Below are 144,179 nucleotides of genomic sequence, written 5' to 3'. Positions count from 1 at the left end.
CTAAATCTAATGCTAAAATGCTAAAATCCTTAAATCTTTAAAACTGCTTCCAGAGCTTCTGTGTCAGTTAAAAATGACGTCAGTGGGACAAATCTGTCAGTCATTGTTGACTGTTGATTAATGAAGTGAAACGAGATGGTAATATCAGGTTAATTATACACTAAATGCCTAAAAATGAGACCTGAAGCTGGCCTGTACCTAGTTGAACCTGCCTAGTTGCCATAATGGAGACCTGAGGCAATATTTTTACTCTATTTCATCCTTTACTGACCATCAGCTCAACAGGCTACTGACACACACGGATATGGATGAAATGATTTGAGAAATACATTGTTTTAATAAATTATCCAACCCTGACCAGAGGCTTATGCAATAAAAAAAAAGCCCAGGGGGGTCGGGAAGCAAAATTATAGTAGAGATTAAAGATCCTCACTAATGCAGATAAGTTTTGAAACTGTGTATTTCACCTAAAAAATGGCCTCCAATGTGATTAAATCTGAAAGCAGCCCCACCTACATGTTGTAACGTGGGAGGGGAAAACCTTTTTAAAATGCTGACACACAATTGTGAGTCTGTCATAACAGGACCAACATACTTCCTACATACTAACATACAAAACAACAATTTATACTGTATATTTCCTTCCGCTGTGATCACTGTTTTAGTGTTTTAGTGTAACTTATCACACATTACAGGTAAAACAGGTCAGCACTTCAACCCACAGGGACCAAGAGGAATAACCACAACATTCTCTTCATATAATGTTAATTATTGTGTCTCTAAGGCACCAGAATATCAAAAAAACACTATTTTACTTGACCTTATTTCTCCACTAAATTAAAGGTGGATTTTTCTTTTAAGGTGGAATTGAAAGCAGTGAGAGCTGAGTGTTTAAGAAAGTTTTAACCTGAACCATTTAACACCTGCTTTGTCGGTGACCCTACACTGCAAGCTTAGCCGCGCAAATGACCCATAATGCATGCTTAAACATAACCTCTCATCCTGCTGATAACTTAACTCCTCAACTCAACCCTGTTAACCAGCTCTGTGTGACCTCGTTTGCCACCTGTCACTGCCCTTATAGGTCAGAACTTTTTCCAGACTGCTGTCTGTTAAAATTTGGTTTTATTATATTATAAAAGTCAGTATTTGATTTTTGATGGTGATGTCAAATACAGGCGTGCAGGTTGGTTACATCCTCTGCTCCGCTGTTACATCTATCAGCAGGTCTCAACGAGGGGAGTCACATCCACCTGCTACATGACGCACATTTCCTAATTTGGACATCACTCCCGGAGAGTTGGGGGTGTTCCTCAGAGATAAAGCTGAGCTACTGAAACATACAAAGTGCTCCCAAGGGACTCTCCATAACCTGTTGTTCCCCTTCTCCTTTCCACAAAGTTAGGTTGTAAAAAAATAGGCAATAAATGAAAAGTGCAAAGCAAGAGTTGCCTTTGAAGTTCTTCTCTACACAAAAACAGGATTTTTAAGCCTCTTTCCACTTTTATTTGAATACAAATACAAATACAAATAATGTTGGTGTCTCAACAAATACAGATACAAATACAAATACTGGGCCCTCTGCACATCCCTATCGCTTACCCACTATAACTGGGCCTATTAACTAAACATCCCAAACCATGACGCCATCTACCAAAAGACAGACCCATCTTCCAAAACTATCAACACTATTCCCCTGTTTTCACTCGTGTGCTCATTTAGAAAGCACTGGCATTCAATATCATTGACTCAAGTCATCACTGCTGCAACCCAATTAACACACAACGCCCCAGGAGGAAACACCAAGAGTCAAAATTGTTCACACACCAATCAGAACCTCAGGATAGAGAGATAACAGGGCCGTGGGTCAGTTCACTTGTTTTGGAACAATGGATCCACAAAGACCTGAGGCAGAATAAATGTGATTTCTTTCTTTATGTACAAACTGTTTTTGTCATTGGTTTATATTGGTAAATACATGGAAATTTATACATGTGTTGTGTCTTTATATTGTCATGTAAAGAGGTTGTTCTGGTGGAAAACCATAAGCGCCATTATTCATTGCAGTAACAGATTTTTACAGCAGTGTTGTGAATTGATCTCACCAGTGTGTAAAGGCTGTTTTGTAGTGTTTGTGTATTTGATGGCTGATGTCTGAAGGCAAAGTTTGGTTTAAATGTAAGTTTACCTGGTTTTGAGTTGAAATTTGGTTTTGACATGGAAGTTTGAAGTTTGTGAAGACGAGTTTTGGGAAATGGAGCATAATTTCAAGAAATTTATCTTTGCAATTGAGCAAAACTGTAAGAAGGATAATATTAAGTTATCAGTGTGTTGAGAAATTCAAGTGAATGTGGACATATTTTCCCAGCCTCTCGACAGGAAGTTGGATCAACCAATCAGTTTTCTTTTGGCACGCAGGTCCCCAATTACACACTGTTGAGATTTGAGGTGACCGTGTCGGCTCTTCTGCCCCCAGAACATCCTTCTCTGTGTATCAGCAGAGACTTTTATGAGTATCTTTGCAGATCTACTATTCCTGCCTCACTGCTGCATTACCCCGCTGTCGTTCCCATAACTTTAAAAAAACGAGTAATTATTTTTCACTGTGATGGATTATCTATCTGCAGCACAATTAAAGTCTCTGCCAAGTTGATTTTGAACTTAAAGTCTCTTTCTGTGCTGTGTTTTCCTCAAGGTTTTATCCTGACTTAGCGTTCTTTCTGCTCTTTATCCTTCATGACTGTAAACACTCTGATCCTGGTTCACCTTCACTCCTTACCCCCTCACCTCTACAGGTCAGTAAGATGTGTGTGTGTGTGTGTGTGTGTGTGTGTGTGTCCAATGCTATAGTGACTCTATCTGTTAACCTGTAGTAAACTCAGTTGCACTAACCCAATCAAGCGGGGTCACTGGTTGTATACTCTCTGCTATAAATGGCTCTGGCTGTGCTAAGCTGGCCAGAGTGCTGAGGCTGAGTTTAGCCGGGATGGATGGAGGCCTGAAGATGACAGAAAACAGCCTTTCCACACATTTTGACACATTTTAGATGTATTTTAAGTCATTGGTCTGACAGAGCAGATACGTTTGCATTTAAATCAACGTGGCTGTCTACAATGGCAGCATAACAACTCATGCTTTACACACATTACTGCAGCCTGAAGCTTTTTCTTAGGCTTTGTTATTGATTAATTCATAGTGAAGGGGAGCTCTGTGCACTGGCGGTCTTCACAGGTTCCCTCAGTTCTTAGTAGCCGAAACCCACCGTGAAACCAGTTGGACCAGGTTCAAATTATATTCGGTCAAATCAGATCTGTTCAGGTCCTAATGTATTGCTGCACTCAGGTCTCTGTGGGTCAATATGTCTAATACCTGTGTGGATTCACATGTGTGTATTTGTGTTCAGATCACACAACTTGAGGCTGTAGCCAATGTAGCCGATGGCCGCTAGATGCTCCGACTGGCTCCCATTCAAAAAACTTCTCTCAGGTCAATCATGTTTTTTCAACGAGTCATTACGGTCTCAATCGATAAATTCAGGCCCTCTAATTAGTGTGCTGATGGTCATTTAGGAAATTATTGCTGCGTTAATAAGATTTGTAGACTTTATAGTAGCTTTGATTTGTGCTGTGCGGGCGTTGATTGACAGCTGTGATTGACAGTTGGCTCCTCTGCTGCTCTCCCCGGCTCCGGGACTCACACTGAGTCGGACTGTTGTTGCAATATTTTATCACAGTTTAATGTTACTGTGATAGACTGCATGCATTAGATCAATGCACGCTGGAATTGCCTCCACCCACTGAAAGCGTGAATCGAAACAAGCAGGAACACAAACTGATGGGTGGATTGATTAAACTGCCCAGATAGACTACTGTGTCTGTTTTCCTCATCAAATTAGATCTTGTTAGGAGATCAGTTACACTGCTGAGAACCTAAACGGGGGGGAAAAGAAGGTGAGATACTCTCTCATACCTCAATCTACTGCCATAGTTCTTTTGAGCAAGCTGAATAACCCTGGATGACTCCAGTTGGCAGCATAAGACTGTTGTTGTTGTTGTGGACGTTGTAAACACAGACTGTTCGCTTGCCAGCAGTCAGCTGTACACATCAGACTAAAGGCTACTGCGGGCTAATCTGATGTCGTAAACATGGCCTGATACACTTCGACTGGACAGCAGGGCAGATTTAGAAGCCAGACCAGGACAGCACACTAAGCCTTTGTTGTATAATACTGTCTTCCTCTGCATGCTCACTGCTGTAACTCCAACTAAGGGGAAAGTAATGTTTAGTGGTAGTATGAGTGGAAAATACGCATAAATGCCGATGGTGCTAATGGTAAATGGCCTGCATTTATATCGCGCCTTTCTAGTCTTATCGACCACTCAAAGCGCTTTACAACACATGCCAACGTTCAACCGTTCACACACTGATGGCAGAGGCTACAATGCAAAGTGCCAACTTGCCCCAGGACACTTCGACATGCGGACTGGAGGAGCCGGGGATCAAACACCCAACCTTCTGATTGGTGGAAGACCTGCTTTACCTCCAACCTGCCCCATCAGTTTGATACTACCATCATAATGTGTTTTGTATTTGTCAGTGTGGGAGAGTATCTTTGTTTTATTACCTTTTTTTAATGACAGACATCGTTATTTGTTACTTCTCAGGATACAGCTTTTAAAAAAGACATTTCTAAAAGTGAAAACTCAAAAACAAGTGTGTGTTGAGATGGTAAATCTGCTCAGAATGTGGACTGCTGCTCTTTCGCTTTAACTCATTTAAGACAATTTGAATATCAGCACCATCGTCTCACTCTAAACTCAGTTATCGTGACGACGGTCGGCTAATTCGAGTCAGGCTTACCGCGCTCAGATAATAAGGATCCTGTGTGACTGACAAACATACATGCACACACATATTTCTGACAATACTCTGAATTGTGTGCGTTTATGAGTCAGGTACGTTTCGGCATACATTATCATAAAAAGGACAAACTTGAGTTATGTTTTTACTCGATGACTCTTGAGTAATGTTTTTTTGAAATTGAGTTCTTTTCACATAGCAGCAGATACACTAACATTCATTCATTCAGACAGATAATCTCTTATCTGTTGCTCTTGTAATATTATTACAGTATATTATTCCCAAAACAAATAGGAGACATTAATCTGACAGCCAAACAAAACCTGGTATCTTTTTCTCTCCACAAGACATTTAAAGTCCTCCTCCACTCAAGAATGTGTTTTTCTTCTTCTTCATTCATTTGGATGTTGTTCTCTTCTCTGTGCAGAGTGATGTACGTGCATTCATCTGCTGAAGAAGGAAGGAAGATCTCAGTTTAACACATGTACCCGTGATTTGTGACATCATAACTATATATTACAGCTGATTATCTTTATAACATCTTCAACAATCTTCTTAAACAAGACGTTTTGGGCTGTTTAAGACAAAATTTAACAATCGTGAGAGAAACGTAGTAAAACCTTTGGATCATCAATCCAAAATGGTGTCCTAGATCTCACTGTGAGACTCGTCCACCGAAGACAGATTTGGAGCTTTGGCAACGAAAGACAACCTGAGGCAAAACTCTGACAGAAAGTCTGAACTTTAACCCTTTAAGCTAGTTGTTAGTGGTAGAATCACACAGTAATGAGTCAAAGCAATTAGCACAATTTGGCCAATTGGAGATGATTGGAGAGGTTCAGGGACACCACAAACTAAAAACTCCCGTAAGGTTAGACCTAGAGGTCTGGAATATTATACAGGTTGACAAGATGTAGAAGGTTTATGGTGATATGTCTACATAGTTGTGGCATAAAGCATGTCCTAATTATTGTTATTCAAATATGACTCATTATAGACGACGACCAAAAACACTTTTTTGAGCCTTATTTGATCTGATGTAGTTTTGTTTGTGTTTTAGCCACATGCTAAACAAACACATTTCCAGAAACTAGAAGATGTCACTTGTCAAACTAAGCCTAATACATGCATCATGGCCTTGCAGTTCTTCTGTTATAAGCTTTTCCATTTGGGTATGCAAAATAGGTGAAAATTCTATAAAAAATAGTGGATGTTAAGGGGTTAAGACCAAATTCTCACAATGTGACTGAAGGCTTCAAGGTTCCACATGATTGGCTTCTGGACCATTTGTGATGTCACAAATCATGCTCGTAAGCCCGCCCCTTAAAATGGGATTGTCAGTGAGCACAGAGAAAGTTTCCTCCTTCAGCAGACGAATGTGAAAACAAATTCTGCACAAACATTATTCTGCACAGAGAAGCTCAAACATCCAACTGTAGGAACAAGAAGAAAAACATATATTTAAGAGGAGGAGGACTTAACCCTCCTGTTGTCTTCCCATCGACCATGCAACTTTTATCCTCCCGGGTCAATTTTGACTCCAGAGAACAAAAGTCCACAGATGCTATAAATTTTAATAAAACACCTAAAATTCAATGAAAGTAGTGATCATTACTTTTACTTGCAAAGTGTGATTTTCATGTGATTTTCAGGCAATTAGATGAAAGAAATCCATATTTGTGATATAAATACATTTGAAAATGGGTCAAATTTGACCCGAGGACAACAGGAGGGTTAAGGAAATAATATTTTAAACCCAAACCATAATCTTTCCCTAAATGTAATTATGTGATTCTGTGTCTAAATCTAACCAAACCTTAATGACAGCGTTGTCACAGCATGAAACCTATTCACAGTTTTCTACAGTGATTTGTTATTTGGTTCTGGAAGTCACAGCCAAATGACGCAAAACACCTAATTAAGTCAAAAGATTTGAAGTATCCCTTTAACACTGCTTTCCGTCTAGACAGCCTGTATATGTTGAGACTGAATGGAGCCACAGGTCCGATATAGACGGGTCAGATTCCTGCAGTCCGGAGCTGTTGAAAGTGACCAGTCAGCTGCCTCTCCTGACGCCTGCTGACGCCTGAAGACTGTTTCACTGCCTCAGACTGAGAATGGATTCATTCCACAGTCGCTCCAACTCCTACTGAGATCTGTCCCAGAGAGACAGACCTACTGCTGAGTGTACAGTACACACACACACACACACACACACACAGCTTTCATCTCTGAGTGTAAGCTCTATATTCTGTTCAACTGGGACAGTGAGGTCTTAACTAGACTGGCCTAAAAACACTATTTTCTCTCTTTCTCTTCTCATTTCTCTTTCTCTTTTCATCTCACTGTGAGCGAGGCTGTGTGATCTGAGAGGAAGCTGCTCACACTAGTATGTGTGTGTATACAGTATCTGTGCATGTATGTGATGTGTGTGTGTGTACGTACAAGAAATATAGTTCCTTCTGTGAGCATGTTTTCATGTGACCAGCTATGTGTGTGTGTGTGTGTGTGTCTGTGTGTGTGGTATGTGTGTATAATTGCTTGGTGTCCATGTTCCCTGGAGTGCACTCCACTAGTCAATAGAGAGCATAATGTTGTGAGTTTACCCATAATGCCCCAGGGGAGCAGTGGTTGAGTGAGCTCATTGCGGTTTGACTGGTGTACTGAGTGGACATTTGGGACGAGAGAGACATGGAGAGAGATAGTGATGTTTCTGTGCAGTGTGTGTTGAGTAAAGAGAAGCGGCTCAACTCTAAAACACACATGTGATGGTGGTTATATCTCATGATGAAATAACCACGGTGAAGTTCAAAGAAATACAAGCACAAACAAGATCATTTCTCATTGAGTATAAATAAGATACAGTTCAGACAGTCAGTATTTGGACAGTTACATGTGTTTTGTTCTTCAGGCTCTTCAGTTTGAAATAAAGTACATTAAAGTATCATATCTCAGCTTTACTTTGAGTAGGTTTACATCTAAACTGAAAGAACTGTGTGTGAGATATAGCCCTTTTAACACATAGTGCCTAAAGTTTAAGGGTTCAAACCTAATTTGACCACTAAATGTTTCTAAAAAGACAAATACATCTGATTGACAAGAGCTGTGACACTGAATCTGTGTAACTGGACATTATGATATGTCATGTGGCCATCTTGGTTATTTTTGTCTAGTGTCTTGTAAGCCCATATGGGCTGGACACCAGTAAGGTGCGGGACACTTAAATAAACAATTCAATCAATCAATCAATCAATCTTGTTTCTAGTGTCCATTACTTTATTTCAAATTCAGCAGATGGAGATTGATTTGTCGACATGCAATCTCAGTAGCTGTTAATAGCACCTTTAGGATCATCCATCTGGTTATTCTTTCTGAATTGACAGCGATTTTAAAACAATTTACAAGTTCAAGAATTAAGTTTATTATTTTCTTAAACATAAATGAATTGATTTTTTGACCACTCAGAAGTGAAAATGAACCAAAACAGTGAAGTTGTGGGCTGTTAAAACCAAAACAATGAGCTGAAAGAGGCTAAAATGCTCCATAGAGACGAGGTGACCTGCAGTTGGTTGATGATTCTCTGTGGGGATTTTTTATCTAAGCTGTGGAGCAGAAGCGTGTTGAATACAGATGACCCAGACACCAACAAAAAGTCAGGTTAAACTGATTAAAACAAAAACAAAACAGAATAAATTCCCCTGGAAAACAGCAGGGATTAGTGATTGGTTGCTAGGGGTAACGAGAGCAGGAGGTTGAGATCACCAGCACAGAGGTGTGGACACCGAAGACCTGCTGAGGCAGACGAGCTCTGATACTCGTCTCCTTCTGGCTCAATGATTGGACCCGAGGGAGCGGTGAGCCGGGTCAGTCCTAATCTACTGAGACTACAGAGCATGTTTGACCTTTCACCCCAGACAGTTAAATGAAGACCTCTTTCTTTTTCTGTATATGTGTGATGTTAACATCCTTCTTCCTGTCTGTCTGTCTCCAGCGTCATCATTACTCGCTAAACGGATCCAGATAAATCACAGATTGTGTCTACATTCAGGTGAGAGCGGTTATCATCAACACAGGCCTCATACATGTCATCAATGATCAGCTGTAATAAGAGTTTCTGTCCTTGCTCACATTTTATTTCATCTGCAGGAAACTGAGACTGTCATTGGCAAACCAGCTGCATCCCGGTGTGTTTTCAGTTCAATTCAATATGTAATTTGTCTATTAGGAATCAATTTGAGGCAAGCAGATATGCAACATTGAATCATAAAATCCCAACAATTCATTAACACAGATAAAATAAAAGTAAAACTTTAACCCTCCTGTTGTCCTCGGGTCAAATTTGACCCATTTCAAATGTTTTTATATCACAAATATAGATTTCTTTTATCTAATTGCCTGAAAATCACATGGATGGTTCCATACCACACACTTTGCAATTAAAAGTAATGATCACTACTTTCATTGAATTTTGGGTGTTTTATTAAAATTTATAGCATCTGTGGACTTTTGTCCTCCCGGGTCAAAATTGACCCGGGACAAAAGTTGCACGATCGATGGGAAGGCAACAGGTTAAAGTTGACGTTTAAAAAGACATTCTGGGGCTAACTGCGGCGTTTACTTTCAATCAGACTCAGAGAATAGCGTTAATTTAAAGTTTAATAGCTTTTTGAGGTTGTCAGACTTAATGTTTCCCAAATCGCTACAATGGAGGCAACTGCAAAGTTAGCACACAATTATAAAAAATGGATAAGATTGAAAAATACCAGAATTTTCTTTTAAGGCGGTTAGTAAGTTGCATAAATACCCAAAAAAAACAAATAACTCCACCACCCGAGCGGCGTCCCACATGCCTCTATGTTGGAGTGTTCTTGTGTTTTTCACACACAACAAAGTGAACCTGCTGGTCTTTAGGGATGAATTTTCATTGACATATGGTCAAATGTGTCTCCTACCACCTCTGGACGTGTTCCAATCTGTGTGAGATCCCAGTGCGTCCTCGTTTATCTCTCCGCCTTTTGACTTTTTAATTTTCAAAGTCTGCCTTTTTTTGTTTTTTAATCTCTTTCTTTCAAACTCTCGGGGGAGGTCAGGCTGTCTTTTCGTGTCTGTGCCTCTTAAAAACATTCTGTCAGTCTGTCTGTGGAAACCCTCAAGTGTGCAAAGACACCGAATGTGTCAGGCTGAATTTTGGGGGAGACATGCATACATAAAACATCTAGACTTTTTTCTATTTGACTTTATAGTGCAGTTGTATAAATTATATAGGCTATTTAACTGAATATAAGCATCCGTGCAGTGTTAGAAGAAGCAGCTACAGAATACAACACTAGGGTGTGGGTGAGGGTTTTAAGAGGCTTAAACAGCTACACTTTCAGCTTCCAGCATCAGCTTGTTAAATATTCCAGTCAGTCTGCTCTTGTATTGATCGCTTCAGAGCATCATTTTAAATAATTAACTACCAAAAACACCCCAACATCTTCCCTTTCTTATGCTCCCGATGCAGCACGTCACTTTTAATTTCCAAAAAACGTCAGCTTTCCGCCACAAACACACACACAAACACACACACACTCAGCCTCCGGTCTCTGTTTGTGTGTGTGTATAATGATTTGGCAGTGAACCAGACTCCTTCACACAGTAGCCGGTTGGTCGGTCGGTCAGTCAGTGCTGTTACTGTGGGCTCCAATACAAAGCCATTAGCCAGGGGAACATCCCGACTTTATCCTTTATCCTGCACTACACTGCCAAGACAAAGCTCCAACACACACACACACACACACACACACACACACACACACACACACACACACCTGTTCCATCCTGCAGATGGATGCAGCAGGTAATGCCACATTAATTGGTGCGTTTATAGGCCGAGGATTATTATTAGCCAGTCGGTGGATGCTTTCATCTGCATTAAAGTTCTGAAGCTGAAGCTCCAACCTCGCTAATGTTAGCACCCACAGATACAGGAGCAGCTCCTACAGGTCACTTAAACATCCTTCTACATTATTTCACAATTACAACTTCAGCTCTTATTATATTTTCTCATCATTCTTTCTTAAAAGCTCTATCAATATTCTAGGATAAGAGCGTCTACTACTGACTGAATGTCCATTTTGTGTCAGTCTGACATGATGTTCATGTTATTTTGCTCTAACCAATGAGCAGTGACTGATATATCTGTCCATCATTTTCAGTAGACACACAAGCTGTGGTGGAGTTTGTTAAGAGCAGTTAACATTATGTTTGTCATGTCGATCAAAAGAGTCGTTATTTCTGTAAGTCGACTTACAACAACTTATTGTGACAATTTTTCTGAAACCATTTGTGTTTCTGGCATACGAGGATGACGTCTCCGTTCTTAATCCCACCTACAAATCTCTGATTGGCTCTTTTGTTTGTTTCTCCAAGTGTGGAAATAGCCTCCTCCCAAGACAAAACGACAGGATCAGTCGTCTATGCAACTGCCCTAAAACAACATTCTGTATATTTACATTCAACTGACAGAAGCCCTTTAGCAGCTGTGTTAATGTCTTAACCCTCCTGTTGTCTTCCCATCGACCATGCAACTTTTTTCCTCCCGGGTCAATTTTGACTTCAGAGGACAAAAGTCCACAGATGCTATACATTTTAATAAAACACATAAAATTCAATGAAAGTAGAGACTACTTTTACTTACAAAGTGTGTGATATGAAACCATCCATGTGATTTTCAGGAAACTGGATGAAAGAAATCCATATTTGTGATATAAAAACATTTGAAAATGGGTCAAATTTGACCCGAGGACAACAGGAGGGTTAATTATGACAGGAGCAGAGGAGGGAATCAGGTGACATTATTGTGGAGTGATTAAGTCTGTACTGCTGTTCATTTCCAGTTTCCAATAGAGTAGAGTCAAGTAAAGTAGTGGTAGTCATAGCTATGTTATTTTTTTTAAAATAATTGACATTTTTATATTTATTTATTCATTTTTTTGGAGCAGTGCAGCATATCAGAGCAGATACATTACAAGAGATTGTCACAGAACAGAAGACGGCCATTCCTTAACATAAAGTAAAACCATGGACATGAAAAATGTACAGTCATTAATTAATGTATTTACATTCTATTGCAAACTCAGTTTAACATGCAACTAACATTGAACCCATGTCTCTGTTGTTAATCCTTCCCAACATGTGTTCATACGATGAAATCTTAATCATTTCATCGATCCATTCCTTCACTGTGGGACACCTGGGATTATAAGTCTTGCAGGTGTGATAAGACCAACTTTTAAAATATTGATTTTGTTATTCATTATGTTAGGTATTATTGTCTTGTTGCCAAGGAGACAAAACCTTGGGTGTAGAGGCACAGTGGACCCAAACCAATTCCCCAATATCTTCGAGATTTTACACCAGAATGGTCTGAACCATGAAACACTCCCAGATAATATACAAATACTGTCGCTCTTACACTTCCAGTATGGATCCCATTTTGTAGAGTCCAAATGGTGTCCAGTAATATCTGTGTACTATCTTATATTGTACAAATTTCTCTTTAGCTTCTCTGATGTTTTTTTCCCCACATTTGCTATAATATCCAATGATTCATTATCTTCAATATCAGTTACAATATTACTTTGAGATTATCACAGGAATCACCTGTGAGGTGTTTGAACACTTTGTAAAACACTGGAGCTTTATGAACTGGCTCAGTCAAAGGGTTACTTGGTGGTTCACTGTTCTTCAATGTACACATACAGTGTCTCATTTGTAAATATTTCCAGGAATTCCTTTTACTTACAAGTTTATATTTCCTCTGCAGATATAGATATGACATAAATATCCCTTTGTTATACAAATCAGCGATTATATATATACTCCTTCAGACTGCCATTCCAGTACCCCATTCCCTTCCCAGTGTGTAATTTTGGGTTATTCTAGAGTATGACTGGTTTAAATTTGACATTTTTCAAGCTTCATGGATTGTACTCCACCTACACCTTGAATAAGACAGTGTGGGATCTTATTTTCCACCTGTTGTGATAGAATGGTAATGGGACAATATGGTGCTTTGACCCAATCAGCTTTAACCCAATGTTTAGCTAGTTTGGTGGTCTCAAAAGATAGACTACGCCCTGACATTTGGTAAATCGAGTCCTCCTTTGTCCCTGCCCGTACACATCTTACTCATTTTGATCTCATCCCTCAGAAAGTCATTGATAATTTTGTTGTTCTGCTGTATGGCATTTAAAGATTATGTTGGATGATGTTAATGAATGCTCCCATTTTTCTTAATGAGTCTGTTTTATCCCTGTGTAATGTATTTACATCACTGTCATTTTCTTTTTGTTTGTTTTTTGGTATTTTATAAGTAATTTGTCTTGTGTTTGTGTTATATTTATGTTTGGTATAAGATACACTTTTCACACTTTTGTTATATGACTTGTTTGGTTGTGTATTTGCAGGGCACTATCGTAAATGTGAGCATTGCTCTCAATTGGTTTCCCCAAAGTAAATAAAGGTATCTATAAATCAAATCAGAGATCGTTAAAGGAACTGAGAAACTACAACCATTCTGACTACATTCACTTTACCCCAAAGTCTCAGTGCTCCCCATTTATCCAGATTATTTTTTATTTTGCCCAGTAGTGAGTCATAATTTAAAGTAATTATTTCATCCAGACTTGAACTGAGTATAACCCCAAGATACTTCATTCCAACTGGCACCCATTTAAAATTGAATTGAGACACCGGATTTGAATCACAAGGTTTTGACAATGGCATAGCCTCAGATTTACTGCAGTTGATTTTGTAACTGGACAACTCAGGATATAATTGGATAGCATTTATTAATGGAGGTAGGGAGTTGGAGGGGTCTCTAAGTAATAAAATATCATAGCCATAAAAAGCGTCAACTTATACTTTCCAGGTCCCTTCACCCCTCTAATATTTGGGTCTGCTCTAATCACGATTGCCAAAAGTTCCCAAGAAAATTGTGAATAACAACGGAGAGAAGGGGCAACCTTGGCGTGCTCCTCAAAAGATGTTGAAGAAAGGGGAAATTATGCCATTTGTAATAACATCAGACTTATGGTTTTTATACACTGTACTGATCCACGATTTAAAGACAGAGCCAAACCAAAAGAATGACAGAGCCGTACTTAGGAATCTCCATTTCACCCTGTCGAAAGCCTTTTCGGCATCCAGGGAGACGCGGTAACTGGGATACTACTTGAGGAGTTCAACCCTATTAAATATAGTAATCTCCTTAAATTGTCAGTTGAGGACCTTCCTTTGATGAAGCCAACCTGGTCAGTACTGATTATAGATGGCAATACTTTCTCTAAAGCTATGCATCAATTAAGCTTATAGGTCTGTAATTTGATGGATCTGTTGCATCTTTTTTTGGAATCAATGATATTAACGCTTCGTTAAATGTACAAACACTCCGAATAAATACTTCCAGATGAACTGTTGTTAAGATAGGAGCCAACATGTCCAAAAATTTCTTATAATATTCAATGGGAAAGCCATCCACACCTGGAGACTTTCCCATTTTCATGGCTGCAATGGCTCATCTAACTTCATCTTCAGTAATTGGTGCATCCAAGGACTCTACCTGTTTTTGAGATAATTTTGGCAATTTTATATCAGCAAAAAAACTGATTCAGTTCTGCTCATAGAATCAATGAAAGACCTCATTTATTTCTTTAGCTGATGAGACTAATGTATCCCCCTTCTTAATTACAGGTGTAACTCTAATCATGGTCTGTTGTTTTAATTGCTCTGCCAATAGTTTACCAGCTTTGACATCCCCATCGTTTGTTCTTAATCTGAATAGTGCATATTATGCTTTTTTATTATATATGTTACTTAATTTAAATTTAAAATTGAACACGTCTTTATATAAATCATCTGTGCCTTTGTTATTTGGCCCATACTTTCTTTTTTCCTTTTAGATGCTATTAATTTTCCTCTCATATGTGCCTTGGATGCCTCCCATAACTAAAACAATTTCTCTGTGGTCCCTACATTTAATTCTAAAAACATAGTCAGTTCCCCCGGCCAACTTTTCACTGAGCACCTCATTGTTTAACAGCATAGTGTTCATTCGCCATTTACCCTGCCTTCCTGTTTCAGCATTTAAGTCAATTTGAGTTTCAACTGGTGCATGATCAGATAATGCTATCAGACCAATTTTACAATCTATCATCTGTTGACTAACGGATTTAGATAGGAGAAAGACCTCTATTCTAGAGTAGGATTTATAGCGATGAGAAAAAAAGACATATTCTTTGTCACTTGGATTCACCAACCGCCATATATCCACCAGTCCTAAATCATCTGTGAGCATATGTAAGGCAGCCCTATCCCTCAGTACCAGTAATGTCTGAAATTTGCTTTTATTAGTAACAGGGTCCATCACTTGATTAAAATCTAACTGCCGGAATAATTTGTCCCTCTTTGGTGCACAAAATTTTGTTTAGCTCAATGATAAAGTCAGGATCTTCCTTATTAGGTGCATATATATTGTGAAGTACAACTTTCACCCCATTAATAAGGGCATCTATACAAATTATCCTCCCTTCTTTGTCCTTAAATTCCCCAAGCAGAATCATTATTCTGTTTTGTTTGCAATTAAGTGACAAGTAGAATAATTGGCCCACCCAGTGTCTTCTAAATTTCAGTGTTTCAGCATCTTTAAAATGTGTTTCCTGTACAACATCAATCTGTTTACCTTTAAGGTATGATAAGATCTTTTTCCTCTTAATTGGGTTACCACATACATTAATGTTCCATGATATGAAATGAACCATTTTTAGGTCCTAAACTTCATGCACTCACATGCAAACATACATTTTCCAGAATGGCTGCATCTGAAATGAAAATTCCTTACATGAAAGACAATCTGCTGTACTCCGCCTCCATCTTCCATCGTTATTCCCAGTAAATACTGCAAGTGCTGCATGCTCAAACAATAAACAAACAACAAATAAATCACATACTCCACTGTGAAGAAATCAAATATTCCTGCCAGATTAACCAACAAACAGAGACAAACAGGCAGGATAAACCCAACAAAGGAAAAAGAAAGAAAGAAAAGGCACATTGTAAGGTCTGTGCCAGCTCATAGACCTGGCTCTGATCCAATAATTAATGTCCTGCTCACTCTCCCCACCCTGTCATACCTAAACAATTATTTCCATGCGTTATTGCAATCACATCTTGTCTATTCTCCACACTGTTCCTTAATGAATTTCTCTATTTCTCAAGTTCTTAGTAAAGAACTTCTTTTTTCGTTTCCTTGTAAAGCATACAATGGCTGGATAGGCGAGCATGTATCTCGTGTTGATTGCCCTCCATTTTTCAACCAGTTCTCTGGACATACCTGGGAAAAAGGAAACTTTGCATACTTTGGACTCCACTCCTCTCTTTGCCGCTTCAAGCATTTTCTCTCTCGCCGAGGAGCACAGAAATCATATCAGCACCAAGCTGGGAGGCTGGTCCTCCCTGGGTCTAGGGGCCAGGGGCCGACATAATGCTTTGGACACACTTAATCAGACTTACCATTTCCACCCCTTCCTTTAAACCTATCAAGCCTGACATTATCGCACCAGCTCCTGCTCTTGAGGTCCTCGACCTGGTTCCACAAATTTTCCAAACATGTATTATTCTGCTTGCTAGCATCCACTAGTTGTGTAGTGGTGTCTTCCACAATGGAAAGGTGGCCCTCGGCTTCACTCAGCCTCTCTTGAATGGCAGTGACGGGGTTTTTTAGCTCCGTTGTCGTTTCTTTTACTTTACTTTCTTTTATTTACCAACCTCAGCTAGCAAGAAGCCTTTAGAGGGCTTTGACATTTTCCAAAGTTGTTGTTGACACTTTTGGTGAATTAAACAGTTTTCTAACTGTGGAGGCAGCTATAACTGGAGAAGGTGGAATAAATATGTTCTAATTAACAAAATTTTAGGACTTTTTTAGACTCAGCTAGAGTGCAGCCATCCTGCCTGGCACCCTCGCGACTCTAGCTATGTTATTATTAAACCCCCCCACCACGACCACCACTGAACCCATCTAGGTTTCCAGTAGATCTGGCGCACAATAAAGCCGCAATGGCATCACTGGAACAGTATAGTGAGAAGATAGTGTCACGGAAATGTTCCATAGTGGAAGAAGTTACAGAGAAATATCGTAGAGTTTGCTAGCTATGGGCATACAGTGAGGGTGCTCCCTTATGAGCATCAGAAGATTTGTGCAGAGCTGAGGGAGCAGGTCATACATCACACAATGTTCTAGAAATGGCTGTGGGGGGAGCCATAACTGAGGTGAGTCTGGGCGAATATGCCTTGTCTGTATTTTAATATGCAGGCTAACGGATGCTATGCAAGAGTAGCTAGTAGCCTCTGTCTGTGCTTTGATTATGCCCATTGCAGTGGTGTAGCCTTGTCCTACTTTCAGAAGTCGGTATGTTAACCCACTAGAGGAGATTGTAGCCTATACGCTAGCAGGGGTAGGGAACCCTGCTCCTAGAGAGCCACAGCCCTGCATGTTTTTCAGATGTCTCCTTGCTATTACACTTAATTCAAATGATCATCTTGTTATCAAGCAGCCACAGCTTCTCAAGAGCTTGATGATGAGGCATTCTTTTGAATCAGGTGTGTTTGATCAGGGAGACATCTAAAACCCTCAGTAATAACTAAGCTGATAAGTCAGTAGGATTTAAGTGTTAGACCTAGGCTATTGTTCCCATTTAAGCATAATGAATGATTAATACAGTATGCAACTTTATCTTCAGACTGGGTCGACCTGTGGCCGGAAACTGATGACCGGATATTTGGCCTCCAGGGGAATGCTGGCTGGAGAGTGTGGAGTTGGCAGCGCCTTAGGAGCCGTTCATCCTCCCTACCAAGAAGCAAGACAACCAGTAGGCTATATTCCAAGACAATTTTGACGAAAAACACAATCAAGAATAAGCACACTATTCAATTTGTTTCCCTAAGCTACTTTAATTTAGTTTAGAGGACCATATCGGACATTACCATATTACAGACCAACAGCAAGGCTGCTGGATATCAGCTGCACCATTGTATTTTAATTAATTATCAAGATGTTAATGGTGTTACTATTAGTCCTAAATACTAATTTAAGCTATGTAACTTTTATCTAATCTCATTCTGTTTCTTCTTTAGGGTGCACATAACCTTAATCCAGTTCCGTATGAGGTAGAATACATGAGTCACAAACTTCATTTAGACCATTATGAAAAACTGTATGGAGTCATACTGGCCAAAGATGGTTTCAGTAAAAAGATGGTGTCATGTCAAAAACAACCTGACCATCTACAAGGAAGTTTATAGGTTAGTATGTTTTGCTATCTAAGGGGTTGGTATAGGTCTGCAAATAAAACATTTGATAGTCTGATAGACATCATCAAGAACCATATGTATCTGCAGGTAGTGTGGAGGGAAAAATTTGTTATCATAATTCTTTTCAGATCTGCAGTGTTGCAGTAAGGCATGTGGGACCAAATCTATAACGTTTTGAACATCATTAGTTCTCATTCTTATGATAAAACATCATCAACATCAACAAACATACATTAGTAAAACATTATATAATATACTGTTATAATAATAATTCACAACTATAACATTTCTCCTAACAGATCAGATGAAATTGAATGGTACAGGCGTTCTAAGCCATGAGGAAGTATATCCTCACTACTTAGAATACCTCTCGTCCAATCAAATTAGCCCACTGGAACTATCTCTTGTATATTTAATATTATAAAACTTGATTTAAAAAAAACCAACAAAAAAAACCTACTAACAGAGACTAGAACTACAACGAATTGTTCTTAAACTAGTCTCTCAGCATCATTTACATAATAAAATTTGAGACAATGTATAAAAACAACAATAAGTGATCTCTGAACTAACAGAACTAACAGTCTCAGTGCTGCTCCACACTGTTTAAAGACGAGACGATATCTTCTGGGCCAGTGACCCTGTGGACTAACAATGGAGCCCTTCACTTAGGGCACTGCACTGAGGTCTGGGCCCATGTCTTAATGCACACCCTCCAGCCCAACAAACTGTGCACTTGAATCAGACCTAAAAGAACAAAATATTCTCAAAAGTACAGCAACAACTAGATGACAATGTCTTGTTTCTGTTGATCTGACTATAGCTGTATAGACTTAAGCCCTACTCCGATGGTAATAGTTTCACAGAGAGAAATTTCACAGAGATCCTCTGTAATTAAATGTATGCATTCAGCCTGCAAAGTTTTAGGTCCATAAACCCGGATGTTTATGTCACGCCTATATGGAGTCTGGTAAACATGTTTATGTACAATTTCTCATTGAAACTCGGACATACTATTCCGATGGCAATTAATTTCCCCCCAGGTCCAGAACTGGATAAAAAATGGTAGGTAAAATAATTGTAATTATCACTGGAGTGATAAAAAAGTGGAAAAAAACATAAGAGAGTCCTCTCTGATGGGAATGAAATTCACGACTACCCCCTGTAAAACTATTACCATCAGTGTAGGGCTAAAGGCTATTAACGTAACAACTCTCCAGAGGATGAGTCCACGCTTAGATGACTGGTTATTTTAATGGTATTTCACCATAAGGGAATAATTGCAAATGTGTAAGCTATGTCCTCCCCAGTGGGTTCTCTCTTCATTGCACACATCACTAATGTGTAAATATATATATATATATGTATATATTTAAATGTAGACAAACAAGCATAATAATAATAAATCCATGGCAATGGTGTAATTGTTCCCTTGTGGTGAAATGAATCACATTTTATTTTGAAGGACAGAGTGGCTTCGTTTACTGTACTCAGGTTTCACACTAACCGCTGCACCCCAGGCACCGCAGCGTCTCCTTGATCGTCCTAACCTCAGTATCACTGAGGGCCAAATCAATTTCCTATTCTGAACAAGGTCGGAGAGCCCCTGGACTGCGGTTGACACCTCATTTAATCCTTTGGCAGCCAGGACCACCTCTTTGATTTTATCCCGCACCACATCCAACTCCCCATCATTATCTCTACGTCTTCAGAAACAGGTGACAAGTAAAAGAAAATCAGTGTGATCCATTAGGAACAGTGATCGTTTGTTACTCAAGACTCATACTTAAGTCATTTAGATTTAAACAACGGCCATGAATCACCTTTCAGCTTTAATATGAGCATATGTGCACTGATTTAAAAGGGACATAATGTAGAAAGGGAGATTTCCATTTCTTTTTTGATAATAAAAAGGTCTAGTTGCTATATAAATACTGTGAAAGTATCAAAACGCTCAGTCCACAGAGAAATGCACATAGCCCATATTCAGAAACTGCCTTTAAAAAAGCTGTTTGGACTTCCATACGGTTGTGATGACACAACTATACACTCAGCGTTTCCCCTGCCATAAAATACAAAATATGTCTATTTGTGTTATTTACCTAATTTATGTGCACTTCTTCCATTCCAGCTCAGTATGAGGGTCTCTACTGTGTTTTGCTGTCATTTATGGTCGTGCTAGTTTCTCTCCTCTGCTCTGCTCTCTGTGTTTCACCGGGGGCGGGACTTAGCCCCTCCACACACACACGGAGCAGAGCAGAGAAGAAACAATGGACAAGGAAACTCTGCGTAGTTGTTGGATGTCAGGAAGCAAATTTGTCATTACACAGCCTTCCAAAGGTTGGATAACATTATACTCAGTGGTGGCCATCGCAATTTACCAGTGAGTTTCACCTAGAGCCCTGGTTTTTCCTAGCTACTGGTTACAGTCCATTACCTGTGGTTGGCTTGGGCGTGCTCAGAAAGCAGTCAGCCAACCAGAAGAGAGGGGCATTGAGCAGACACAAAAAAAGCCTGTTTCAGGCTAAGTGAGACAGAGGGGCTGCATCCATGGCCTGTACAGCTGTAACTAAGTTTTTTTGACTGTAAAAACATGCAAATGTTTTAAATAGACCACAAAAATGAAAATGTTAAACATGGAAAGGGGCATAATGACCTCTTTAAGATGTAGGAAGGGCCTGATGCCCATGATGTTACTGCTGACAGAGAGAAGGAGAAAGGACACACTTAGAGGAAATATTTGGTTGACTTCTAGGTCAGCACTATCGACAACATCCAACAACATGTTGGAATTTTTTGCGAAGAGGGGTCTTGCATCCCTCCAGAATAGCTCAATACTACTACAATACTACTATGGCAGTGTTTCTTAATCCTGGTGCTGAGGACCCTCTGCCCTACATGGGTACATCCCAAGTCTCTTATTTGATATTTCCTCGCTTGAAGTTGTTCTGGTCTGCCATTTTGAAGGCCATCCCAAGTTTCTTATTTCTGCTCTGAGGAGTGAGGAGGGATCTCTGAAGAACCATGAGCGATACCAGAGTGCAGACAGATTACACATTAAACTCAAGTATATCACTCCCATGTTTTATATTTTATTTGTTTTCTGATTCAACATCTAGTTAAAAATCTGTGTGTAATTATCGGTCTTAATAACAAAAGAACCATAAACATCTTTCTTCATTTATTAGAAAGATTCTCCTCTTTATGATCTGTTATTTCCCTCATTAACTTTTATTAGGGATAAAATTAAAGTCAGGGCAGCACTTTTTAAACACGTTTATATTTTACATAATTTATCATCATTTCCATTCAGTCACATGTGAGGCTGAGCGTCGGGTTTGATACGAGTGACATAATTTCCTTTTTCCCTGAAACATTTAGCCTAATAAATAATTTCCAGTCTTCAAAAGACACCCTGATCATATTCTGGGTTATTAAATAAAACATTTATTATCAGGATATCAATAAATAATTAATAAATAATATAAATGCATTCTGCCAGTAGAAATGGTTCCTGTGCTTCTGAGCAGGACACAGCACACAGTATAAATAAATAATCCAGGTTTTTATTCATGTACAGGTGTTTGTCAAACAGGTAACAGGCTGCAGAGAGGAAACAGCTGCTGGCAGTGATAACTGTGCACCGTTATTAGTGTCAGCACAGCGCACATGTGTGCAGACACAAACTGACTGACAGCTGATCCAGCTGTGATCAGCTGCTGTCGTCATCAGAAACAGACGTCACTTCACACGACGCTTCAGAGGAAAAAAACGTCTCATTTCTCTAAAAACATATTTCCTCTCTCCTCGCATGGTTTCCTTGTGTCTCTCTATGCATTCATGGTGGGAGGGACTAAGATGCAAGGAAAAGACGCAAGTGAGGGACACGTGGATGCAATTTAAGACACTTGGGATGTGCTCTATGTTTTAGATGTCTTCCTGCTCCAATGCACCTGATTCTAATCATCAGCTCGTCATCAAGAACATGTTCATCTGAAAAAATAAAGCACACAAGGCTGCAAACACTGTACTACAGGGATGGAACACTGTTGATCCTTCCATCATGTGGTATCTCTTGTAGGCGGTTTAATTTAGTTGAGATCTGCTGATTGTGAAGGCCGGAGCATATATGTCTTACGTATTCTTTAAAGTCAAACCATTCAGTGACCCCTCATGCCTTGTGGATCGGGACATCAGTATGCTGAAAGAAAACAATCCTATTAGGATAGAAATGTTTAATAGAATAAAGGTGATCACTCAGAATAACTTTGTACTGATTAATGGTGACCGCTCCCTCTGAAGAGCAAATTTGTATGGAGAGTATTCTACGAAAGAGGCTCCCAACCATTTAGGTTTTAGCTCTAATCCATTCCTGCCTGTAAATTATATGATTAAGTTGTCAGATCAAAAACCCCGGTTATGGGCAACCCAGTCGCCAGAAGAAAATGTTGGCATTGAACGTTTCTGCAAACCACAGAAACGTTGAATATATATACGTTTCAACACGTGAATTACGTATCATATCAACATTTCTACAAACGTAGCATATTAACATTTCTACCCGTTGAATAATGATGTTTTATGGTGTGACAATGCTGTGGTTAAGGTCTGGTTAGGTTTAGGCACGAAGACCACTTGGTTAGGGTTAGGGAAAGATCATGGTTTGGGTTCAAATAAAATAAAAAAATAAAATACCCAGTTTTCTTGCCAGAAAAACGGCTGCAAATGTCCTGACGTCTTGCTAAAAACACCCGCTTTTGTCGTTTGAAACGGGAAGCGGACATTGGTTTCGAGGTGGTCTCGAACCGTGTTGTCTGTTGATTTCCAACTTGCTGCCAACAAACTTAATAACCATCCACCTGCCCGTCCTCCTCCTAATAGGAAAGATCAACTCATATAGATCACATGTGAACTACGTCACTTTACAAATGTTGAGATGATACGTTTTGTTGAAATGTTAATATATTACGTATTTCACGTGTTGAAACATAGATATTCAACGTTTCTGTGGTTTGCAGAAACGTTAACTGCCAATGTTTTATTCTGGCGACCAGTCTGTTATGGGGTGGGATAGAGATTCTCCACTTCTTTTGTTGCAGACTTCAGAAATCTGCCTCTGTTAATGCCATCACCTTACAGGAGTTCTTCTTCCTGTGGTAGGAACCTCAAGAGAGAATTAAAATGCAGAAATCCATGCAAAGTCACAACATGAACATCTTCATCTGCATATTGCAATTTACATTTATTGGCTTCATAAACATATAAGCAGCAATCTGCTCTACAATTTGTAAAGCAAGCCAAGGCAGTTATATTAATGTAGCACATTTCATACACAGAGGCAATTCAAGATGCTTTACAAATGATAGATTAAAAGACAATTCATTAAAAGAAAATCAATTTATTAAAAAGACTCATCAATTAAAAAGTGGTTAAAAGGGGTACAAGACAATTTTAAGATAAGAACTCAAATAGCAACTCGAATAAACTCATCTCTAGTCCTCTGAGAACAGTGAGGTCTTGAATTAAAAGTTTCTAGGGTTGGATTTCCTTTTATATCATCAGGGAGATAGTTCAAACGACATGCAGCATTCTGACTAAAAGCTCATTTGTCTTGCTTAGTTCTAGCACTGGGCACTACTAACAAGCCACTTCTAAGTGACCTGAGAGTATATTTCTTGAACATTTCTTTGATTTATTTAGTCCCACTCCATGTATTGATTTATAATGAAGCGACAGTGCTGTATAATCAATTCTGCTGCTGAAGGGAAGCCAGTGTAGTGACTTAAATGCATCATCTGGAGACAAAAATTCAAACAACCCGCCTCCAAATCTCCATTCCCCCTCAAATCAAGCATAGTTCAGACAGACTAAACACGAGTATAAATTTAGATTTTGGGTGGAGTTTTCCTTTAAGAATTGGGGCAATGTAGTCTGTCCTTTTGGTTCTCATAAGAATTCTAGCAGCTGCATTTTGAATAAGCTGCAGCTGTTTGATGGTCTATTTGGGGAGACCTGTCAGACGACCATTGCAGTAGTCTACCCTGCTAGAAATAAAAGCATGAATGAGTCAGGTCAGGTTTTGACATGAAGTATCTGAGTGTTGCTATATTTTAAGATGATAAAAGGCTGATTTTGTTACTTTTTTATGTGTCTATTTAGACTAAGGTCAGAGTCGACTATAACACCAAGGTTTTTAACCCGGTTCTTTGCTGTAAGGCCTCTCGAGGTGCACAACAACCTTGAGCCTCTCCTCTTTGTTGCCAGATATAATGGCCTCTGTTTTATCTTTGTTTAACTGAAGGAAGGAATACATTAAAGGGTATTAGCTGGTAGAGATGTAGATAATTAGGTATAAATTAAACTCTGTAGCACCTCATGTTCCCTCTGAATCCATTATCTCCATCCCAATGGCCTCTGTGACCTTGACAACGATGTTTGCTATAGTTGCGTCCACCTCTGTGAACCAAACCACCACTATCCTGGTGTTCACCACCCTCCCATTTGTAAGTTCACCAATGCTGACAGTTCTACTTATAGTCACAATAAAATAAGATTTTAATTTCATTACCTTTGGAGAGTTTTGGGCACTTGAGCCCTTGATGTGCATGCTGCTTCTGCTGATGGCAAAGAGTGTTTGAACTCGAACACAGCAGGGTTTCTGGGAGTCAGTATGGTGGTGATTGTTTGGTCATTCCTCTCCTCTATTGAAGATCCATGGACCTCATTATGTCTCTTATGTCCACAAGGCTGAAACACCCATCTGGGCATGGAAAGATATTCCTGTTTGCATCATCTATTAGGTAAATGCTCTCATTCGTCACCTGAAACTTTAATAATGAAAAATGCCTGAAATATTATTAAATATGCAGAATGTCCAGGTGTGTGTAATGATAGTCCACATGGATATTATAGAGGGTGGAAAATAGGAGGTAATAAAAACATTGACATGCCTGTTATCTACAAAACAGGAGATAGCACAAGTGAAGTTGTGACTATTGTTCCATATTGTATCTGGTTATGAACATATTTTGCACGACCTATTGTTTCCATAGCAAATACTCCATCTATCTATTCTGTTCTTTCACAAAACAATCAATGCAGACGGGAATGGTTAACTGAACTGACTAAACTGACTATCATTGTCATGAGCAGTGTTTAGTTTTTGCTTTGAGACACACTGACACTATTCAGCTATTACAAGATGAAAGGAGATGGTTGCATGCAACCTGGTTTAGATAGCTGGTTTTAAAAAATGATGGATGTGCAAGAATAAGCAATAAGAATATATATATATACTGTTCAGTAATGTCCTTGTTGTAACAGCCAGAACCAGGGTTCTGGCAACGAGTGGCATCCATCCTCACCAAGATCGAGGGAGACTTGCACTGCAGGGCATGAGGTGATGTGCTAAACCCAGAAGGGTGGTGCTGGCGGGCTAGCCATGTTGGCCATGATAGAAAGGGACCACTCGAGAGAGAAATGAGTCTACTGGGCTAATTACATCATCAATAAACTGAACTGGATAATAACTGAAGACTTTGGAAAGTCTGTTTGACTTTCTCTACGCTGATTTAACTCCACATGCAGAGGCGATTCCATAACTTTTACGCACAAATGTGACAAACAAAACCTGTCAATCACAAGTAACATGTCACATTTGTCTTATTATAGCCTATAATTCTGTATAGATTCATCTCAGCACTGTTTTGCATCATGCTGAAAACTATCTATCTATCTATCTATCTATCTATCTAGGCTATAGCAAGCACAGCCAATGACCATGTTTTTGTAGAGATGCAGTAGGGGCAGATAATATAGATATAACAATAAAAGCGACAAACAAGTTGTCCTCTGGTTTTGGTTTCATTACAATTCCAATGGCCGATATGAAGACAAAAACGGGAAAAGCACATGGATTTCCATTTTTTGAATTCACACGAAAAATGGAAAAACAAAATAATGCATTGTATATTTGTTTATACTGTTATTAAACAGGTTGAACACAGATTCAGATGGAGGGCACACGGACCAGAAATGTAAAGGTCTTGAAAGTCATAATATTTGCTCATTAGTTGTAGAGGTATCTGATTAGGACCTGGAAAGTTTGACCTGTAGGATTCATCCTTTGGGGACCATGAATGTCTGTACAAAGTTTCATGACAATAAATTTAATAGCTACTCATAAATTGTTGGACCATTGAACATCTCTAAACCCTTGTGTCACTAATGTGGTTGGATTTTAGTTTTAAAAGGTAAACTTAGGAGCAACACTCACCTAGCATGGTTTCAACCATCTGTTATTTCAACAGCTATTAAATGACTACATTTCAATGTGAAGTGGACCCTAACAATTATGAGAATATAGTCACTGAAATGTCTGTATTCAACCAAGAAGAACCTTTAATCTAGAAGTATTAACGCATTCCGACCTGCGAATCAAGACATAAAACTTAATGAAACATTTTGTTGTGTTTGGCTGCACTGAGCCCATGTGTACATTTGGGGATGATTAGATCCCATTTATCAGATTCAGATATTGTTGATGATGGTTCTGATGTGCATAAATACATAAGATAACCACAATGCCACATTGCCAAAAGGTTTCAAATCTATGAAATGGTCCTTTAGCTTCAGCACTAACAGTATTGTAATATCAACAATATCCTGTTTAAGAGCTAAATGAAAATCTCTACCGAGACACACAGTGATATTGTTTACTGGCATTGCTTTTTCATAAGTTGATCCCTGCTTAATGAAATGAAAACAAGTTCTGTGTGGAGTTTTTTTTATTTTTATTTGAGACACTGAAATGCAGTGAATGTGTTCGGGACGATAAAATTAAAAAGTGTCTCTTAAGGATGCCGAAACCTCGAGAATATGGCTGTCCAGGACGGCAATTTGGACGGTTCATTAGTTCTAGAGATCAGGGAGTGTGTGTGTGTGTCCAGCCTGGAGTCACACACTGAGCGTTTGTATCTGCATCACCAACACACACACACACACACAGTAAACACGTGAACACACACAGGCAAACACACATCTCATTTAATGCAAAACCCCTGTACACTCACGAAGAAGAGAGCGGGTAATGTACAGAGAAAAGTGAATTTTTCTGTTTTTCCGTGTTTGTGTGTGTGTGTGTACCAGTAAATAGAATAACTTCATTACATCTCAATTAAATCAATAGCATGTTTCTATCTGACATCAATGTGCTTTAGCCGCAGTGTACGTTTTAAATCACATTAACCGCAGCAGCCGGCGCATAATGGCCACTCGCTGCTGGATTTAAATTAAATCAATTCAATAATTTGGTTTGGAGCCGATTCTCTTCTTTACATCCATTCAGGCAAAACTAAGAAGTGTTTTTAAAATTCTGAACCTCAATAAAAAAGACATATAACACGGGACCATTTGGTTTTGGTCGCCGCAGTTCTGAGAAACTAGCAGCTAATAGAGATCGGACGTGTCTATATGCTGCAGGGCTGAAGGAGGTTTTTGTGTGAAATGTATGCAGCTCAAGCTCCCATTATACAACAACACAGTGAGTGTGCTCTTCATAAATACAGACTGAAATATCCCAAATTCCCAAACGCAGCAGCTCCGGAGTAGGAATGTGACCAGAATCTATCCTCCCTCTCGATCTTCTTCTTTCTCAGTTCATTCTTTCTGGTCTCTTTTTCTGTTTTTGCGTCGAGTTCGGCTTAGTGTAAAGAAGTTGGAGGATATCCTGGTTTGTGGAGAGAAAGTTTTCTCTTTATGCATGTAAATATTGCATCCTGGTCTCAGAAACATGGATGTTATGCCATGTAAACATCTTGAACATATTTCTATTATATGTACATCAAGCTGAGTTACAAAGTAGTTAGTCAGTAAAACAAAAAATGTATCATAAGCAATATAATGATGAAAGTTAAGTGGAGGATAAAGGTCTCAGTAGCGCTTCAAACAAACTGCTTGTTGGATTGTCTAACCCCCAGTTTGTAGTTTGTCACCCATTCATAGGATTTGTTGTCATTTCCCCTGTCTCCCTGTTCCGAATTCAGATAGTTGCACGTCGAAATCCCTCTGGGTTGATTGGAGGAGTGTTCAGATCACCTGTTGTGCAGGGTGTAGGGACTGGCTCCCGAATAGTAATTGAGGGCAGCTGAGTTCATTCCCCTCATGGCTAATCAGGGTGTGGCGACGCCTTTTTTCTGGGGGTTTAAGAGAAGAGAGAAACTGCACACCCTGTTCTTTCCTCAACTGGTTGCAGACCTCATTTGTAGAGACTGTCAGACAGAAACTCTGGTCTGTTCAGGCCCTTTTGAGTCTTCTTTCTGGTCTTTTGCCTTTCTGATTTGAGGTAATAAACCTTTCAACCAAGCTACCTGCATTGGGTTGATCTTAGTGCTATTCATGCAGGAGGTTGTGCTTGCCTCACGATAGCCTGCAGGCTTTATTTTGCTTGTGTATTATACATATTAAAGAGGCATTTTTTCATTATAATTATCAAAGAGGCATTTGTTTATTAAGGGGACGTTTCCCTGTGTACAGAACCTTGTGAGGTGGTTTGTCCAAGTGAATATTATTTGTTTTTCTTTATTTAATTTCTTTTATGTGGCTGGGAACTGGTTCTCAGGCTACTTTCTGCTCAGCTGTGGTCTGGAGGATCAGTACCGCCACAAGTTCACACATAAACACTCAAACACTGAGAGCAGCAGGTGAGCCTGAACTGTCAATCAACACCCACACGGCACAACATCAAAGCTACTATAAGTCTTCAAATCTCATTAAAGGAGCAATAATTTCCAAAATGACCACCAGCACACTTATTAGAGGGCCTGAATTTAGTGATTAAGACCATAATGACTTGTTGAAAAAAGACTTTCTAGAGAGAAGTTGAGGCTTTTTGAATGAGAGTCAGTTGGAGCGTCCAGCGGCCGTCGGTGGCACTTTAAGGTTCTTCCACATCGGCTTCAGCCTCAAACCGTGGTCGTCACTGCTTGGGTAATAAAACATTAATGATAACAATGCATGGAAACACATTGCTCAGGAAATGAAGTACTTCGCCATGCGCCAGTATACTGCTAATTGGAGATCATCACCATATTCTGTCTATTATTCTGGCGCAGGAAGATGATGTCCCCATTCTTAATCCCACCTACAAAGCTCTGATTGGCTCGGTTGTTTTAACAGTTGAGGAAACAGCTGTTGATAAGCGCTACATCAGATCTCTTCGACTAGCATGTGTGGTCTTTAATGCCACTTTAATGACTTTTGTCTTTAATGACTTCCTTTTTAAAAACGAAATGTTTATCCTAACTTTCTCTCAAGTTTCTGCTCCTCTAAGTCTTCCATCTCTCTCGCTCCATCAGCTCTCTATCTACTGACCATGAGGTTAAGTCCTCTAGCAGATACCTCGGCTAACCCGATATTATTTGCCCTCTAACTGAATTTAAGGCATTTTATTGGTCGCTCTAAACAATCGCGTCCATTCATGCGCCAGCCGCCCCCGGACGATCTCCTCCTCCTCCCTTCACCACCGCCGCCCCCGTTTCCACGCGCGGCGACTGAAACACACGCCTCGTCTGTCCAAACACATACCATCTTTTATTGGACAATGCATAGATTTAAAATTGGAATCCAAGACATATTGACGCAGAATGCACAACGAGACGCCCGGGAAAGAAATTGAGAACAAATATCTGGTGTCTACGTGTGAGAAAATACTGCAGCCATTCGTGCAAAGCAACAGTCACACGGATCATGTTTAACTCTTTAATATACATGTTAAAACAAAACATTTTATAATGGTTTGGGATCACATAATGTGCAGACTGGTGATGTCCATGGCTTCAATTTTTAGAATAAAAAAGTAATAAAATAAATTCAATGGTTATTGTCACGGTCGTTGCCAAGTAGAAAGTTTTTAAATTTTTGTCAGTTTTTTCTTAATGAGCAGATATCATAATCATCTTCATCCCAGCTGCAGGCCTGTTGGCGCTCTGAACAGATGGAGTGCTTTCATTAACTGGATCACCAGCAGAGCGCGAACACACACACACACACACACACACACACACACACACACACATACGGAAGAGCACGACTGCAGAGTCACACGAATAAAAGGAATATTATCAGTTGAGTCACTCGCAACTGCTGCTCACACACAAAGATTCTCATAGAACAAGAAACACTGAAGCAAACTTTCTCTACATGAAGAAGAAAAACAGGCAAATTAACAAGGAAATACAGTAACACACACACACACACACACACACACACACACACACACACACACACATACAACAGAAAGATCACAAGCTGAGAAACACAAACAGGGAGTGACATGACATAAAAAAACACACACACAAACACAATCCACTGCTAGCACTCAATAAACAGTGACTGTACGTCTTACACACACTCACACACACACACTACTGTTGACAGTTATTGAGAATGACTGCCACACACTGTGCACATGTTTCAGTACACACAACACACACACTTCATAGCTGACATGAGAGAGAGCTTCACACACACAAACACACACACATATGACTCTGTGGTGTATCTCCAGACAGAGAGAGTGGAGGTTTCATTTCTCACAGCCCGCTCCCGTGTGGCCGCAAAGCTAACAAAGCAAACTACAATCCATCCCTCGCCCGGAGCTGTGTGCGGCGCTGACAGGGGCACAGTTGGCGAGAGGAGGCTGTGGGAGAAGGAGGAGGAGGAGTCAACCCTTTCCATCCGCCACTTCACATTCTGGACAGACTCCACCGCTGTGCTCAGTTGGCTACAGTCAGACTCCTGCAGATTCAAGGTGTTTGTGGGCACGCAGGTTGCCAAGATACAGAACCTCACTGACAGAGAGTCATGGTGCAATGTGGACTCGGCCCGTAGCCCAACCGGTGATATCCTACAGAAGAGCTCAGACCAGTGGCTGGAATCACCACACACACAACCTATCTCTATCGACAGTGAGGAATTGAGAAAAAGAGCCTTTTGTGGTCTCACAGCAGTACCCTCAAGTCCACCAGTGCCCTATTTCAAAGCCAACGGGGACCAAACGCACCACTCACAGCAGATGATTACAAAGAGGTGGAGAACATCCTCCTATAGCGAGCACAGCACGACTGTTTTCCAGCAGACCTCCAACAGCTAAGGTAGGGTCATCTCCTCACCCTGTCCCCGGTGCTAGACAGCATTGTTGAGCTGATCCACGTGGGTGGCCGCCTACGCCACCGCCCCTCCCTTGACGTAGAGACCGTTCATCCGGTTGTACTCGACCCCAAGCACAAAATCACCCAGCTAATCAAACAAACCTTTGATGAGCAGCTACATCATCCAGGTGCAGAGCGTGTGTTTGCCGTAATGCAGTGATATTATTGGGTTCTCCAGAGACAAGAGGCTGTCAGACGCCACCAACAACAGCGCACTGATTGTAGGAAACGGCGTAGCAAGCCAGAGGTCCCCGAAATGTCCAGCTTGCCCCAGACTACGCCTGCACAAGCCAGCTTTCTACTCTACAGGGTTAGATTTTTTTTTTGGCCCCTAAACTATCAAAGTAGGCTGGAGAAATGAGAAGAGATGGGGGTAGTATTCAAATATTCATTAGTATTTATATAGTATTTATATAGTGACAAAAGTTATCTCAGGGCACTTTTCACATAGAGCAGGTCTAGACTGTGCTCTTTAATTTACAGAGACTCAACAATTCCCCTCATGAGCAGTACTTAGCGACAGCGGTAAGGAAAAACTCCCCCGTGCACCTCGATCTTCTCTCCAGTATTGATACTGGCTCTTTTCTCGTGGCACTGCGGAGATTTGTGGCTCACAGGGGCAAGCCGTTTGAACTTCTCTCGGATCAAGGCACTAATTTCCGAGGAAGAGAACAAAAGCTAAAGGAAGCCTTTGCCTCCTTCCAGCCAGAGCTTCAAACCCAGCTTGTTCCCCGACAAATCAGATTCTCCTTCAATCCACCAAGCGTACCCCACTTTGGTGGCTGCTGGGAGAGAGAGAGATCAGGCCCCTCAAACAAGCCTTCCAAGTCCAAGTTACACTTGGAGTCCAGACTGTCACTGAAGAGGTCCTGAGGGCTGTACTCATCAAAGTTGAAGAGATCCTCAACTCAAAGCCCTTAGGATATGTGCCGTCTGACGTCGCCGTGTCACCCTGAACACCTTGCTTATGGCTGCAAGTAGTGAACCCACAGTCGGAGCTTCTCAGCAGAAGGAGATGGAGGCACAGTCAGCTGATTGCAGACCATTTCTGGAAGGACTTCCTTTAGGTCCTATCCTCCCAGCCTGCAAGCACCACAGACGTGGTACTCTGACACACCAAACATCCAAGTTGGCACCACATGGACAAGAGTTGAGAATTAGCAATAGCTATAAACTCATCAGTTTCATGCTCTTTATTGGAACGATTTTAAATTGCATCGTCCCTATCAAATAAAATAAACATTCAAATTCAGTGATGGTAGTTATCTCCATCTATCTGAGGCATTGTGGCCATGGGGAGAATTACCCAGAATCCTCCAGGAGCTGATGGCTGTCTAAATCAAGGTGGGGGGCCGCTCCTACACCTTCCTGCCCTGCCTGACTAGGTTGCACTGGACTGATAGCATAGACACTATTATTTAATATGATTAGCATAGGTGCCTACTAGGACCACACTGTCCATAGTAATGTAACAGAGTGGAGATAAATAGACAGACAGAACACGTCACTTAGTTCAGTTTCTTCGCCTGTTTGCTTTTCGTGGTTATAAATAGAACTTTCGGCCCTATTTTTATTTCCCCCCCGTTGTACCAATCCACAGAGAGAGGGGGAAACGACAGGGAAGTGAGGGGACAGTCAGCGAGAGAGAGAGAGAGAGATGCAAGCTGCAAACAGCTGTTTCTGATTTTGACAGAGAATAGTTCATATTTTATATATATGAGAATCATATAATATTTAGCGCTCTGCTAGAGAGAGCTACGTTCTTCTGTGAGTGCTCTGATTAATAAATGTGTTCTTTGACTTTGAAACAGTAGCCTTATGTCGTTACGTAGCCTTTCTGAGGCTATTGCATGGTTAAATCAATTAATATTGTTTTATGAAAAAATTGCCCCCCTCGCAATTTTTAACAGAGCCCCCTCAGTCTCTTCATCGTGACACACACACACACACACACACACACACACACACACACACACAGTCTGATTGGGGCCTCGGGCAGAAAATCCCACAGGGCTCTTTTGACCGACTTTCATTGCCGTTACGTTCCCCAAAACACCTATTAAATAATCAAATATTAATCAAAAAGTGTTTATATATTAATAGCAAAAAACAAACGTAATAAACTCCTCAGTTACAATAAAAACATAGTTAAATATTTAAGAAATAAGATTAATGTAAAAAACTTAAAGGTATAAAGTAAAGTATATAAATATATTTTAAAAATATATATAAATAACAAATGACTTAAAACTCTATAAAAAGTTATTTCTCTTTGGGAACAAACCTCATATTGTGAAATCAGAGTTCATCAATATCTGGCCTAAACATTTTTCACACTAATGTTAGCAGAAAAAACAAATGTAATTATCTTATCTGACTACTTAACAGTAATAATAATAAATAATAATAATAAATAATAAACTCCATAGTTATGGACGGTGTTGTTGCTGTTGCTAAATGGACCTGATAAGAAAAAATAACAGAACATATAATCATGATGATTTTTAGAAGGCATGGCATATCTCACCAACACCATTAGGATGCAATGAACTTGCATTAACCAGGACCAGGACCTGGAGGGGGGTCTTGTTCCCTTTTTTTATGTTGATAGGAATTTCACCAGCGTTCCTGTGGAGAGATAAGAAATAGCTACTCTATGATAACCTGACGTGCCAGATGGCTTGTTACACAGAACCATCTGAGAAATTGTCCTTGGAAACTGTTTGGGGGGGAAAAAAGGGCATGCACTTTCAAAAAAAACTACTTGGCAGGTGATTGGATGAACCATCTGTCTATCACCGTCTTACCTTGTACGGCAGCAGCTGGATTCACGAGATCACGAGAGAATCCTCGTAGGACACAAGCACATAACTCAAAACCTGACAAGATGGATTCACACTGACGAATCCAGCTGACTCACAAGATAAACTCCTATAATACTGAGCAGCAACAGCATATTCACAAAGTATGAACCTGTAACCCTCCTGTTGTCTTCCCATCGACCATGCAACTTTCTCCCGGGTCAATTTTGTCTCCGGAGGACAAAAGTCCACAGATGCTATAAATTTTAATAAAACACCTAAAATTCAATGAAGGTAGTGATTACTTTTACTTGCAAAGTGTGTGATATGGAACCATCCATGTGATTTATAGGCAATTAGATGAAAGAAATCCATATTTGTGATATAAAAAACATTTGAAAATGGGTCAAATTTGACCCGAGGACAACAGGAGGGTTAAATATTCCTTATCGCCTTATTGATGTATCATCTTTTTTTATTTATTCCATTTGAATTACTTAAAGGGGACTTTTTATGCTTTTCCTTGTTATCTTGTAGTCATGTGTGTGTATATAATGTTATAATATCAGATGTTCATATGAAACACAGCCAAGGTGTCAATGAGGTAATGAGGTAAATGTATGTAGAAGTAATCCATGTGAGGGAAAAGCAGCAGCTTCAAACTGCTCTGAACGCTCGATTTCTAATGTTTTTTTCCACTTTCAGCCCGAGCTGATGTCAGCTGGTGACCAATTTCTTTATATGGTCATCTGCTCCATATAAAGAAGTTCACTGCTCTGTTCCGCTAACTTTCTGGCATTTTTCCAGTGTTTTGGGGGTAATTACACCAAGCCATGACTGGAGTGGAGGTGTAAGTGTTTTTCCATTACACGGCAGGGCATCTGTTGGAGGTGTGCTGGTCGTCTGCAGCTCTTCATCAGACATCATCATCATTGTTTTTGCTTGTATTATTCCTCCCTACATTATATCTAACTGATCTGCTCAGCAAAAAGCTCCAAATATCTCCAGATGTTATTGTGTCAACTGGTTTTTTAGGATGGAACAAGACAGCGTTGCAGCTGGAGTCAAGATGCTACTGGGAGTTTCCCATTACTGGTTGTCACTGTAATGGTACTGCAGTTAAGGAGGGATTCTCACATTTTGAGACAGTGTGAATCAGCCCTCGGGGGAGCCCCAAGCAGTTGCATGCCTTGCCTTTTCATAAAATTTGTCTCTGCACACACACACACAAAGGATTTTCCAACCATTGTTACATTTTTATTGGTAGTTATAATGATGTGTGTGTGTGTAGCTCATACACACATCAGCGCCCACAAACCTCCTACTGACAAATAATGAGAATGACTTCCCATTAGGGCTGGGCAAAATACCTTGATATCAATATTGCAACAGTATTGTAGGGATGACTATTGGTGCTTTCACAATATATTTACACAATGAGAATTATGATAAATAATCACCAGTAATGATAATATAATGACTAAGTGGGAAAAGGCAAATAATAGAAGAGCTAGAACAGTCTGGTAAATTCAGAAAATTAAATTACATCACTTTACTGTAATGCAGCCTTTAAATATTGTCTAGTCTAGTCTCATATCTCCATATTGATATAATATTGATACATGGCCCAGCTCTACTTCCCACTGCGCTCTTACTGAACATGGCTACACACACATGCGCAGGCTGCTTGTTCTGCACCGTTAATCCCTGCTAAATGTATTAGCAGTGACTCAACGTTCTTCAGGCACGTGAGCACAGCATGAGATCCAGCATGCAAATCTGCTGTAAGACACGTAAATGTAAAACTTGCCGTCATTCACTTACTCACACACACACACACACACACACACCTCTTCCCTTCCCTTACCTGCAGGAACAACACTGAGTGCACAGCTCTTGAACATTACATGGTGTCCTCCATAGATTTAACCTGCAGACAGACGTTTAATATTCAAAACTGAAACCACTGTGTTATTCTGTAAATTGAGAAAACTGAAGTAGTCACTGTTACAAAAGTTTAAAACTTTTACACTGGCAATAAAATCTGAATCTGTGTGAGTGTTTAAATTAAAATATAATATGAATGCTTTTACCAAACCATGTGCAGCCAAACCAACCTACTGGCAGACAGGAACATTAATAAAAGATGGTTCTGCAAAACATTCAGTGACATCATTTAAATGTTTAATGCTAACATTTGTTCATGTAATGATAAAGTGAGGAAAGATGACGTCATGATTTTTTTTTTTTTTTTTTTTTTTTTAAAGCAAACATTAATTGCAGGAGTGTATTATGGAAGTCCATTTCTGCCAGGAAACTAAATTTGTTTAAAAAGTTTGACTTACCGTGAGTATATATATATTTTTTTTTATCATGTTTAAGTTTGACTTTGAAACAGACTTTACAAAGTGATCACAAAAAAGTAATTACCTACCTGTACAGTACCAAACAAAAGTTATCTCACAGAAATTTACTGTATTATTTTACAGGGTTTTTTTTCTAAATTAAGTGTAAATGCCATAAAAACACAGTAAATTATTTTTATTAAAAATATTCACCATAAAATAAAGGCTGTAATTTGTAAATTAATAGTTTTTTTGTTTTTTTTAACAGAATTATTCAATTACTTAATGGTCTTGAATGTTAAATTACATTGAATTCTATGTAAAAATACAAAAAAATACACATCCTATTACTGAATGTAAAATAAAGGCAACTTTCTGTTTTCTGTTAAACCAAAACTTTAAATTTAATGTAAAAAAAAAAAAAAAGATAAATAAATAAATAAATAAATAGTAAGAAAATGGTAAGTCAGGAAGCAAAAGTTGCCAAACACTTACTATCAAACAGTAAAAAAAAAACTTTTTTTAAAAATACAGATATTTACTGTAGACATTACCTGCATTTTTACAGTCTTTTACTGTTGTAAAATAAAAAATTTAAAAAAATTATAAAATATTGCTAGAATATCAAACAAATGTATAAATCTGCAGTCAGTAAAACTGGCAAACAGTCTAAAGAAATAATATTTGGATTCTATCTTTAACCTAATGTTTCTTTCTTCACCGTGTCATATTACCCTTGAAACGCTCTAGAAAACCATGTGAACATGTGGTCTGAAGTATGTGTGAGATGTGTATATTCTGCTTTTATATTTACAAGGTTATGTGTGGGAAAACTGTGCATGCATGTTGCTTTTGTGAATATGCATAATTTATACATCTGGTCCCTGGATTTTACACTTTTATGTTTGGAGTGTGAGCTAAAAAAAAAAAAAACAACGTAAAAAAAAGCAGCTCATCCTCCAACAAACCTCTGTTTAGGGACTTTTTCCAATACCAGTATTGCACATGAATAGATCATACAGCATACCTACCAATGAATCTCCACTCTCAAATGCTTTTCACTGAGACTTCTTATATATGGAAGAAACTTAAGAAGCAGGTGTTGCAATCAGACAAAATACACACAAAAGTGACTAAATGACTTATCAAGAAAGTAAAAATGTTACTTACAATTCATTTTATTTGTTATATTCAGACACTTGTGTAAAAAATGAACATTTGATTGGATGTAATCATCTGATTTTGAAATATTAAACATTTTTTAACAAAAAACAAATACATTTTAGATGGCAGATGACTCACTAAGTTCCCTTTTTCAAAGGCCTTAAGACACACATCATCTTCATTATTGTCATGCAGCCTGCCGACAGCAGGGCTGATACTTTGATCCTTCTGAAATTGTATTTGTAGGGAACCTGGACTGACATCTTCCCCTGAGAAAGTCAGACATTTCTGTTTTAAGTCACACATGCAGCTCTGACAAGCTACTGGATCAACGTAACAAAATAAATTCACAATATATTATCCTCTTAAAGAGAATATATCCAATGATCTAGTGACAAAACACTTTTTTTTTGAGTCCAGTCTACCATCCTAATCCCACACCCTGCTGGGTCTTTAGCCTATTTTTTTGTCTGTGAGAGAGCCTGAGGTCAAAGGTCAAGCTTTGGCAAACCGCCTCACACAGCGAGCAGGATGTAATACAAAGAAAATCCATATGGTTGATGAATGAAACAGACCCTCTTTTAGAGCTAGGACATGATGCTGATTAACAAAAACACTTCAGCGTCACATAAAACACAAAATAAAGCAGGCGGCACCTTCATTAAACTGTAACACATATTGACACTGTTAGTGGACAGTAAAAACATAAAAATCAGTCTTCCACAGCAAGAGCACATCAAAGATAAATCACACTTTGCTTTCAAACCACCATAACAGCTTGTTTTATGTTGTAGCCCATTCAATACATCAGATAAACTTTACATCCCTGCCATCATTTTCTAAGTCATCCACCAGTTGTTCGATTGATTTACTTCCTTCCAGCTCTTCACGGTTTGTTTATTTCTTTGAAAAAATCAGCTTGCAGAGACTTCATCATCACATCTTTAGTCACTGTAGTCAAAGTTGTGTTATTGTTACATGGTAATGCATTTACAAGTGCAGATTTATTTTTAGAGTATGTACCATTTTACCAAAGAACAATTTCACTTTGATAAAAATAGCCGTAATTGATTTCCAGGAAAATAATCTGGCCTCAAAATAGAGGAGAAAAATACAGAGAAAATGCTTTAGAAAATAGTTGCTTTAGAAAATAACAGTCATGTGTAGAATATGTGATTTTGCACAGTCAATATACAGCTTGTTACAAAAGATCCCAGTGGATTATTAATGCAAGTGCTATCATGCTTTAACAAGGCAGTTAGTGATTGATAGATAAAGTACAAAATACTTCATAATATTGACATGAATGGCAAGTCGTTACATAGTTATTTACAGAAAGTCAAAAAGCTAGCTTGTTAGCTACATCTTGCATGTTAGTTTACTAGCACATATATAAAAGACATGTAAGCAAGGCAGTAAATCTTTTCATGTCAAAACTATGACTATGTTTCATTAAATATAATACCCAAAACATGTTAGAAGGTTTTATGAACAACATGGTGGGTCATAAAGGTCTGTTAGATCACCTCCCTACAGCGCTAACGCTGCGTTTCAACAACACCCAGAACTCGCTGATTAAGATTTCCAATCAGGAAAATTGGAAATAAATAGCCCTTAAAGAGCCCTACAAGTCAGACCTATGGGTAAGAAACGCTGTGATTTTTTCAAAAATAATCCCGTATTGTCAATTATCCTGTATTGTACTGTTTTTCAACACTAAACTCCTAACTAACTAACATATTGGTATTCAAGCTAACACTGTTATAAAATTATTAATTCTCTAAAGACATTCAACTTTCTTGCAACATGTGATCTAAACGTACTCTTACAGTTGCCATTTTCTGCACTAACTAGCTAACAGTATTAGCCTAGCCGCTGCTGTGGAATCAGGGTTTTACATTTAACAAAAAACAGCATCCAGATTTCTTCTTTGGTTTTTCCAAGCTTGACTTCTTAAACGTTGGAATTACAACCAACCATATCAGATTTACAACTTTGAATTAAGGTGGACATCTAACCAGCTAATGCTACAACAACGTAGCATTAGTCTGGTGAGTAAGGCAGTCACGAATGCTATCGACCAAAAATCTCAGGTAAATAAAGATATATCATTACATATTTATTACAACTTTCCGTTAGCATACATTCTGCTATAGTTATGTTTTTTTTCATTAAGGCATGGGCTCAAACTGAATAAATATAGTTCAGTACCTGATGTAACAAGACATGTTTTCATGTTGGCTTAACAGCACTTTCTAGGTGACAAGGACATATTTAAATTCTAAGAAACACAATGTTTACACTGTGTTCATTTAACAGACGGCTCATATTGAGAATTACAGGAAAGAACTGAGCTCAGATCAAAAGCTAGAATAGAGAAAGACGAGATTCTGGAACAATATATTGAAATTGAGCTTATTTGGATGTATTGAAGGCAATCTGATTTGGTTTTGTCTCTTGGTGGAATAATAGCCTTGTTACCCACGTTTCCAGCTTTCAGGGAGAGTTTAAAAATATTAAACAAACTTCAGATTTAATCAAAGCTGCTGTAAGCTAGCCAGTGAAACCTCCAGCACCCTCTTGTGGTTTGTTAATTACAACCCATTAACTATTAATAATTCTTACACTAGACCAACACAGCAACCAAAATTTACCCTGTGAAGGAGCTTAATTTGTAATTTGTTACATGGCTAACAATGGAAATAAGTCTGAAGAGGTCAAAACTCCAGCAACACAACGACAATTTTATTGTAAAACCAATGTGTTTCATCAGGGTCATCTAAGGTTCATGAAGGCCAAAAGCTGAAAGGCATTAAGTGTTGCTGGAGTTTTGACGTCTTCCGACTACTTTCCTTCTGCATGCACCTTGGAAATAAGTCAAGTTGTGCCAGAAATCCCTGCTAACAATGGAAATTAACAATGGAAAATGAGCAGAAAAACAATCCAGAACTGCTGTATGGTGGTCCTGGAGGTATGTTTGACGCCCCTGATTCAAGGCCTTAGTATCCCACTTTTTTCTCTCCCTGAAGATTTCTGTCATGCTGTTATTAAGCTAATTTTTGCCAGAAGAAAGTGCCTTGTCCAAACTATCTGAAAGTCTCTAGATGGTCTTCAGGTTGGTGGTGGTCCGTTGACGTATCTCAGCGCCAGGTGGAGGCTACGCGGCATCCTGCTGCTACGGTGGCACGGAGGCTCCAGGAAGCCCCAGATCAGACAAACCAACAGAGCCAGAGCTGCAGCCAGAAGGAGGTAGAGGAGTGCTGGGGAGAGCAGGGACGAGGGAGCCCTCCTGCTCGGAGTCACACTGTGGAGGAGGGGGAACAGGAGGAGGTGTTAGTGTCTCGACGGTCTGCTCAACATGTTTAGAAACCCTAACTGTGGCGGTGTTAAGACCAACTGTCTTACTGGTTACTGGAGCTGGAAAAAAATCTACATTTGGGCGACAAATGGAGGACTGTGGTTGGCTGGAACTTTTTCCACTGTATCCATTGTAATAACACTTTCAGGGTTTGCTGGCAGCGCAGTCGATTGTGACCAGTGAAGTGGACAACTATAACACCAACCATTTTACTGCTGCATCTGTATGGAGCAGATAAATCGAACTTTAAAAAAGAAGGACAGTGGAGAACGCTTGTTCGACCAACAAACATGAACTCATACACAACATACTCATTAGTATTTGAAGAGTCTGTGATAAGAAACTAAAAGGACCATACAATTTCTCAGCAACTGGCAAGAATTGGTAGACAACACAGCCAAATTGTGCAGGATGAGAGAATATAAATTATCACAATGCAGCAGTGGAGCAAAGTTGCTCCAGCTTAAGTGCTTTAATGGGCTGGATGTCCTTTTGGGCCTCTGACTGGACTGTGCCGACCCTGAACTCTTACTTGTGCCAGGTCTTCCATTGCTGTCTTCTACAATTAATAACTCACACGTTGTGGGTATTTTTTTTTTTACAGTATTTTTAGACTCTTTAAAAAAGGATTCATTATTCTCCAACAGAATTGTATTCCTGGGATCATGGAGAAGACTTTGAAACAGTATTTAGACCTTCATGTTGCGTAATAAAACTGTGATGCTTAATTTTATAGGTCTGTAGTTTCCTTGAAAGATAAGTAACTTGGTATTAATAACAGGTACAACAGAGACAAATTCTGGGCTACAGTTTAGTTAATTGACTTTATAAGCAGTTATTACTTATTTCAGTGAGTTTAATCTGGAAACCGCGGCAGAATAAAGTTATTAGACAGTTTTCACTTCTACTCATTGATGAAACTGATTAAACAGACTGCGCAGCATCTTGATGCAAGTCAGTATTACATCATTCAAATAGAATATTTGGCTCAATTAAACAGAGATCGTGTGTTGATTTGTGAATGGACACTCCATAGATATTATAAAGTATACATATCCCTCACAGACAAGGGTAGATCTGTCAAAAACAGACCAGTAAGGATGGACCAGGACAAAACACCGAACGCTACCTGAGAAGTTAAATTGCTCATCTAATTACCCAATCAAAGAAGTGTTTGTCAGCCATTGACCTTACGTGCTTTAACATGCAATTTTTTTAAAGACATAAAGGACACTGTTCCCCTTATCTCTGTGGTTTTAGAAATATCCTGCAAATTACAGCTGATCTATATCCTTTATCGCTCCATCTGTGTACTACAACTCAAGAGGGTTTCTGTGTTTTCTCACCTTTGTTCGGAGAGAAGTCGCTCAGCTTCTTCATAACAGGACGGCTCTTCTTCAGCCTGAAGAACAGAGAACTTTTGTTCATCCTCAGTGGTTTGAGGCAACATTTCTTAGTTTTCACATGAAAACTTTAAGAATATATCAGACGCTCGTAAATATCTGTACGCACAGAGTTTATTTCTCCCCTGAGGTCTTGTGAAACTACTTATTATTACTACTACTTATTAAAAGGGGCTGTGTGTTTAAAGTTTCCACCAATAAATCAATACTATATTTTTTTGACACTTTAATATTACTATGAAAAGATGAAATCCTCTGGCAGCCTCAACACTGTATTACTGAAAAACTTTACTTTCAACAACAGCACCAATTTATCTTGTTTATCCAAAGGCAAGATAACTGAACCTCACCATCAACTCACCTGTAGATTTGATTGATACTGATGCCACATCCAATCAGGTGTAGCTTTTAGGTCATGTGACGGTGAAGGGGAGGGGCTAAGAAAAGGCTTTTGTGTGTCATCATGGTGACTTTGGCCGTCAATGACATGAGGACGCAGCTGGTCGGGTTGATCGACGTGGCTTTCATCCAGGTAGTACTGTAACATAAAACACAAAGACAATACGAAGACGTTATGTTTGAAATCTTAAAATGGGTTGCAGAAAAAAAAAAAATGGTGAGATCAGATTTCAAACATTTAGCCACAATTCATGTCTGTCATTGTGTTAATGCCAGAACTTCTTTATTACTACATTACCATGTAGTTTGGTGCAAACCAAGCAGCGACTACCACTGCCAACTGTCTTTCCTGCCTTTGACCCCTGCTGATTTGACCTTTTTGATCCTGCCTGAATGCAGCACCCCCTCCTGTTTTTGCCCCCTTGATTTCACCTACCTGAGAGTCCCCCTCCCTTACTATGCTGCCTTGATCTTGTATGCAAATGCCCTTCCTCCCCTCCCTACCTTTTGGTTACCAATTGTTTGATCTTAGGGTAGAGCTCACTTTAATAGCATTTCCAGAATGCTATTAAAACCACTTCCACGACAGCAAACTTTGAACAAGGCCTTGAGTGATTTTCTTCAACAGAGCCAATATGGAAGTACCTCACAGGTGCCTCCAGGACTCACACTGAGTTGGCCTATTGTCGCAATATTTCAATAAGTTTAATATTTCTTGATTATGATACCTACTGGTGTGCCCTCAATTATAAAATATGAAAAAAACTCATGAAAAACCTTTTAACAGGGAGAAAATGGAAGAAACCTAATAAAGAGCAACAGAGGAGGGATACATGCAGTGTATTAGTGGTGCCAAACATACAAAAATAAGGTATTTTATCACTTGCTGATTGTAGTTGCTCTGCATGAGCCAGCATGACATGAATATGTTTTGTGACACAATTCTTATTGATATCAAGTTGTGATATCGATGGCCAAAGCGCAAAACCACCTATCTGCAGAATTTTCTGATTGGCAGATTTCACTTTGGATGATGAGAACAAGGAAGGCTGCTCCCTTCGTTGTGACAGAAAAGTCACACAACAAAACAAAAACACAGCGTAGAATCCCTGGATGTGTAGAGAGGCTACAGTACGAGTTACACAATCACTGAACATTCATTTCCAGTGAACAAGGAAGCAAATACACTGAATTTAAGGAGTTCTGACCCTAGTATACAACAATGTAGTAACTATTACATTTACTACATCTTTTTATCTGAAAACAAACTTAATTTTATGTTTAATTTAATTTGAATTATTAACTTAATTTAAAGCATCGTTTCGCTGAACCTCTTCCAACTTGCACAAAGTGTAAAAGCTCCTATCTGCACTTTGTGAGGCATTAATACCTAGTTGGTATTGTTAACACATAATATAATAATATAGTCCAAAAACAATGTATTATTTATTGAGTATCCTTAACAAATAGCATTCTACAAGAAAGTAGTTTTCTCAAAAAAGTGCATTTTTCAGATCAGAGGTTTTGCTCTTCGGCCGTTGATGTCACAATTTGGGGAAATAAAAAACAAGTCTTTTTTTTCGCTTACATTGTGGTGACTCCACCGATTGTGTTTGGTCTGTGAAACACAGTATCAGATAAAAGTTAATTGATTCTCTTTGGATTTTGGATTGTTTTCAAGACTACACACACACACACACACACACACACACACACGACAAACTAAGCTCAGGAGACGCCTCTCATCTGTGCTCAGTTGCCCTTTCAAAATGGTGCCACTTCACCTAAACTCTGATGAAGCACATTGAGAAGCAGAAGGCAAAGTCAGAACTTCAAGCTCAAATCCAGCAGAACTTGCTCTGCCCTCAGTTTGTATACAAGCTGCTCCAAAACATTGATTAAACTCTTGTTTCTCTACTTCACTGCTCTCAAATTTGGACTTACAGGTTGATTTCTGCTCCAATTTGTTTCATCCTCACTCAATACTCCTTGTCAGTAATGAACTTCCATTAGAAAGTGCCAATTCTATTAGGCACAAACACACGTTCAGTCAAACTAACATACTGCAAATGAATGTACATAAAACCTCTCCAATTACAACACACACACACACACAAACACGCTTTGTCATCAGATTTGACCCTGAGAAACTCATCCACCAACTTTTCTTCCAGTTAACTGTAACTGACAGAGGAAAAACAGCTGAGGAGAGGAAGAAGTCGACATGTTTCTCTCCTGTTTTTATGGCGACAGTTAAAGTGCAGCCAGACTCGACTCATATATCAAGACTTTATGGATTCATTCGGCGGGCCCAAGGAGCGGCGGATGAGACGGAGAAATAGGAGAATAAATAGACGCTTTCACCGGTAATGAGAGAGAGCGAGAAAGAGAGAGGGAGAGAAAATGAAAGCTGAGGCCGATGAAGTCTAATGGAGAGAGAAAACAGAGGGAGGATAGAGGACGGTTATTCAGGAATCCATCTTTACAAAAAAGGTGGATGAATCTGTGAATTCAGAGAAAAAGTAAAAGCTGATGATTATGAATGTTGATGGAGCGTCTTCGGGGAGACGACATCACTCAGTGTGAGAGTGTGTGTTTGCTGGAACTTATCTTTACTTTAGAAAGATAACACACAGTGATACTATACGTCTGTGTGTACAGATCCTGTGTTAATGACCTTGTGAGGACACAACTCTTGTTTCTAAATACACACATTGCGGGGACTCACTTCCCCATCCAAGGAGAAAAAGTAGGGAAGTAAATTAATGACAAGAAAGTGAACAAATTTGAGCCCTGTTCAGTCTGCAAGTCAACATTTTGAGAGCGAGCGAGGAGAGATTTGTTGATCTGAAAGTGTGAAAACATTTTGTATGAATGCATTCAAATGTTTGATTGTGTAAAAACTTTGTCTGAACAAATACATTTAATTTTTGAATTTGTAAGGAGATCATTTTGTGAACAAACTAAAAAAAAAGATTTGCACAGATATTTTCTACTGTGTGAGTGCATAAAGAAGATTTGCACAAACGTTTGCAGTTACAGTCTGAATTAGCAGAGTGCAACATCACACCGAGAGCAGAGCGATTATTATGATTAATACGACCCGATAATGAAATATCATCCCATTAGATTCCTCCATCCACTTTCAAATTCATTATCATTTTGCTAATAAACACCAAACACAAAGTACGTCTGAGGCTGACGGTAGGTTTGGATGATAAGTTTGCAGGTATTTTAAATCATTACACAGAGTATTGTACAAATTAAAACTTTGATCTGATGATGGAAGATGAAAAAGTCACCGAAATGATTATAACTCATCCTGTCTATACACAATTTCACTGCAATACATCCAATAGTTTGAGATGTTTCAGTCTGAAGGTGGTGCCATCTGTAAAGCCATGCTGCATCTAAATGTGTTATTAAATTAGTAAAAATCAAACTCCATATGATGTCAGATATACTTTTTAAGCTATCATGGAGCAATTTTCAGAGTCTAATTGAATTTAACTACCTAACCTCCAACCTGATTTGTAATATGTTGAAGCTTGCTGGTCTAAAAAAAAAGTGGAATCTGAGAGACAGAAGCAATTAACTGCATGATTGATATTTCATACTTTCAACACTCTCTATTGTTGTGCTGCAGACTGAATAGAGCTCATATTTGTTTTGAGCTCGTTCAGTTCTTTTGTCGTCAATATGCTCCCATAAAAAACGTTGGTCGCCACAAGGTCAGCCGCTCATTTTATTTATTGGTCGGTGTGTGTGTGAGAGAGAGAGAAAGAGAGAGAGAGAGAGCGAGATAGAGCGAGTATGTGACTACGTGAGAATGTCAAAGAATGAAAGACTCAGGTCAGGAGGTTTCACACACACACACACACACACACACACACACACACACAGATGATGTTCATGTGATGCCATGTGCTGAATGTTACTGCTGAACTCCACAAGAAAACAAGCTCAGCAAAAAAAAAAAAAAAAGTGACATTCAATTTTTTTTTTTATTATTATTGTCAACAAATCCCATAAAAAGTCCAAAACCAACGACGTGTTGGTCTGTGGTTCTCAGCTCCGAGCTCACTGGTTCCTACTGAAGACGTGCTGGTGCTCCAGTGAGTATTTCTGGCAGCAGGATGGTGTGTGTGTGTGTGTGTGTGTGTGTGTGTGTGTGTGTGTGTGTGTGTGTGTGTGTGTGTGTGTGTGTGTGTGTGTGTGGGGGACGAGGTCAAAATAAACTACAGTGTGTGTGTGTGTGTGTGTGTGTGTGTGTGTGTGTGTGTTCATGGTGATGAAGGAGGGTGTCATCCAGCACAACAGTGTGGCTCATTGATGAGTTTTTTTTTTTTGGACAACAACGGAGCTCTATGGCACAGAGGACAGGAAGATTTGGGATACAAAACACCGATTCATCGTCGGTTTTTGGTTCTTTTCACCACAGAATGTCAAAACAAAATGAAATGACAACATGACTAGTGGTTAAATTTAGACTTCTTATGATGAGTGGAGCTAAAAATGGAGAGTTTATCCTGAGGGTGGCACTAAAGGAAAGGTCACGGGGTCATTCAAATCATTAGGATTCATCCACTCGGGACCAGGAATAATAACTACAGCAGATTTCATGGTAATGTGACCTTTAGATATCTTACTCTGGACTAAATACTGAAATCTATGATCATATTTTTTATAGTTTCCCAATATAAATATGAAAATACTCAATTGAATTAGATTTAAAATGTTGTTTTTCAGGGTTTATTACTCTGCACTGTCCCTTTTAAACAGCCTAAATTAAAAATTGAGCAGCATTTCATTTAAAATCTTTTGGTCAAGCTTTATTGTTGAATGAAAGCGACCTCACCTTCACCTCCCTGTCAGTCTGCACGGCTTTACAGCAGGAAGTTTCTCTATCTGGAGGGGCGGGGCTCTGGACTCCCAACCACGCCCTCACACGCCCGCCGTCAAAGCTGACCGGCTCACCGTCCCGTCCGTCAGGAGTCGAGGTCACCCACTGATCCTCGGAGAGGAGCCGAGACCCGCCTTCCTCGGTTGCGACCGATGAGAAGAGACCACGATGACCACGGTCACGCCATCCCTCCCGTCGCTGTGTGGTAAACAGATAATAAACACAATAAATGATCATCATCCATCCAGCTCCTTCACTCTGTATCTCCGACATTCAGAGGATCCAGCTGATAAAAGTCTCGAAAAAGTCGAAATTTACTGACTTCATCATCTCACATGAAGTTTCCAAATCAAATATGTTAATACACCTTTAAAAATGTTTTTGATTTAATCTCCTTCCAAAATATGTACTTGAGCATTCAAAGAAATGTCAAGAAATTATGAAATTAACACCATAATTCTCAGTGGTTTTAGGAAAATCTTCCCCTCCATATAAACAATCTTTAAAGAGGCGTTACATCTGAATCCTGAGTGATGCAAATGAATGTTTATATTAAAGAAAATTATCAAGTAGATGCTGACACAGCGATGTAGTGAAAAGCTGCCGAAGCATTTATCAGAAGCTCCATTATATCTTTTGTTGCTACAATAAAAAACAAAAGAATTTGCATCTCAGCTCAAGCTTGAATCTGAATTAAAAGCTTTACGAGCAGAATTCAAAAAGAGGACGACTAACCGCTCTGCGTACAAAGAAGCTTCAAAAAGCTGAAAACACAAACTCCTAGAGGCTGCAACTATTTACAGAAAAGGGAAGCACAAAATTATGATCCCAAAAGGAGTGATGCAAAAAAGTGTTGGTGTGACATTTTCCTCGTCATAAAACGTGTGTTTGCTTGTTGTCTTGTTGTCAAATTTAATTCATTAATTAAACGCTCGTCAGCAACCAAACTTCAGTTCTCAGATTCGGGACACCTCTAACAACTACAACTACAGATCTCCAGACAACAAACACATACTTTGAGGAAACAATCTCACCACTAGTTCCATTTGGGAGTTGTCCAAGAGCTTTTGATCATAAGACATGACCTTCATCAGCAGATGGCCGGTGGTTAATGGCGTTACAGTCGCTCAACTTTCTGTTTTCTTTTGAGCACTTTAAAGACCTGCAGTTCAAGGTTCATTCTGGAGCTCGGATACACGACAACTAGACAAACTTCATCTGCTGAGGAAGCTCATGTGATATGGTCAAAAGCACCAAAACAGGTTAAAGTTGAAGTTTGATCCTCAACAAGATCATTTAAACAGCACAATAAAAAAATTGCCTCCATCTTTATTTCAATTAATTATTATCTGCAGCACGTAAGAGCTGAAACCAGTGATGGCTTCCTGGAAGCTAGAAAATAAAAACAAACAACAGGTGGTATTTCTTGGCAAATGACAAAGGAAGCTATGCATCATCTCAAAAATGCAAAGCCAAAAAAGAAATATTGTCCAAAAGCAGGGCCAGTTGGCCTCTGTGCTTTGTTTTCAAAACAGTGAGTCTAAACCGGAGCGGCAAAGCCTGAAATTGACGGAGCTGAAAACTGACGTAGCCAAAATTTTCTCCATTTAGGGCACATAGTGGGCGGTGGAGGACGGGGGGGGGGGTGGGGGGGGGGTACACACACAAAACTCTGCAGGCACATGTTTTGAGTCACATTCATGCACCCGCAGGCGAGGCTACGCGGTTATAGATTTAATGAAGTACAACCACATCAAGTCCTCCGGCCAGACATCGCCTCGACGAGCCCGCGGAGAAGGCATGCAGACATCACGTCGTCATGAGTTCATCACCGACACACACAAAAAAAAATCTAAATAAAAGTCCCTGTGAGATGACAAGAGGGTACACGCACACAATCTGAGGTCTTTGTTGGGGACGCTGCAGCAATCAGTAATCAGATGCTAATGCAGTTGTACGTGTGTCTCTCTCTCTGGTCGTTTCTTTCCCCCCATTGGGCTTTGAGGTTCATCAGCAGTGCAACAGTGAGTGTGGGTATTTGTGTGAAACAGACAGAGAAAGAGACAAGAGATACACAGAGAGGGGAGGGGGGGAGGGGGGGGGGGCTGCATACTAGCAGGAGGATACTGTGACGATTTCTGCCCGTCTGTGTTTATTTTAGTTCCTTCAGTTTCTCTCTCGCTGGCAAACGCCCTTTCTCCCTTCCCTTGTCTTGCCAAAATAAACCTAAAAAAAAAAAAAAAAGGGAGACTGATGTACCCAACAACATATAGAGGTGCCACATCCTGCAGCTTCATCAATAAATCAGTAGAGGAGGAGGTGAGCTGTTGTAACCAGCTCATAAAGCTGACACCCAGCGATGGAGAACATTTTTAGGAGAGCTGGTGTATCTGAACATAAATGACTGAAAGAGAGAGAGAGAGTGAGAGTGAGTGTCTGTGTGAGTGAGACACAGACAGACAGACAGACAGACAGACAGTCAAAGCCTCTGGGCCATGCAGCATCTGGGTCAGGCCAGAACAACAGAAAGGAGAGAGTGAAATAACAAGAAAAACACCACATGGTTTTGTTCAAATTTGGACCTGATGCGACATCTTTGGAGTCATCCTACACATCATGTTTGTAAATATCTTAAAATTTAAAAGGATAAAGCTGTAAATTCTCCATTTTTCATGTGCAGAACCAAACCGACAATGTACTGATCTACTAACAAGTACTGTATGTGTATCCAAAACCAACATTTTTTTGTAAACTGAAGGGCGAAGAGGGCGTGCCAGTGTACATGGTATAATTAGATCACATAGGCAAGGTGGTGAAAGGTCATGCAAGGCCTTATAAGTTAAAAAAAAAGCTCTAGCTTGCACTGGTAACCAGTAAAGAGAGGCCAGTATGGGCGTTATTTGGTCCAATTTTCTGTTTTTCTAGCTGCACCAGATTTTGGCAGTATTACTAAGATGAAAAATGTTGTCTTGGTTATAGCCTTGATATGAGATAGGAATGAAAAATGAAAAAAAAAAAAAAAAATCACTGCAGGGTTTTTGATGGTTGAGCTTTCAAAAATAATACAGCCATCAATGTTAACACTCTAATTCTCATACAAATGCCCATATTTGGCTGGTCCAACAACTACCAACTCAGTTTTATCAGCATTTAAGAGCAAAGAGCCTCTAAATTTTAGGAGTCTAAATTTAGCTTTACAGGTAAATATAGGAGTCTATCGTCAGCATTGGTATGAAAATTAATACCATATATGCAAATGATGTCACCAAAGGGAAGTACGTAGATAGAAAATAGTATAGGGCCAAAGACTGATCCCTGGGGTACACCAAACTTATACATATAAGGTTTTTTTAAGCAGCGGTTTAATAATGGCTGTTTTAAATACTGAGGGCACAGAGCCAATGGAAAGTGTTTACAGAGCTTGACTTGTTGTGCTACATATCACAACCTCTTGTCTTTGTACTGAAGTTCTTTAAGTAATTAATTTAGGGAATGATTTTTTTTTCCACCTCACGTGTAAATAAATGTACCATCGAGGCTGCTGTAACTCACCAGGTCTGCCTCCTGGTTGGTGACGTCATTGCTGATGTCAGACTGAGAGCCGAGGGAACTGAGGTAGCTCCGCCTCTTCAGGCCGTCTCTGTGACACAGACCTACACACACACACAAACTGTATCATCCATGGTATTACATTCAACGCAGCCAAGATATTTATGTAGCTATGATTCTTTCCCATATGTCTTATTGCATCACATGTTGGGGGCAGGTTGGAGAAACAGCCATAAAACCTCTTGAGTCCTTATACAAACAAACTCTGGACAAAACGCCAATGCATTTCCATCACTGTTGGGTTCTGGAGAAATACAATTTACTGAGCTTTGACAATTTTAGATTATTCTCAAATTTGTGCCAAGTTTATAAAATTTTAAATGGTTTGTCCTCCTCCACTATGTGACTGTGTTCACTCGCTCAGTAAATTCTATTAGATCCTCCAGAATATCTTCTATCCAAGATTGGACCAGACCATTTCATCGTACTGCATTTGGGCCGTCAGCTTTCTGTGTGACAGCCACAACTCAGTGGAACGTCCTACCTGATGATATGAAGAACCGTAGTTCTATCAATGCATTCAAGACCAGACTGAACCATGTACTAAAGACCACTGAGTCACACAGCTGAGTTTAGTTTACATTATTTCTAATTGACATTGTGGGTCTATGTGATGTATTTTGTATGGTGTGTTCTGTGTGGATTTTTTTGTTTGTTTTTTTGGGGGAGGGGGTTTGCTTTTTACTGTTTGTTGTTGTGCTGTTGTATGTTTTTTGTCGGGGACTACAGATGCAAATAAGCTTGAAGCTAACTCTGGTGCAGTGCATCTTTAATGTTTCAAACTGCACACTGTCCCATTCAATAAATCAATAAATAAATAAAATCAATTTACTTGCATTAATTCTCTGATTTTTGAGCTCCAGTACCATATATGAATCTCTTGAGCCTGAACCGAACTTAGACCTTCTCCCAACTTGTACACAAGTTTAGAAAGAGTCTAAAGTCTCAGTCCTGCACTGAGAGTAAATTTGATGGTATGTTCACACAGGAAAAATGGCAGGTTTGTAACAGTGAAGAGGTGGACTGTGTGTGTGTTTTGTTTGTTTCTTATTTTGAGGAATTTCATTAACAACTCGAGTGACAGAGGACACAGTCAGCCAAACAGAGGACAGCAAATTAAATTCAGATTGCTGTAGACCTTCAGGCTTAACTGCTGCAATCCGGTAAACATGGTGTTGAATCTGTGATGTAACAGCAGTGAAATAATCGATCCCTGTGCAGACACAAAGACTCCTCCTCACTTCCTACCTGTGCTGGTGCTGAAATACGAAGAGTCGGCGTCGTCGCAGGAGACGGATCGTCCGATATCGACCGAGGGGTCCCACTCGAGCCCCAGGTGCTCATGGGAAGGAGAGGACGGCGAGGGGGGAGGAGGAGGGAGGTGAAGCGATGAGGGCGAGCCGGAGGAGAAGGCGAGCTGAGGGTTAGCTGATTGGCTGAAATCTGAAGGAAAAGATGGACAAACGATTTTGATGACTACTCAATGACATTTTTGCCACAGATTGTACATTTCTGATTGGTCTAACACCCTTAATTAAATGTTTAATATGCTGGTTCACCTTTAGGATGGTTTGAATTTACAGGGAGGTCCAGGTTGGGTTTATCAAGCGCTCCCTCTTCCTCTAATAAAGACTCTGAAGGACAACCGGAGTCTGTAGCCTGAGACAGAATCCAGTCATCCTCAAACACCTGTAGGAGGAAGAGGAGGCAAACTGTCATGAAACATATGATTTAGACATAGTAACAGTAACAGTAACAGTCCTCCACATATAAAAAACCCCCAAATGTAACGATAAACAACAGGCATTAAACAGCACAATGATTGTGTTTTAATAAGATCTATTTATTGGAGGAGAAAGTTTTTTTTTAAAAGATGTGTGAATAATAAACAGCTTCCTGAAGCTTGAGAAAATAAATAGACTTTGTGTTGTAAACTGGATGCATGGAGTTTGAAAGATGAGGATATTTAAAAGGAGAGATGCTATTATTATTATGGGACTCGTAGGATCCATTATTTTTGAAGCTTGACCCATACTGGGAACTAGGGGCTGCAACTGACAATTATTTTCCTCACGTTTTGTCAATAAAATATGAGAAAACAGTAAAAAATGCTCGTTATAATGTCTTTGTTGTGTTTGTTTTGTCAACAGTCCAAAACCCAAAATATTCAGTTTATTATCATGTATCACTCATAAAAGTTTAAAACTATCTCATTTAAGAAGCTGAAAGTTTTAAATTTTTGTCATTTTTCTTTAAAAATTACTAAAATGATTATTAAATTATCAAAATAGCTGCAGATTCATTTTCGGTCAATCAACTAATCCATTAACGACTAATCGTTGCACCTTTACGAGGGACTTAAATCGGGATATTTCAGCAGCTGCTGCTTTGATTTCAACCTTTCTTTTTAAAAATTCTGACTCTTGCAAGTCCATAAACTTTATGGAAGTGAGATATTAAATCACAGGTGAGACTAAAACAATAAATCCAGGTGGTGTGACTTAGTACTTTTAGATATCCTGTGACTTCGATGACAGTGAATATTTATAGGTTTGTAGGTTAAGATCCCCGTCTCTAAGTGTGTATTTGTGTTATAAGACAGTCCAGCTGTTTCTGAGCTCAAACAGGTGTTTTGTATCCTTAGTAATCCATTTATTTTAGTTGTTACCATGTGTATGTTTGCTGTCTATATATGTATGTGTGTGTATTTACTGCGTATACATGTGTGTGTGTATGTGTACCAGTCTCATGCTGAGCAGTCGGGTGTGCGTCCGTGCGATGTTGTTGTAGACGTGGCTGCAGCACCGCAGCAGCTCCAGCAGCTGGCTCTCGACGTGCTGAGCGTCAGTCGGCTCGCTGCGCTGGATCAACGCCTCGCCGCGCTGCAGAAGGGCGTTAATGCGGCTCGAGTTCACGCACACACACTGCTGGAATGACTGCACACACACACACACACATACACAAAGAGACAGAAAATAAATATACAGTACATGAGGTATAAGAGAGATTGTAAGAGATGCATTTGGTTATATAACACACACACCTGCAGCCGTCTCAGCTTTTCGCAGGTGTTTCCTGTCAGGTGTTCTACTTCACTCAGACGGAAGTCCAGGTCAGCCAACCAGAGAGCAAGATCCTCCCGCTCCACCTCAAACCCCTCCCACTCTGAGACGAAGAGCTGAGAGTGAAAGCCTCAAATTATTCACCTCGGTTTGTAAAAGCTTCAGTAATTATTCAAAGTAAAAATTCAAAGTTTTTTACGTAACAAAATCAACTTCTACACTTTCTTTTGAAGCAAATTATCTTCACTCAAAGCTAACTGGTCACAGTTCTCATCAGGGCTGCAACTAATGATTATTTTTATTATTGATTAATCTGGCGATTGTTTTCTCAATGAATCATTTGTCTATAAAATGTCAATAAATAATGAAAAATGTCAGTTATAGTTTCCCCACAGCGAAAACCGAGGTCTGCAAATGTCTTTTTTTGTCCAACCAACAACCCAAAACCTGAAGATATTCGGTTCATTCTCACATTTGAGAGTCTGAAACTAGCAAATATTTGGCATTTTTGCTTTAAAGACCAACACAATTATTATCAACATTGTAAATCAATAAATCAATTAATTGACTAATAGTTGCAGCTCTACTTTTCGTTACATTTACACTGAATATGCTAATTGATAAAGACGTAGTCCAAGATGAAAAATGTAATTTTTGGATGCTTTATGGACAGGCTTTTTTATTTTATTTGGCAAAGAATGATTTTTCCAAGAAATTAATATTAATCAGTGCAGCTTAAGTCAGTTCACTAAAAAAATTCCTGCTCTTTGCAGACGACTTGTAACTGTTTGTTACAGAACATGTTTACAGCAGAACCTACAGTTGCTGCAGCAGCAAAACAAAGAAATATGTTTTTAAGATTAAAATCTGAGGTCAGAAAATAAACCATAAATTAATGGTAAAAGGAAACCATCAGTCTCAAAACTGTAATTATATAACAACCAATCTCTGCAGATTTAACAGCATCAGTAGTTTTGGTATCATTATCACCTTCAGTTGTCCTGTGATGGATTCCAGTTTGGCGTTCACATCGTCCCATCTTGCGCCACACTCCCTCGTCGACGCCAACGCCCGAGCCTTCATGACACCCTGAAAAAGCCGAGTCAGCGTTCGATTCCTCCGCGTCAGACTGTCCAGCTGGACGAGTCGAGATCCCGCCTCACAACGCAGCCTCTGAACACACAAACAAAGAGTCAAAGAGTGTCACACAAACACACTGTCTAGTATTTATTTACCTTTAACTGTAACAGGAAGCAAGATTATTTATTTTATAAGAATAACACACATTAATTAACATTTCTGTAAAAGTGCCAGTGTTAACGAGCTGGCTAATTTTCAACAGTCAAAGTTTTAGTCCTGATATTTATGACTGGTATCAGTCAAACTTAAAACAAACTTCAATCAAAATACAAGAAGAATATGTTCAGCAAAATGGGCAATAAAAGAACAAATTTTGAGGAGCGAGACAGAGTGCTAACTAATTTTTTAGGTCTCAATATGAACGAGACATAAACCAATAAATGAATGAAACAAACAATCTCAGAGATTATACTTGTAGTAGTTTAATAATATGAATAATAAATTAGAATATCAGGAGGGATATTCCATTTCTGCCAATAGATCCCCCTAAATCTTACACACTAACATTGCATTTCTTGATCTTTGTGAAGATAGAAAAGTAAAAACTCGATATTTCCTTTAACGATGAGGTGCTACATGGTTCTATTCTATTTAATTTCTCCTCACCTCAAACTTCCTCAGCTCTTCCTTGGCAGTGACGTAGGTAACATGGGCGGAGTTTGGCGAACTGACGGCCTGCTCAGCCAATTGCAGCCAAGCGTCCAGGTGAGCGTGTTCTTTCATAAACTCGTGCCAGAGGATCCACCTTCTCTCCAACCTGGATTGACAGAGAGATACAGAAAAGGTCAAACAGACAGAAAGACACACAAACCCTGATGTGATTCTCTCCGAGTTGTGAAGTCAGACCTCAAAACCGCAGAGATGGAAGCAAACATGGAGGTTAAACACCAACGAGCCAAACCACATCCGGCTTTATAAAGAGCTGAAGTGAAGCTTTAACTCCTGGTTCTGTTCCAGAAGTAAGAAAAACCTCATTCACAATCACATCTATAATAACACAAAGTACTAAACATCCAGTCTGGAACATAACTCACTCAACAGTATTTCGTTTGTCAGTTAAACTCAGCCGGTGATTAAGTTTTTAAAAAGTTTGTCCAGAGCATCTGTGGTCAGTTCAGTCGTCTCTGTACAACTGTTTTTACAGCAGAGACTAAAGCTACAAAGATGAAAAAAGTGACATTACAGAATATTGGAGGGTATCATGGATGTTAGTTCTCGCTCTGCCTGGCTGGTAAATTTTCATGAAAGCTGTAGTTAATCGTTGTTTTACTTTTACTTCACCAAGAGTCCAGATTCTTATATCACAGTCCGTAGTAGACGATCATTTATCTTAAAATGTGAAACTCTTTCAGACCAAGATTGCACAGATTGTTACAGAAACTAGTGGACCAGAGGCTGAACAGGAAGTGAGGTCAGGACTTCTGATCATTTAAATTCCCATTGACATTTGTACCTACACTAATCTAACACGAAGCTTTTTCAACAGTATGTCATGCAGCTCGCTTCGTATGTTTTATATATAGTCATATTCATGTTACATGAACACATTTAACAAACACCATTTTTCATAATTCCTAGACGTTCGTGGCCAAATGTCACGGCTCGACAGAGGTGGCAAGTTCATGAGCGAGTCGAGGGGTTGAAGAGAGTTCAGACGTGTAAAGAAATCACAACTAGAAAGCTGAAAAATGACAACCGCAGTACTGCAACCCAAAAAACACTTTCGCCAAAGAACTGCCATCATAAAAACATTGACTGTAAAACTGTTGACAGAACGCCTCCAACTGCAAATTCGGTCAGTTATGACTTTATTACTGTAAATCTTTAAACCAAACCATAAACATTTAACATTCATCAAACTCTTGGAGTATGAAGGTATAAAGTTCCACTCACTGTCCACATCCCCGCAGGTCTCCATCTTGGCTCCAGCTGTCGTCCACTTGCTGCGTTTCCTCCCCGTTCGGCTCCGGCGGAGACGAAGTTAAAAGGAACGGAGACTCAGACAGATCCAGCAACAGCTCCATATCCATCACTGTCTCTCCGGTCACAGCATCACGTCCTTCAGTGGCGTGGATGGCGTCACCATGGCGATCCGAAGAGAGCGAGTCTACTTCAGGCATCCTGACATCGTGCCAGCGTTACCTGTTGGGAAACAAAGAAGAGAGAATGAAACATAAACACCCTCCATTCAACTAAAAACAGAAATAAATCTATTTCAGACATTGGTTAAAAGTTACGTCCCATTTCATGGACGTCGTTAACAAATAACTCAACGGACTCAAATACAGATGAAGGATTCGTCAGTTGTTTCCAGACTTGGGTATAAATCTGCTTCTCTGAGATTTTGAATCAGCCTTTGTCAGCTTGTTCTGATGTTATTATGTCTTGAAAAGTAGACTTCCCAGGAATATATCAGTCTTTTAGCCCGGATTTCTATCCATAAATGATTATTATAATAAACACAGAAGTGTGAATAATTAATCATGAAATTGAGCTCATCCTCATTGTCTGTTATTCTTTCTTATTTGTTAGATTATGGTTATAGGTTGGGTTATACTTCAGGAAAAAATAAAATTATTCCTAAAAAAAAGGACACCATGCAAACATCACTTAATCCTGTTAACAGCCCAGTATTCCGAGGAATATCATCCATTTTGGATGATTCCCACATATCACAATTCATGTCCAGTGGACATTAAAAAAAAAAAAAAATAGTTCAGTATCAATGTTCCTGTATGTTGGTTTTACAGCAGTTTTATATCCTCTGACCAGTTTTAATATGTCTAAGCAGCTGTAGGAGCACATCTGACCATCTTTACATGATATATAAATGGTATTTGCTGCGTGCGGGAAAATCTGTCACTATGCATTTCTTTGCACAAAAAAAAAAAAACAAAACAAAATAAAAACCCCGACAGTGCATTAAAGGATTGTGTTGGTGAGTTTTTAAAAAAATCCAAAATGGTTAATGAAGACATCTAACTAACAATAAGATAGAAAAGAACCAGTGATATCTAAAATTACAGTTTATCATAGAAAACACACACACACACACACACACACACACACACACACACACACACACACACACACAGGGTTGTTGTTTATTCATGAGCGTCTCTGAGTCTTGACTGAGGTGGAGTCAGAGCTGTTCTGACTGACTGGTGAGACAGAGATAACGTAACACCGAGGCTCAGATTTACACGTATGAAGCGCAGGACGGATCTGAGCTGCAACTTTCATTCAGTTTTTGTTTCATATTAGCACAGCCCATTCTGTATTTACTCACCTTTATTTCCCCCACTTTCTCTTTTCTCAGTTCAAAAACTGAACTGATAAACTGTATGCAGTCTTTATCAATAATTAATCCATAAAACCGTATCAATCAATAAAACAATAAAAACAGACTTCTGACTTTGTCAGGCCGGAAAAACCCTAAATTTCTGCAAACCTACATTTACAATCTTACAAAGTCCTCGTTAAGATAGACTTACATCACTGGGAAACTTACATTTACATTTTTCATTTAGCTTTTATCCAAAGTGACGTACAGATGAGAGCTGATACGACACAAGCAGGGATCAACAACACCAGTAAGTGCCATAAAGCTTCAGTTTGGACCTGATAGGACGTAGATTCCAACAGGCGGTGCAACAAGGAAATGATTAGAGTGCATAGAAGCATGTTTTTTTTTTGTTTTTTCTCTCCCTACAGTTCATCAAGTGCAGAGGTGTTTGTGAAAGAGGGTCTTTAGTCTTTTCTTAAAGATTGAGAGGGACTCTGCAGATCAGGAAAATGATGCAATTCTGTCTTAATCAGGTATTATAAAATAAATAAATAAAAGGACAGCCAGTAAATTAGACAGATTTTGACTAATATTAGTAAGATATTTTTTTCTCTTATCCTTTTAATTTACTTGGAGCCCCACAGAGACCACCTGGGAGGCTGAGGTTAGACATGTAGTCATGATGCAGGTGTATAAAGCTGCAAACATGTAAACTTTTCACTTCTCAAAACTCATCTTTTTAAAAAAGCCTTTAATTCATGCTAGCACACTGTTTTATTTCCAAAATGTCTTATTAGTTATTATTTTATTTGCCTCATTAAAGTCCTGAAACGTGTTTTTTGTCTTCATAGCTTTGTTTTGTGCCTTATAAATAAAGTTTATTACTATTTTTTTTCCCCCTGTCCTGTTCTGTTCTGTTCTGTTCTGTTCTGCCCGACAACAGATTACTTCAGATACTCGGCTTTTAAGATGTGCAGATATGAGAAACAACAGACAGACAGACAGGTAAACAGACAGGTAAACAGACAGGTTCAGTTCCAGTTCAGATGACGACATTTACCACATCGGTCTCATGAGATCAAACATTAATATGAACATCTGTTGAACACGTGGACACACACACACACACACACACACACACTGCTGTTCTCCCCCAGTGAGCTGAAAGTGTGAATGGAGCTTCATTAGTAAGACACACAAACACATAAAGAGAGAGAATCTTTATCTGTTGATGAGTCACCAGCTGCCTGCAGCTCAAAGCTGAAATACGCACTGCTGCTACGCTTACGCTCACACACACACACACACACACACACACACACACACACACACACACACACACACACACACACACACACACACACACACACACACACAGCTATAGCTCAGTGACTGTAATGGATCTATTTTCATTCATTCAATTTCTACTTTTGTCTTTTAACTTCTGGCTTCTTGTCGCATTCAACAAATATTGAACAGTCTCAGTCCTGAGCAGAGACACCTGAAGGGAGTTTAAATTCCTCATAAGTGAATACTTTACAGGTAGATAACAGTATTTGGACTATTTTAGACCAAATAAAAAGACATAAAGACTTCATTACTTCCTCACTAGAGCTTTATTGCTGGCAGTGTGCAGAGTTTATGACCGGTAAAAAGTGTGTATTTCTAACATTTTCAGATAAAATTGGAGGAGTAAGTGTTCCTTAAGCGGCTGAGAAATTCTACTTCTCAGGCTAAATAAACCGTTTAATAATACAAAGGATTAAGTGAAAAATGCATTGTCACAATCTGAAAACAGCTCATGCAGTTGTATTTGTGAGAATGAAGAGGCTCCAGTTCGTTTGTGTGGACTACCTTCTGGTTTTGTTAACGTGCATTAGGATTCAGCACTTTAGTTTCGTATTTTGTATCAGGTTTGGTTAATGGAAAGAGTTTGTTACCTTCCTGTTTGTGTCATGTAGTCAGGGATTGGGCCTTGACACACATACATTTGTCATTTTGTACCGAGCTATCCCACATGATTTTTGCTCTGTCCCATCTCTGCTTACGCCACTACGTTCTTGTCTCCTTATTAGTCTTAACGATGCTTCCTCCGGTACCAAGGTTACAGACATCTGAGGTTCAACAAGGTGGAATTCGCGGTATAGGTGGAATTCTGTGTCAGAGATTGGTGGGATATGCATTTTGTCTTCAGTATTGTGTATTTCAACTGTTTAGCTAAAAAGGGACTATGTGGCTCACTGTGGAAGGCCAGTTTTAACTGTATTAACCTCGTTTTTAGTTCCAGAGTTCGTGGTGGAACCACGTCTTTATGGGGGGGCTGTGTTTAGTTTCTTTTATCTTTAAGTTATGTACAATAAATCTATTTTTAGTTATAACTCATGTGTGGTCTCTCCCTTCCTTTGTCCAGCTTTGAGCCGGGTTGTGACAGGAAGTACAGGAGGACACACAGTAGACCTCGTGTTACTTCGTGCGTTGTCAGATTAACGGAGACTGAAAGTCCTTCAGACAGACAGTCAGAGACTCGTTGGGTTTGAGGCCATCAGATTACAGATATGTTGGATTTTTTCCAAACTCTGCAATGAAACTGGAACGTCAGTACAAGCAGACACATGGATGACGAGAGCTCCATCATAAACAAAACATGTTATGACAGAAAAGACAAATGTTCAAATTCCCTCCAAAATCATTACGAGGGGGCTTTGCTGTTCATGATCATGTAAATACTTGACATTCACCATTGTTGGAGCATTTCACTCAGCATGAGAACCAAGCTTCACATTTTGGTCATGATAACTGCTTTAGGTGGATTTTTTTTTTTGCTAAAATAATGGAGCCACATGCTTCAGTCTGATGCCTTTTTAGTGGCATATTGGTCCATTTTCCATTTTTCACTTTGCTGAAACTCTTGTTTTTAAATGGTAGAGGTGCTTTATTTTGCATTTAAAAGGATTTGGCTGTTGATTTTCTCTATTTTTCTTACTGCCAACAAATCTTATGTGCAGAGCCAAACCAACAATGAACTGATCTATTAACGAGTGTGTGTATCTAAAGTCTGATATATCTTATTCCTCCGTTGTTGTCCAGAAACTTACTAAAAACACGTCAGTGAGCCACATCGCTGCACTGGGTGACATGTTCCTTCATCATGAAGAGTTTTATCACGTTAGTTTGTTTAGAAACGGCTCCAAAGACTAATAACAGCATCATGTTTTCAGTCATCAGAGAGTAGTTCTGTGTAAGGCAGACGCTACTGAGCATGTGCGGGAACCTGGGTCTGTTTATAGCTTCACTAGCTTGTTGTGCTACATATCACAACCTCTGGACTTTACATTGTAAATGTTTTACTAAGTAACTTTTTAAGAACTTCTCTCATACTTAAGAACTTCATAACAACCTAACAAACGTGCTTAAACTCTTCTGGATGAGGAGACATGTCATCCAGTGCAGCATTGTGGCTCACTGACGTGTTTTTAATAGTTTTTGGGCAACAACGGAGGTCTACAGCACAGAGGATTAAGATATATCAGGCTTTGGATACACACACACAATACTTGTTAGTAGATCAGTTCATTGTTTGGCTCTGCGCATGAGATTTGTTGACAATAAGAGAAATACAGAAAATCGTCAGCCAAATCCTTTGATCCCTTTCAACAAGCAGAAAAATACTAAAATATTCAAAATCCTAAATGGTGAACAATGAGAGCCTTAAATTTGTACTGACGTTCAGGACCTGAATATATGCAAAGCCAAAAGCAGGTTTGTGTCTGGTACTTTTCCACGGCAGTGCAAGGTTTTGAATATGAGAGAGACTGGAATTAACACACACACACACACACACACACACACACACAGAAAACAGCTTCATTTGCATCAGCTGAATTAAAACAGGATTACAACTATTCAAACAGTCAAATATTAGAGAATTTCATTGTGATGTTCAAGAATGCAAAAAAAAAAAAAAAAGCCTCCCGTTACTGCGGCAACACACAGTCTGAATACAGATGACACGGGTATTAGTTTGAATTACAGCTAAATTCTACAATCTTCAAGGATATTTGAGCAACTGCAAAACAGTCACTTGCTTTGTTGTTGTTTTAATGGGGAGGCATGCCGTCTGTAACACACACACACACACACACACACACACACACAGTCGGTCCATCTGTCTCTCTGACAGCCTCTAACCAAACACTTCACTCAAATCAGACAGACGGACGGACAACGTGTCTGATACCTTACATTATTAATGACATCACTGATGATGTCACCACCAGCTGAGCCAGACTGACGCGGGGAAAAAAAAAAAAAAAAAAAAAAAATCCAAGCGATCGTATTGGATGAACGAGCTGGCAGTGACGTCCGATTGGCTGCTGTAACGATCGATGCTTCGTCATCCAAGTATGATGTGTGTGTGTGTGTGTGTGTGTGTGTGTGTGTGTGTGTGTGAGGTCAGTCATTGACTTCTATGACTTTGATGCCTCCCAACAAACAGCAGGAGTCTTTAGAGTCTCTCCTCCTCCTCCTCCTCGTCAACAGCCAAACAAACATCTGATTGGACGACGGGTTAGTAAAGTTGCTGTAAACAAACAAACTTCTATCAGCTGCCAGTTGTGCAGTTTATCTTTTGTTCTACTGGGTCACATCTGGAGGGAAACCTGCTGGAGTGCTTCATAGCACAAAACAGGAAGAAGGTGCCATTCAAACTCAGACAGAGCTGTAAACGGCTGAATCCAAACGTCCACCCTCCGGACTTATGGACTGAGCCCTCACGCCTTTCAGTCATGTGCACTGTGACGTGTTCCTCAGCATCACATCAAGTCTGTGAGAGCACAAGGCTGTGAGGGGATAAAGATGTGCTCTGAGACGGGACTTCAGACCTCAAGTGTTTTTCTGAACGGTTCTTAATGGTTTAATTTTGGCAACTTTAGCATGACGTGTGCAGGTCTGCTGCTTTACGCAGTTCAGTCAGATTCTCTCATGAACAGCTAAAACTGCTAATATTAGTTTATATTCACATAAATCCTCAACTTCGCCTGTCTAGCATTCCCTCTTTTTGTTACTTCCACCGCAGCTCAACAGGGAAACACAAAGAGGGAATTTGATGCTAAAAAGACTGTAAATGTGTCAGATATCCACTTGATATGACTAACTCAGACTGCTGAAGCCTCATATAAGCTTCACATCAACTTTTAGATGACAAAACTGTGGATTTTGGCCTCCATCACTTCCACTGAAAGCATATTTGAAGGATCTTTTAATATCCAGTATGAACAGGACGAATGATTACAGCAAGGAAAAACCTCTTTCACTGTTCATATGAACACCTGACTGTTGTTTTAAAACTGACCCATCCTTGACTGTTGTCCTATTAAAAGATAAAACTGCACTTCAGCCTTTTAACTCTGAAAATTGTGTTTGTACTTTCATTTAAGTTTGAACTTTTCTAATTTTCTCTTTGAATTAATTCCACTTATTGCTGCAGGATGAATTTGGCACTAAAAACTAAAGTCCTCATATTACTGCATGTTTAACTGGTAGAGTTATTTGAATTTAAAAAAAAAAAATTGTGACTCTAATGAATAAAAATCTCCAATCTATACAGCACCAAACATATTGTGCTCATAAAGAAAAACCCTGCAGGTCAGCGAGTGCAGTTTTGAAAATGCTGGAACGAAAGCACTGAAATGCATCACTCCCTGAAGTTTCAGCGGCGAGGAAAAAAAAAAAAAGGAGATGAATGACTCCTATTAGAGCGCAGCCGCTTTAGAGGGAAAGTGATATTCAGCTGAGGAGGTGATGAAGGTGAGAGGAAGTTAAGACTATTAGAACCAAGACTGATTAAAATAACGTCTGTGTCCTGAGACAAAGTTAATCATCGCCTCTGCTCCTCAGCCGAGGACACACACACACACACACACACACACACACACACGAGCCTGAAACCTGAGCTTACATGGCCGCTGCGTGACCACATTAAGCGTCATTTTCTGTTGTACTGTACCGACGGTGTTAATCATCTCGTCCTCCCGCCGGGAACGACTTTGAGTTCGGAACGTGGATTAAAAGCACACAGGGATGGAAACGGTAGAGGCAGGCGGCCATTAGATGAAGTGATTCTGCAACCTGACACTAAACTCTTGACTGAATATATGAATGAAAAAAAATTGGGTTTTTTTTCCAGCACTATTAAGATCATATTCAGCAAAGGAGATGACAAGCTGGGAGAAAAGGAAATTGAGCAGGTACAAAATCTCCAAACAAAAGTAAATTGGCTTCAAAATAAGTTATTATTGATTTTTTTTTGTTCTTGGGAAACTTGGGAGTGACACAACAAGCTGTAAAAACATGTCACAGTATAAAGTTGAAATGCCAAACATATTACAAACAGTTGATTAACACGTATCCAGCAGACACAGAGCAACATTAGCATGAATTTGTTTCCGGCTGATGAATGAAAGGTCCAATATTCACTCAACTTTTAGCTCTGTTTTTGGTCTCCACCAACTCCTGAGAAAAATATCTGGTTCTTTAACTGCTGATGTTCCACTTCCTCCACCGGCTAGTCTCTAACTTTGCCTTTCTGCTGTTTGCTACTGGGCAGGAAGCTGAGAATGAACCCAAACAGTGAAGCTGAAAGATGCTATAAAGGTTCTGTAGAGTTGAGGGAACCACAGAGTTGGTGCTAATTCTCTGTAGGTTTGAATCTATGAGCGATATCTTTCATTTTATTATTAGGGACCGAGCCCAAAAGGCATCTTTCATAGATGGCTTATGACACTATGCTGAAAAAAAGTTGTTAAATACTTTGTAATAACTCAAATGGTTTGGATTTTATAAGCCCTGAAAGTGTCAGTGCCACATCACACCTTACAATGTAAACCAATGGGGAGGCATGAACTTTGTGTCAAACAGAGGCTTCTGACGTCTAAACTATAAGTCTGACCACTTTCAAACCTGTATCAGTGGATTCGCCACGAAATTTCCTACTCAAATGCAATTTTTAATGTTAGATTTGGCCAAAGTCATGGGATTTATGAGGATATTTCACAAGAAGCGTACTCTAAAATCCTCCTCTCCAACTGCTCCTGGTGATGTCACTCCCTCAGTGCTGTGAAACATTCCACAATACACACTCATTATAAAATCACAGGAGGAGCAAGAAAAGACTTTAAAACTCACACTCTAATATCTCAAAAACAGTAAAAGATAGAAAACACATGTAAATTCAAGATTTGTAGGTCAAAGTCTCGTGACTCATTTAAAGTTCAAATGAAGTTTGTATCTAAAACTATGTGGCAGCAGTAAATGTTCAAAAAGGTGTGGGTTCGCTCACACTCTCCATTCAAATATATGAGTATTTTTCTGTGTCCAGCTGCAGTTACTTATTGTCTCTACACACCTGACAGTACACATGTCAATCAAGCTTTCAAAATAAAAGCACACCACACTTGTAAGAAATATCCCTCATTTTTAAAAAGCAAAATGATCTGATCCCGACGGGCCAGAGTGCGAGGTCCCAACCAACGCTGCTTGCAGCTTTAATTCTTTTTTTTGAGTTCGTAATATAAAAATATGTGCAGCTTTAACTCTAAAAAAAAAAACTGATTTCTTTTGCCACTCGGGGGCAACTGAAACAAGCAGTGAACACAATATTTACATATTTTCATTTTTTGAGTTGATACGGCAAATTTGTTTGCAACCATGGGCTTATTCACACATCTAGCAGATACGGAGCAACATTCACTCTCCTTTTAGCCTCCGTTTTGGTCTCCACCTCCTGAGATCTGGCTCTAACTCGTCTGTCCGCTGAGACTAAATCTTCTAATTGAGTTTGAGTTTATGAATATAAAAGGACGTCATGCAGGACATCAGCAAGTCTGACCTCAGTTACAGCAGCACTGTCCTCAGAACCAGCTGGCCTGTCAGCATCACAGTGTCTTCATCAGGTTAATTAATGACAGAAATACCATCAAAATTATTGATCTGTTCAGAGGGCAATGTGGTTTTTAAAGCAGATTACATGAGAAGCATTGAGCATGTCCCTCCAGCACATTTTCCCTCCTCCTCCTCCTCCTCCTCCTCCTCCTCCTCCTCCTCCTCCTCCTCCTCCTCCTCCTCCTCCTCCTCCTCAGAGTCTGTCTATTGTCTCCTCCGGACAAAAGAAAGCAGGCAGCGAACAAACAGTCTTTCTGTCCTCCTCAGATAGAGAAAGAGGACAGACATAGAGAGAGAGAGGAAGGGAGGGAGGATACCTGAGCTCAACTATCTAATTATGTAGAGGAGTTAGAAAAGAGGAGGAAATGGAAAAGGGAGACAGTGAGAATATCTGGAGGGTGTATAGTTTACAAATCCTCCCTAAAATAACTGCCAGAAGGGAAAAGAGAGTCACAGAGAACATTTTTATTACTGTTGACACACACTTGACTTCCCTGTACTCCAAACCCATTGGTTCCAACTGAAATACAGAGTTTAATTTAGAGCTGCAATGAAAACTGGCAACTATTTTGCCAATCGTTTAGTCGTTCTTTCAGTAAAAATATCAAATATTTGCTTCTAAAATGTGATTATATGAAGCGTCAGTGTGTCATACATTATAGTAAATTGAATATATTTAGATTTCAGACTGTTGATCAGAAGACAAAACAAGACATCTGAAGACATTTTTCACCATTTACTGACATTTTATAGCCTGGACAATTAATCAATAATGAAAATAATCGTTAGTTGCAGCCATGAATACTTTCAGTAATTTCCTAAAACAGCTGGTCACTGTAGTTAGGAAATAGTGCATTTGTTGGGGACTATTTTCAACAGCGGATTAACCCGCATTTGTTGCTCTAGTGAGTATTTCTGGCAGCATGATGGCATGTGTGTGAAGGTAATGAATGATGGTAATGAAGGAACATGGAGTTGGTTTTATATAAATATTCTCAAGAAGTCATGACATCACACAGAGCTCCAGTAAAGAAAAATACACAAAAGAGCTCCATATTTGTAGATTTATGACACTTTATAAATTCTCTCAATCTAATGTGGTTAATCTCAGTATGTGTTTCCTCGCTCCACACAAACTCTGAGTGATGTTTTTAAATCAGCTGCTCTATTTATTCTGTATATTTTAACCCGTTTCAAATGCAGAAACTTTGAGTCTGTCCTCTAAGAAAAAACCGACACAATAGGTCGTCATGTCAGTCGCTCAAAAACAAAATATAGTTACATTTGAGTGACAGATGCCATCTAGCAGCTGTAGTGCAGCTCAGATGACACCTAAACTTAACCCTGCGGTTAGTATAGTTGCCATGACGACCAAAGGTGGCCTACCTTTAAGAAACTTTAACCCACACCAAGGTTTCTCTATCCTTAAAGTGATCATTGTAACCCGAACCGTGATCTTTCCCTGAACCTAACCAGACCTCAACCACAGCGCCGTCACACCATTAAACATCATTACTGCCGATAGAGGCGCCAGAGTAGAAAAAACGCTCCTATGTGTCGTTCTGGAGTCACATGATCAAATGCACATATTTAATCGTTTAATTTGGACTTGTTGAACTTTTTGCAGAGCAGAAGAAGCATTTTAGGAACTCAGGAGCCTCCAGAAGTGCCAAGTTTAAAGTGAGTTACTGGTGCCAAGGAAGTTCCTGCTAGTGATGCGCCAATACTGGTGTATCAAATCAAATTTTGGAGGAAGAGAAGAAGAAGCCGGTTCTGAAAAATAATTATTTGAAAAATACGTTAATCAGCTTTTTACACACACACTCTGCCAAGTGTAAAAGTGTTATTCTGGGTTTATATTCAGGTACTTTATGCTTGAATTCATAATGAAACAAATGTGGATGGAAACATATTACCGTAAGTAGTATAATACATACGACCAGGGAATTCTTTAGACTTGTGTTTCTAATCCACAAAGAAAAACGGCGGCGATGTTTCTGAAGTGTAAAAAAGAAGAAAGTTAATACAGTCTGGAAGGAAAATAAAGGAAACTATTTCACAGTAAATGTAATATGATCTGTTCAGCTCCTCCTGTGTGTGTGAGAAGCAGAACAATGCAGTTCCAGTGAAATGAGAACCTGTTTGCTTCTCTGTGGGCTCAAATTAAAAAGAATACAAAAAGTTGTTCAAGGACACCGAGTGAGATTTGAGCTTTACTGCCTTTATTGTTTTAATGGCTTGAACAGTAAATCTGGATATGAGTATACTCTGAGTCTCAGAGAACTGAAAACTTAAGAGCTTCAGGTTTATGCTGAATACCATTTCCTAACGTTCATTATAGCTGTTGATGTAGCTGCCATGAAATGTTTCTATCTTTCTTCTTCTTCTTTCAGTGCAACAGCTGCAGTCAGTGTGGATTCACAGCAGGAACGACGGATTCAAACAGAGAACCAGAGTCTGGACTATTCAGTCACTCCATTACTTCTTCTTACTGGTTTTAACAGACACATCAACCCGATCCTGGCTTCTCTCCGTTGGCTCCCTGTTGGTTTTAGAATTGATTTTAAGATTTTACTGATCACTTTAAAAGCACGTCTTGGTCTGAAGCTCCAAGCTACATAACAGATATGTTGACCCCCGTACGAGCGAGCCAGCCCGCAGCCTTAGATCCTCAGGTGGGGCCTTCTGGCTGCTCCAAAGTCGAGGCTTAAATCTAAAGGTGATCGTAGCTTTTTCCATCAGGACCCCTCGACTTTGGAATGACCTGCCTGAGGACATAAGGCTCACAGAATCAGTTACTTCTTTTAAATCACTTCTTAAAACCAATTTCTACAGACTTGCTTTCATGTAATGTTGTCTTTAGATCATCTTTCTTTTAAACTTTTTTATCATGTCTTTATTGTCTTTCTTTGCCTTCAGCCGCCATCTTTTTAAAAGGTCAGATCTGTTATTGTTTTCTGTTTCATGTCTTTGCTTTTGCTTTGTCTGTCAAACTCTATTTTTAAAAAAGGTGCTACTGCTGATTGGTCAGAGCAAACCCCCCCCCCCTTCTGCACACACACACACACACACACACACACACACACACACACACACACACACACACACACACACACACACACACACACACACACACACACAGAAGACAGCGAACATGAACACAACAGATTGAAGAGAAACAAAACGGACGTTCGGTCTGATTGTTGAAGCTGAGAATAAACCAAGCTGCCACGGTTCGAGGCTTTGTTTACAGTTATTATGCTCCGTTCTTAAAAAATGAATGAGGCAATGATGTGTTCATTTAAAAAAGCTTTAATAGAGCATGTAGACTGACTCTGAGGAACAAACAAACACGCTCTTCATCGCTTTATAAATCACAATAATTAGATTTGCCCTGAGGAAGTTCTTAGTGCGAGCCAGTGGATTTATGCCAGCTGTGAGCTGTATGTAAAGACTATCGTGGCCTTAAAATAACCACCACATACTTTCTGCTTCACTTTCTATTTTTGAAAAAAACATTTAAACCCCCTAAAGTATTCTTCTTAAAACATCACAACAGAACGAAAACAGCAGTCTAACAGTTTTCAGTCTTGATTTAAAAAAAGCACACCAGACAAGACAGTTAGGACTTTATAATTCCATGCTCAGTGATTATGTCAAGTTTGGTTTCAGGCTAAACGGGACTGAAATTTCTAAAAAAGGTGTCAGAAGAGCCTTTTTTTTTTTTTTTTTTTTTTTTTACTGCAAAGATCTTAATCTCATGACCCAAATACGTTAACGTTTCTCTGGAGATTTGAATGTTAAATTAACTAAGCTGGAAGTGGTGTCACGAGGCAGCAGAGTGCAGTGAATTATATGGACTGAAAGAGGGAAAGTGTTCGGGATAAAAGCAGAGAGGATAAACGGAGAGAAGAAGAGGACGCCGACTTAAAAACCAGACAGCGGAGGAGAGAGAGAGAGAGAGAGAGAGAGAGAGAGAGCGTGACGACACATTTGAGACTCTGATAAGGAGATTTCAGTCTGAAGACTAAATTAATGTAAATGGCTTTAACTACATCTGACATTAACAGGTGTTGTTTTTATTGCCGTGTTATCTCCAGAACGACAGAAAGTCAGTTTGTCCAACTCTTTGGTTTAAAAGATTTCTTTATAATCATTACAAAAAAATCATAAAAAGCACATTTGTTTTCCTAAATACTAAACTAAACAAGTTAAACTAAATTCTCCTACGTCAAACCTAAACATTATATTTCTATTAAATATACAACTTAATGAAGATTCACCAAGAAAACTGCTGCCTGTGTGCACTGACAGAGGAGACTGTGGGTGAATTATCTCCAAGGGATGAATAAAGTTGTTTATAAAAGTGCTAAAAAAAAAAATATATATATATATATACACGTTTCACTGAAGAGAAATATCATTTTAATCAGTTTTCTTTTATGTGAAACAAACGACCCAAGAGGAAAATCTGCTGCGCTGAGGCACAAAGCAAAAATTTAATTTAAACCAAACCCTGACCACAGAGCTGGAGCAGAGGCTTTGTTTGGACTGGTTTGATTACATGGACCCATTTTACAATAGAAGCCACTCTGGGCTTAGTTTGGCCCTGCAAAACCAGGATAGCCTGATTCGTAGCAAGGCTCCCTCTTACTGGAGAAGCCGAGCTAGTGTCATTTGGCCCCGTTTCAGAGTCACGGCCTCCGTTGGCTCCGTTATACAACTGAAACCAGACTAAAGCTCTCGGTCTCCGGGGCAGCTTGCTCACTGGGAGCCATGCTGGGCCTGTTTGGCCTCATTTGGCTCTTGAGTGGAAACCAGGATAGTCCTGTTTCACCCTAAGTGCTGATGAGCTGTGTGGGTAAACCACACTGGCCCTGTAACAAAAACCAGGCCCCTTGCAAGGGAGAAGCAGGTCAGCGGCACTGTTTGGCTCTTCAGTAAAAGCAGTCCAGCAAACAAGTGTGATGGAAAAGGTGACAATTCAGAAATCTTCAGGTGTGGTGGAGCGCTGACACCCCCCCCCACCAACAAATCTTCACACCCACACAAATCAAGGAAGGAGCTATACTTTTCATTCATTGCATTTTGCAGAAAGATAAAGAGTCTGTCGCTACGAGACCGACATCGCTCTCCTCCAAAAACACAATCCCATCATTCATCTCAATGAGGCCAAGCAGAAAACTCCTTCGCCACAACATACTGCACCGAGGCTGCAACATGCTTTCTAAGCTGCATGCAGGTGAACGTGTGCACAGTTTGCATAGTTTCCTTTATATATGTACACATTTCGAGTTAATGTTTGCATAGTTTTTCCCGCTTTGAATATGCATCCCAACAGAAGTGAGATCATCCATTCAGCACTGTAGGTCTGCACGCTGTGTCGTTGAGCTGTTGGGAGGTTTGCATGTGACCTACAGCTACCTGCGTTGACCCACAGAGACGTTTACATGACACATTTATCATAGTTCAAACTTTGGACAATCAAATATGTGTAATCACATAGAAAAATCCTGTCTAAACTAGACTTCCTGAATCATATCTCATCTTCTCACCCGTACATGATGCAACTCCTTCTGAACACAGTGCTCTTTTCAGTCTAAACGTGACCTTCAACCTTGTAAAAGAAACCAAGCTGACCCTTTCTGGCCTCGATTGACCCTGTCTGGTCCTGCACTGGCGGCGGCGGGCTGAGTGTCAGTGTGTTTCTTTGCAGACTTGCTGCATTTAACACAGCAGCCATAAAGCTGAAGGAAGCAAGGTGTTTAATGGTGTAATAACATTACGTGTTGTTATGGCCATCGGAGGAGACATTAGCCTGCAGATGTTAGCTAGTTAAGAATCAACCCGTCCTGCCACCTCAGAGGGTGGAGCCTGAGGACACGATGAAGCCTCAGCAACACTAATAAAAAACACATTACCACCTTCAAAACACTCCCATCAACTCAGAACCTGTTCTGTTTCCTCTTAAATGAAACTTGTTTATTGCTCTTCTTCTTTTCACCTTCTCTCTCACTACAAACTCTTTATGTCTCCTTCCTCTTCCTCTCACTTCATCACTATTTATTATTACATCTTTGAGCAGATTCAAGTATTTTCCTCCAAACTGTGTAAGAAGATGAACAGTCACAGCAGTTATTAGCAACATAAATCTCAACAAAATAGTGTTTGAACACTGTCAGAATCTACTCAGTCTAGTTGTCACTGGTCACAATTTGAAGCAGTCAAATGAGAAGTGACGTTCAAAACAATGAGAACTTCTTTTTTTTTGAACGTTCATTGTTGTATTGTCAGGTGGGAACTGGGTCAAACTGATCTCTCAACATAATTCAGCCTCTCAGGTAACACTAAACATCCACCACAGGTCAGGTCGCGGGCTGTAGTGAAACTGTAGCTACAGTTATGTGATACGTGACACGGTCACAATGTGAAAGCTGCAGGTTGGTTCACCTGAGCTCAGTGACATCATTAAGCTCAACCACTGACACAAGACTCCTCTACAATATTAGATAGAAACACAGGACCACACTCAACCTCCACAAAGTAGTTGCCACACAGATAACCTGTTGTGTTGTGTGAAAACCCAAAACTTCTCTCTAGTATTTCATTTTGTTCCCTCACAAGACATAGGGAAGAAATCTGAGGGTATCAAGTATAATTTAAGAGACTCGTTTGTAAAAAGTTTTCCCTTCAACACTTCCTGTGCAATGCACCAGACAGTGCTGTGGTTAAAAAAAGAAATAAACTCACACATGTCACTCATATTCGCAGCAAATAAACATATCAATCATCACTGATTTGAAAAGCTCAGACAGTTTGAGCTCCTGTTAACAGCAAACATCTCAACACATGTTGGATGGATTGTCAAGAAATTTGGAACTGATATTCATGGTTCCCACAAGAGGAACCGTAATGACTTTGGTGATCTTGAATTTTTCTTGTACCACAAGCAGGTTGACATTTGTGGTTTTGAGTCAAATGTCTCAACAACTACTGGATGGGTTGTCAACTGGGACATCTGGCCTCACAGACACGACCACAAGTAACAAACTTTGGTGTCATTTTAGATTCTGATTCATTGACCAAAACTGCCTTTTATCATTTGCACAATATAACAAGAGTGAGACCTCTGCTGAACCAGCAAGATGCTGAAAAGCTTGTTCATGCTTTACTTTCTGGTCGTCTTGATTATCGCAGTGCACTATATACTGGCCGACCAAAAGCAGTCATTGCAAAACTGCAGACCAAACTACAGACGCTGCTGCCAGGGTTTTAACAAACACTAAAATGAGAGATCATATAACTTTTTTTACACAACCTGCACTGCCTCCTTGTATCTTTTAGAACTGATTTTAAAGTCTTTCTCTTAGTTTTTAAAAGGCATTAAACGGCCTCACCCCCTTTTATATCACCGACTCTCAATCGTTTTATGATCCTCCACAAACCCCAAGATCCTTTAACTGTTCCCAAGGTCGCCACAAAAAACCTTTGAGGATGCTGCTTTTAGTCACAAAGCCCCAAAAATATGCAACACTCTGCCTTTAAATATTAGAGTTGCTGACTCAGTGGACAGTTTTAAATGACAACTCAAAACATATCTTTTTAATATAGAGTATGATTTTCTCTATTTTTTTTTATATGCACTGTCTTCTCTTTCTCTCCAAAGCAAGTGTAAATTCTATTTTATAAATAATAACTCATTTTCTCCCTTCCTCCCTTTATAAAGCACTTTGAGCTGCATTCTGTGCATGAAAGGTGCGATATAAATAAAGTTAAGTCATTTATTTATACATGTTCCCCTCAGGATGAATCGTAAAAACTTTGGTGATCCTCTGACTTTTAATGTAGCGCATCATCATCATTTCTTAAGATCTCAAGGACATTTTCAAACCTTGTCTGGTCTAACTCAAGTGAGAACATTCACTCTGCTCATTGGTCGGATGTGTCTGAGGCGGGAGCAACAACATAAACACAGGAAGAAGGTCCCGAAGAAGGTCGTCTGGCCACATACAACGTTCTTCGATGTGCTAGTCCAGGTCGAACCTCAATTAATTCTCCGGCCAGCTGGTAGCAACTGTTGATTTTGCCCATCCGCATCCCAGCATGCAAAGCACACCTGGATACGGGAGCCATTTAGCTCAAACTTGCAGAGTACCCGTAGTTGGGTCGTATCGAGGTCAGATCACGTTCCCACAACAGACCAACCGCTCCACAGTTTGTTTGTTTCACACCCGAGTATGACTGCTACGTTCAGATCTGCCCAAATAAATCAGACTGAGGGTGAAAACCAAGCAGGGTCCAATTCAACTGGACTAAAAAGTGCAGATCTGAAAAAACACCAAATACCTGCAGAACTAATAACACACCCATCAGCCTCAGTTGTGTCTTAGCAAGCCAATATTTGAATGCTAATACACCCAATCATGGCTGCAACTAATGATTATTTTCATTATCGATTCATTGTTTAAACTGTACATGTCAGAAAACTGTGAAAAATGCAGATCACAAGAGCCAAAAACTGTCTGTTGTTTTTGTTTGATAAATGACTTAACTAATAGATTACCTGTGTTATTGTCAATTAATATTCTGTCGATTGATTGAATTGAGTGATTCAGCGCTAAAGTCAAAGTTGGTGACAGTTGAAAGCTCGCACTGCATTTCAGATGCAAATGTTACAAGCAACAACACTTCTACTGATTGATCCCAGAAACTTTTGCAGCATTGAGGTGGAAGACAAAGCTGCAAACACGTGAAGAGTGCTGCACATTCTTGATGTTTGATCAGAACTAACCGCAGGGATCAAAGTTTTTGTTTTTGGATCCACCAGAGACCAGAACCTGAGAGACGACATGAACTCACAGACACACGACGGCATGTTTAATCATTACTGGAGTTCAGGCGTGGCAGAGGATCGGTCTGCTGTCAGACGCCCAAAACAGGTCTGGGAGTTGTTCTGCTGCTACCGGGCAGAGAAGCTACTTCAGCATTAAGGTGGATCAATAAGATTTCAACTTATATCTTATTTCAATGCCTCAAACGATCAAACTATCATTGCTGTCAGTTGAAAAACATGTATGGCCATGTTTGGTGATCTCTGGCTCATCAAACTGTTCAAACCCTGCTAGTTTCTCAGAGGTTCACATTTTGTTTCTGTATTTATATCTATTGAACATACACTGATCAAACATATCAATCAGTTACTTATTTAACATTATAACTTTCTGCTGAAATGTGATTAATATATTTTAAAAAGTATTTAAAATATGAACTGAGTTTGGTTCCCTCCCTGACTGCACCAGACAAGCATGCGTGACTGTCACATATTGTCACCATGGCAACATAGGCGCACACATGCACACACACACGCACGCACACCTGCAGTATAAATTCATACCCGTAGGCACGAAGGACACGGATACAGTGACAGCCCTGTGTCAATGACTCTCCCTCTTTCACGCGCACGTACACAGGTAGCCTACAAAAAAACCGGTTCTTCAACTGCACAGTGTAAATTATCACCCTTAAAGTCTGACATTAGGATACATGTTTCCTGAAAAACAACATGTGCTTAAAATGACAACAACAACAAGGCAGTTTCGGGTTTAAGTGACATTTGAAACTTAAGTTTTGAGGCGGAGTAAAAAGCTCAGATAGCTCAACACAGCATCATAAAGCGGAGAACTGAATGACATTGTGTAGAAACTGTGAGCAGAGAAGTTAGAGGGAAAGTAAACCAGATCTAATTAACACCTGGCTGATGATTAACTTACCCGCTGATGGTTGAGCTCATCTCAGGAAACGTGACAAAGTAAAACGCTTCCGACTTTGTGAAAAAAAATATGAATCAAGCACTCAAAAATACTTCCGGTGATTGAGGTGAAGCTCCGGCTTGTGATCCTCTGATAACCGCTGGTTCATTAAGCTCATCTGCACAGGTGAACTGTGTTCAATCTGCAGCAGAAAATAACTATGTAGCAACTGAACAGCAACGGGTAACCCGAGACTACCTGCTGCAGGTAGTTTATAGGCCACGCCCCCTCCGAACCTGCCCCCGCACACACACACACACACACAAACACACACACACACCTGCAGCTGTTCACCTGCATCACGCGACAGTTTTCTTCTTCTTTGAGGTTTATTGGCGCTTAGAAAACAACGAATTGGCGCGTTAGAGCCACTAACCGGTGTGGAGTGTAGATCTGACTGTCTAGTATTTACAATATTCATAAAAAAAAAGAATCTCTATTAGATCAAAATGTATTTTTATCTTTCTGAGGTTTTGAATCCTTTCTGCTTCACTGTTTTCACATCCACCTGTGTTATGTTTACCTGTTTTGAATGATGTACTGTTTAGTCCAATGTGTCCAAACCTCCTGATATTACTGTCTCATCTCTCTTTCTTTGAACTCTGTAAACCGTCGTCCTTCCCTTCAGTCTCCGCTTAATAACGCTCTCCATTTCTGTCTTGCTGAAGCTAACTGCCAAATCAATGTGATTATTTTTTTGTGGCCTCCTTTGCAACCTTATTACGTGCTGCTACCCATAAAAACATTACTGTAAGACCCATCGTTTGAATTCTGTATAATTTGTTGTACTTCTATCAAAATGTCTGTTCTGCTGTCTGAATGACTGCGCTGTAAACTGGCTGGTGATGAGTTTGAATCAGAACAAATGATGCTCTCACTGGTCTTCTATCCTCTATCCACAGCACTGCTAACAAGCATTTCTCCTGTGTAAACTGATAATTCCTCATTGATCCTTTTCCCTACTTTGAGATCAAACTCTAGAACAATAAAATGCTGCTCCTACTTTATTAACTAAACTCTTTAATGCATCTGTGTAGATCTGGACGTAACTGTGGTAACTATCAGTATATAAAACAACTTAATTGACTTTTATCCCACTTACTTATTTATCTTGTTGATTCCAATCACGCAAACTGTTTGAACTGGCCTCGGAGAACTGGGGCAGATTTTTGAATGGGATGCGGCCCGACTGGCCTACTTTATATTGGTCATCAAACCATAAACAAATAAAACTCCACCATCCATCTCAGTACTGTAAACATGTTGACTGAGATAGTTCACAAATTTTCAAGTCTCTCTTAAAAAGGCAGTCAGGTGTCCATATGAACACTGAAAGAGGTTTTCCTCGCTGTAATCATTCCTCCTGTTCATACTGGATATTAAAAGATCCTTCAAATGTGCTTTCAATGGAAGTGATGGAGGCCAGAATCCACAGTGTGTCCACACAGTCATTTAAAAGTTGATGTGAAGCTTATATGAGGCTTCAGCAGTCTGAGTTAGTCATATCAAGTGGATATCTGTCCAATCTATAAACCCATCCCGTATCTGTCTATTGATGATTTAGCCTTTGGGGGCAACGACCAATATTTCGGGGGTTCCGGTGGACCGGTCATTGTTTACAGTCCGATTAGCAATTTGAAACAGTCCACACAACATTTCAGCTAATCTCTATAAACAGTTATATGCATATTAATGTAGATAAGTTTTTTTAAAAGGCTGATAAAGAGCTAAATCATTGTCACACGATAGCAGATGCGTTCCGAGATTGTATTTTGGCCAATGCATTCTGCCTCTTCTGCTCTCCACACGGACTGTTTACCTGCATGCAATCAAAGCCCACTCAGATATGATTAGTCAATACTACTCGCACTTCAAACAGAAACCAAAATCTTGTCCCATTGCCAACAGATTCTGTATTCATCTGCAAATATCTGTTTATAGAGATTAATATCTGCCACATTTACAGTCTTTTTAGCGTCAAATTCCCTCTTTGTGTTTCCTCAGACAGTGTTTCCCTGTTGAGCTGCGGTGGACGTATAGTAACAAAAAGGCGGACTTTGGCACTAAAAAGACTGTAACGTTGAAAGATATCTACTTGATTTGACTCATTTGTTGCTTTAAGACGGACTTGAAAAATTGTGAACCCGTCCTTATTTAAAGCCCCTTTCAAAATAAAATTACAAGGTGCTTTAAAAGGGAAAACTTAGATTTCAACAGAAAGTTGATGTTTGCAACCAGAGACTCTGTGCCCATTCAACTTGAAGGACATGACACACGCCCTCAAATATTTGAGATAGGATGGCTTTAGAAATTGTTAAATTGTATTTTCACAATAAATGTATTTAATTAGCCATAATAATATAGCATATAAACTTATAAGCGTCTTACAGGACTGAAGCTCAGGATATCTCGGCCTCTGCTGCATCGATTTTGATCATTCTTTCTTTATTATGTGTCTCGCAAGTCTTCCGACTTTATGAAAATGAAATACTAAATCACTGGAGTACTCTTTAAAGGACAAATCCTGTTTAATATAACTTGGATATGATTATGTTCATACTTTTTATCAGTTATAAGGGACATTGTAATCACCAAGTTAACAACTGAGATCTGTCAAGAAACACAAGCAGTCAGATGATCAGATTTAACCCCTTAAAATCCACATTCTTCCTCTTTATTTACCCCTTTAATTTTGGAAAAAATCATCTTATTCTACACTGTCTGATGGTGACATAAAGTTTATATGATGTATCAACTCCAGTTCATTAAAACTATATGATGTTTACGGCGTGAGAGAAAGATTCAAACCCCAAACTTGGTGTTTTTATGGCTTCGTTTCATCAAATGGAAATATTCTAAATGTCTGGTGCATCATTTTAGATACTTTTCCCTAAAATTCTGCCAGACATGATCGATGTCTTTGGAAACTTTAGAATTTTGTTGAGAATTTAAATTAAAGTTTGAAAAATGCTAAGCTGTAAACTTGAGCTTGTATCGACTGACACATTGATGGGCTGCTGCTTGTTAAACTTAATTAGTCTTCATACTACTAACTACAACACAACTCCAGCAGGGTTTGAAATGGTATTTTTTCCATCACTAAACAACTACCAACATGTAAAGCTCGACTCTGGTGGGACTCGAACCCACAACCTTTGAATCACTTCACCTGCACTAGTCTAGAAGTCCAATGCGCTATCCATTGCGCTACAGAGCCACATATTTCATGTGAAAAGTTGGAGGATTTGTTTTTATAACCGCTCCTTCCTTGAGGTTTCAATGCCAACGTATGTTAATGTGCTATTACATTGTGTTCAGCATGCAAGGGACTTTTGGAGGAAGCATTTCCTTGTGTAAATAGTCGTGGCAGTGTTATCACAGGGACAGTAAAGAGGATTGTTAATTATTAGAGAAGCAAGGACAAGTCAGCGCTCATGATATTTGATTGTTTGCTTATGATGTTTATGACATGTGAAGTTTGACACACCATTGTTTCCAAACCAAATCGTATTTGAATCATTGCCAAAAATGTCAAGGTCATTAATGATGTCATTGTGGGAGGGGCTTTACTGGAAGTGATGCCACCAGGGGAGGAGCTTACAAGGGAGAAACAATGGGAAATGGGATTTGGTAAATAGAGGTAGAGTCCTAGAAAATAAGATCAGATAGGCTCCACAATAGGAGGAGTTAGACAGAGTGTAGAAGATGGTGTCAGGTTATTGCTCCATGGATCAAGCCTCGATTTACTTGTAGTGCACTTGATACACAGTAAATCTTATTGCGCCAGTTTCAGTGTATTTCTTTGAGTTTGGATTATCTTGGTTTTTGGAACAAATATGTTGTGGGAACCCTGAAGACTTATTATTAACAGACAGACAGTATCCAGGGCATGACCTTTAAGTCACCAAACCTCTGCAGCATAACTGAATTTAGCTGTGCATTCTCTGGGCTGATCTGATACTTGAGGCATTTTTAAAACCTATAGTTTGTTTGCTCTGGTCCAAATCAGAGGATGAACTGATAAACTTGGTGTGTTTTCCTCTTGGTTCGGTTTCTTTTAACACACAGAAAAATCCAAGCAAACTGTAATGCAAGAGCCAGGTGAGAGCGTTCACCCTCTCTGCTCATTGGTCAGATATTTCTTGGGTGGGAGCAAGAACGTAAACCCAGGAAGGAGGTCCTGAAGAAACTCCTATCTGCCTTTTGAACTTTGTTCATTGCACTAGTCTGGGTCAGACCTCAATTAATTGTCCAGCTAGCTGCTAGCAACTGTTGATTTTGTTTTGGTTCTGTTGCTTTACTGACTTCAGTTGACAGAACGGTTTGACTGGAGCCTAAATCTATTTCATCACTCTGCCAACATGTAAAGTTCGACTCTGGTGGGACTCGAACCCACAACCTTTGAATCACTTCTCCTGTATGTGTCTAGAAGTCCAATGAGCTATCCATTGCGCCACAGAGCCTCATATTGTCCTCTGCTGACAAGTCATGTGATTTTTTTAAATATTGACCCAAATAAAGCCCATCTACTTTTGCCAAAATACCTGCAGGATGTCCATGACTTCAGTGTGTTTCTGTAGTTGTACTGTAACTTCAATACACAATTGGGGACATTAAACTGGAGCATCAGGTAGCAATACATCAGGGCATGTCCCCTGAAAAAAAAAAAAATATATATATATATATATGTGTGTATATACATATAAGAAATATAAATTTTTTGTTACACCTTATTCTATTAAAAGCCCTCATACCAGCCAAGGATGCTTTATTGTCCAATTAGTGCTTTTGCATGAAGTGTTTAGTGACTTTAGAGTCCTCCAGCATAAGTACCTCTCTTTCATTATCCTGGCAATCTATAAAGCATGACTCTGGTGGGACTCGAACCCACAACCTTTGAATGACTTCACCTGCGCTTGTCTAGAAGTCCAATGCGCTATCCATTGTGCCACAGAGCCTCACACTGACCTCAGCTGACAAGTCATGTGATTTTTTTTTTTTATATTGACTCAAATAAAGCCCATCTACTGCTGCCAAAATACCTGCAGGATGTCCATGACTTCAATGTGTTTCTGTAGTTTTACTGTAACTTCAACACACCATTGGGGACATTAACATCCTGCTTCGTAGTACAGGCCCCAGGTGGGACTTCAATTATAATTATATTTAACTGTGTGATCATGTCAGAAACATCAGAAAGTTGAGGCTCTGTAGCGCAATGGATAGCGCATTGGACTTCTAGACTAGTGCAGGTGAAGTGATTCAAAGGTTGTGGGTTCGAGTCCCACCAGAGTCGAGCTTTACATGTTGGCAGAGTGATGAAATGGATTTATGCTCCAGTCAAACTGTTCTCTCAACTTTAAGCTAGCAAAGCAAAATCAGCAGTTGCTAGCAGCTAGCTGAAGAATTGAAGTCCCACCTGGGACCTGTACTACGAAGCAGGACACTGGGTTTAACTCTGGGTTTTCAGGGTTATAATGGTGGTTTACTTCTTACTGGGGTACATCACCATGATAACTTATGCTGATCAGCTAACCTGCTCCGGCACAGGTTATTACTTCTGTGAGATATTTCACTGTGTGATCATGTCAGAACTAACAGAAACAAGAGGCTCTGTGGCGCAATGGATAGTGCATTGGACTTCTAGACAAGAGCAGGTGAAGTGATTCAAAGGTTGTGGGTTCGAGTCCCACCAGAGTCATGCTTTATAAATTGCCAGGATGATGAAAGAAAGGTACTTATGCTGGAGGACTCTAAAATCACTAAACACTTAATGCAAAAGCACTGATTGAACAATAAAGCATCCTTGCCTGGTATGAGGGCTTTTGATGAGAGTTGTAGGAGTTGTTTTTCATAACCGCTCCTTCTCCGAGGTCTCCGGACGTTCAGCACAAACGTATGTTTCTGTTCTATTACATTGTGTTCAGCATGCAAGGGGCTACAACAGACAGTAGCCAGGGCATGACCTGCAAGTAGTCACCAAACTTCCAGCATTACAATTAAAGCTGCATAAATGAATTTAGCTGTGTTCTTTCTGGGCTGACCTGACACTTAGGCATTTTTAAACCTGTAGTTTGTTTGTTCTGGTCCAAATCAGAGGATGAATTGGTAAACTTTGTACCTCTTGGTTCGATTTCTTTTCACACAGAGAAATGTCCAAGCGAACCTTAATGTATTACTAAGAGCCAGGTGAGAGCGTTCACTCTCTCTGCTCCTTGGTCAGATGTGTCCGGGGAGGGTCCTGAAGAATCTCCTATCTGCCTAATACAACATTCTTTGTTGCACTAGTCCAGATCAGACCTCAATTAATCCTCTGGCTAGCTGCTAACAACTGATGATTTTGCTGATCCGCATCCCAGCATGCACACCTGGCAACAGGAGCCATGTAGCTCAGACTTGCAGAGTATTCTAGGTAGTTGGGTGTGATCATGTCCCTATTCCAAACTATTCGTTCTAGGGTTTGTTTGGGAACAGACCGAAACCACATCCTCCAATCTGTTTTCTGTTCACATCCGAGTATGATTGCTGTGTTCAGACCTGCCCTTAGAGAGGTGATTTAGTTCTGTTGCTTTGCTGGCTTCAGTTGAGACAACGGTTTGACTGGAGCATAAATCTATTTCATCACTCTGCCAACGTGTAAAGCTCGACTCTGGTGGGACTCGAACCCACAACCTTTGAATCACTGCTTCTGTATGTGTCTAGAAGTCCAATGCGCTATCCATTGCGCCACAGAGCCTCATGTTTCTGATGTTTCTGACATGATCACACAGTTAAATATCAATAAATTTACAGCCTGAAAGTTGTAGGAGTTGTTTTTCATAACCGCTCCTTCTCTGAGGTCTCCAGCTGTTCAGTGCCAACGTATGTTTCTGTTCTATTACATCGTGTTCAGCATGCAAGGGGCTACAACAGACAGTAGCCAGGGCATGACCTGCAAGTAGTCACCAAACTTCCAGCACTACAATTAAAGCTGTATAAATAAATTTAGCTGTGCACTTTCTGGGCTGACCTGACACTTTAGGCATTTTGAAACCTATAGTTTGTTTGTTCTGGTCCAAATCAGAGGATGAATTGGTAAACTTTGTACCTCTTGGTTTGGTTTCTTTTCACACAGAGAAAAGTCCAAGCTAACCTTAATGTATTACTAAGAGCCAGGTGAGAGCGTTCACTCTCTCTGCTCATTGTCAGATGTGTCTGAGGAGGGAGCAAGAACATAAACACAGGAAGGAGGTCCTGAAGAAACTTCTATCTGCCTAATACAACATTCTTTGTTACACTAGTCCAGATCAGACCTCAATTAATCTTCTGGCTAGCTGCTAACAACTCATGATTTTGCTAATCCGCATCCCAGCATGCGAAGCGCACTTGGCAACAGGAGCCATGTAGCTCAGACTTGCAGAGTATGCCGGGTAGTTGGGTCGGAACATGTTCCCAAAGCAAACTATTCATTCCAGGGTTTGTTTGGGAATGGACCGAGACCACATTCTCAGGTCTTCATACAACTGTTTTCTGTTCACATCCAAGTATGATTGCTGTGTTCAGACCTGCCCTTAGAGAGGTGATTTGGTTCTGTTGCTTTGCTGGCTTCAGTTGAGACAACGGTTTGACTGGAGCATAAATCTGTTTCATCACTCTGCCAACGTGTAAAGCTCGACTCTGGTGGGACTCGAACCCACAACCTTTGAATCACTTCACCTGCACTAGTCTAGAAGTCCAATGCGCTATCCATTGCGCTACAGAGCCTCACATTTCTGATGTTTCTGACATGATCACACAGTTAAATATCAATAAATTTACAGCCTGAAAGTTGTAGGAGTTGTTTTTCATAACCGCTCCTTCTCTGAGGTCTCCGGCTGTTCAGTGCCAATGTATGTTTCTGTTCTATTACATCGTGTTCAGCATGCAAGGGGCTACAGCAGACAGTAGCCAGGGCATGACCTGCAAGTAGTCACCAAACTTCCAGCACTACAATTAAAGCTGCATAAATGAATTTAGCTGTGCACTTTCTGGGCTGACCTGACACTTAAGACATTTTGAAACCTATAGTTTGTTTGTTCTGGTCCAAATCAGAGGATGAATTGATAAACTTTGTACCTCTTGGTTCGGTTTCTTTTCACACAGAGAAAAGTCCAAGCTAACCTTAATGTATTACTAAGAGCCAGGTGAGAGCGTTCACTCTCTCTGCTCCTTGGTCAGATGTGTCTGGGGAGGGAGCAAGAACATAAACACAGGAAGGAGGTCCTGAAGAAACTTCTATCTGCCTAATACAACGTTCTTTGTTACACTAGTCCAGATCAGACCTCAATTAATCTTCTGGCTAGCTGCTAACAACTCATGATTTTGCTAATCCGCATCCCAGCATGCGAAGCGCACTTGGCAACAAGAGCCATGTAGCTAAGACTTGCAGAGTATGCCAGGTAGTTGGGTCGAAACATGTTCCCAAAGCAAACTATTCATTCCAGGGTTTGTTTGGGAATAGACCGAGACCACATCCTCACGTCTTCATACAGCTGTTTTCTGTTCACATCCAAGTATGATTGCTGTGTTCAGACCTGCCCTTAGAGAGGTGATTTGGTTCTGTTGCTTTGCTGGCTTCAGTTGAGAGAACGGTTTGACTGGGACATAAATCTGTTTCATCACTCTGACAACATGTAAAGGTCAACTCTGGTGGGACTCGAACCCACAACCTTTGAATCACTTCGCCTGCACTAGTCTAGAAGTCCAATGCGCTATCCATTGCGCCACAGAGCCTCTTTTTGACCTCTGCTGACAAATCAAGTCTTTTTTTTTTATATTGACCTAAATAAAGCCCATCTACTGCTGCCAAAATACCTGCAGGATGTCCATGACTTCAGTGTGTTTCTGTAGTTGTACTGTTACTTCAACACACAATTGGGGACATTAAACTGCAGCATCAGGTAGCAATACAGCAGGACATGTTCCCTGAAAAAAAAAAGATAGAAAAATATAAATTATGTGTCACATTCAATTTTATCAAAAGCCCTCATAACAGCCAATGATGCTTTATTGTCCAATCAGTGCTTTCACATGAAGCGTTTAGTCCTCCAGCATAAGTACCTCTCTCGACTCTGGTGGGACTCGAATCCACAACCTTTGAATCACTTCTCCTGTACGTGTCTAGAAGTCCAATACGCTATCCATTGCGCTACAGAGCCTCATGTTTCTCATGGTTCTGACATGATCACACAGTGAAATATCTCACCCCACCAGTAATTTTATATAAATGAATTTACGGCCTGAAAGTTGGAGGTGTCGTTTTTCATAACCACTTCTTCTTTGAGGTCTCGCCAGCTGTTCAATGCTAACATATGTATGGGTTTCACTGCTCCGGAGCAGGTTAGCTGTTCAGCGTAAATTACCATGGCGATGTACCCCGGTAAGAAGTGAACCACCATTATAACCCTGAAAACCCAGAGTTAAACATGAAGTTACTTTCGCTAACAACAAATCCTGCATCACCCCAGGTTGGACCTCAATTCTCCAGCTAGCTGCTAGCAACCATTGATTTTGCTTTGCTAGCTTACAGTTGAGAGAACGGTTTGACTGGAACATAAATCTATTTCATCACTCTGCCATTGTGTAAAGCTCGACTCTGGTGGGACTCGAACCCACAACCTTTGAATCACTTCGCCTGCACTAGTCTAGAAGTCCAATGCGCTATCCATTGCGCTACAGAGCCTCTTTTTGACCTATACTGACAAATCAAGTCTTTTTTTTTTATATTGACCTAAATAAAGCCCATCTACTGCTGCCAAAATACCTGCAGGATGTCCATGACTTCAGTGTGTTTCTGTAGTTGTACTGTAACTTCAATACACAGTTGGGGACATTAAACTGCAGCATCAGGTAGCAATACAGCAGGGCATGTCCCATGAAAAAAAATATCAATTAAAAAAAAAAAATTAAATTATAAATTACGTGTCACACTCAATTTTATCAAAAGCCCTCATAAGAGCCAAATATGCTTTAATGTCCAATCAGTGCTTTCGCATTAAGTGTTTAGTGATTTTAGAGTCCTCCAGCATAAGTACCTCTCTTTCATCATCCTGGCAATTTATAAAGCACGACTCTGGTGGGACTCGAACCCACAACCTTTGAATCACTTCTCCCTTACATTTCTAGAAGTCCAATGCGCTATCCATTGCGCCACAGAGCCACATTTTTTTTAATTGAACAGAAACTGTTGCATCTGTACTAGAATTTAAAATAAAGTTATGTGTGTTTAAACAAAGTCTGACTGCATGGTGTGAGTTTGTACTCACTGACTGTTGAGTCAGTTGGATTTTTGAGATTAAACTTTGACATATCATACAGTTTTCTTGTGCAATGAAGAATTATTGCAACGTTTCAGCTGCTGTCACTTTCAGTTTGACCTCCAAATAAAGCGGTTTGGATAATCTGGATTAGTTTGTTTATTTACAACCTGTGTTCTTGTAAGTGATGTCAGTGGTATTTTCCGAGATCTCACAATGTTGTTATTACTGATAAAAAAAAATAATGGACAAAAAAATAATAAGATCCAAGTTGTGATAAAGCAGAATTACTCTTCAGCCCTAAAATAAATAGTTAACCTTGTGGAGACCAAAAGTTTGTTGAGAGTGGAAGTGAGTCACCATGATGTGAATAATACATAGACAATATGACATCCTGTATAAATACACACACACACAGTAAAACATAACGGCAAACACATAATGTTTTATAATATCTATATAATATAATAGTAGAAATACATATGCTGCATAAATACATGTGTTTATATGCATAAACAGACAAACACACACCAGAGGACGACTGACAGATAGCACAAATCAACGCCTGGCTCATGTATGTGTGTGCATGTGTGTGTGTGTGTGTGTGTGTGTGTACACATGTGTGGCTCATCTGCATAAATGTAAATGAGTTCACACACACTGGGCCATAGATTGTTGCAGTGACTTTATCTCTATGCAATTATTTAAATGAGACCTGGCATTGTAGGACAGTTACGTAAGCGCCGTATTTCAAAAAGAGGTTTAGCAGGAAATTACATAAGACGCTTGTTCTGAGGCTATTTACAGCCACGATGAACCGCACTCTGTGAAGACAATTACACCAAGACAATGTATTGTAGTTCTGGCTACGAGTAAAGAGGGAATTCGACACTGAACACGAGCCAAGAAGCTGGTAGATTTAAGACGGTGGCTGCTGAGTTCATCACCTCCACCAGCCAATTTGAAGTGTTCAAACTGTTTCTGTTTGTAAATCTTGGTGAAGTTTGAAAGTTAACTGGCCACTTAAATCATAAATGTAATGATCCAAGCATGGTCTGTTTTAATTACAGGAGATCTCAACCATCTTCTGCTCTCTCTTTACTCTCTTATTTTGACTTTCCACCAGTCTCCAAACTGACAGCAGAATTTATTTTGGAATCCAAATCGCCTCAGGTTTTATGAATGAGGCAGTCGGCTCTGCTTTCTGATTTTCTGTTTACATAAACATAATATTGCTAAGCGTAGCTTCAAGAAGCCAGTAGAGTAGATGACGTTGCCATGGTCCCGTCTGTCTGCCTTCACGCTCTGTCTGGCTCACTTTCAGACTGTGCTGATAATAATTCATGAATATATATAGGGAATTCAGTTTTATTAGGCTCTTATTATGTTTGACTGTGTTTAATATGCTCATTTCAAATTCTCTGTTTTTGACGTAGCTAATGTAGTCAAACATAATTGTTAATTGAGCTGATTAGGATGAGTTTAAACTCAAATAATCATCTTTTACTACTGTCTCTCCTGTTTTTAGAAGGAATTATAAGGCTTGATATTACATTAAATGATTGTATGATGCTTTTAAATCATGCTTAAATTAAGCTTTTAAATGTTTATGCATTGCACAATAAGGTATAAAATTATTTTAGTATTGGTACTGAAACTGTAAAGCCTTAAATCATGACTGACACTGCTGTCTGCAATTGAAAAGGGCCAAGAGGTACCTATAATATGTTTTGGCAGAATTTTGGCTCACACAAAAGTCACATCTTGATTTGAACTTATTGAAAAAGTTCTACAGTCTACATCAAATCTTAAATAGCTGTATGTCTACAATGCCTTCACCTAAATGTCACAGCAGATGGATCTGTAGCACTGTGCACACACTGCATTTGTTCAGCATGAACTTGAAGTACCAAGTCTTCAAACATCCCTAGAAAGCTAGCTTTCCAGCTACAAGAGATAGAACTCAGTTGTCTGTTTTGCACGTTGCAAACATCGTCTCTCAGTTGCGGAAGAGTGAACAAACTCTTGTGGTGTTGGGTTGATTGCCTCAGTTGGATCTTGGTAAGTAGATGTGTTTCTAAGATGGCTTACAGATATCTAACGACGCATTAACATCCCAGTGGGTTGAGTTTCCTAAGATGGTGCATGTGGCGTTTCAAACACTTGATTAACCTCACGTGGGTATAAGTGGCCAAAGAGCTAAATAGGCAGATTTCTGATGTGGTTTCCTCTCAGTGGATTGGGTTTAAGCAGTTACTGAGCTAAGTAGAAGCAGTTCTTAGCTGCTGAGTAGATGCTTTGGAGTCATTGTGAAGCTGCAGAGGATTAGCTGATGGCAGTCTGATGACAGATGCATCTCTTGGCTCCAGTGAAGACATTTTGCATGGTTCACTGAGCTAAGACCACTGAGAGCATCCAGGCTCAGGAGGGGAGTCCCTATGGTAGCATTAGCACCACAGTCTGCTCCGGAGGCAGAGATAATACTATTTGGTTAAACCTCAGTGGGTGGAGCTACAGAAGAGTAAAGCTGATGAAAAAGACACTGAAGTTAAAGACATGTTATATATATTTCCTGTTCATGCCTTTGTGTTAATTTGTACAACTTGTGAAATAATGTTTATCTTACTCTCTTACCCAGGATTCCTGGTTGCAGGATATGGCTCTGTGATACAATGGATAGCACATTGGACTTCTAGATAGCAACAGGTGAAGATTTCAAAGGTTGACTAGTATGCAGACCCTGATACCAATGGACAGCTATCAGAGGGAACACAAAGAAAACAATAACTTGGGCATGAATTAGATTTGATGCAAATGCTATGAATGTTTTTTAATAGCATAAAAAATGATTTCAGTTGGATGCAAAATAACAAAAACCATGATTTACTCTGACACAAACTTAAGTTCTTTCAAAGTCCATACAAACCATGTAAAATCAAAGATGGTGCAGGATTTTGTCCTGCAGGCCTGACCAAACACCAGCCTGCAGTATAAGTCTGGATTTTTGAATATACTTGTCTCCAGGTTTCCATGCTTTCCACAACAAGCCAGAACCATGACACAAGAATCACCGTCCTGAACCTCAGGGAGGTTGTAACATCTAACAGTCGAAAAACAATGGGTGCAATGGATGGACTTCTAGGTAACTATGGGAGAAGAGGTTCAAAGTCTGTGGGTTTGATACCAGAGTTTTTACCAGAGTTGATCTTTACAGGTTGGAGGTTTTATTCAACCCCATAGTACAGACCTTGATACTACTGGATGGCTATCAGAGGGAATTCAGTCATTTTAGTTAATCGTGCATTTGTTGAGTTTTCTAGCGTCAGCAGCAAGTCTACTGAGTAAGGCAGAAACCTATCAGTAACCCTACACAAGTGGCTCTGTGGCGCAATGGATAGCGCATTGGACTTCTAGTTGAACACAAGAGGAGTGATTCAAAGGTTGTGGGTTCGAGTCCCACCAGAGTCGACCTTTAGAAGACATCGAGCTGCATTTAGTGATGAAAGAGCTAGAGGTGTTAATGCTGGAAGACATCCAAGCCCTTCTCATCTGTGAACCATCAGATCAACAGCAACAACTGAAGCTTGAAGTTCACTCATGTGTAATGTGGACTCTTGATTGAGTGATTTATATGAAATTATTAATGGTCACTACATTGCTAGCTAGCGCTGTTGCTCCAACAGCAGAAAAACACAAAGTACTGAGTGCACAAACATCCTGCAGGTCTTCTGGGTCCTGAGACAAATTTATGATTTAGGGCTTAATAATTAAAATTGATTTGACATGACTTGTCAGCAGCAGCTAACACAAGGCTTTGTGGTACAGTGGATATCATTATGGATTTCTAGTTAAGCACAGGAGCAGTGAGTCAAAGGTTGTGAGTCAGGTTAAATCATGTTTCTTGGGGTTTTTTTACACCAACCTGATGTATTTTTACCACCTTAGTAATCACTAAGAAGAAGGTTAGTATGAATAAAGAGGAAAAGAAGAATAAGGTTCTGTATGAAGTTGAATAATAAGGTAAATAAATACGTTAGTTAGTTACTTCTGCTGCTAAACCCTTCTCTCAACTGTACAGCAGCAGAGGATAATTTCCCCTCTATGCCATAAAATGGCACATTATAACTCATCTGCGTAATCTTGCAAAATTAGTGCTTGTAGCCTCATGACGTGGCGACTTTGTGACTTCTTCAGGGTAAATCAGTGACCATCATCAATTTCTCCTGTTTTTATTCACGGCAAGATGGATACGAAGAGGAAGAGGCTTAATTGGTGTTGCCTCTCATTTAGAAGAGGAGGGTTATATAAATTTGGATGGTTGTGACAGAGATAATATAATAGCTGCTCGCTTCCTCCCCTCATCGGTCAGCTCACTGAAGTATTCAGAACCCTCTAATAAATACTCTAAATCATCTTCTACACGTTGATTTCAATGGTTACAGCATTTTGTAGCAAAACCAAATTCAGAAACGTATACAGTATATATTCTGATGTAGTGAACATCTCATGCTGTGTCAGATTCAGCTGGTTATTGTACATTCAGAGATGAGAACTGTGAGCAACAATGTAATTATATAATAACATTACGAACTGGTAAAAGAGGATTTATGACCAGTAAAGGAATTACTACAAAAGTTTACAATTATTTTATTTCAATATACTTCATACTTGCATGAAATGCTACAGAAAACATTTCGCCCTTCCCATACGACACAATGAACCGCACACACACACACACACACACACACACACACACACACACACACACACACACACACACACACACACACACTGACCTCTTCACCTTTCCGCCTCAGTGCCCAAACAGCCTTTTGTTCTCTAAATTGACCAATGATACAGCGATTGTCCGCCTGTCAGCCAATCACAGCTCCTATTGTGACCCAAATTAGCCAATCAGAGCACCATATGTACCCCCAAACTGACCAATCAGCCAGCAGATGCTCCTTACTGTCTTTACGCCACACCCACCCCTATCTGTCACGCACACACACACACACACACACACACACACTGCATAATTGAACTCGCCTCCCTTGACCCTTTCTTTTGTTCAGATGTGCACTTGTACATGAGCTGCACATCTGAAAAGCTGAAAAACTGTGTGTGTTTGCGTGCGTGTGTGTGTGTGTGTTTGCGTGTGTGTGTGTGTGTTTGTGCGCATTTACTGACCTTTGCTGCTACATCAGTTCTGACCTTTTTAATAGCAGCGAGGGGGAGCATTAGCCACTTTTATCTGACACACTATGAGGAGAGAAATTACCTCCATAAAAAAAAAGGGTTCAATTACATAGTTTTTGTTGTCCTTGTTGTTTACAGGAAACATTTCTCATATTTTCAACGAGCAGGTATCATCCTGAAAGTGAGACAGCTGACCAAAACCACCAAACCAACCCTCTACTTTTAAGGTGAACCTCTCATTTACTTTCCAAATGAAAAGTGATGGATTATAACAAGTGATAGCATGTTAGAAACGATTCATCACCTCTTTCTCACACCGGTGATCATGTCGGCTTGATTGGAGACGACAGCACAGTCATCAGGTTTCACAATGGACCAGTATAAGATAAATAAGATATTCCAGTAGAGCCCCAGGATGAAAAATATAGACCTTGAACATGTGCAGAATATGTCCCCTTTAAGACATGTACAAATAGTGTCTCAGTGGATAGCATGTTGGACTTCTAGTCAAGCACATTGCAAGTCGATTGAAAGATCTGGAGTCTTCTGCAGTCATGCAAGAAAACAAACACTTTTTTTTTTCAACTGTAAGCCAGCTGAGCAACAGAGTGTGGTTTCTGTGCTGTGCAAGCAAATGCTTAATTAAAAGAGAGTTTTGAATCTGCAATGTCAACATCCATGTTTACATCAGCTAACATCAGTCTTCCTCCCTTTCATTTTGCTGGTGCATTGCTTTCTTTTCTTGGTCCAAAATTTTGGACCCTGAAGCAGACTCTGAAACCTGACATGCATAAATTATTTTTTTTTTAAAAAAGAGACCCAATCTGAAAGCGACCTGAGCACAGTCTGACCTGGCCTGAACAGACCTGAAGATAGACCTGATCCAGAACACGGTAGACCCAAACAGATCCAAACAAACCTGAAGAGAGCGCCAACAGGAACACTGACAGCTGATTGATGCACCAGTTAATGAATTGTCGGGGTGGAAAAGAGCAGCAATATGTCTTCTATTCTTCCTGCACAGTCACACTCTCTTTATGCCTTAAAACACATCTTTATCCTTTGATGATGATGATGATGATGATTATAATGATGATGACGCACCCCATGATCAGAGCTGATGGAGTTTGTTTGGATCAGACATATTGACACACAGACCTGTGTCTCAGGTCCTGGATCTGGTCTCCTTTACCAAGAACCAAGTGGAGCCATGAAGACATTCAGCATGAGATACAAACAAAACAAGGACCTGCTCATTAAAACATTTCTCCAGAGCTCCACAGCGTGCCTTTAAACATTCAGCTGCTGCTTTGTTTAACGAAAGATAAGTGCTTCAAAATCTGGAAAATGTTTGAGTGACTGAAGATGTCCAAATTACTTTAGTCCCATATTATCTGTCTGTGTCTTTCTCTCCTCTGGTAGAATCAGAGTTCAGCTCTGTGGAAATCTGGTGGAGGTGCATTTAATCAGTGGGAGTAAAGACGGGTGGATCTCTCTGAGGTCTTTGCAGAGGAAAAAAATCCTGCAGAGTTGAGTTAAATCAAGCGTGCCTGAGGAGAGATCACATTATTCAGAGAAAGACTTCTGTACCACCTCAGGTGACGAACAGTGTGGCAGGAGGGAGGCTTTCTCATCTATCTGGACCCACAGTGTATGTGTGTGTGTGTGTGTTGTGTCTCCTGTGGGCTCTGCAGAGCAGTGAAGGTCGGACAGTTGTCTAATGACTGTCTAGTGTGTGTTTGTGTGTATGTGTGTGTGTGTGTGCATGTCAGACAAAGAACCGAGACTTGAATATCTTCCTGTTAATTTAAAATCATAATTTATTGATAGAATTGGTTGTAACCAGTGAAAGAAAAGAGACAAAGACTCTTTGAGGGAAAATGTGTGTGTGTGTGTGAGATAGAGACAGAGAGAGAGAGAGACAGAGAGAGAGAGAGAGAGAGAGAGAGAGAGAGAATGGCTGAATGAAAGATAAGTCGATGAAAGGATAAAAGAGAAGCAGAGAGATGACTGGGAAGACAGAGACATTACATAATGGTTGTAACAGCCGCATTTCTGCTCCGCTGTCTGCATCGCCTCCTGCTGGTCAGAATAACGAACTGCAGCTGAATCACACAGCTGTGAATATTCAATCAGGGTCATTATTATGTAAGTGGGTTGACAAATGTCACAGAGACACACAGAGAGATGAAATGAAAATGAAAATCACATTTAATCATCCCTCTCTGCAGTCAAAAATATATTTAATGTATTGTTAATAGTTTTGTGCTATTAGAATGAAGAAAAAAGGTCTTTGAGTAAATATCAGAAATGCTCCTTTTTGTCTCAGCTGGCTTGTGGGCGTGTCAGTGTCTGTGTTTGATTGACAGCAGCTGGCAGGCTACTGGTGTTACACCATACAGAACAGGGACAAAGTAAACAAACTGCTGCAGCTACAAGTAATGGACAAACAGCATGTCGCTAATAGGGATTTTGAAGAGTTACGACCAAACCAGCATCTAATGGATCTGCAGTGACATTCGCAGGTATGTTTACATGCTGTTTAATGTGCTGCAGCTGAGCAGACACACTACTTCCAGCACTGACACTGAATGTTCTTGGCGTTGGATGTAAATCATGAGGAATCATCCAATATAAACTTGATTCCCAGGGATACTGGGCTTTACAGTCAGGTGACGAACAGGTATTTATTAAATTTATGTTAGCAGCTCACTTTATTGATTTGTGTAAAGTCCACCTGAGTTTTCATGTGTGAGCAGGTGTATTGTCACATTTTTCTCAGCAGCAGATTCAATATTTAGACCCTCTGAGTTGTCCGAAGTTCCCATTACTCCTCTAGGAAACATAACAGAAAGTGGGTCTAATTCAAGAAATGTTGGTGCTTGATTGGAGCAACCGGAAGGACAATTTGCGAAACTCTTGCGAGAATTTAACCCTAACCTTAACCCCGCAAGAGTTCGTCCCTCCAGCTGATACAACATAGCATTTAAGCCTCCAATCAGCATGGTTGTCACCTAATTTGAACACATGACCCTGCTGCTGTCAATCAGTCATTTGGCTGGTTTAACCCTTTTTGCTCACCTGTGTTGTGGAAACTTTCTTCAGAAAGAGGCACATAAAGACATAAAGAAAGCATTAAACACTTGTTGAAGCAGTTGTAGACACTGTACAATCCATCACACCATCAGTAACAATTATACAAATGTCCTGGCCCTTTCCCTAAAACCAGCCCTTTCTATAAAGAGTGTGAACCTAAACTAGACAGCTTTATACCTCTCCAGAAGTAAAAAGCTAAAAACAGTCTGGTCCCTCAATGGACTCTTCCACAAACTGTTACATCCTTCAACTTTAGCTTGTCTAGGTAGCTCCACACAGTCTTTAAAACAGTAGGCTTAAGACAAAGATTTCCCTAGCTAACCCCAGAGGTCAGCAAGCAATCCGTCAGATACAGGTTCAAGAGTTCAACCAGACTAGGAGTAGGATTTCTTCACCAAGATATATCCCCAAAATGACAACATATAACAAACATTGACCCCTTAGTTTAAAAGCATTTGGAACATATATACAAAAGATTTATAAAATGATAACCTACTATTCAATTTTCTTTCACACCTGCAATACAGAGATCATTATTCTACTAAAAAATGTGTCTGCTAAATGAAACTGTAAATTGTATTCTGATCCTGAGCCAGAGCAGATTATAAAACCGAACCACGACAACTGAAGAATATGGAGCTTTGAATCTCCATGTAATTAATTTGGATCCCATTCAGCTACACGAGAATCAATATTTCCAAAACTCCCCCCCGAAAACAGAGTGATTTGTCCATGAGTCATACATCGAGCAGAGACCCAGAGAGAGTTTTCAGTTTGATTCCAGCAGGCATTTCGTCAGCAGGACGTTTCATTCACTGACCAAACTCCCTAATAGTATCAGAAGGCAGACCAGAATAATCTTCCTCTCCGCTGGGATGTGGATCAGCTGATCTGACCGGTTGAGAGATAAAGAGAGAGAGACAAACTGAGGATTCTCTTCTCTGTTTTCATGGACTGATTATTATCAATAAATCATCTTGATTACTCTTAATTTTATTTCCTCTCTTTCCCGCTCTCCCTCTCTTGTCTGTCTCTTCCTCTCTGTTGTCCTCAGAGGATTCAGGTCATCGCTGGGTTGCAGCCAAAAAACGTCAGTCTGGCCGAGACTCAAATCTTCGGCTCTCCCTCCTCCTTATCTCTCCTCCTCTGCTGGTTTTATTCTTTCTTTTTGTATTTTTATTGTTTATTTTAACAGGGATAATGCACAATACATTCATTGTGCCAAATACAGTATTACAGAATCTGAAAAATACAGAATAATAAAACAGTGTACCATCAGTAATCTCACTATCTTTAAAAACAAACAATTCATCAGTAGCTGCAAGAAGTTTGTGCTAACAGGGCAGGAATTATAATCGAGGAACATTAAACTTAGTGAAATATTGTGACAGTAGTTCAACTCAGTGGGAGTCGGGGAGAGCAGCAGGTGAGCCAACCGTCAATCACAGCTGTCAATCAACACCCACACAGCAGACAGCGAAGCTAATATAAGACTTCAAATCTAATTAACGAAGCAATTATTTTACAAAATGACCAACAGCACACTTAATTTCTAGACTTTTTGAATGGGAGTCATTTGGAGCAAACATCTAGGAGCATTTTAAGATACTTCTGCTTTGGCTTCAAGCCGTGGTACCTGCTGCTTGGACATAACACTGAAACCATCCATCAGAGTACAACTAATACTGAAACACTTACAGAAAATTTTAACCAAAGAATTCCAGGAACAACTGAACCAGGAACAAAAGTCAGGAACTAAAAGTTCCTTTTGCACCCAACTGTTGGTGGATGTGATAAATGGATGAAAAGGAGACATGCAGAGGTAGAAAATGAGACTGAAAACTGCAGAGAGTCGTCTGCTGACTGATGGTTATTTATTCCAGATTCAGAACGTGACGGCCATAAAACAATCAGCAAGTAAAGTTTGATTCCTCTCTGTCATTCACTCTTAAGAAAAACTACACAATAGGTCATAATGTCAGTCGCCCAAAAACGACATACAGTTACATTTGAGTGACAGATGCCATCTAGCGGTTGTTGTAACATTGGACCTCAAGAAATCGATGTTCGTTTCCTTTTTCCAACCGCAATTGGGGACAGTTTTGTAAAAAACATAACTGTGACTGTCCCCTAACTGGTTATTATTGTAGCCATGATGACGATAGTCACCTAACTTTAACCCCGACCACATGTTTCTCTAACCTTAACAAAGTGATCATTTTAACCCAAACCATCATCTTTCCCTAAACCTAGCCAGACCTGAACCACAGCGTTGTCACATCATCGACTTGTTGTCTTGTTGTAGCAGACAACAAAACCTACATTTGATTTTTTTACGTAAATGTCCAACACTTGTCCACCATTAATACTAGAGACTACAGATGTGCAGAAGGCCCAGTATTTGTATTTGTATCTGTATTTGTTGAGGCAGTGAAATCATTTGTATTTGTATTTGAAAAAAAGAAGAAAGAGTCTTAAAAATCCTGTTTTTGTTTTTATTATGCTTTTAATTTTAGAAAAATTAAAGTGTGCAATAAGTGTTCCCGTGGGAGCATTTTGCATGTGTCAGTAGTTCAGCTTTATCTCTGGGAACACCCCCAACTCTCCGGGAGTGATGTCCAAATTATGAAATGTGCGTCATGTAGCAGGTGGATGTGACTCCCCTCGTTGAGACCTGCTGATAGACGGAGCGGAGGAGAGAGACAGAGATATATTTGTATGAAACAAATATTCGTTAAAAAAACAACAACAAAAAACACTATTTGTGCTTTGCCGAATAACATATTTGTATTCAAGCACACCCCTAAGAGAGACACTACTTGAATGAAGCGGTACACAAGTTGTAGCAGTCTGGTCTTGATGTCTGCATTTGACCAATCAGAGACATTCAGCCATCCAAACTCCTCTCCGATAGGTCCTGCGCTGTCAGACAGCACTACCCCCCGAAGCAGGGACTTTGTCACCTGCAGTGGAAAAGTCCTACTAGTGGATGCAGCTCTTGAGATAAAGCTCAATGGCCAGTGGACAGAGTATTAAAACCCAACCGAGACAGTGAGGAGTTTTAAAATATAAAAGCAGTGCAGAGCAGACATAACATTGAAACCCTGCCAAAATACATAGTGGACAGGAGTATTGAAACCCTGCCGACACAGTGAGCGGACATGCAGGAGCTCTGAACAGTCGCCAAGATACAGCGAGTGGAGGATTGAAACCTGTCCAAGAAGCCCTGCGAGTGAACTCCCGCTGCGCTTACTAATCAGCTACAGTACAGAGGCCAAGCCAGACAGACAGTGAACCAGCCAGACAGAGAGAGAGAAAGAGGGAGAAAGAGAGAGGGGGGGGGGGGCTGGATGTCTGGAGTCCGGCTCAGTGAGCAGTCTGCTGATTCATGCTGAGAGAGACGAGGCAGCGAGAGCAAACCGAGTCTGACAGAAAGATCTGACGGGTTTCAGTCCAGCACACCTGATGTGAATCATTCAACAGCTGAAGGAGGAAGAGAGAAACCTACGAGACGAATAGAAACGTCGAAGACAAATCAAGATGGACGTCTCAAAACGCTGCGCAGGGAACAGTAACACACTCTGAGATGTCTTAGTGTGAGAAATTAATCATGGATAAACGATGTAGTCTTTTTCAATTTCACCTGCTTTACCTTATTCTATATGGAACAAGGGTTTCTTTGCCCTGCATAAAGTCTCACAGACACTCCTTCCTCTCAATTTGTGTAAAATCCTCTGCCCAAATCCCAAATATAGCCCTAAAGCTGCAGTCACACTGGATTTAGCCTCCCATTCATTTCAATGAGACACGGGGCGACACTTTTGCTCTTTGCTGGTTTTAACTCTTTTGCTTTTCACAGATTTCAGTCTGATTGACCCTTTTAAACACAGAGTCCAGCTAGTCTGAGAGAGGGGGTGGGACTGACTTCTCATTCAGAAAATATTGATTGTTGGAATTCTTATTTTATAACTGAACAACGAAATAATGAAGCAGCTTAGTAACAGTAAAGTGTTTGATAAGAAGCTGCTCTGCTCATTAGTGAAGCTATAGGTAGCCTATTTCCTGTCCCGCCTGCTGTTTGCCACATTACGTGATTTCATTTGGTAAAATCTGGTTCATCTTGACATTAACTGAAGTGTTTGTGTGGTGAAGTTTGTTGGGGGGGGGGGGGGGGGTTCACCTCCTGGGAGACAAACATCAAGGAAAACAAAGACCTGTTGCACTATAGAAGACTGTTTATTCCATCTGTTAATCCAGTTACTGAACCCTCTGACCTTTCACTTATCTTTTAGTTTTCATCAAATTGACTATTTTAAAACTTGTAAATATAATTCAATTCAATTTAAATATAGGTGACGCTTTATTTTACAGGTCTGTAAATTCCAAATAGAAATATGCATTTATGTACTAATTACTGTTCAACTGGTATACTTCCAATTATACTGTATTAACTCCAATTAACCCCCACAGCAGGTCAGCTGAACATAAAGACATTTTAAAGACAAAATGTTCAATATATCAAGAAGAAAGTTTCCAAAAACTTTCAAGGAGTTGCTTATTTTCCCCATAATTAGTCCCTAATTCTTTCCAGGAAACCTTCAAAGAAATTATTATGAAATAAAATAGTTGTGAATCCATAATATGAAGTGTTATAATCATACAGGAATATACTAACATTTTATTACACAAATACATTAAAGCATTTGTTTATTTTTAAAATATTAAATATTAAAATGACTATTAAGGACTTTTGGAATCCCACAGAATTCAAACTTTGTCAAAATTTGTAATATTGTCTATGACACTGAACTGTCCGTTTGACCTTTGACCTTTGTGTTGTTTGATTTAATGTGTGTGAATTGTATTGAGATCATGTTTAAATGTTCCTTTTGCTCTTTAATCTGCTTTCTGATGATGTTTGAAAATCTGCTGATGTTTCTTTTTTATTCCTCTCATGTCCGTCAACGATCGATCAGATCAGAGAGAGTTTACAGAGACGACACTGATTGATATGCTATTGATCACCTATTGATCTTCCCTTAGAAGTCAAACTGAGCTTAACAACATCACATTCACCGGGTGGAAACAGACTCGACATCAGATTTTATTTATATTCATTATTGTTTTTTGTTTTTTTTATCATTATATAAAGAATTCCTCCAAATTTAAACAGTCTTTTGTTTTAAAAGTCAGAAACAGCAGCTTAGTTTGTGTTTATTACTTATTAACTTACTATTAAATGAATATTAAACCAGTTAAAATAAAACTGTAGAGTTTCATTTAAGGTTGTAAACAACTTGTAACATAATAAACATGTTGGTAAAGTAAAAATTCAAGTATTCTTGACACCACTGTACATATACCTGTAAGACATACCTACTAAATACTGCTAAAAGGCACTACTTCAAATTAAATAACACTACTACCACCAATAGGTAACATAACATGGGTTGTTCTTCACTATGTGGACAGGACGTCAGTATAATAATTATATTTTTACTTCTGTTTTTGTAGTATAATTTTCAAACACTTGCCTTGGCTGCAGTGTGAGAGTCAGGATTTAAATTGCTGCAGTTTGTCAGACTGAAGCTGGACTGTGATGATACTGAAGACAAAAGAGAGAAATGTGTGAAAAGCTCATTAACTTCTGCACTTGAGTCTTGATGGAGTTTGACCTACACAGCTGTGATGTGGTAAAGATCAAAGCTGCATTCATGTACAAACACACTGGTTTCACTGTGAAATCCCTAAGATGCCTCTGAAGTGGAGTACAGTACGGCTGTGGTGTTGTAAATGTATTGTACTCTCATATTTTCCAATATATTCCTGTTTGCTATGATAATTTCTCTTCCTCTAAATATCATGACAGTGTCTTTGTCTGTCTGGGTCACGAATACAATCAGTATTTGTGTTGTTGTTGTGCCATTTGTGCACGTTTCCGTCTTCTTTTAGTGATGGATCCTTTATATTATCTTCACTCAGATGTTTTTCTTCTTGATCTTTCTGTTGGATGTTTGTTCTCTTCTCTGTGCAGAATGATGTATGTGCAGAGTCTGCTGAAGGAGGAAAGTTTCTCTGTTCTCTCCTTTAATCTGAGTTTAACTTGTGTACCTACGAACATCATTAGTGACATCACAAGCCAATCGTGACCCAGTATGCAACTTATACTCAAGTGTGATGTGGAAACTTGAAGCCTCCAGTGCACAAACACTGAGAATGAACTTAACAGTGAAGTATGAGGAAACTTTTGAAAATGAACACTATCTACATATTCATAGATACTGGATTTTCTCTTTAACGAGGTTGAAAGAGTAGACGTAATTTCAAGAATTTTTATTTGACCTTTTTTGTTGGAAAAACGATATCAGACTCAAATCTTATTTAAGGCATTTAAAGCAGGATTATTTTTATCTGAAAACACGTCTGAAGGGGACCTTTCAGTAAAAGTGCAGATATATTATCAGCTAAAATTACTTTAAGAAGGATTCATTTTGCAAACCATCAGCCCACATGACTGATATATTATATAAAGTACATATTATAATGAATTAGATTTGCATTTTACTGTTGTAGCTGCTGGAGATGGAGCTGGTCTGAACATATACATACATACATATGAATATATATACAGTACCAGTCAAAAGTTTGGTCACACTCTCTCATTCAAGTGAATGGGAAAGTTGTGTCTAAACATTTGACTGATACTGTATATATACAGTACCAGTCAACAGGGTCACAACATAAATCTGAAGGGTTGTGAGATCATAAACAAAGAAAAAAACAGTTCTGCTACAAATTTGTATTCATTTTTTGGACTTTTCTCTGATCTTTACTCTTCACTGGATATTTTTACCTTTGTGCATTAATCACTCATATCAATGACACCATGTGAGAAGGTGAAATGTCTTTTTGATGGAACGGCTGACAACTCAACATGACCAGAGGCCCCAAACTACACACTGCTTCTTCTGTAAGGAGCAGAGGCCAAAATATAGAAATCTGCTGTTTTAATCTCTAACAATGACTGAAGTCATCAATCTGAAGACTGAAGTATTTCAGTAAACGTACTCAGTTACTTTCCACCGCTGGTGCAGCAGAAACTGAGCGGAGTGTGGCGCCACCTGCTGACCGCAGACAAACACTGCAGCTTATTACCCCCAAACTATTCAGATCATTTGTGATAGTTTGTGTTTTAGGGCTTTAATAACAAGAATAAACAGGACAAAAAAGATGTTTGGTGACAGGATTATGAATTTCTGTTGTTGTCATGTTTATAAACGTAATATTTAGGAGAATAATAAATGACATTAAAGCTGCTTATTTGATAAAGATAAAGATAAGATAGATATGATGTTGTTTTATTGTCTGGTTGGATGTTTTTGTGAATGTTAAACGGAATAATGATGCAAGACAAATGTCTGAGAAATGTCCTAATAAAGTGAAATAACATTTTACTCAATTTATTTTCTGTTCTGTATATTTTATATATAGTTTGATACTTACTGTTTAAAAGACAGTGAAGAGTTTTAATATTAAAGGGAAAAACCATTAACTTTATCTTTGCAGCACGATTTATTTATGCATTTTCACATAAAAACATGATATAATCGCATATCACCAATTATTAAATGAAACTAGAAAGATTAGCCGAGATAAACACTAAAAAATAATAAACATACAAAGACAAGCAGACTGGAAGAATCCAGTGTTTGTGTATCTTGAACTATAATATCGGCAGAATAATTAAGTTGTTTGAAGAAAAGTGAAAGTTAACGGTTGAATAGAAGAGTAAATGGCCGATGAAGATGAACAAAGTGACTAATTCCAGTTGAATAAACAGTTTAAATACTCGGTCATTCACATCATCATTCAGTTCAAACCATCAGAGGGTTCAGAGGTCAAATCAAAGTTCCAGTTTCCTTCTCATGTCTGACTGAACTTCCAGCATCAAACATTCAAACTCATTAACATATTAAAGAGCCGTCAGGTGTTTGATGCCATCTGCAGACTTCTGTTTAAAACTGGACTGTAGGGGACTTCCAGAGCTCAGAGGCCTCTGGAGAAGCTTTCTGGAAACTTTTCTGGATCTTGAGTTGTCAGCATGGACGGAAGCAGAGTGTCAGACTTCAGCATCCAGCGCATCCTCTCCCCGCAGTTCGGACACAAGCCGCCTATGATGGAGTTTCCCCCAGATGGATATCTCCACGGGATCCCCGGCGGATTCAGTCTGGACTCCAGGAGCCTCAGACCTTCAGCTCCTCCAGTGCCGGTTCCCGACTGCCTGCAGTACCGAGGGATGAGCTTTGGAGACGCGTTTTATCAGTACGGAGCCGGTTTCCATCACACTGACTGCAGCATTTATCCAAACTCTGGAGTTTACATGCGCCTCAGCCCGGACTCTGCAGGTATTTACACATTTAATTCTCAGTTTCATCTTGTTGACCAACATTCATTTCAGTCTTGATTTTTTTAGCTTTAAAAGATGAGCCGTTTCATCACTTTTAGTTTAAAACTTTTTAGAAACTGTTTAGAAACCTTTTGAATTTGATTTAAAATGAAAATTATAATCTCTCATTGAAACAGCAAATCATAAACTGCGTTTTTTATTCTATAAAACTTGTCATTTATAACTATCAAGTGGATCAAATGCCTAAAGTTTACGGTAATGGGCAGAATCTGTGGACGCTCCGTGATTCAAAATCTGTCCTTTCGTGCATTTCCTCTATGTGTTTCACTTGACTAACTTATGGTTTTTTTTGTATTATTATTGACCAGATCCTCAGTCGTTGGCGGGTCACCATGGTTACCATCCGACCGAGTTGACGGCGCAGTCGCAGCAGCGTCAGAAGGCCCGGATGAGGACGGTGTTCACCGACAGTCAGACTAAACAGCTCGAGGCGCTGTTCGAGCTCACCGACTACCCAGCCGTGGAGGCGCGCGCTGAGGTTGCGAGGAGCACCGGGCTGAACGAGGAGACAGTCAGGGTGAGTCTGATGTGATGAATCTCAGTAGGCAAACAAACATCGCCCACAGCAATGCGTAAAATCTCTCCAAGTTGCCTAAAAATGTCTTAGGTAGCATTTTACGCATAATGCACCAATGCAACAAGGAAACTTTTTCTCCTTTTATAAAGCAAATTATGTTTATCAACTTTAGGGAAACACATTCTAAAGAGTTAAACCATTATTTAACGTTTAAGATAAACGTAATAGCCTGTACAACCCAAAACTGCGCAAAAACCTCTCCATGTCACATTTTGACGCATGACCCACAGCCGTTCTGTAGGGGGAGTGAACTACAAAACAAGCTTGTTATCACCTGTTTGTAGAACCAGACTGAAGAAACCGCCTAGCTGTCTTCCCAACCCCAAATATTCAGAAGAAATCTAATTTGTGTGGAGCCATAAGCTCCCCAAAACCTGTTCCTCCTCACAAAATATGAGGATCGTTTATTCTCTACAAAACACAATTTATATTTCTGCTCTGGCACATGAATGTTGATGTGGTTTATCTTGTTTGGACAAGATCTCCACCTATGAGACCATGAAACTGAAAATCTCCTTTCTGTGTGTGTTTCAGGTGTGGTTTAAGAACCGCAGAGCCAGGAGGAAGCGGCAGCGCAGCGGGTCAAAGGCCAAATCCCCCTCACCTTCCCCCACTGCTGGAGCAGACAAGAAGTTCTTCACCGCCTTCCTCTGAACCTGACAGACAGTCTGCCTCCGTCTCAGAGGTCAAACACATCCTCTCACCCCTAGAGGTCAAAGGTCAGGTGACTACATCCTGCTCAAGGGTCAGTAAGGTGGATGCTTACCGGATCAGCTGCTGACTACAGTTGAAAGCTGCTTGTCTGTAGCTGCTGCGGATTCAACATAAGACAATTTTAACTATGATGATACATTCAGGCACTGCTGGGAAAGTCAGACACCTGGGACTTAAAACCTCAAGGACAGTTAACTATCATTTTACTTTAATTTCTACTGAGCAACTTGTACTTTTCAAGTTTTTAATTATTTTGTATTTCTATTTAATTTATTGAAATTAGTGTATTAAAGATCATGTGATATGAATTCTGTCCTGTGATGGTTTTTATTTTAAGTTTTTAGTATCTGTACTAACTGCTTGAATCCTGTTTCAGTAGCCTTTATATAAACAGAAACACTGCATTTATAATTTTCTTTCTATTGAAGCACACTGAGAAAAACACTTGTTAATTTATTAGGCTGTCATCTTAAATCCTGTATAGTCCCAGATGCATTATGGTAAAAAAAAAAAACACTTACTATTTCTGGTTTTAGAGGAGGAAGGTGTGCTCGAAAAATACAAATGTGTCTTTATGATTAGTACCCTTCATATAAACAGAAACACTGCATTTAAAATTTTCTCTCTGTTGAAGCACACTGAGAAACACACTTTTGGTCACCATGTTTGAGCCGAATGGGCTGCAACTTTTTGTAAATACATCATAAATGTCCTTTACTTTACTCAAAATGAATAAGATTTCCCCAAGAGATCAGGCACTATTTTATGGTTTTGAATGGAAGCAGATGAGAAGCGTCCATGTTATTTAGCTGTTTGACTTGCTGACCTTCATATCAACTCTATATCCTAAACTCTGTGTTTGCTCTCACAGTTCTCACAGATATGACGATTTTACAACAATATAATATACTGTGTGAATACCAATATCATTTAACAATACAATTTTGTTGGCACAAAGTTTGAAGAGGAAATATCAACTGCAATAAAAAATAATAAATATACAGTATTTCCTTTATCTTATAAAAGTATTAAATAGTATTGACCATGACCTGCTACTAAATGAATTGATAGATATGCCATTACAGAGGCCACATCTAGAAAACAGGTATCAGTATGTTCAGATAAATAAAATTATCTCAGAATTAATGAAGGTTACTTGTGGGGTCCCTCAAGGCTCAGTGTTAGGTCCCTTAATGTTTAATTTGTATGTATATTTGTAAGATTTTAAAATAATTAAAATGTGTTTTATTTGCAGATGATACACAATAATGTAGCTGTGATAAGGTAAGGTAAGGATTTATTCATTATTCATATTCTTAGGTAATTGCATGACAAAGTCAGCAAACTTATGAGACGATGTTTACTATTCAAATTATTGGGAGTGATAATAGACATAAATTATGCTGTAACCCACGTCTAAATAGCAAAACTAGCTTGCAAAAGGCCATCACAATAGTGTTTAAAGTCTTCACTATACCTAATTTTTGTGCAATTGCTTACAGACCAAAATAAATTTTCATTTCAAAACTTTACCTATGATATGATTTCTATGAGTAAAAGCAATGGACAGGAGAGGTAGAAAAACAACATCAAATTCTTTATTATATTCATCAAGTTGTCACTGTTATTATTTGAAGCATTTCCATGCTGATGAGAAGAAGATACACATATTGAAAAACCAAAATCAGAAAATACTGAGAGAGAAAGTTACAGAAAGAGAGAGAGCATGCAGTGAGTATCTGTTAAGATGAAGACGTCCGATGCTCGTTCTCCCCTGTTTCCCCTTTAACGTCCATCAGTTTCACGCACTTTTTAAAACAGGAGTGACTCACACACATGGGCTGTAACCAAGCACGAAGTAACACACACACACACTACAAAACTGGAGAACAAAAAGTACACTTAGTGAAGTTATCAAAATATAGGCTATATACTGTATAATCTTAAGACTTATTAATGTTAAAACAACCAGTGCTGAGTTAGTTTCTATGAGAATGAGTTCAACATTATATTCTCAAACACGTACACCGATCGATTATAGATGATCTGAAGGGTCCAAACCAGTGATTCTGAGTGTTTTAGTCCATAAACTACAAATCAGTGTATACAGTATGCACAGTTTGAAGTTAAAGGGCTTAAACAAGCAAAATTAGTAGTATGGTCCTTTAATTTGAGTAAATTAAACAGAGAATATGTAATGAAGAAAGCTTATGTAATGTTTTCTGGTAGTAACATGAATAACTAGTGACTCGCTAGTGACACGTAGTGGCCAAACCAGAGAAAGCTCCACATTTACACGGTAGTCAGAACACAATGTTCAAACCAACATAGGCTTCACTGGGACACAATGACTGTACTGTACGTTTACTGTACAAAGACAAACGTCCACCATCACTGTGGTCCACTAACGTCAATGTTCACCTAAAATGAAAGAGTCAGCGGATCTTGACTCAGTGGAGCTTTAGCACTGAACATCGTGCTGCAGCAGCTTATTTGTAGCGACATGTTTCCTGTGTGTGAAATTATAAACAGATGTGAACTATACCATGTGGATTTACTGAAGTTCATCAGGCGGTTTGCATGGCATGGCATGGCATGGCATGGCATGGCAGGGGAAAGTAGCTAACAATATGAATACAGGGAGGTACAGCTGTGAGTCATCTGCATATCGTGTTAACAGGACTTCAAGATTCTCACTCCTTTCAAGAAACTGTCTTCAAGAACCTTTAAAGGACAGTTTCAACAACCCAAAGTGGTTCAGAAAAAGTGGCTTAAAGTGAAGTTTAATTCTGATTTCAGTTATTATTCAGATTTTACAGCTGAAATTAAGTTCAGTCAGGTTTCTCAGTACACTGCGAACTTGAGATGCCGAATACTAAAATCAGCAGTGTGCATAATATCAACCTCACCTCATCCCTGAAAAAAGCTGGTAGTTTATAGTTTTGTAGTTTTCAGGACCTTCAGGTCATTTCTGTTATTTTCAACGACATTTTCTACCTAGAAAGCTGCTTCACTGAATTTCAGTTTTTCCAAGATAGATGCGAACCCTGGCCTTGTTGTTAGGATGAAGCAGTGATCACACAAGATGATTGTTTTAAAAGGACAGCAAGGATTGCAAGATGATTAAACCACCTGAACTTTCGGACCGAAAAACACCTTCAAAACAAGCGCTAATGGGTCAGGAGTTTGTGTCCAAAATGCTAAACTGGTCGGTGCTTTGTCAGCCAATCAGGACTCCTCATACCTCAACCTACCACTCATAACAAAAGCCAGAGAGTTGGATGACGTGTTACTCGCGCCACCTGTCCGCTTGACCTCACATTCAGCAGTGACGCTCAGAGCAGAGTTTTGAATGAAAAGCTCATATGCAGCCATGGCCTGACTGAACTCTGTTGAGCTAAACTGAGCACTTGATGAGTGTAAGCGCTGTAGTTATCATTAGTGTAATGTTGAAGCCGACTCCACGGGCACAAACAGAACAGTTATCAACAGCAGTGTGCAAGAGCAACCACAAAGTGTTTCCTTTAGTCAAGGCTGCAGTGCGTAAAGAACAACTGAGAAAAATACTCAATGAACCAACAACAAATGTTCAGTCTGCCTGTTCAGTCTGAACTCGGAGAAAGTTTCTCATTGACCAGCTTCAGAGGCTGATGGACTCCAAAACTTCACCCACTTTAGGATTTTACCAAAATACCAAAGAGCCATCTTCTTGTTTTCAGCACTTTTACGAAAAATTACTTTTTAAAAATGCAGAAATGTGCAGAATAGTTATAAAACAATTTAGTAATAAAACCCAATATTATGTAATATTATTATCCATTATTTATAGGTACAATCATCTGTTACATTTTTTTTATTGATATAGATATTGATAAAGTTTCACAGCTCTGGAAAAATGCAGTTGCATCTCTGAGATCTGTATGTTTTATCCAAAAGAGAAAACTAACTTGTGAGGTGCTTTTTGATAAATAACTCACAGTAAAATGAGTGGGAACACAAAATTCAGAAATATACTCAAGTCTTTCCAGAGCACAAACTATATCTGAACAAATGTGAGCAACGATTCATGGTCATAAATTGAAAATTCAACCTGTAAAACATGCCATACATGCAATATCACTTAAAGATATAGATGATAAACTTTGGGTTTCCATTATTGGGTTTACGCACTGTTTGTCTAATCTCAAAGTCTCTGAGGTGTAAATGTACTGTACCTCCAGTGACTGATTTGTTGTTTTTAAATGTTTCTTTTCTCCGTCTGAACATTTGTTGGTAGTTTCGGGCATCAGAGTGTGAGTGTGTTCATCTCTCTGTATTAGTGTGCTTACAGAGTGTAAATAGACATTAACACAGGAACCATTTCCACACAGAGATAGGTACACTGTTAACATATTGCTGTTTTCAGTTATGCACATACTGGAGAAAGATTTTAACATTAAGCACACATGTAAGTTTAGATTAACTTGTGTTTTTGTTTTGTCTTTTCACAGATGCTCACATTCACAAATGTACCGAAGTTATTTAACTGGAGAAAGAGGGATGAGAGTAGAGGGGAAGGAGAAAGAGGGGAGGAAAACTTTTACAAATATCACAGACTCTCTGGAGAGTTTGTCCAGGGTTTAAAATTCTAAGGTAGAAAATTTTAAACCTCAAGATGAACAAAATTAATGTTGGATGTAGGGAAACAGAGCTGGATAATATTCAACTCTAAACTGATTCATTGTTGTAAAGCTGAGATTAAGTTTAAATGAAGCTTATTTTCAGGCATATGCATGACAGAAGCAACACAAAAACATTAATATCACATGTTTCGGGGCTGAAAACACTTTCATTTGAACATTTTTGATTTTTAAGATACATAAAGGAAGTTTTGGGTCTGTTAGCAATTTTGGTTAATGACATTACAATTGTACTGTAGCTCTTTATAAGATTTCTATAATACACTGTATTTTAACTCTAACTAGGAGGACTAATGTTTGTATTTGGCAATACACTGATTAATAATGACATTTTATTTATTCCAAGGCGTTCAGTCGAGATGATATCTAACTAGTTCTTCTATTTAAGACTAAATTAGCTGAATCTTTTTTTTTTCTTTTTCGATGTGATGAAGGAAAAAGACAAATCCAGCTGTTTCCTATGTGTTCACATTTGTTGTGAAAGGGTGACTAACGCAACTTAAACATACACTTTATCTTTAATACGTCAAATTCGACTTGATGTAAGAAAATGTTGGCATCTGTATTAACTACAGAGCAACATTTCTCACATGCGACGAGATATATATCATAGAGACCAAGAACCATTTTGTCCTCTTCCACCCCAACAGTGATATTACACATCTGTAAGATAAAAAAATATAATCGACTGTAACAACATGATAAAATACAACAAAGTCAGTAGATACTAGATGATTAACCCTGTTTTCAGTTTGAAATCTGAGATTAAAGCATGCAAGTGATAAAGTTCTTCACACACAGTTTAGAGAAGTATTGAGGGTTGAAAGTAGATCTGTAGCACTGACTTGGTTACTTGTGTAACCATAGTTCTCTGAGTGTGAGACTATCTCTCCAGCTAAAGGCTGCTCCGAAACACGTTCAAATCATGGTTAGTCAGAAAGGCCATGCGTGTGTGATCCTAATAGAGCAACAAGTTCACGATTAGTGCGTGGACACCTCAGCTTATGTGCCTTAAAGAGTTTCATCACCTGTGAATGTAGAGTATGTAGGGTGGAGAGATAGTCTCGACACAAGAGAAAAGAGAAAACTGTAAAGACAGCACAAATTAAATGAAGTTCTTGGTCTCAGATGAGTAGTGAAGCAGCAGCAGCCAAATCTGGGTCCACCACTACAGACTGACTCAAGTCAATCAAATACATAATCTACGTGAGTACGTGAACACGTTGAAGCGACTCATGAATGGCGTTCACACCCGTGCTTGAAAACACAAGAAGTCTGCAACGTGACACAAGCGTGAAGTGCAGTTTCAAGGCAACAAGAAAGATCTGAAGTAACTGTAACTGTCAAGGCAGCAGAGTTTGATGAGTCTCGACTACATCGCCCCCTTCAGGACTCAGGAGAGCTTACAATCGTGCCATTGTTGCGTGTGTTCAGGTACTTACGCAGAGCATGTTTCCGGATTTAAACAAATATGCAAAGTCGAAACCATCAACAATATTTACACTTTTCCAACCAACTGGTGCCAAACTTTATGACAAATCCGTTTGGCACTCATTCCAGAATTTGGTGAGACCCAAATCTAGTAGCAGCAAAAACAAAACATGTAGCAGCACAAGCTAATGCTATGTGGTTTTTTTGTTATCCTCAGAGTGAATAAACAGCAGTTTTTCTGCCCCAAAATGATACAACGTGGACAAATACCAAGCTGGGACAATGTGACAAAATGATAAGATGTGTAAACGGGTAAAGAGAATATTTTTGGGGAATTGCTTTAGCAGAGCTGGATTCTCAGTTTCATTAAAGGATTGCAGGACGTTTTGATCAGATACAAGGCACTATAGATTTTGCTATAGAACGGCTAAATTAGAAGGATTTGGGGCTGAGCGTACGAGAGAAGAGGGACGGGGGTTTTCACTACGAGAAGTTTGACCGACAACAGCGATAATCTGAGGAGACTCAGTGAGGAGAGCGAAAGTAAGAGATGGCGAAAAAAGAAGAGCGGAGAGATCAATCCGGTGTACAGGTAAAGGAGGGAGAGGAGGTTAGGACTGCATCTCAGCACGCAGCATCCACGGAAACCAACAGCAGAACAGCAACCTGGAAGAGAAGAAGACAGGAAGAGGAAGAGGAAGGACATGTGAAGATGAGGAAGAAGACTCTGTGACCCAAATTCAGTTTTTTTGCTCACATGTGGCACATCAGGAACTTATGATATTTTATCTTTGTAAAAAAAAGGAAATGCTGCATTTATGTCACATTGGAGTTACCATATTTACCCATTTCTTGCTTGTATATAACGTCCACAACAACACATACAAGTTGCAGTTACAACTGGGAAACTCCAATAAAGAAATAGCTGAAAACAAACATGGACGCCTCAAACCAGCCAGAGTCCATCATTAAAGGTGATTAATGGATATAGTGTTATATTTTAAATGTTATTTTTAATCCTCACCAACTCTGCCGTCATAAAATTGTATTGAGTTGTCTGATGACATGATGGCTCGTAAATGGTAAACATGGGAATCTTTACCATCACTACCATCAGTCCCATGTGATGTAAATGCAGCATAAACCCACATTTTAATATTTTCAGATATTTTAAGGCAGAAGTTCAGAGCTGTAGGGTTAGGCTTAGGGGTTAGGGTTAGGGTTAGGAGTTAGGGTTAGGGTTAGGGGTTAGGGGCTAGGGTTAGGGATCAGGGTTAAGGGTTAGGGTTAGGGTTAAGGGTTAGGGTTAAGGGTTAAGGGTTAAGGGTTAGGGGTTAGGGTTAAGGGTTAGGGATTAGGGTTAAGGGTTAGGGTTAGGGTTAGGGTTAGGGTTCAGGGTTAGGGGTTAGGGTTAGGGTTAAGGGTTAGGGGTTAGAGTTAAGGGTTAGGGGTTAGGGGTTAGAGTTAAGGGTTAGGGTTAGGGTTAGGGGTTAGGGTTAGGGGTTAGGGGTTAGAGTTAAGGGTTAGGGTTAGGGTTAGGTGTACAGAGCATATGTTATTGTCTCGTTACTGTTCTCACCTGGATATGGAGCTCTCAGAGGTCAGGTCTTTAGGAGAACGCATTGTGTTGAAGTTACGCTTGGGCTGCGACACTGCAAGACACAAACAAACAAACAATATGTCAATGATATTAATAACAGGGAAGGAATTACTGATGTTCACCATCAATCATTGATTTAGGGGTAAATATAAAGGTGAATAAGCTCTATGCTCCATCACAACACAAACCTTTGTTCAGATTTATGAATTTATGCTTCTGAACCTTAAATTAAAATTGTGTATTATTGTTATTTTGGGTTTTGTTTTGGTAGTTTTGTACATTATTTCTATCAGTAATGAAACTATTTTGCTTTCAACCTTCACTGCAGAAAGACAGCAACATTAATAGACTCAGTTTTACAACAGAATCCATAACTTAAGCATCTGAAAGGATTAAAACAAGTCCAGTTGAACTCTGAGATATATGAAAAACAAAGGCAAATATTCCTGAACTGTCTGCTGTGGTATAATTGTCCACTACAGAACCATTTGCACAATTAAACTACAGTAATTTCAGGTACAAAGTTGAACTAGCAAGAAACCGAGATGCTGTAAGAGCGTGATGATACTTACTTGTGACCTGATGCACTTTCTTCACCATGGAGTTGTCATTCTGTGAGCCGTCTTTAGGACCTCCGATTCTGATTTAAAAAAAAAAAAAAGAATGAACTTTCAGTTTATTGGTGTTTTCATGATGTATATAATAAATATATCACATTAAAAAAAGACACTTCTGAAGAGGAAGAAAACTATTGTAAATGTTATTCTGGAACCAGGTTTCCACTGGCTTTAATACTCTTTAGTATTTTGAATTTAATATAAAAAACATGGTGTAATTATAATAATCATGGACTTATAACATCATCAAACTATTTCATGTACCAAAAATAAACTCTGACATACTCTGGTAAGGGAAATTAAAATAATAATCAGCTGTAAATAAAACAAAGGTTTGGTGTTGTTTTTTTTTAAATACATCCTCACCTCTGGACGCGGGAGGGCGGAGCAAACACTCCATATTTGGGGAGGCAGCTGAAGTAGCGGACTCCAAACACTGAGCCGTCATGTTTCCCTGTCGGCTGATCCAGCTCGATACCAAACCAGTAACCTGCAGGGACACAAGCAGATCAGATCACACCCGGTCTGCTTCTGACTGGTCGTAAACTGTTTTTTTAAAAGCTGCTAATTATCACTGTTGAGTGAAAAACTCCTTTGACACAACTGTCACCCTCTCAAGCCTCAAGACAAAATGGACACAGAAGAAGAAGACAAAGGAAGACAACTTGTTTGTCTGATCAAAACTGACAATTTTGTTATTTTAAGATTCTCACCACTACTGGGGTAAAAGTAAAGATTGTCCGGTGGCACCAGAGGAAAAGCCATGTTGTTATAAATAAAAGGGCTTTCTCCTCGGTACGGTGGCTATTTTAGGACATGTCAGACTCAATTTGTCAGGCACAGCCGGACACAGTTACACATATGAAAAAAATGACAGTGAAAAAACAAATAAACATGCTAACCAGCACGCAAACAGCATGTTAACTTCCTAACATGCTAACCATGTTAGCATATTTTCTGAAATAGATGTATTTAGCAGCTTAGTTCAAATACACTGATTGCTCAGTTGCTCAGTTTAACAATTATTAAGTCAAAGAATGTATTAAAAAGTATTGATTGGTATTTAATTAGTAAGTGAAAACACAGGAATAGTAAGAAAAGAAGCTGAATGTAGTTCATCCCTTATTCAGATGAGCTGAGGATAATTAGAGGTAATGACTTAAGAAATAATGTCAGACCAAGTGAATTTAGTATACATAAAACATATATGTGGTTAAATAAAGTTGTTTGTGATAACTGGCATCTCATCTGGACAGATTTTGTGTAGTTTTGTCCTGGAACAACGGTGTAATCTGTGTATACAGTGTAGAGAGTCCACCAGCAGAGGACCAGCAGACAGACCTGGAGCAAAGTCGGTCTTTCCATAGAAGCGGACAATGCCGTGTTTCTGTCCGGCCACCAGAACCTGATCACCGACTTCCACGTTCATTCCCTCCGGATCCAGACTGGCGACTGACGACTTCTTCCTCTGGGCTGAGAACACACAGCGAACACACTCACAACCAGGTTTACACTTGCCGATCAGGACTGATACAAATATACTGTACTGCACCATGACCTTTACTGGTATTCACAGTAATCACAGGCTATTTCTTCCTAAATATCAGGGCTATCTTACCTTTCTCTTTCTCCTTCTTCTCTTTCTCCTTCTTGGTCTTTCCTGCGAGGCGGGAGGCCAGGTCCATGCGGGGCGTTCGGGGGGTGGAGGTGACAGACGAGAGCGCCTGATCCACAGCCTTGGAAATCTTTGACACCGGTGCGAAAATCCCTGCAGGACAGAAGAGACAAACACCCTGAAACCTCAAAACCTTTGATGTTATCTTGAGTTCATTCCTGTGATCGGATAAAGAAAAACTGGAAAACTTTTGACAACTTTGGGGCAGAAAGACTCCAGAACAAGCTCTCCTTTTAGCTCTGGTTTGGTCTCCACCAATATTTGAGAAAAATAGTCTTTCTGCCATTTCTGGAATATTTGAGGTATTCAAATTGGTGTTAATTGCTGGTGACATATTCTGCAAACTATTCTTTTAAATGTTTTAAATGGCAAACATTCCCTTTTTGCTAGATGTCGTTATATTACAGCAGTGTAACCAGTCAGTACCAGTATATCTCACACTCATAACACTGACCAGTGGACACCAAGTACTGTAATGTGAGAATCATTCTTATTGGCCTTCTTATTGGAGTCTTTGACTACTGTCGTCCACTGAGAGGCTCCACTGGACCAGTCAGGGGATGAAAGGCAGCGCTAGGGTGGAGCTAGATGGGGATGTGGCCCCACCAAGTAATAACATAACATTTTGCAAACAATTTTTTTTTTTTATCTTTTGTTTGGCTTCTATTTCCCTCTTTTTCTGAGTAGCAACTATAAACTGGGGTCACCTGGGTGAGTCCATGCTTCAGATATGTGCACTTTAACTGTTATTCATTTTGATTTGGCACATTATCGGCATGATAAAAACCATCGTTTGGGACCTGGTATGAGCAGTAATCCAGGCTGAAATCACTAAGTAAGTTACTTTCTGTTTTTCATGTGAATGTGTTTCCTGTTTATGTTTGCTTGTGTATTTCCTGTTGTTCTTTGACATTCATTTCAAAGTTTTCCACATAAAGTTGGCTGTTTTCTGTCCCATAAAAGCCTGACTGTTCTGACTTTTTACTTTTTTTTTTAAATCTGCAATTGTTATTGTTTAGTAATAGAATCAACAAAAGTGTTTGCAGTAGACATACAGTATGATACTTGAAATTGACTTTCCCCAGCCTTGCATGTTCATATATACGTAATACTTCGCTTTAAGTCCCTCTATTTAGCAGTTATAAGCAGTGTATAAACATTTATAAATTCATAAATGGTTAATAACAGACATTTTAAATGTTTATTAATGTACAGTATTTGTTAAAAAGCACAACTTCTCTTATGAAGGCAAAGTTATAGTTGTGTTATAGTGGACAAACACACTAATAAATACTTATATCTGCTTGCAGCTACATTATAATGTATTGTAACAAATTTGTTAATGTTAATATACGCTTATAAATGCTAAATAGGAGGATTTAAAGTAAGTATACAACCTCAAAAGCCCTGACAATAAATAATGAAGCCTCCACTTCTCAACATAAAGAAAATCCTTCTGGCATTGCGTACGCAGGTGTTCACTGACTTGCTCAAAGGCACCGTGGCAGCTGCTGTTACCTAGTTTAGGAGGGCAGATGAAGTAACGGACGCCGCCGACGCTTCCATCGTTCTTCCCCTCCGGCTCGTCGAGTTCCACGCCGACCCACTGACCGCTGGCGAACTCTGTAGTCCCGCAGAACCTCAGAGTGCCGCTCTGAAAGAGAGACGGAGAGAGACATCTCATCTCTCGAGTTAAGAGGTGAAATCATTCCCGCCCTTGAAACATGCCTTTAGAGCTCCATTAGCTGGTTACAGTAGGTTGCATGGAGGCAGATAGTCTGAGTGTCGGAAGGGGAAGGGAGGAAATGTAACAAACAAGTGCATCAACGCTACAGATGGGAGTGAGAGGGAGCAGATTTTTTTTAATTTGCCATGTGACAGGAAGAGAGCATGTTGTCAGTGTGGTGAGTCAGTCCAGTTAATCTACGTTTCCAGCCGGCGCCCGTTTCCCACCAACCTGTCTGAGGTTTGCAGGCGGGCTGTCGTCTCTGCTCTGGTCTCTCTGGAGCTACACAGCGAGAACACACTGTTCAGAGCTCAAACAGCAAATACATGTAAAAGCTCACATTTGTTTACTTTGTGGGCAGCCATGTTCATGTGACATAATTTCAGGAACATTATGTAAATTTTCTCAATCTCCTGACTTGGAACACACACTTAAACAGCTTTATGACTGTATTTTGTCATTATAGGAAGCAGAATGTCTTGGTTTATCAGCCTGGAAGTGGACAGGACTCACTTCCTAGTTCTAGTCACGATGAGCCGTTCTGGCCTTCAGTCCAGAATAAAATGGCGTTTTCCTCCCCTGTATGTGTGTATATTTGGTTTGTGCGAGGAAAACTGAGCTTTGTAGAAACGCTGTCATATCAGTGATAGTAGACTGTTTCTTCTTCGCTGGTTTTCTGTGGCTGACTTGCTCATCTGTCCTCCTCACATGCCCAGTAGGAGGAGAATTACCCATTTTGGCATTTTAATATGGACAGAGGTTGAAACTGAAACGGTGTGGACGCTTGTCGTTATTGCACGAAAACAGTGTTTTAGAATTTTGCTGGTTTAATGTAGATTCAGTGTCTTGTTTATGCTTCAGCAGGGTCTAAAATGTCCTTCACAATAAGTCTCAATTTACATCTCAGGTGGTTTGAAGTGAAAATAGAACAAACTGAGGGGTAAAGCAACTTCGTGATTAATGTGAAAATTCAGATTTTAACGCTTCATTGAATGACGAGTCAACCCTCCACATGGTTTCCTTTGACAGACTGTTTTGTGTTTTTGCATTTGTATCGTTCAGGTTCATGTTTAACCTGACAGGAGTGCTGAAAGCTCATCAGATCATCGAACAGCGTCTGAAACCCCTCTAACTCCTTCTGACATCAGAGCCGACAGTCTGACAATCACATCCACTTTACTCAGTGATTATCCAGGTGTGAAATTAAAGGTGGAGTTTGAACTTCTCTCTCAAGATTTTTTTTTTCCCAAACAATTACTTCTGTCACTTTTCGTGTGAGCAGTCGAGTGCAACACAATAAAAATCTTTGACTTTGGAAGTGATCAAACAAACTAATTTGTTTTAAGCATGATGAGCTCTTAAAGTATAAGTCTGGTGATATTCAACAAATCCAACAAAATCCTGTGAAATGAGATAAACAACAATGAATTGATCTACTAACAAGTATTGTGTGTGTATCCAAACCCTGATAGATCTTATTCCACATTTGCCACATTACACTGTGACATGTTCCTTCATCACCATGAACACACACTGTAGTTTATTTTGATACTCACTAGAGCAGCAAATGTGGATTCATCCACTGCTGAAAATAGTCCCCAACAACTGTACTATCTCCAGTTATTTGAGTTATATTTGCCAACCAGCTGTTTCAGGAAGTTACTGAGCCTTTTTAAAAGATGAGACTATATATTTGTGTTCTTAAAGATTTACTTCAATAGGAACAAAGTCAGTCAATAGTAGCAAAGGCAGGAAGTATTGAGAGACAGACTAACACATTGTTGTTTTGGGTCTGCACATGGGATTTGTTGACAGCAAGAAAAACATAGAAAATCACCAGGATTACCTGTTAACACTAGAAAAAAATCTCTTTTCACCCATGATCCCTTGCATTTTGTTTCCCTCTGCATTCTCAGTAAACACCAGTTCAAATACTGTGTTTTAGCAACACATTTTCTGATTTAAAACATTTCATTTTCATCATTTCATTGTGTTGACTGACATATAAAATCTAATCCGGAGCACGGTTCTGACCTTCATGTCGTCCAGCATCACGCGGTCTCCCAGCTTCAGCCCCAGCGAGGTCAGCATCAGGTTTCCTGGGATGTTGTCGTAGTTGGGCAGCGTTGCTCTGGGAAGGTTACAGCTCAGAGGAACGGCGTCCAGCAGCAACTGCTTCAGCTCTTTGGCTACCATGGCGGCCTCCGCCTTGTCCAGACTCATGTCCATCGGATCGGGAACCACCTCCGCTGGAACCTGGCCCTTATCGTTCTGCAGAGAGACAATGATAGAAAGGGGGCAAAGGAGGGAAAGGAGAAGAGAGTGACACTTTTCTTTAGTTAGGTCAAGATTTATAAGAGCAAGATAAAGCCACGGAGCATTCAAGGAAAGAAACATGAGCCGGAGGGATTATTTTTTGAATCCATAAATGGAGTTCTGTCTCTGGATTTAGGGAGTACATGTCACTCACTAGAGAATCTAGTTTTTTCCACCGTCTTGACGAACACATGCTGTGCAGCCAAGCATTGTTCAATCCTACAGAACTTTATTTTAAATTGTAGTTTGATGTCAGATGTCAAGCTGAAGTTTGGGGTAACGACTTTTTAATGGTAAAAAGAAGAAAAGCGAGTTGTTACCCGGACGGTGGGGTTGGCTCCGTGCTCCAGCAGACATTTGACTGCACCCAGACAAAGGTTGGAGGCAGCGATGTGGAGAGCCGTCCCGTAGTGGAAATCACTGCATGTGGAGTTCAACACTGTGGAGAAGAACACAAGAAGAAGAAGAAGAAGAAGAGGATGTCTGTGATTCACAAATAACAGACTGGTGATTATCAAATGTGAGTGAAAAGTCAATGATTGTTGTGTGTGTGTGTGTGTGTGTACCTCTGGGTTTAGTGGCTTTGAGCAGGACTCGGATCAGTTCTGGGACGTCGAAATAAGCGGCGTAGTGCAGAGCGTTCATGTTGGTCCAGCGGCTCCTCAGACTCACATCGGCGCCCAGAGAGATCAGCTGGCTGCTGAGGCGCAGCGCCGCCGCCGGGTCGCCTGCACAGACAGTTAAGATGAAACTAAAAGAAGCCGCGACGACATCCGTCACACCACAGATCCTCCAAGCTGCACTGACTTGGAACAATGTGAAGAACTGATGTTGGACTCGTTTAATTGGAGTCATTTCACTAGAATCTTTCAGGGACGTATTCAATTTGATTGGATTCATTATATTAATATCAGACCTGGAGGAGGGATCCCTCCTCTGTACCTCTGGAATTGATGTTAGTTTTGTGGGTTTAACAATAGAGGTAAGGTGGAGGTTAGTAAGGTAAGTAAGGTAATAGTAAGCTGGAGGTTTAGCCCTCTGAGGCAAAGATGTGATTTTGGACTTAATCTTTGGTTTTGGTTTTTTAATGGAATTTGCTGCTTTCATTTAAAGGATAAGGCTGGCAATATTTTAAATTTTTCTTATTGTCAACAAATCTCATGTGCAGAGCCAAACCAACTATGAACTGATCTACTAACAAGTATTGTGTGTGTGCATCCAAAGCCTGATATATCTTATTCCTCTGTGCTGTAGACCTCAGTTGTTGTCCAAAAACTATTAAAAATACATCAGTGAGTCACATCGACAGCTGCACTGGGTGACATGTTCCTTCACCACAAAGACAATGGTTTTGGTAGTTTGTTCCGACTCTAAAGACTAATAACAGCAATAGCTTGTTGTAGCTTGTTGTGCTACATAATCACAACCTCACTGAAAACAGCAAGCTTTATCCTTTAAAGAGGTTATTTTTTGGGGGGGGGTTTCATCTGAATTGAGGGTCTAATGATAGACGTAAGATGTAGGTTAAACTCTGTGATTTTGGACTGTATGAATAAAACTGACTTGACCTGACAGGACTGTGGCAAAGACAAACCAGCTCTGTCAAGCTTCGGCTGAACAAGCAACACTTGTCAGTAGAATCAGTTCATCACTGGTTTTGTTTTTATGGGATTTGCTGACAGTAAATAAATTTAACTGATCATCTTCCTTTAAATGTTGCATTGGATTCGAGCTCGGTTGTGTCAGACTGACTGATTGACATTAAATAAGCATCTTACCGACTCCGTGTGCTCCAGCCTTGCAGCTGTAGTGAAGCAGCGTCATGTCGGTCAAACCGTCGCGGTCGTTCACATGACAGCCTCGCTTCAGGATCTGAGACAGAGAAAAGGAAAACGACACACAGGACGGATGTTAACAGAGAGTCACAAGTTATCGTTCATGGTTTAGTGCACACAACAGCTGTTCATCACATTATCCTGATGAATCATTAGTTAAATGTTCTTGTACGGAAAATACAAGTAACTTAAGAAAATATCGGACTCATTGTAGTAGCAGGACTAGCAGTGGCTAATGTAGCTTCAGTTAATTGTTGAAAATGTGCATGGAGGAAGTCATTGTTTTCCATCGTGGACATCTTCAGCTCTGCCTGGTTTATTATTTTTCATATTTTCCATTATCAGCAGGTATTATTTTATGTTATCACTTATTTAAACAGTGAACAACCTTCATTTGAACATCTAGTCTCAAAACCAAAAACCAAATCTACAATAACAACATATAGCTCCTTTTTATTAAATGGATCAACTGTATTAGTGTTATTACTATGTGTGTGCATTCATCTAAAACTGCTTTACTGTTAATGTTTGTTCCGTCTCATAATCATCGTGTCAGTCATCTGTGAAGCACTTTGAACTGTATGAAGGGTGAAAATAAAGCTTGAGATGTTTGAGTGATGCTGGTTTTTCAGCCATTTTGACACCAGTTTGTTGACACTGCTGTAGTTCTTTTATAGTGGGAGATATCACAGCTGTCTGATTCAGAGTTAAAACTAGGAGGTTGACATTAATAGTTTTTCCCGCTCTGATGCTTTTAATTAACCCAGGTTCATTAAAAGCAGCTAAAAACAGAAAGACTGAATGAACCACATTATTAGATATTCTTGAGCAGAAGTTCCAGTTACTCTTCGGCTTCATATTTTATAGTTTACAGGAAGGATCACCTGCCAAATTAAAAGATAAAATATGGCAGCAGAAAACACGACGATCTGAAACATCAGCGATTGTCTCGCTAAGACTCGATCGCTTGACTCCTCGTTTCTGAGTCATGTCACTGTCTGCTCCTTGTTTTATATTCCTCCAGGCTGAGTCAGCTTCCTGCTGAGTCATGATAGAGTCTCACTGACTTTCCATCTCTCTCTCTCTCTCTCTCTCTCTCTCTCTCACTCCTCTGCACCACTTTCTCTCTCCGCTCTGTCTCTTTTTCTAGTCCATGCAGCCATTTTATCTGGGTCATTATCACGATTGCGTGTGTCTGCAGGGAAATAATGAAAGTCAATGCAACAGTCGAAATAACAAAAAAACAACTTTGTATGTGTGTATACTGAGTGTACATGAGGGCTGTTGGTGCAGTCGGTATTTACAGTGTGGACCGACCCTTCAATTAAAGTCAACACTGAGCTGCACTCAGTTATTATTTATCCATTCCCTCTTCTCCCATGTTGAATCTCTTTTATCCGTGTGTTTCAGGATGGCAACAAACAATTCAACTACAAATAATAATCACAAAAACCTGAGCTGATCTTTTAGTTTTTATTTGATTTGATCATTTAGACATAATATTTAGATTTATTACAACTTGGTCCTCATTTTCATAGTTTTGTCCATCATTTATATCAATGATAATAAATGTTTCTGATGGAAACAGCATCAGGAAACAATAAGATGTATTAACCTTTCAAATTTGACCCATTTTTACATTTGAATGCAGTAAAAACACATTTTTTTTAGGCTGAAATTTTATGACTTTTCCTAAAGTGACCCAGATTATACAAAAATCTTTTTTAAAACATTTTGTGCAGCTGATAAACATACACTGATGCACGTTTGTACATAGAGAGCATTCCAGGTTAAATTTGAACCGTATTTATTATCCAAAATATAATATAAGTCATTATGGCTGTTTTGTGTAACATAGGACCAACATATTGTGTGACTGTGAGTGTTGTTTGCTCTCTGAAAGCTTCGTTAAGGATTAATCACCCATTTATCAATGACTGATGAGGTATTTATGATATGGTTCAGAAGTTATAGAGGTATAGAGACTAATTATGAGAAGATACTGTGAAGGGTCAGAATATGAACAGTATGTAAGAGTTAAACAGCCTTTATATCTGGATCATGAATCGTTCCTTCAACAGAATGAAATGTGAAATGTTTCGCTCCAGCGTTCAGCTCCGATACTAGCTCCTCGCTGCTCAGTGAGATGTCATTGTTCATTATCTCCTTGTGTGTGTGTGTGTGTGTGTGTGTGTGTATGTGTGTCCAGAGGGTTGAATCTGGGTCAACGTGACAGTGACAATCGAGTCTGGATTCAAGCTCCACGCCAAGAGCAACTAGGGCAGGCAAGACAGACATGCAGTTAAACATTCAGGAAGCTGAAATCCAAACCCCCTTTTTTTAAGCAGCATCTGTACTGTTAGCATTAGCTTCTTTAGCTTTCTTTAAAGGATGGATTCACAATTTTCTAGTCTGTCTTAAAACAATAGTCACTTTCACAAATGAACATTGTTTTTCTTGCTGTAATAATTCCTCCTGTTCATACTGACCATTAGAAGATCCCTTCATAATGCACTTACAATGGAAGTGATGATCCGAAGCCCTGTCTCTGTGCAAAAAATGTATTTAGAAGTTTATCTGAAGCTAATATGAGGTTTAAACTGTCAAATCAAGTCAATATCTTTCAAAGATAAAGCTTTTTTAGTTTCGAATTCCTTCTTTTTGTTACAGTCCTTCCACTGCAACTGAACAGGACACAAACAGGGAAATGTTTACTAAAAAGATTGTAAATGTGGAAGATTTCCACTTTATTTGACTAACTCAGACTGACGAAGCCTCATATAAGCTTCAGATAGACTTTTAAATACATAATTGCTCAAACGAGGACTGTGCAGTGGTCGGTATGAACAGGAGGAATTATTACAGCGAGCAAAACCTTTTTCAATGCTCATTTGGGCTCCTGACTGTTGTTTTAAGACAGACTTGAAATAATGTGAACTCATCCTTTAACTCTTTCAAAACAGTTGAAGGAAGCAGGATTCAGCTTGTGATGCAAAAGCTGCAGTCAACAAATGTTTGGTATTTGTATTTGATAAAACGAATCATGATCAATTATTAAGTCTATTAATATTCTGTCAATTAACTAATTAAGTAATTCTAAGTAGTTGGGTTAAGAATTCTTTGTTGTAAAAGAGTCACAAGTCTGTGATGTTCTCACCTCGTTGCCGATGATGTCGATTTTGTGCTGCACCTGGGGAACCCACTGACGCACGATGGCGAACAGCTCGGGGATGGTGGTCCGAGGATCCATGAGGATCTCCAAACATGCCGGGTCATTGGGGTCGAAGAAGGTGAAAGCTGGAGACAGACAGACAGACACAAGTAGAGTTTAAGGTAAACCCAAAGAGCAAGAAAGAGGGGACAGGGACGAACAGGAGGGAAGATGAACCAATGAGGGAAGAGTAAAAAACCAAATTTGGAGGGTAGAAATTATCCCAGATGGCAATGCCAAGAAGTTTCTGTCATCAAATCAGATATGACCTGTGAGCTCTGCAGTTTCTCTTCCTGCCAGCTCTGCAGTTTGAGCTCTGAGGCAGATTTCATTTCACTGAGTAACCGCAATCAGCTCAACGACAAACTTCACTTCTGTCAACAATTCACTTCCACAGACGGAAAAATAGTTTCATAAATCTCACAAATCCTCACTTTGAGACCATGATACTGACTTTATTCTCTGTTTTTCAGGTTTTTCTATCTGAGAAGGCTACATCCAGAAGGTCTTACTGTTGTCCATTTAGCCATTCATATTGCTGTTTTTTGTTTTTTTATGTATAAATTCTGGTTTCTGTGAAACAGCTTTTACCTCTTATCTCTCTTCTCCTGATCGGTCATTACTTTTAGTTTATGTCTCTAAAACAGGGGTATTAAAGGACCACTTAATACATTTTCACTGCATCAAAGGTACATTAAGGGTGCATTATATGATGATATTTCAGTACAAAAACCATGTGCATGAACAGTATTTCTGTATTAATGGGAGATGTAACATCTTCGTTGTGTAACCAAGTCCTTAAACTTGAGCATAAAAAGGTGTGATGTCACTGGTGTAAGTGTTCATTAGTGAGTTCTTCCCTGCATTCATTGTTGAAAATGTTTGATTTTACAATAATTCTTTCAGAGTCTTGATATCATGACTTCAAATGGTTCAGTTCAGTGGTTCTTACCTTTCAAAACAGGCGTGTTTGGTGTCGTTATGGACACTGTTTCATTGCAAAAGAAGCACAATGGTTCCCTTAATCAAAATGAAAGGTATTTCTCAGTCCAGTGATCCTTAATCGTTTTTCATTGTCAACCTTTCATTTTTTAATATCATCTAGTTTTGAACGAGCCATTTTACTTCATCAGCCGTAGCTATTACATTCCACAACTAACTTTCTAATTATGGTGACTAGCTGACGGCTGAATGAAGACAAGTGAGGTGTTACTCAAAATTGGTCCAGGTCAGGTTGTGGTTAAATTTACACATGAAAAATAAATTCATTCTTTTTGCATTTTAAGAATTTTTTGTCATTTTATGGATAATCTTTTATAGGAAACTTTTGTTTTTCAGTTGGGACAGGATGGATGTTAGTTGTTTAGGAGGGGCAATTTAATTGGATCAGAGTTTTTTGGGGTTTTTTTACTTGATGGGTTTATTGGTTTGAGTTTTTATGTCTTACTTTTCATAGCTTCACTGTGATAGATTACCTATCTAAAATCTCTGCAATTTTCATAGAAGCAAGAAAAACAATTGATGTATTGATGTATATTTAAAAAAACAAAAAAAAAAGGTTCTGTAGGATTGTGACCAGTTAGTAAATAAATGGCTAAAACTTGGCTCCCAGTTGTACAACCGGACAGAAAATTCTCTGTCAGGCTGGTGAGCAGGACCGCTCATTCACTGCTGGGAAATGGAGAAAACACAGACACACACACACACAGTGTATAATGGAGTTGGCCTGCTCTGAGTTCGTCTGGTGAATATCAATTAGCCTGTCGCCCATAAAGCAGTCAATCCAGAGCTTTCCAAACCTATTGATCGCACACACGGCTGTCAGAAATTCAGACCGTATGTACTGACGATCCACCGTCGTCTGTGACTTTAACAGTTTATTTTATTGTACCGTTGCGCTCAAGCTCTGTCTGTTTTTATGAGTGTTTTGTAAGACTTTAAAGCCTTGGCAGTGACATGGAGTCTCTGCTGAAGTTTATTTAAAAGCCCTGCACTCAAAATCCCAATAAAGTAAGAGTTCAGAAGTATTATTAGCAAAATTTAATTTAAGTATCCAAAGTAAAAGTACTCGCCCTGCTGTAAAATATCCCCTGTGACTGATATTTTATTACATACAACAATATTAGATTGTTATGCAGCATGTTACTGTTGTAGCTGCTGGAGGTGGAGTTTGAACTACCTTATATACAGTTAGCTAGTTTAGTCCAGTGATTCCCAACCTAGGGGTTGGGCCCCTCTAAAGAGCCACCAGATAAATCTGTTGGGTCGTGAGATGATTAATGGGAGAGGAAAGAAGGAAAAACAAATAAATGTCAGCGCTCGCGGCTGTTTTCAGAGAAAAAGCTCTAAAAAGCCACTGTATGCTACCTGCTCAGCTACAAACAGCAAACAGACACAGTTAGCTGTAGACTAGCTGGTGAACATAGTGGAGCATTTAGCAGATAAAGAGCCAGATATTTCCCTCAGGAGTTGGTAGAGAGCAAAAACAGAGCTAAAAGAGAGTGAATATTGGATTTACATTCATTAAGTGGACAGAAACACAACTCCAAATGAATGATAATGTTGCTCTGTGACTGCTGGATGTGGAAATAAGCAACTGTTTGCTGACAAGTTCAACATGTGTACTTTTGTTTGTTTGTTTTCCTGGTGCATATGTGGAAAATTGCCTTAAGTGCAAGATGTTTAATGGCAGAATAAAACCAAACCAAACCAACATTTTACACTTAAAAGATGACGATGTGTCAGTGTTGTGTTCACTACTTGTTTCTGCTAAAAACTAGTGGACAGAAAATCAGTTACTGCAGTTTTAAGGTTATACCTGTCCACACAGATGTACCATTCACCTTTATAAAAGTGTGCAAGTGATATAGCAGGAGGGCAGAGAGGTATGACAGTATGTAGTATTAAAGGTGGTATGAAGATGTGTATTTAAGGTGGTATGACATACCGTAGTCTTTGGGCAGAGGTGCCTGGGCGGAGGGATGCACCATGGCTCGGCGCCGCGGTTCATGAACTGGACTCTGGTACTCAGACACTGACAGCGGCTCAGGCTCTAGCTCCCTGCCGGCCGGTGGATCCTCCTCTTCCTCCCGCTCCTCTCTCTCCTCCCGCTCCTCCTCCTGCTCCTGCTCGTCGTCCTCCTCATCCTCCACCTCCGTTCTCTCCTCGCCCTCCCTCTCCTCTAGCTCGTATTCCTCCTCATCGTCCTCCTCTTCTTCTTCCTCTTCCTCAGTCAGAGCCTCCTCCTCCTCCTTCTGGACCCTCCCCTCCTCCTGCTCCTCCCGGTCATGCCTCTCCTTCTCCTGCACCTCCAGGTTCTCCTCTTTAGTCATAATGAGGGATGCTGCAGCTGGGCCTGTCAGAGAGGAGGCACGACACTTTTAATAACGTCAAATATGATTCTCTTGTTTTTGTTTTTCAATCGGCAAAACTTTTTTTATCTCTCCTGTGCACATGTATACAAAGAATTACAGTTATTTCAGATAAAAGGTCATCATAATCCATTTTTACAGATTTTCATGAAGTATACCTTGATGTACCCTGATTACAAAAGCAGATGACTTTAAACTGATTTACTGATATCATTTCTCACCCCACTAAATTCATTAATGTTGTTCTGAAAAACAAAACAAACTCAACATCCAACAGTTGTATTTAGGGGAAAAAACAAAATGTATTCTAATAAAAATGATTGAACTTATGAGTAAATATCAAAAGATCTGACTTTCTAAAGAGTCACTTAAAACAGAGTCTCTGGTTTTGGGGACCTTCGATCTGGGCCAGTAATCCAGTCCCAGCTTTGTACAAAAACACTATTAATGGTTTTGACAGAGAAAATATTGTTTTGGTGTCAGCATTCAGACATGAAAGTTTTGCATCTTCAATTGACAAAGACCTAAAAACTTGTGACTTGTACTTGTGTCTTGTGTCAGTTGACATCTGAGTGCCTACGTGCTTGTCTTGGCTTGGCTGAGCACTGTGACAGCCTCATCAGCAGGTTTGTCAGTCATCCAATCTGAGGTTAAACCAGTACGATCTAGTTTGGTTTGGCACAAGAATCTTGGTACGCCTCCTTGTTTTCTGTCTTTCCATTCTGCATCACCAGACAAATGCTGTGCTTAGCTTGTGTGTGTGGAGAAACAATGAGAAAGCAAAGCTAATTGACCCACTGCGGCATAATGATAATAGCAGCAGCTAAAAAGGCTAATGCTAACTCTCCCTGTCCATCATTAGCTGTTGACGGGCCTGACTGGATTAAATCTACAATCCACTTAACAAATGGACAAGGCACTGAAATCCATCCAGCAGCCACTCCCTCCATTACTGAACCATCCATCTTCTCCTCCATTATCAAACACCCAAGGAAAGAAGGAAGGAAGGAAGGTAAGAAGGAAGGAAGGAAGGAAGGAAGGAAGGAAGGAGGAAAAGATGGATTTATATCATAAACCTCTAGCTGTCCTTCCAGTTCAAGCCAGATAGGAGCTACAGAGGTTGCATCAACATAAAACATGATAACATATTGAATGTCCTGTAATAACCAAAATCTGGGAGATGAGGTATCCACTCACTCTGATTTTGTGACATTCATTAGTATATTTTGAGAAAGATGTAATAATTGCAGCAAACAGACCATCCTGTGTTAACTCTTCTATTCAATCCAAAAACTGAATACATGATTGTAACTTATAAATGAAAGCAAGAAAATTTGCCCTAAAGAACTATTTGTACTGTTGTGTAATTTCGATACCTAAATAAGTTTTGTGATTTTGAAAGGAGACATATTCAGGACCTCAAGATCATCCAAACCAACAGGCACTAATTCACTTTTACACCTGCTGACACAGTATTCAGAAAAAAAGCCAAAAAATAGTTAATCAGCTGAAGAATACAGGAGATACTTTGTTGAGGTTTTGTTACGTACATCGAATTATCATCTGCGTATAACGATATTCTATTAATGGTTGCCTTTGTTTTACAGTGACTTAAAGTGGGTGTGATACTGACAGTTTTCTCAAGTGAAACATGTAATTAAAAGGCATAATTTAATACCATAGGACACGTCATACATGCCATACAGAGAGAAGGATTGCTGACCCAGGGAGCAAATGTAATAAAATTTCAGATCATTTCTGGATCATCAACACATGTCGACACTTGGAAACAGCACAGTGGTGTTAACTGACACAGCAGCCACGTCAAACCGCGATGATGCATGTGTGGATGATTTATAGAAAAGGATCGTAGTTATGGTAACCAAAAAAAAGAAAAGAAAAGAAAAGCAGGGAAAGCTGCACACTCATTTCTCTGATTCAATTTTTTTTTACTTCAAGTAAACATCTTGACACATTGCCATCTTCAGGATAAAATCCAACAGTCATCTGACATTTATGGTAATTAGGACAGGAGTTATATGTTGTCAACTTGCAACTTTTAATCGTTTAAAAGCCAATATATGGACATCTTGCAATACAGGCATTATGGTGCAAACCAGGAACCAAAACGACCTGTTGCATGTTATTCCCCTTCTCTCTCTTTCCTCTTTCCTCATTTTCTGTCATCTCTTTACTGTCTGCTGTCCATTTAAAAAAAAAAAAAAAAAAAACCTTTAAAAATCTCATTTTGCAGGTCTGTGCTTGGCACTCCAGTCTCTGACATGATGGTCAGATGCATTACAGGCTCATCTGCCACACTGAGCTCCACACTTTTAAATCCTAATTATACTTTACAGACCAGTGTAGCAGCCAGAGTCCAAATTTTATCATCCGCTTACATCCATGTGCACTGTAAAACAATTTAAGCTCATTCTACTTAGAAACAGATGTTCCCCTGCTGCCGTAAATGTGAATTGACTGAACATAAGTTGAATAATTAGTTTAAAGTCGTCTCGCGAGTTGCTAAAATGTAAAACTAATACATATAACAAGTTCAATAAACTTAAGGTATTAAATTCAATCAACAACTGTTCAGTCATGTTGACAAACGTCACAGTCTGATTTGCTTTCAGTCTACATTTTCTCAGGTTGATAAATCAGTTTTTCATTTCACACTAAGAATTTATAGTTGCAGCTGATGCTACTGGAGATAAATTGTACCAGTCGGCACAAAGTCAACATGTGTGGCTGCTCCCAGTAACCTTATTAAATTATAAGTGTTCAGAGGAAGGTACTGAATTCAATAACCTCCATCACGGTTTGCACTGTTTTCATTATGCATGCTGGGATGTCTGCTAATATTAATGTCTTTAAAAACTGAATTTATTAAGTTAAGTGAAGTCTCTGCAGTACATTCATTCAACTAATCATTTCATGTCAGGTGAACTCATGTTTACTAAGTTAAAAATAAAAACTCTTAGGTTAAATTAACTTGAAATAAATAAAAACTTACATATTTAACATAAGTTATTGGCAACAGATGAGTTTATTCCACTAAATTCCTGTATGATGTTTTACAGTATGTGTCCACAAATCCTGTATGAGAGACTTGACTTCCCACCTGACTAAATAAGGGACACCTTACTCCCTGGACCATAAATTGTGAACTGCAGAATCATTCAGTATGAATCTGCCTCTGAGCTGCAGCGTGAATGAAGCCAAGTAAAGAGCAGACAGTGTTCAATCAGCAGAAGAAGCCAGTTAAACCAGTCGAAGCTTGTTCATCTTTCACATCTTCTTTATCCATCTGCCCATATCTGAGGATTAGTACACACACACAGACATCATGTAGTAGGTCAAGGGAGGCATATGAGATGTCTCTATATTCTAAGCTTTACACTATAATCCACACAAACACCAGCACTGTTGTTTAATCTGAGTCAGCTACTGTCTGTCTGCAGCATGAGCTATATGCTAAGCTAACGGTTGCTATCAGTTGCATCAGACATCCATGCAGAGAGGATACAGATCTGTATCAAACGAAGGCATCAAATTTGAATTTAAATGAATTAAAATACATCTTAAACACACTTTCTTCAGTTTATTGATGGAAATTGAAGTCTATTTCCTGTTTTACCCTGCAGCTGCAGTCTGAATGTCGTAAACATTTCATTATGCTCAAATCACATAATAACAACAAAGTGATCACATGAAAACAACATGTGAGAAACGACTCCAACATCCTCTCCAGCCTTCTGTCCAATGAACACTCCTTGATGAAAACTTCCTGCCGCGACATTTGGTCAATTTAATTTCTCTGTTTAAAGTAATTATCTGTCTCTGTTTCTGTACGGTGCTTTATGTAATCTGTGGTCTCAGCTGGTAGATTCCTGCCTGAACAGAACAGTAATCACGGACTGAACGGGACTAAAAACAGGACTCAGCTGAGGCCACGATAAAGGTTATGCAACACGACTGTGTGAGTCAGCACGGATAGACAAATATGAAACATGAAAGTATGCGCACAGAGAAGAGGTGGACGTAATAAATACAAACAATCATCTTGAAAAATTATAGATTATTGCTGTAACACTGTACCTGTTGTTTTCGGATGTATTACAAGTGGTATTTTGTAATTTAATGATGGAAAACCGTGAAAATGTAGCTGGGAGGCATGTGAAAGATGAATCATCAGGATCAGTGACGTACTTTAGCATCAGGCTTTTCTGTTTTTGACCTCTACGCACAGAGGTCGCAGACAGCTGAAAGTTTACATCTCAAAATCTTCTCAGAAGGTATTTCTGAAAATCTGACGCAGGCTCCTGAGGTTTCCTGTCAATCTTCTAAGTAAAAAAAGAGTAAGATTTGAACACCTTGTCATTGTAACATGACAATGTGTTATAATTGTTAAAATAAAGATATTCAAATGGACAGAATTTAAACCCAGGATGGCACCTTTCCTTTGTGCACTTCATCTTTGAACACCAACGGGACGCCCTATTTTTTCTATTCTATTCTAGACCAGAGTGGATATCATACATATCATACAGTATGTAGTTGATATTTTCAATAAAACCTCTCTTTTCCCCAAATGGGTTACAGTACTTTATGGTATCAAATAAGACTGAACACCTGAACAAATATACTGTAAAAACAAATAAATATTTAATGTGCACAACGCAAAATGCAATCAAACAATAGTCAGGAGTGCCTTCATTCAAGTCAAGTCCATTTTTATCTATATAGTCCAATAATGCAAACTACAAATTTGCCTCAGGTGACTTTACGATCTGTACAACAAATGAGACCTTCTATCTTTAGACCCTCCTAAGATAAGACAAGGAAACCCCCCAAAAAAGCCTTTAAAGAGTAAAACCTGGAAGAAACCTCAGAAGAGCAACAGAGGAGGGATCCCTCTTCCAGGACAGACACACAATAGATGTTGTGTGTACAGAATAGACCAAAATAACAATATTACCAAATGGAAAATCAGGATGGCAAAATTATAGTTAGACTGTAAACATACAGTATATTCATTCCTAACATGCAATATATGATGGACCTTTAATATTCCTATAGAACCTATAAATGAGATTATTATGACCTTGTATTGAATCAGTAGGAGCATCTGTCATACACTGAGTCTCTGTGGGATTAATGGACAAGATGGAAACCAACAATAATGTCATTTTAAACACTGAGCACCACTGACAGACTCACACAGAGACACTAAATACTCATTAAATGGTTATATCTGTTGATTTTGGATGATTTTCAGGGTGTAGGGACACCATGTGATGTGCACCAGCAGGTTGTGAGAGGCAGAGGGAGGCCATGGCAGCATCCTCCTCCTCCTCCTCCATCCAGCCTCCATTTTACAACAAACCCGACCAGAGACAGAAAAAAAAAACGCCATAAAAACAAGAACAGACGCAGCAGACAGCGCGTCCTTCACAGTGTCAGCTCCAGCATTACAGTCACGATCCGAACAAATAAAAAAACAGAAATTACAAACCGCCACAATCCCAGTTTGTGGTTTGTGCCAATGTGCGTAGTAAAGGGCAGGATCGGGAAAAACGCCCCACTGAGAAACAATGGAACGGACGCACACGCAGAGAGAGACGTGAAGGGGTCACGTTTATATCCATGTAAATATTTAAAAAACAGAAGGTGGTCGATTTAAAAAAAGATGTTAAACTGGCTGTCGGTTTAGCAAATGGAGGATTATTTCAGAGGTTTTGTTTTTGAACAGCGCCCCTCTCTCTCCATCTCTCTGCCTCAGCATCTCCATCTTTCACAGAGGCAGAGAAATAACACGACAGCCTGATGATCATCAATACATATTATACATATTATAAATAACACACATGTGTGAGTATAAACTGCAGATTAAAGTGTTTTTTACCTGAAAAACAAGCCGCTGGTTGTTCGGTGATGGTTCTCTCTCCTCCCTGGTCCACAGCAGAAACAACACTGATGCTCTGCTATCTCTCTCTCCCGCTGCCTATTTACCTCTCTCTCCCTCTCTCTCCCGCTGCCTCTCTATCTCTCTCTACCTCTCTCTCTCTCCCCTCCTCTCTATTTTAATTCAATTCCACATATCAGCGTGACGCACTGACTTTAAAATGATGCCAAAAAAAGATCGACTGCAGGTGGTAAATAAATACATTGATAGGCTTGTTCAAAAATACGAATTTATTGTGAGAAAGCAATAATAATTACAAAATGTCTTTACAACGTCAATGTACACAACGTCAAGTTTAGGATACCAAAATCTGAAAAAAATATGTAAATTTCGAAGTTATGAAGATGCGTTTTTCAGGGATCAAGTAATGCATTAACAATTCATAGTCTTTCTGCAGCAATGGAAGTCAATGAAGTCAAGTCAATTCCATTTTATTTGTATTGCCCAATATCACAAATCACACATTTGCCTCAAGAGTCTAAACAGGCTGTAGAGCAACATAACACCTTCACTCAGGGAAATGGAAGAAACCTCAGGAAGAGCAACAGAGGAAGATCCTCTCCCAGGATGGAAAGAAGAGCAATAAATATGTGTGCAGAATAGAACAAGAAAAACAAATTGTAGAAATACAGCATGGAAAACAGGATGATAAAATATTATATAATGGATTATAATGAATTTATTATATATATATATATATATATATATATATATATATATATATATATATATATATATATATATATATATATATATGAAGAATGTGATCAAGAAGAAGCCGAGAAGCTTCCAGGTGCCGCCAAAACAGAATAGGATCTGAGTCATGTGACCTCTATCACCATGGAGATCTGGGAAGAGGATAGACCACACATACACAGAGGGGATCACACCATTCACACACACAGAGGAGAAGAGACAAGAAACCACTCACACAGGGGAGAGAGAGACAGGACATCATTCACGCAGGAGAGAGAGAGAGAGACAGGATATGATTCACACAGGAGAGGGAGGGAGAGAGAGAGAGAGAGAGAGAGAGAGAGAGAGAGAGAGAGAGAGAGAGAGAGAGAGAGAGAGAGAGAGAGAGAGAGGACATCATTAATACAGGAGAAAGAGAGACAGGATATGATTCACACAGGAGAGAGAGGGAGGACATCATTGACACAGGAGAAAGAGAGGACATCATTCACAAAGGGAGAGAGAGAGAGAGAGAGGACATCATTAACACAGGAGAGAGAGACAGGATATGATTCACACAGGAGAGAGAGAGAGACAGGACATGATTCACACAGGAGAGAGAGAGACAGGATATGATTCACACAGGAGAGAGAGAGACAGGACATTATTCACACAGGAGAGAGAGGGAGGACATCATTGACACAGGAGAGAGAGAGAGGACATCATTCATACAGGAAGAGAGAGAGAGAGAGAGAGAGGACATCATTAACACAGGAGAGAGAGAGAGGACATCATTCACACAGGAGAGAGAGAGAGGACATGATTCACACAGGAGAGAGAGAGAGAGGACATCATTCACACAAGAGAGAGAGAGGACATCATTCACACAGGAGAGAGAGAGGGCATCATTCACACAGGAGAGAGAGAGGACATCATTCATACAGGAGAGAGAGAGAGAGGACATCATTCACACAGGAGAGAGAGAGGACATCATTCACACAGGAGAGAGAGAGGGCATCATTCACACAGGAGAGAGAGAGAGGGCATCATTCACACAGGAGAGAGAGAGGGCATGATTCACACAGGAGAGAGAGCGAGGACATCATTCACACAGGAGAGAGAGACAGGACATCATTCATACAGGAGAGAGAGAGAGAGGACATGATTCACACAGGAGAGAGAGAGAGAGGACATCATTCACACAAGAGAGAGAGAGGACATCATTCACACAGGAGAGAGAGAGGGCATCATTCACACAGGAGAGAGAGAGGACATCATTCACACAAGAGAGAGAGAGGACATCATTCACACAGGAGAGAGAGAGGGCATCATTCACACAGGAGAGAGAGAGGACATCATTCATACAGGAGAGAGAGAGAGAGGACATCATTCACACAGGAGAGAGAGAGGACATCATTCACACAGGAGAGAGAGAGGGCATCATTCACACAGGAGAGAGAGAGAGGGCATCATTCACACAGGAGAGAGAGAGGGCATGATTCACACAGGAGAGAGAGCGAGGACATCATTCACACAGGAGAGAGAGACAGGACATCATTCATACAGGAGAGAGAGAGAGAGGACATCATTCACACAGGAGAGAGAGAGAGGACATCATTCATACAGGAGAGAGAGAGAGGACATCATTCACACAGGAGAGAGAGAGAGGACATCATTCATACAGGAGAGAGAGAGAGGACATCATTCACACAGGGAGAGAGAGAGAGACATGGGGTGAGGCTGAAACTACTGCAGGAAGAGGAACCAGATCCAAAACCTTGAAAATGGCACCGACAGCCAGCGAAGCAGAGCAGTTCCAGGATGAGACGCCTGAGAGAAAAGAGAGAACAAGGAGGAGAAAATAGAGAGAGGGAGGGAGAAAAGAGAGAGGGGAAGGCATACAGCTAGGATGCTCATATGCGTGTGGACAACAAACAGGTTAGAGAGATGCAATGGTTATCAGAATAGCTGCAATAATCAATAATCTCGTCGGCAGAGTTTGATAAACTCATTGAGACCGAGACTGACCTTCCGTACAGTACAAGGTCATGAAGTAATCAGTTAAAGGCAACTAAATGAAGGATAAGGTTAAAAGACAAGTTTCAAGTTTAGATTTAAAAGACTCAACAGACTCAGATTGTCTGACATCAGCAGGGAGATTATTCCATGAGAACGGGGCCTGATAGGAAAAGGCCCTGCTGACTTCTTTTTAACTTTGGGGACACAACAGGAGCCCTGCATTTTGAGAGTGGAGAGCTTAAGATGGAATATAAGATTTAAGGAGATCAGACAGGTCTGACGGGGCCTTTTTAGGATTATTTAGGATTTTATAAGTCAGCAGAAACACGGATAGGAGGCCAATGAAGGGGAGGCTAGAACTGGTGTAATATGGTCACATTTTCTTTAGTTAAGATTCTAGCTGCAGCATTTTGAACCATCTGAGGACTTTTAGTACAAGCACGTGTCAGACCTGAATACAGAACTTCAGAGTAATCAAGTCTGGCTGAAACAAAGGTGTATATTAGTGCCTCTGCATCAGCTGTGGGCAGGAAACTTTTAGCTCTGTTGTTGCTTGAGTGAAAAAAGGCAGTCTTTGATGTGCTAATCAAAAGAGAGGCTGGGATCAAGTGTAACACCAAGATTCTTGACTGTTACAAATGAAGCCTTGAAAGATGCAAACAATTCCTACAGGTGATTACTTACAAACCGTCTGTCTGTATAAAAGCATGGAGGAGGAAGTGTGATGGTCTGGGGATCTCTGTCTATCCTCTGGTCTACACCTAGCTGGTCAGGAGTTCGTCCTCCAGCAAGTTAATGACCTAAAACAAACCTCCAGGCTGTCAGAACCACTTTAGAAGACAACAAGTAGATGATAGGCTGCAAATCATGGAACCAGTACAGTCATCGAGCTGGTTTGGGATGAACTGGGCAGAAGGGTGAAAGCAAAGCAACCTGACAGAACAACACAGAACATCTGCAACAGTGTTGGAAGAACTTTATGAACAATATTTGATTTCCATTGTAGGAAGAATGTGTGTATCTGCAAAAGGTGTCTACTTTGATGACTTAAAAATACTTATTAAATTCTGTTAAACGAAAAGCATCCATGATTTTTTTTATCCAATTATTTATTTGTCCTATTCTTTAATTTCAGAGTACAACGAAACATTAAACTATGTCAATTTCAATAAAACCTGGAAAATGGAGGTGTTCTGAAACTTTGGACAGGTAATGATATGAAAAGTCATTTCATTTTCCCAGAGTGTCATCACTTTTCAAAAATGTCCTAATCCCAACTTTAATGACTTATATATCCTTTAAGACATAACAGAAACAGTATCTGTCAGATGAATGAGGAGTCTCCTCTCTTCAAATATGTTTTAATGAAAAAAAGAAATATAACATCCTGACATTGGAGGGACATCTATCTATCTATCGAGGAAAAAAGAAAAAAATACATATAAATTAAAAAGGTGGTAAAAGTAGAGAACAATTTGACTCTAAGATGGTCTTTAACTATTAAAATTTTAGAATTTTTTTAATTGCAATTTGTTTATTTGATTAAGAGGATTTGAGGTTTGTTGTTTTTTGGTCTTTTTAGTATTATAACAGAATCTCCAAGACTCTCAATCATTGACTGTAGATCAGGGATCAGCAACTAGGCTCAGCCATGGGCCAGTTTTTTAAGGATTTTCCATTAGAGGGCCATTAAGTGGCGCAGTGGAAACACAGGCCTATAAGTTTTATTTATTTATGACTCTGTTTAGAGTTGCATCTGCAGCAGATGTCATTTTCCTGAACAGTTACAGCTTATTTTAATACTAATTTTGCTAAAAAAAAATAATAAAAAAAGACTCATACATGAATATATATTCTGTTGTACTTTGAGACTAGAGACATGTTTTATTGTTGTCCACACACAGCAGCCTGCTTCATTCATTGTTGACTGAAAGTACTGTTGTTGTTGTTGTTGTTGTTGTTGTTGTTTTTGTTGTTGTTGTCTTAGAAAAAAAATGGCATCGACACACCATTTCTGTTCAACTGCCACCTATTTGTGTGCATGAAAAATAAATATGTGATGGTTGAATAAGGGCTAACGTTGTGTAATTAAAACAGAATGGTGAATCCACACATTAAAATTTCATGTTGGGTAGGTTTTTTAGACTTAATTTCAGCACTGTTCAAATAACATGATGCAACCACAGTTTTAACGCTTCTCCTCCTGTAGGGACAGTATAGAAGTAACATATTCATTGAGATTTACAGGAGCCTTGTGTTTATTTTGTTACATGCAGTAGATTTGTGAAGAATTATGTTAAAGTTTTGATGCAAAACTTCAGCTTTCATCAGGAGGCCTTTATCTGCCTACCGAAAGATCCACTCTCCATACATGCCCTATACCAAACATTTCACTGTTTGACAACTGCCAATACACCTCAAGAAGAAGAAGCTGCACCTTTAGACATCAATATTAAATTTTCAATATCAGAGGGAAAGGGCATTATGTGGAAGAACATCAATAAAGACTGGCAACATCACTGAGGTCAATCAAAATAGAGAAACAGGGGAGGAAACAGAAAAGAGGAAGTAATAATAACTAGATTAGGAACAGGACTCAGCAATCTATGATCCATGATGGAGGAAAGACTGGGGCTAACAGAAGCAGGATTAAAGAACATACACCATGTGGTGATGGTGGACAGGACAGAGGAGAACAGGGCTGATGGAGAAAGTGGGACAATCCAGAATCTGCAGGAGTTAACTGGAACCAGTAGATGGCAGTATTAAGACAATGTGGAAAAAAAAGAAGACGAAGAAGAAGAAGAAGCTGCATCTTGCCGCGATATTTCAGCTGCTGTGAGAACTCAGCCACGACTCACACTAGCTTAAAGTACAGTTTGTATGTTTGCGTGTTTTCAGATTTTGACACCTTCCTGTGTTCACCCTCCCGAGCGGCTCAACCCGGTCGTGTTAATCCCGGAGAAGGCGCACGCAGCCCGGGCTCGCAGTTTATCCGCCTCCAGCTGTCTGCCGGGTGAAAATCAGCGGGCTTTGTGTCAGAAACACGCCTTGTTGTTGTTGACCACCGCAGTCTGCTGCTGTCTTATCTTCTCTCCCGCCGCCTCATCCTCAGCGGGTCCGCACAGGAAACGATGGTTTTGCTGAAAAACCTCCATCCTCCCACCGAGGGAGTGCGGCACGAACAAGCCGAGACCACGGCGGTGCTGGACGGCCAGAGGCTTGGCTGCGGCACGCTGTACGTCGCCGAAACGTAAGTGATGCACCTGTGGCGCATGTTTTTCTCTTTAAACCGCCTGTTTCAGCGTTAAATCGGTGTTTAATCTGAGATATGATCAGTGTTTAAAGCAGATTTTATATTAATTTACACAAAAATCCAGTATAGGAAGTTTAATGACAGAAACACGCTTCACAACACCAGCACTCCTCATGCGTAGCACTTCCGGTGTTACAGTGTGTTTGGTGACCCTTCAGATTCTGTGACCTGCAGTGTTGGAGGTACTCAGATCCTTCACTGAAGTATCAGTAGCACAATGTAAATAAACTTAATTAGTATTACAAATCCTGCATTGAACATCCTACTCAAGTATATAAGCATTAACAGCTAAATTTACTCAAATTACTCGATTTTCTGCAAAACTAGTACTTAATCTGATGGGTCACTACATGCATTGTGAACATTGGAAATTGATTAAAGATCACCTCCAGACATGTTTAAAGATGTATATAAACACTCTACTTTGAATAAGTGTGTGTCTGATATGTTTTTTTTTTGTTTTGTTTTGTTTATTAAAATCACATCTGCTACTTCTCCCTCCTTTAAAAATTCCAGATTCTCTGAATATGCAAATATATTTAATTTCAGAAGTTTAACAGCTGGACACCAGATGTCTCCTTTACTTCACTATAAAGTTCATTGACTGCAAACTAATTGTAGGATCATTTACTTAAAGTCTCCCTCCGCTCAAAAATATGTCTTCTTGTTCCTCGGGTTTGATGTTTGAGCATCACTGTGCAGAGTTTTGTTTTTAATATTCATCTGCTGGGGAAGGAAAGTTTTTTTTTTTTAATCCTGGTCCAATATTCAGTTTACACAAGTGTGATGTTGAAACTTGAAGCCTCCAGAGCACAAACACTGATAATGGACTTTACTCTGAAGGCGGAAACATCTGATGTCCAGCAGGAAAACTTTTTAAAAGAAATATATCAGAGATATATCAAAGAAATGAATCAGAGATTCAGGTTTTGTAATGAGGAAGAAGGAGGAGATTTAATTTTAAGGATTTTAATGTGATAATTAGACTTCCTTTGTGGGAAAACATATCAGACAGACATTATTGTTCCAACTAGAGTAATTTTATTTGTCTTCAGACATGTATGGAGTGGATCTTTTAAGTTTAAAAACAAAGAATTTGTCACGAAAAAAGTCAGATAAGAATCCTGTAATTAATATTCATCACTACATGTATCCAACAAAACAACTATTAATGAAATATTGAAATTACATCCCTGAATCTTATGGATTAAGATATTGGTGAAATATCGGTACAGAACTGTACTAAACCTGCTGTATTCATTTGGTGTTGGTCAACCAATTAATCAATTAAGTGGTAAATCCTTTTTCTGATAATTGATTAATTGTTTCAGTGTTTTTCAAGCAAAAATGCCAAATATTTACTGCTTCCACTTTCTGAAATATGTGGATTTGATGCTTTTATAGACGATAGACTGAAGATTTCCTCTTATGATCTGGCAAAATATATTTTCACCAGTTTATGACATTATATAGCTAAACTGAGTAATCGAGTAAAGGAGAAAATAATCAAACATGTCTGAATAAAACTGGATATCTGCTCAGTCAGGATTTACTTGCAGGTCCAAAACTTGGGACAAACTGTCCAAATCTTCCACATTCTTAGAAAAAAATGTTCAAATCTTGCTTTGCATACCTGGAAAAGTATCCAATAATTATTAAATATTAAACTTTTGTGAGAGTTTTGCTGGACCAGCAGCCTCATCATCATCATCATCATCATCATCTCTCTCCCTCTGCATGTTTCCTCTAACAGTGTAACACTGTTTTTTTTTTTTAACTGACAGGCGCTTGTCGTGGTTCGACGGCTCGGGTTTGGGTTTCTCTCTGGAGTATCCGACCATCGGCCTGCACGCCATCTCCAGAGACGTCGGCGCTTATCCACAGGAACACCTGTACGTCATGGTCAACGGCAAACTCAACGGTGAGGAGAAACTCCAAATATAAAACATATTCAACCATCTATTGATGAGTTTTTACTGTGAATCTATGAGGCTGCACAAAGTCAGAGTCGGTATTTTTCCTGGTTTCTGTCAGTAAAACAAGGGAATCTTTGTTTCGTCTTCATCTGAACACATCCTCGTTTATTCTTCGGTGTCATGAGCGTGTGTGTGTGTGTGCGGAGGCGGGACTTAGAGTCATAGTTTGGCTGAAATTTTGCATCTTTTCCCTCCTCACAGATGAAAACGAGGCCGAAATGGCAGAAAAAGCTGATGAAGAAGAAGAAGGCGGCGACGACAGCAGCAGTGATGATGATGATGATGATGATGATGAAGGAGTGATCTCAGAGATTCGATTCGTGCCCAGCGACAAGGCAGCATGTGAGTGACTCAGTTCATCAGAAGACTGTTGACGGAGAAAACAGAGGAGAGATAATTACAGAGCGACGTGTCCTCGTATATAAAATAATTCAAAGTCTGAAACAGGAAGTAGCCTGAAGACGTGTGAATAAATCAGTTAACGCTGCTGAACATCTGACTGCTGAAAATAGTCCAGAACACATGCAGCTTTTATTCCTGTTGGTGTGAGAGCCACAGATGGAGGAAGGAAGTCAAAGTGATGAGAAACAAACATCATCATGGGATTTGTGGACAATAAGAGTCGACACACGTTTATGCAGCAGCGTCGTAGTAAAAGTGAAATAAAGTCAGTTTAAAGAGAATTTTAGAAGCAAAAATATATGTAACAAAGGAAAACTGATATAGTTACTGAGATTACACTGGTGATTACAGACCGCACTGCCTCTAGTGTATCTTATTGTGTGTGTGTGTTTGTGTGTATGTGTGTGCGCAGTGGAGTCCATGTTCTCAGCGATGTGTGAGTGTCAGGCGCTGCATCCCGACCCAGAGGACGACGACTCCGACAACGACTTCGAAGGAGAGGAGTACGACGTGGAGGAAGCCGGTGAGGACAAACACACACACACATAAACTCTCACACATAAACTCACACAAAATACACACACACACAAACACACACACACACGATATCTGTCTACAGGAAGTCAATTTTAGTTATCTAAGTAAATCTTAACTTCCAAATCTGTTCAATGAAATTCAGTTATGATAGAAACACACTGATAATCCAAAATAAATGAACAATATCAGAAACACCATCACTTGTTTTGGGTTTAGAAACATCTTGATAAGATGTCAGAGTTGCAGTGATGTTGTTTATCTCACTGCTTTAAATTGTAACATTTTTTGTGATATATGTATATATAATCATATATGCAATGAACTGAATGTAAAATGACTCATTTCTTTCCTCCTTCTGTCTGTTTGAACATCTCTCCTGGTTGTCTGGACTCACTGTTTACAGAAGCAGGTAAGTTTCCCAACATTCATCACTGCACATTAACCGAGCTGAACACCTTCTACACAAACCTGTAGACGCACCAGGACGGGTGCTTCATCATACTGACACTTTACTTTTTACAAGTAGAGAGAAAATTGTGTCTGTCGCACCGAGTAACAAAAGTCTCGCAGTAGCACTGAATGCATCTCCAGATTCTTTGGCATCTTGTTTCACAGTGATAAATGGGGAGTAACACTGATGTAAAACAATATATGTAGTTAAAAAAACTGTGTTGAAGTCAAATACACAGTTCTGCAAGCTGCAGCGATTAATCGATTAGTTGATCGACAGAAGATTAATCATCATTTTAATTAAAATAATTTATGCTGTTATTCATCATCTGTGATAAAAGTCAGAGAAATAAAAAGTGTTAAAATCCTGGTACAACACAAAGCGTCTCTGCTGCTGAAGAATCGATCACACCGGACGGTCAGAGGAGGTCGAAACAGCATCTGGTTCAAAACTAGTTCAGCCGACTTCACTAACATTTAAAACCCGGAGCTGAGAGCTCGCAGCAGTCGCTCTGCGTCTCGCTGTCCATCCATCATTACTGAATAACACCGTTTCCACCACTGATGTTTATGTCATTTTGAGACAAGTATCTGTAAAAGTTTCCAGCCTGTCGCTCTGCATCACTCTGTGTTTAATGACGTGACGTGACGGGTTCTCAGCTGGTCTCACCCAGGGGCCCACTTTTTCCCACCGTCATTATGTCACAAAGAATTCAAACCAAGCAAATTTATTTTTCAAAAATATCCTTCGAGAACACACGTGTCTTTTTTTTTTTTAACATAAATATATATATTTACATGTAAAAAAGTGCATTTCAGAGCACATTATTAAGAAACTGAGGAGGAACATGACAACTGCATGTTCACTAGAATAAATATTAAAACCGCACAGAATAATAATAAGGCCACAAAATAAGAGTCATGAACAGTCAAGTACCTGAAACCTGTGCATGCAAAAAAAAAAAATTCTACCTTTTTAAATTATTTTATACCATCTTAAATAATTTATGCCTTTGGATGGTTTCATACTTTCAGTTGTGAGCACTTCACTACATCTCACACACTGAGGTTTCTGTCCCTTTTTATCCTCAGTGTACAAAAATCCACGTTTTAAATACTCCGGGTCATATTTGCACGTCGCCATCTTGCCTCCGAACATCAACACAAACTTAGTTACCATGGCTACGGCGCGAGACTGCTGCCTGACGCATGCCTGTCAAAATTTTTTTTTTTTTTCAAAATAAAAGACCAACATCAGATGCACATTAAATATTATTTATTTCTGACCAGCTGTCTGCGAGGGCAGCCTGGTGTTGACAGTGTGAGTTGTTGAGTTCAGAGTCTTCATTAAGATGCTCATCGCTGCCGTTGGATTCACCATCTCTCTCCTCCGTCACGCAGAACACGGTCACGCCG

At 39.5% G+C, this 144,179-nt stretch overlaps 4 protein-coding genes and 12 non-coding genes across 17 annotated transcripts in view; 5 read left to right on the top strand and 11 right to left on the bottom strand.

The window, feature by feature from the left end:
* Positions 1 to 38,141: 38,141 nt before the first annotated feature.
* On the bottom strand, positions 38,142 to 76,858 carry si:ch211-137a8.2 (uncharacterized protein LOC777613 homolog). The gene is made up of 13 exons (XM_044355228.1): positions 76,597 to 76,858; positions 57,496 to 57,744; positions 56,209 to 56,359; positions 55,453 to 55,635; positions 54,444 to 54,578; positions 54,142 to 54,336; positions 52,960 to 53,089; positions 52,649 to 52,843; positions 51,344 to 51,444; positions 47,747 to 47,989; positions 42,851 to 43,027; positions 42,433 to 42,488; positions 38,142 to 41,032 (listed from the first exon to the last, which is right to left on the bottom strand). The coding sequence occupies exons 2-13, from the start codon at positions 57,720 to 57,722 to the stop codon at positions 40,840 to 40,842; spliced, it is 1,986 nt and encodes a 661-aa protein (XP_044211163.1). The 5' UTR covers positions 57,723 to 57,744; positions 76,597 to 76,858; the 3' UTR covers positions 38,142 to 40,839.
* A 2,902-nt stretch (positions 76,859 to 79,760) lies between these two features.
* Positions 79,761 to 79,852, bottom strand: trnar-ucu. Its single transcript is given in 2 exon segments — positions 79,761 to 79,796; positions 79,816 to 79,852. It is a non-coding gene; the product is annotated as a tRNA-Arg (tRNA).
* Positions 79,853 to 81,006: 1,154 nt separating this feature from the next.
* On the bottom strand, positions 81,007 to 81,098 carry trnar-ucu. The gene is given in 2 exon segments: positions 81,007 to 81,042; positions 81,062 to 81,098. It is a non-coding gene; the product is annotated as a tRNA-Arg (tRNA).
* A 403-nt stretch (positions 81,099 to 81,501) lies between these two features.
* trnar-ucu lies at positions 81,502 to 81,593 on the bottom strand. The gene is given in 2 exon segments: positions 81,502 to 81,537; positions 81,557 to 81,593. It is a non-coding gene; the product is annotated as a tRNA-Arg (tRNA).
* A 246-nt stretch (positions 81,594 to 81,839) lies between these two features.
* On the top strand, positions 81,840 to 81,931 carry trnar-ucu. The gene is given in 2 exon segments: positions 81,840 to 81,876; positions 81,896 to 81,931. It is a non-coding gene; the product is annotated as a tRNA-Arg (tRNA).
* Positions 81,932 to 82,244: 313 nt separating this feature from the next.
* On the top strand, positions 82,245 to 82,336 carry trnar-ucu. The gene is given in 2 exon segments: positions 82,245 to 82,281; positions 82,301 to 82,336. It is a non-coding gene; the product is annotated as a tRNA-Arg (tRNA).
* Positions 82,337 to 83,279: 943 nt separating this feature from the next.
* On the bottom strand, positions 83,280 to 83,371 carry trnar-ucu. Its single transcript is given in 2 exon segments — positions 83,280 to 83,315; positions 83,335 to 83,371. It is a non-coding gene; the product is annotated as a tRNA-Arg (tRNA).
* A 915-nt stretch (positions 83,372 to 84,286) lies between these two features.
* On the bottom strand, positions 84,287 to 84,378 carry trnar-ucu. The gene is given in 2 exon segments: positions 84,287 to 84,322; positions 84,342 to 84,378. It is a non-coding gene; the product is annotated as a tRNA-Arg (tRNA).
* Positions 84,379 to 85,294: 916 nt separating this feature from the next.
* Positions 85,295 to 85,386, bottom strand: trnar-ucu. Its single transcript is given in 2 exon segments — positions 85,295 to 85,330; positions 85,350 to 85,386. It is a non-coding gene; the product is annotated as a tRNA-Arg (tRNA).
* A 333-nt stretch (positions 85,387 to 85,719) lies between these two features.
* Positions 85,720 to 85,811, bottom strand: trnar-ucu. Its single transcript is given in 2 exon segments — positions 85,720 to 85,755; positions 85,775 to 85,811. It is a non-coding gene; the product is annotated as a tRNA-Arg (tRNA).
* Positions 85,812 to 86,243: 432 nt separating this feature from the next.
* Positions 86,244 to 86,335, bottom strand: trnar-ucu. The gene is given in 2 exon segments: positions 86,244 to 86,279; positions 86,299 to 86,335. It is a non-coding gene; the product is annotated as a tRNA-Arg (tRNA).
* Positions 86,336 to 86,720: 385 nt separating this feature from the next.
* Positions 86,721 to 86,812, bottom strand: trnar-ucu. Its single transcript is given in 2 exon segments — positions 86,721 to 86,756; positions 86,776 to 86,812. It is a non-coding gene; the product is annotated as a tRNA-Arg (tRNA).
* Positions 86,813 to 90,285: 3,473 nt separating this feature from the next.
* trnar-ucu lies at positions 90,286 to 90,377 on the top strand. Its single transcript is given in 2 exon segments — positions 90,286 to 90,322; positions 90,342 to 90,377. It is a non-coding gene; the product is annotated as a tRNA-Arg (tRNA).
* A 12,444-nt stretch (positions 90,378 to 102,821) lies between these two features.
* dharma lies at positions 102,822 to 105,270 on the top strand. Its single transcript, XM_044355258.1, has 3 exons — positions 102,822 to 103,609; positions 103,980 to 104,188; positions 104,783 to 105,270. The coding sequence occupies exons 1-3, from the start codon at positions 103,306 to 103,308 to the stop codon at positions 104,900 to 104,902; spliced, it is 633 nt and encodes a 210-aa protein (XP_044211193.1). The 5' UTR covers positions 102,822 to 103,305; the 3' UTR covers positions 104,903 to 105,270.
* A 1,268-nt stretch (positions 105,271 to 106,538) lies between these two features.
* Positions 106,539 to 133,449, bottom strand: clip3 (CAP-GLY domain containing linker protein 3). 2 transcript variants are annotated; one of them, XM_044355231.1, is made up of 14 exons: positions 133,329 to 133,449; positions 127,000 to 127,407; positions 123,999 to 124,138; positions 120,785 to 120,878; positions 119,573 to 119,734; positions 119,327 to 119,445; positions 118,725 to 118,961; positions 116,483 to 116,618; positions 114,908 to 115,057; positions 114,631 to 114,762; positions 113,656 to 113,779; positions 113,245 to 113,312; positions 112,652 to 112,724; positions 106,539 to 111,738 (listed from the first exon to the last, which is right to left on the bottom strand). In XM_044355231.1, the coding sequence occupies exons 2-14, from the start codon at positions 127,382 to 127,384 to the stop codon at positions 111,684 to 111,686; spliced, it is 1,875 nt and encodes a 624-aa protein (XP_044211166.1). In that variant the 5' UTR covers positions 127,385 to 127,407; positions 133,329 to 133,449; the 3' UTR covers positions 106,539 to 111,683. The 2 variants fall into 2 exon arrangements, with proteins under 2 accessions (XP_044211166.1, XP_044211167.1); XM_044355232.1 differs by lacking the exon at positions 133,329 to 133,449 and adding an exon at positions 116,922 to 116,972 and having other exon boundaries at positions 127,000 to 127,145.
* Positions 133,450 to 138,877: 5,428 nt separating this feature from the next.
* clns1a (chloride channel, nucleotide-sensitive, 1A) overlaps positions 138,878 to 144,179 on the top strand; it is a 7,969-nt gene continuing 2,667 nt past the window's right edge. The window contains exons 1-6 of the mRNA XM_044355254.1: positions 138,878 to 139,335; positions 141,183 to 141,319; positions 141,576 to 141,716; positions 142,189 to 142,299; positions 142,717 to 142,722; positions 144,165 to 144,179. The exon at positions 144,165 to 144,179 is cut by the window's right edge and continues 159 nt beyond it. Of these exons, the coding sequence (XP_044211189.1) occupies positions 139,217 to 139,335; positions 141,183 to 141,319; positions 141,576 to 141,716; positions 142,189 to 142,299; positions 142,717 to 142,722; positions 144,165 to 144,179 (529 nt within the window). The 5' untranslated portion in view covers positions 138,878 to 139,216. The remainder of the gene's footprint in view (positions 139,336 to 141,182; positions 141,320 to 141,575; positions 141,717 to 142,188; positions 142,300 to 142,716; positions 142,723 to 144,164) is intronic.

Source organism: Thunnus albacares, chromosome 6, assembly GCF_914725855.1.
Source record: "Thunnus albacares chromosome 6, fThuAlb1.1, whole genome shotgun sequence".
Lineage (NCBI taxonomy): Eukaryota > Metazoa > Chordata > Actinopteri > Scombriformes > Scombridae > Thunnus > Thunnus albacares.
This window is presented reverse-complemented; position numbering and strand designations above follow the sequence as displayed.

What these genes read in the sequence shown, in the direction of transcription:
- si:ch211-137a8.2 (XM_044355228.1), bottom strand. Translation starts at nt 57,722, where the DNA reads ATGCCTGAAGTAGACTCGCTCTCTTCGGATCGCCATGGTGACGCCATC. An exon ending in CCAACCAGGAGGCAGACCTG is followed by an intron (nt 47,990 to 51,343) that starts GTGAGTTACAGC and finishes TTTACCACACAG; the next exon opens with CGACGGGAGGGATGGCGTGA. An exon ending in CGACTTCTCTCCGAACAAAG is followed by an intron (nt 41,033 to 42,432) that starts GTGAGAAAACAC and finishes CCTCCTCCACAG; the next exon opens with TGTGACTCCGAGCAGGAGGG.
- dharma (XM_044355258.1), top strand. Translation starts at nt 103,306, where the DNA reads ATGGACGGAAGCAGAGTGTCAGACTTCAGCATCCAGCGCATCCTCTCC. An exon ending in CCTCAGCCCGGACTCTGCAG is followed by an intron (nt 103,610 to 103,979) that starts GTATTTACACAT and finishes ATTATTGACCAG; the next exon opens with ATCCTCAGTCGTTGGCGGGT. An exon ending in TGAACGAGGAGACAGTCAGG is followed by an intron (nt 104,189 to 104,782) that starts GTGAGTCTGATG and finishes TGTGTGTTTCAG; the next exon opens with GTGTGGTTTAAGAACCGCAG.
- clip3 (XM_044355231.1), bottom strand. Translation starts at nt 127,384, where the DNA reads ATGACTAAAGAGGAGAACCTGGAGGTGCAGGAGAAGGAGAGGCATGAC. An exon ending in TGATGCTGGACGACATGAAG is followed by an intron (nt 116,619 to 118,724) that starts GTCAGAACCGTG and finishes TCTCTCTTTCAG; the next exon opens with AGCGGCACTCTGAGGTTCTG. An exon ending in TCTGAGAGCTCCATATCCAG is followed by an intron (nt 111,739 to 112,651) that starts GTGAGAACAGTA and finishes CTTCTCTTCCAG; the next exon opens with GTTGCTGTTCTGCTGTTGGT.